At 47.3% G+C, this 109,629-nt stretch overlaps 2 protein-coding genes and 3 pseudogenes across 6 annotated transcripts; 1 reads left to right on the forward strand and 4 right to left on the reverse strand.

Annotated features, from left to right (window-relative positions):
• Positions 1-17,917: 17,917 nt before the first annotated feature.
• LOC106991972 (melanoma-associated antigen 10-like) lies at positions 17,918-20,955 on the reverse strand. 4 transcript variants are annotated; one of them, XM_042241861.2, is made up of 4 exons: positions 20,438-20,465; positions 19,571-19,663; positions 19,351-19,482; positions 17,918-19,218 (listed from the first exon to the last, which is right to left on the reverse strand). In XM_042241861.2, the coding sequence occupies exon 4, from the start codon at positions 19,196-19,198 to the stop codon at positions 18,404-18,406; it is 795 nt and encodes a 264-aa protein (XP_042097795.1). In that variant the 5' UTR covers positions 19,199-19,218; positions 19,351-19,482; positions 19,571-19,663; positions 20,438-20,465; the 3' UTR covers positions 17,918-18,403. The 4 variants fall into 4 exon arrangements, with proteins under 4 accessions (XP_042097795.1, XP_042097797.1, XP_042097794.1 ...); XM_042241863.2 differs by lacking the exons at positions 19,351-19,482; positions 20,438-20,465 and adding an exon at positions 20,833-20,955; XM_042241860.2 differs by lacking the exon at positions 19,351-19,482.
• A 1,033-nt stretch (positions 20,956-21,988) lies between these two features.
• On the reverse strand, positions 21,989-50,959 carry LOC114112640 (protein EOLA1-like; annotated as a pseudogene).
• Positions 50,960-60,449: 9,490 nt separating this feature from the next.
• LOC101110399 (heat shock transcription factor, X-linked member 3-like) lies at positions 60,450-64,516 on the reverse strand (annotated as a pseudogene).
• A 2,107-nt stretch (positions 64,517-66,623) lies between these two features.
• Positions 66,624-68,112, reverse strand: LOC114112638 (melanoma-associated antigen 8-like; annotated as a pseudogene).
• A 2,104-nt stretch (positions 68,113-70,216) lies between these two features.
• Positions 70,217-72,770, forward strand: LOC114111421 (melanoma-associated antigen 10-like). 2 transcript variants are annotated; one of them, XM_042241781.2, is made up of 3 exons: positions 70,217-70,244; positions 71,019-71,111; positions 71,464-72,770. In XM_042241781.2, exon 3 carries the CDS (start codon positions 71,484-71,486, stop codon positions 72,276-72,278), a length of 795 nt encoding a protein of 264 aa, XP_042097715.1. In that variant the 5' UTR covers positions 70,217-70,244; positions 71,019-71,111; positions 71,464-71,483; the 3' UTR covers positions 72,279-72,770. The 2 variants fall into 2 exon arrangements, with proteins under 2 accessions (XP_042097715.1, XP_027819010.2); XM_027963209.3 differs by lacking the exons at positions 70,217-70,244; positions 71,019-71,111 and adding an exon at positions 71,163-71,331.
• Positions 72,771-109,629: the final 36,859 nt, after the last annotated feature.

Here is a 109,629-nt window from a genome sequence, read left to right on the forward strand (position 1 = left end):
AGGTAGCTTGGGTGTTGACTACAGTTAAAGTTTGTATTGTTTAAAGTTTTCTATCACTTTATGGACTGATTTGGTCTTTTTTTAAAAAGGAATTGTCCATTTCACCCAGAATTTCAAGTTTATTGCATGATATTTATAATAAAACTTTATTATTATAACAGATGCTGTAAAACACATATAGCAGTAGAGAATGGTATAAGGGACCCAATATGCTTGGCAGCCAGCATCAATCATCTGCAGCACATGGCCGGTCTGGTTCCAATGTCCCCTAACCTTCCCCACATCTCTGCCAATGGACTAATGTGAAGGTAGTCCAGGACATCAGGATGTTTCATCTGTACGTATGTCAGTATGCATTTCTAAAAGACAAGGGATATTTTGTAAAATATAAACCCAAAACAATGATCATTCCTAAAAATTTAAATGTTTCAACAAGAGCAAATATCTAGTAATTTTTCACATTTACCTTATACAGTATTTTTTCTTCAGTTTGTTTGGATACAAATATGGTCTATATATTGTGATTTCTTTTATGTTCCTTAAGTCTTTTTTAATCAATAGGTTTCCCCTGCATCATCTTTTTTTTCTTTGTTTTGAAAAAAAAAAGAAAAGAAAAGTGTTTGTTGTGAAAAGAAAAAGCAAGTTTTGTATTTTTCAAGTTTTCCATAATATAGATTATGTTGAATTAAACAGTTTGATGTCATTTAACACGATGGGCCCTTCAACAGTTCTTTAAATTGCTAGTTACAGGTAGAAGCTTGATTAACTTGGTTATTTACAAGACTTCTACCTAGGTGACGCCATGTACTTCCATTAAGATCATAATGTTTTCTTTTCCTTTGTGCTGAGTTGGCAGTCATTGATGATCCTCACCTTCATTTACCCATTGAGGGTTGCAGAGGGGTAATTTTTCAAATTCTCTCATTCAGTTTCAGTTTATTACCTAAAGGACTTTCATATGGAGAAATGTTTCCTTGTCCAACATTTGCTTATCTTGAGGGAATCATATAACATATTTGCTGTGTCTTTACGTCATTTAAGTAGCTTTGGCATCTATAGTTTATACAGTTTTAATTTATATTGTTTATGTGTTAATTTTTTTCTTTAGTATCTGGTCATATTTTCGAAAAAAGCCTCTTTCATAAATGTTTTCAAGTAACTGGCATTTGTGTTTTGGCCTTACTCCTTTCCAGCTTTCCAACTCATTATTTCTACACTTATCTTCATTATTTCCTACCTTCTATTACCTAAGGTTTCCTATGATGTTCATTACCTAGCTTCTTGAATTTCTTGGGGGATTTAGATAGCTCTTGTTTTCTAACACATCTATTTCAGGATATATATTTCCCTTTGAGTACCATTTTGGCTCTTTTGCAGAAGCCATACTATCTAATTCTATGTATATTGCTTGAGAAATCTGTATGCGGGTCAGGAAGCAACAGTTAGAACTGGACATGGAACAACAGACTGGTTCCAAATGGGAAAAGGAGTACGTCAAGCCTGTATATTGTGACCCTGCTTATTTAACTTATATGCAGAGTACATCATGAAAAACGCTGGACTGGAAGAAACACAAGCTGGAATCAAGATTGCCAGGAGAAATATCAATAACCTCAGATATGCAGATGATACCACCATTATGGCAGAAAGTGAAGAGGAGCTAAAAAGCCTCCTGATGAAAGTGAAAGAGGAGAGTGAAAAAGTTGGCTTAAAGCTCATGATTCAGAAAACGATGATCATGGCATCCGGTCCCATCAATTCATGGGAAATAGATGGGGAAACAGAGGAAACAGTGTCAGACTTTATTTTGGGGGGCTCCCAAATCACTGCAGATGGTGATTGCAGCCATGAAATTAAAAGACGCTTACTCCTTGGAAGCAAAGTTATGACCAACCTAGATAGTATATTCAAAAGCAGAGACATTACTTTGCTAACTAAGGTCCATCTAGTCAAGGCTATGGTTTTTTCCTATGGTCATGTATGGATGTGAGAGTTGGACTGTGAAGAAGGCTGAGCGCTGAAGAATTGATGCTTTTGAACTGTGGTGTTGGAGAAGACTCTTGAGGGTCCCTTGGACTGCAAGGAGATCCAACCAGTCCATTCTGAAGGAGGTCAGCCCTTGGATTTCTTTGGAAGGAATGATACTAAAGCTGAAACTCCAGTACTTTGGCCACCTCATGCGAAGAGTTGACTCATTGGAAAAGACTCTGATGCTGGGAGGGATTGGGGGCAGGAGGAGAAGGGGATGACAGAGGATGAGATGGCTGGATGGCATCACTGACTCGATGGACCTGAGTCTGGGTGGACTCCGGGAGTTGGTGATGGACAGGGAGGCCTGGCGTGCTGCGATTCATGGGGTCGCAGAGAGTCGGACACGACTGAGCAACTCAACTGAACTGAACTGATATTGCTTGAATTATTTTTATAAGTTGACTAAATCACTCTGTTACTTATGCTATTAGAAATTTTCAATATATGCCCCCAAAAGAGCAAGTGTAAAATTTAGTTTTGAGAAGGATGTGAAGATGATGATGAAAGATGCATTATTTGTGGAAAGTTTCAGAGCCCAGGGGTATTTTGTTTTATTATTATTTTTATTAATTACAGAAGAGACAAACATATTTAACTGCTGGTGACAGAGCTGGGTTTATGCCAGGAATGCAAAGGAGTTTACTAGAAGATCAGTCACTATAATTGGCTGCATGTAACAGTCAAGGATTGTCCAGGAAAATAGAAAGAACTGTAAATACAACATGGAGAGAACGTAATGCAAGGGGTTGGTTACGAAAGTGGGAGGAAGCCAAGCAGGAAAGAATTGGGAAACCCAATTATTAGCAACACGAGGAAATCACTCACCTCTAGGATGGAAGGACAAAGAAAGGAGACAGTATTACTGGAACCTGGGTGTTGGATTCAACAGGATCCAGAGCCATGATGGGCCAAACTCATGGTTGAATGGCTGGAGCCATGAATATAGACCCACTGAAGGGCAAGAACCACCTGATGCAGAGGAAGGAGAAAAATCTTTGACTACTCTGTCATCCAGGATTCTAATTTCTTGCTGGTGTTTCTGGTGAGCTGAACCAAAATGGCAGCCAACTGTTGGCTAGTTTGTTTGCAGCCTGCCAGACTCGGCCCCTGTATAATCTAGAACAGAGCAAGGAAGAATCAGGGATGGATCTGGGAATGCATAAGCCCAGGATTGCCTCATTAAAATAACAGATTGAGTGAGAAAAATCAGACCTACATTGATGCAGGGAAGTATTAATAAAAATCAACATCCAGTCATCATCAAAAGAAGGGTTAGTCCAAAGTATTCAACTGAGGTAATGAGTTTTGGGGAGGAAGACCAGAGAGACAAAGTGCCATTCTTATCACATCATATCAAGGGTACATACTATCAACATGATTTATCACCATTGATATTTACCTCGATCACCTAGCTGAAGTAGTATTTGTCATGTTTTTTCCTCTCTTGAGCTCAGATGCAGAAATAAGGAAGAGAGGAAGACAGCACTTGGATCATGTCCTAGATAACCAGCCAGAAATCACTGCTAACTGTGGCTAACTTGTCACACAGATTCAGTTCAGTTCAGTCACTCAAGTCATGTCTGACTCTTTGCAACCCCATGAATTGCAGTGTGTCAGGTGTCCCTGTCCATCACCAGCTCCTGCAGTTCACCCAAACTCATGTGCATCGAGTCGGTGATGCCATCCAGCTATCTCATCCTCTGTCGTCCCCTTCTCCTCCTGCCCCCAATCCCTCCCAGCATCAGGGTCTTTTCCAATGAGTCAAGTCTTCGCATGAGGTGGCCAAAGTATTGGCGTTTCAGCCTCAGCATCAGTCCTTCCCATGAACACCCAGGACTGGTCTCCTTTAGCATGGACTGGTTGGATCTCCTTGCAGTTCAAAGGAATCACAAGAGTCTTCTACAGCACCACAGTTCAAAAGCATCAAATCTTTGGTGCTCAGCTTTCTTCACAGTCCAAATCTCACATCCATACATAACCACTGGAAAAACCATGGCCTAGACTAGAGGGACCTTTGTTGGCAAAGTAATATCTCTACTTTTTAATATGCTGTCTAGGTTCGTCATAACTTTCCTTCCAAGGAGTATGTGTCTTTTAATTTCATGGCTGCAGTCACCATCTGCAGTGATTTGGGAGCCCAAAAAGATAAAGTCTGACACTGTTGCCACTGTTTCCCCATCTATTTCCCATGGAGTGATGGGACCAGATGCCATGATCTTCATTTTCTGACTGTTGAGCTTTAAGCCAACTTTTTCTCTCTCCTCTTTCACTTTCATCAAGAGGCCTTTTAGGTCCTCTTCAGTTCAGTTCAGTTCAGTCGCTCAGTCGTGTCCGACTCTTTGCGACCCCATCAAGTGCCGCACATCAGGCCTCCCTGTCCATCACCAGCTCCCAGAGTTCACTCAAACTCATGTCTATCGAGTCGGTGATGCCATCCAGCCATCTCTTCCTCTGTCGTCCCCTTCTCCTCCTGCCCCCAATCCCTCCCAGCAACAGGGTCTTTTCCAATGAGTCAACTCTTCCCATGAGGTGGTGAGTCTTGGAGTTTCAACTTCAGCATCAGTCCTTCCAATGAACACCCAGGCCTGATCTCCTTTAAGATGGACTAGTTGGACCTCCTTGCAGTCCAAGGGACTCTCAAGCGTCTTCTCCAACACCACAGTTCAAAAGCATCAATTCTTCGGTGCTCAGCTTTCTTCACAGTGCAACACTCACATCCATACATGACCACTGGGAAAACCATAGCCTTAACTAGACGACCTTTGTTGACAAAGCAATGTCTCTGGTTTTGAATATGTTATCTAGGTTGGTCATAACTTTCCTTCCAAGGAGAAGCATCTTTTGATTTCATGGCTGCAATCTCCATCTGCAGAGATGTGGGGGCCTCCCAGAATAAAGTCTGACACTGTTTCCACTGTTTTCCCATCTATTTGCCATGAAGTGATGGACCAGATGCCATGATTTTAGTTTTCTGAATGTCGAGCTTTAAGCCAACTTTTTTCACTCTCCTCTTTCACTTTCATCAAGAGGCCTTTTAGTTCCTCTTCACTTACTGCCATAAGGGTGGTGTCACCTGCATATCTGAGGTTATTGATATTTCTCCCGTCAATCTTGATTCCAGCTTGTGCTTCTTCCAGGCCAGCGTTTCTCATGATGTACTCTGCATATAAGTTAAATAAGCAGGGTGACAATATGCAGCCTTGACGTACTCCTTTTCCTATTTGGAAACAGTCTGTTGTTCCATGTCCACTTCTAACTGTTGCTTCCTGACTTGCATATAGGTTTCTCAAGACAGGTGGTCTGGTATTCCCATCTCTTTAAGAATTTTCCACAGTTTATTGTGATCCACACAGGCAAAAGCTTTGGCATAGTCAATAAAGCAGCAACAGATGTTTCTCTGGAACTCTCTTGCTTTTTCCATGATCCAGCGGATGTTGGCAATTTCATCTCTGGTTCCTCTGCCTTTCCTAAAACCAGCTTGAACATCTGGAAGTTCACGGTTCACGTATTGCTGAAGCCTGGCTTGGAGAATTTTGAGCATTACTTTCCTAGCATGTGAGATGAGTGCAATTGTGCACATCTTTGGCATTGCCTTTCTTTCGGATTGGAATGAAACCTGACCTTTCCAGTCTTGTGGCCACTGCTGAGTTTTCCAAATTTGCTGGCATATTGAGTGCAGCACTTTCACAGCATCATCTTTCAGGATGTGAAGTAGCTCAACTGGAATTCTATCACCTCCTCTAGCTTTGTTCGTAGTGATGCTTTTTAAGGCCCACTTGAATTCACATTCCAGGATGTCTGGCTCTAGGTGAGTGATCACACCATCGTGATTATCTGGGTCATGAAGCTCTTTTTTGTACAGTTCTTCTGTGTATTCTTGCCACCTCTTCTTAATCTCTTCTGCTTCTGTTAGGTCCATACCATTTCTGTCCTTTATTGAGCAGATTACAACCAACAAAAAATATTCAGCCCTGTTTCCTGCAGTGGAACAGAAGTCTTCCAACATGGAAAACAATAAATGGGATCATGGTGTAAATAGAGAATCTATGGCAGTTTGTGTCCAACTTACGTGGACCCTGAATATCAGAGGAAGGGGTGTGAACTTTATGTTACACACTAAGTTGCTTCAGTCGTGTCAAGACTCTTTGTGACCCTATGGACTGTACTTTTCCAGGCTCCTCGTTCCATGGGATCCTCCAGGCAAGAATACTGGAGTGGGTTGCCATTTCCTTCTCCAGGAGATCTTCCCTACCCAGGGATCGAACCTGCATCTCTTATGTCTCCAGCATTGGCAGGCAGGTCCGTTTCCCCTGGTGCCACCTGGGAAGCTTTTCTTTTATGGGTGGTAGATAATTAAGCAGCAGAGTGACATGATCACACCTGGGCTCCTCTCATCCTCCCCAGTTCATTTTGGGAGTGGGATTTGGATCTGTTTTCTTATATACTATCCTCACCGTGTATGAGAAAGGCTTAGATGTTCTCACTTTGCGATGTACTTATGAATATCTCAAAAGAAGGGCCCATTTAAGCTCCCGTCTAAGAACAATCCTTTGCTCATTTTGAGATTAAGGTGTTTCAATAAGTCACACATTCAGTTCACCTGTGTTCTCTTTATTCTTTCAGGTCAAATTCCATCCAGTCACTGCTCAACATCATGGCCCAAAACCCTAGAAAGCATGAAGTCTTGATGAGGAGCTGAAAACACCAGTTGAGCATCTTCATTCTTCATTGTGTATTATGGACTCCCTAACCTATGGTCATGTGCACCATTGTATTTCCATCTGAATTCTGATTGTAGGCCTATTTTTGTGCCCAGGTATCTATCACCTCACTGTCTTGACCTCTCTGTTGCTAGAAGGGTGGATTTGCTAAACTAACACTGTCTCAGGTCCTTTTGACTTAAGCAAAAGTGAAACAGAAGTACTAAATACTTGTTTCACACACTCACTTTTCTGTAATAGTGACAGGAAGGCCAGGCCTGGAATTCAGACTGTGAGGGTACTTGTTTCTTGTGTACTGACATTTAACACATACACTATCATGGAAGGGCCAGAATGTTTATCTTAGAAGAGTCAAAGTTGTCTGTATCTTGGAGGTGCCAGAGGAAAGGCGCATCCATCCTTTCCTTTTAGGTAAGGACGGGGTTTTATACTTCTGGAAGTCATCAGAATATTGTACTCCTCCAAACCTAAATTGTCTTCCTATTGTGCCTAGTTGGTCCTTGCCTCCTAAATGCCACTTTGGTTATCCCAGAACGTGGAGGACACGGGCTCAGCTTGTCACTCTATGAGGAGCTCTTTCTTGCCATCATTTTGTTCTTTCATGGCAGTGATCAGATTTTGGGATTTTTTAAAGCTACCTATGGCCTAAAATGGTTCTGTCTCTGTTGGTGACGGAAGTGTCAGGCACCTCTCCTACAGCTGTTTGCAGAGGTGTGTTTGCGCCACTGCTCCTGTTTGTGTTTATGGTTGTGTTGACCTGTTGCATGTGCTACTGCCAAGTCACTTCAGTCGTGTTCAACTCTGTGCGACCCCATAGATGGCAGCCCACCAGGCTGCCCCGTCCCTGGGATTCTCCAGGCAAGAACACTGGAGTGGGTTGCCATTTCCTTCTCCAGTGCATGAAAGTGAAGAGTGAAAGTGAAGTCGCTCAGCCGTGTCCGATTCTTAGTGACCCCATGGACTGCAGCCTACCAGGCTCCTCCGGCCCTGGGATTTTCCAGGGAAGAGTACTGGAATGGGCTGTCATTGCCTTCTCCGGTTGCATGTATTGGGTGCCAAATAAAGTTGATCCAACCAGATTGCAGGAGCCATGAGTAAGACATTATCTAGCAAACACTTTCTGATCTCCCACGGAGTGCCAAGGACCATGGTGGACACCAAGACCACAGAGCATGACCAGTAACCCTTACCCAGAGGAGCTCACAACCTTGATAGCTTAGTTGCTCCAAAGTTTTGACTATTTTTCAGAGTTCTGATAAAGTTGGTTCTTACACTTTCTGCTTGAGTTTTTGAAGTTTCTGAGGTTCTACACATTTTCTTTTTAGAAAAATTGAAAATGTGATATCCATTCTCGAATAGTTGTAGTACACATCAGAGTGAGTTGGGTAGTTTCTGGATTTTGAGGAATTGTACGATTCCATTTAAGTTCTTGAATTTATCTACCATACATAGATTTGTTCTTAGAGTTTTCTTTTTATCTTTCCAACGTCTTCAGTGTAGGGCTTATAGAATTGTAGTTATAGTCAGTATTTCATTTCTGGTATTAGTCATTTGTCTTCTCTTTTTCGATTTTGTTTATCTGGCTAGAGTTTTATCAATTTTGTTGATCTTTCCAATGAACCAGTTTTTTTTCCCATGATTTTTTTTTTCCTCCTATGTTTCTAGTTTGTTTTCAGATTGCTTTGGGTAAAGTTTTCTCTTCTTTTTCTAAGTTAAGGTGGGAGCACAGATTACTGCTTGAGGTCCTTCTTCTTTCTTAACCTAAACATTAAATGCTATAATTTTCCCTCTTAACACTGATTTAGCTGCATGCCATGAATTGTAATACATTGCACTTTCCTTTTAATTCATTCTATTGCAGTTTCTGCTTCCTTGAGACTCTCTTTGACCTATGGATGGTTGTTTAATTTCCAAGTGTTTTGAGATTTTCTCCTCCTTCCATATTGCTTGATCTCTATTTTCATTCCTTTCTTGTCAGAGAACATACTCTGCATCATTTACATGTTTTCAATGTCTTTTGAGGAAATAGGATTCTATCTTGGTGGATGTTTCCCATGTACTCGAAATAAATGTGCATTTTGCTCTGGTTGATGCAGTGGTACTTAGATCCATAGTGTTTGTGAATCATGCAGGGCCCAGCCTGCCCCTTGGGCAATGGTTCAGTTCTCCATGCTTTTGGTGTTCTGCCTAGGGTGAAATTCCTACATGCACAGCTCAGGTCAAACTCAGGAGTTCCTACAACATGCTGGAATCCCTTGCTCATATTTGCTCTTCTCCACTCTCTGCCCTCACTCTTTGGCTACCAGGAGGCTCTCCTTCTGGTCCTCTCACTCTGAGTGGGGGTATTTAGTTTCCTCCCTCTGTCGTGTACTTCCCTTGAATGGATTCACCTAGATCATCAAGCTGTGAGGTAATACAAAAATAGCACAACAGTCACTTCTCACAAATTTTTTGTCTTTACAGAGAGAAAAAACGCCCTCCCTCAAAATTTTAGGTGTCTACCATGCTGTTATTGAGTCTTCCACCACAGGGTTACAAATCTAGACCTGGGGTTTTTGCTTCTATCCATGTTATAAATCCCTCAGATGTTCATGCTACTTTGCTTTACACCAGGGATCAGCAGATTTTCCCAGTAAATGGCTAAATTATAAATATTTTTGTCCTTGTAGGCCATACTTTCTCTGAGATAGATTTTAAATTTTATTTTTGTATTATATTCATAATAATGTCTTTAATGTATTCACATTTAATGTTTATGATTAATTTAGTTACTTAATTGATCAATTTACTTAATATTAAGGTTTAATTTATTTAATATCTGAGTGTTCATTGGAAGGACTGATATTGAAGCTGAAACTCCAATATTTTGGCCAGCTGACGTGAAGAGCTGACACATTTGAAAAGACCCTGATGTTGGGAAAGGCTGAGGCAAGAGGAGAAGGTGACGACAGAGGATGAGATGGTTAGATGTCATCACCGACTCAATGGAAATGAGTTTGGGTAAACTCCAGGAGTTGGTGATGGACACGGAGGCCTGGCGTACTGCAGTCCATGGGGTCGCAAAGAGTTGGACACGACTGAGCAAATGAATTGAACTGAATAGTATAACAGTAATTAGCTTATATTATATTTTTATAGTTAGTCTTTAACTCATGTTCTTTTTTCTTAGAGGGTCATTTTACATCCAGCATACCACAGTCTATGTAGCTGTCATATTTCCTTAAATTTCTCGTTGCAGGGACAGTTTCTCAGACTTTCCTCTTTTTTTGTTGTTTTTTTTCTCTCATGACATTGACAATTTTGAGGCATCCTGGTTAAGAATATTGTAGGGACTTCCCTCATGGTCCAGTGGTTAGGACGCTCTGCTTCCACTGCAGGGGGCGTGGGTTTGATCCCTGGTTGGGGAGCTAGGATCCTGCATGCTGAGTGGCCAACATAATTTAAAACATCAAACTAGGTTGTGGCAACCACGAGTCCCTCTTTATCCCTCTGGACTTTACTCTTGAGCTCCACACACTGCAGGACACTCTGGCTGTCCACTGAGTTAAGTTCACAGCTATTTGAATATCATGGTACTTTGCTCACCTTAAAGGACAATTTCATGGACTCCTACAAGAAAGCAGTGGAGTTCTAGGAAATAAATTACAGCCACTCTCAGTTCAGCACAGCTTCTGCAGACACTGGCGTTTACTCACCACAGGAGCAACTGCTAAAAGTCATTGTGAGACATGGAGTTACCACGCTAGAGATCATTTCTCCAGTTCCCAGAGGGGGAAAAGGGTGTCCTCAAGATCTTACCCTGGAGAGCCAGCTCTCCGTGCAGCCCCTCCGAGCTGGCAGGGGTTGGCAAAAAGGGTTTTGTGGAGGGAGACTGGGTAAGACCCAGATACAGATGGAGTAGGGGTAGAGTGGCCCTTGTCCTGAGCTCTGTAAACCTGGACTTTGGGTTCAACCCTAGAGCTGGCGAAATGGCCTGGGAAGCCCATGGTCAGAGCAAAGTGCCCTAGAATTGAGGATCCTCTACCTTAAGAATGAAGATCTCTGTTTATTATCTCTACAGATATTGCAATATATATGCTCATCTCTTTGGGAATGCTTCTGGCTCCTGACCCCTGGGCAGGGAGGCCTTGGCTCTAATCCAGGGCAGGTGGGTCTCTCTCTGAAGCTCTTCATTCAGATAACTGGAACCAAGAGTAATTTATCACTTTGTGAAGGATTAATCAAATGTGTTTCAAGTTCACTTCAAAGACAGTTCAAGTGATGAAAATATACAAGACACTTGAGGGCCATAGACCAGGTGCGAAATTCAGAATAGGACTTTAGGAGAGCAGAACACTTTGGAGATACTGTTAGACATTCTTAACCTATGTCTTCTGCTCTGTTACATATTCCTCTGTCATGTGGTGTTTACTACTCTTGACTGTGTGGCGGTAATTGTCAAAGCTGGGAAATGGACTCACATTGTTCTCTGTTTGCATGTGGGGAGAGAGGTGACACTTTCTGAGTAACAAATCTTTGAACCAGGAAAGCAACGCTTAACCTGCATGTGTCCTCCAGTCCCATCAGGTATTACTGATGTTCAGTCAGGGGAGGTAAGGGAATTTGAAATTTAAAAAGTCTGACAATGTACAGATGCCAACTTTAAAACACTGAAACAAGCAGAAACTGGGATGACCCAAGAGGGATGGTACGGGGAGGGAGGTGGGAGGGGCGTTCAGGATGGGGAACACGTGTATACCTGTGGCGGATTCATGTTGATGTATAGCAAAACCAATACAATATTGGAAAGAAATTCATCTCCAATTAAAATAAATAAATTTATATATTAAAAAAAAAAAAAAACAAGCAGAAAAGGATTCTGATCTGCAGACTGGTTTCCAGAGTGTTATATGGGATGCTGCACTGGAGCCAGAATTGACAGCATCTCCTAAGGGATGTTTCAAATTTTGCTCACACTGAGAACTGTTTCTAGCTCAAGTCTGGAAGCGTCACATGGGTGAATGACACCACCACTGCAGTTAGGTTTACTCCACTAGAAGAGAAGCCTCGCTAGCAAGGAGGGATGGAGTTCAAGCAAAAATCTTGACATGTTGATATGATACATTTATAAATGGTGAAATGATTACTGACATAGTATTAGTTACCACCTCCATCCTGTCACATTTCTTTCTTTCTTTTTTTTTTTTTTTGTGGCGAGAACATAGAAGTTCTACTCTCCTAGCAACAGTCAAGTATTTGATACAGAATTGTGAGCTATAAGCATCCTGCTGTACACTGGATTTCAAAACTTGTTAGTATTATAAGTGGGGGCTAGTACCCTGTGAACAATCTCTGCCTATTTCCCCATCCCCTAATTCTTGGTAAACACCACTCTTGTCTCCATTTCTCTGTTTGTCCTTTTTACTTCTTAAATTTATTTTTATTTATTTATTTTTTTAATGTTTGGCCTTGCTGCTCAGCATGTGGGATCATAGTTCTCCAACCAGGGATCAAATCCATGCTCCTTGCATTGGAAGCACAGAGTCTTAGCCACTGGACTGCCAGGGAAATCCTGGTTTGTCCTTTTAGGATTCCACATGTAAGTGACAACAACTGGTATTTATCTTTTTCTGTCTCACTTATTTTACTTAGCATAACACCCTCAAGCTCCTTCCAAGTTGTTGCAAACGGCATGATTTCCTTCTCTCACATGGCTGTGTATTGAATGTGTCACATCTTTATCCATTCATCCACTGACGGACACTTAGGTTGTATCCACATTTTGGATATTGTGAACAATGATGCAATAAATGTAGGACTGAAAATATCTTTCTGATATCCTATTTTCATTTTCTTTTGAAAATACACTCAGAAGTTGAGTCGCTGTATCATATGGTAGCTTCCTTGATTGTGTTCTTTGATGCAGAGACATTTTCTCTTTTTAATTTGATGAGGTCCAATTTATCTGTGTTTTCTTTTTTTTTCCTCTGCTTTTGGTATCATATCCATGAAATCATTACCATCTAAAATATTTCTAGATATATAAATAAACACAGATAGGAAGTACACATATAATTCTTTGCTCTGTCAAAAAAGAGGTCCCCAGAACCAATGACTCTTCAGTACCTATGAGCACAATTAGTGTACAGATCTAGATTTGTCAACACCATTTGATAATAAAAGGAATAAAGGCTCCATGGAAAAGTGGATGATTCTAGAATTGGGTTAGGAAATATGAAAAATGAGCCTGGAGCATCTTTGTAGGGTGTGGGAAAAAAAAAGTGCTCAAAAATGTTTAAAAAACGAAGCAACATTTCCAGGGGTATGACAAAGTTATTCACAAAGGGAACTGACAGGAAGAGCTCCCAATGGCCAATCTGAGAACAATTTGAAAATGAAAATATATAAATTTGTATTGGAGTTTAACCCAAAGTGTAATATAAATACCATGAGTCCATACTGGGAAAAATTAATGATTTCTTAATTACACAAACAAAGATAGGCAAATCTCCCACAGAGAAAAATTCCAGTTTATGCAGACACTCCCACTTCTAGAAAGTGGAGCATAACTCCCTACCCGTGAAGCATGGACCGTCCATCATCGCTTTCCTCCAAAGAGGACAGTATGGAAATGGGGCATAATACAATCACTTTATCGCACAGACACCTGACAAGCACTACCTCAGCCAGATGATCAATGAGAGCATCATCAGTGATCAATTGTGCTAATAGAATATACACTTGATATGATGTGATGAGAATGAGATTTTTATCAGTAATATTCCTCTGGCAAACTCGTAATCCAAGATGAGGCATGAGTACAATATCAGACAAATCCCAATCAAGGGACAGGGACATTGTACAAAACATCTACTGAGTACTCCTCAAAACTGTCAATATCATCCAAAACAAAGAAATGTTAAAGCGAAGGGGAACCCAAGGAGACATTACAACTAAATGTTAGGCTGGTTTCCTGGCCAAGATCCTGGAGTGGGTAAAACCTATAGAAATCTGAGTAAAGTATGGGCTTTAGTTGATAATAAATAATGCATCAATACTTCCTCATCAATACTTTCTCAATAATTCCTCAGTAATAAATGTATCATATTAATGTAAGATATTAGTAATAGGGGAAACTGGGTGAGGGTATATGAGAAGTCCACGATTTTCACAAATATTACTCAAATCTTAAAGGGTTACAACGGAAAAGCTCCAATTAAAGTCTATTGACAGTTTCAAAATAATTTTTTAAAAAAGACAAGGAATCTTTGGGGAAAAGATGCTGAGTATGTTTAAAAAGGGAATAGAAAGGAAACCAAATGCAAGCACACAGAACCTGTAAGTGTGAAACAACCCTTCCTAAATTATCTTCAGCTGTTCTTCTCCCTTAACCTCCAACCCCATATAATATACTAACTGGGCCTCTTCCACCACAGAAACATCTCTGGATCCACTTTTTTCTCAAGTCCCACAAACACTGCCCTGATCCAATCTCATAGATGCTTTGCCTGGATGTGGCAAGAGCCACCACCTGAGGCCAGGGGTAGACCTGGAACCCTGTATTGCCCCAAATCCACTTTAAGATGTCTGCCAGTGTTATTTGCCACAGAAGAAGTCTGGCAAGTTCCAGCAGGGGTCAGTGTCTTGCCAAAGATAAAAGAGTCCAGAGCAAACCTTCAGATGTGCATACATGTGAGCATGCTCAGTCGCTCCGTCATATCCGACTCTGCGACCCCATAGACTGTAGTCCCCCGGGCTCCTCTGTCCGTGGGATTTCCCAGGCAAGAATACTTGAGTGGACTGCCATTTCCTCCTCCAGAGTACCTTCCCACCCAGGGATCAAACTCGTGTCTCCCACATTGCAGGCGGATTCTTTAATACTGAGACTCCAGGGAAGCCATGAGGAAACACAGGGCCTTCTCAGAAGAGCAGAACATTCACTGAGACTCCTTAAGCCAGGGGAGGCGCCTGTCCAATCGCTGATGCCCTGGGCAAGATCAGCTTGGGAACAGGGTGGTGTGTTTCTGCACAGAGGCTACTGCAGAAGATGCTGGATCCTGGAAATGACCTCCAGATAAGTCAGTGGGGGCAGGGAGCAGTTTGGGCCTCCTAGCAGCCAAAGGCCTGAGGTTCTTATGTACCCAGAGCAAGAACCCAACCACACCTAACAGTCATATCCAATAAGGGGCATGAGGAGTACCTGTTATGAGAGCTGTCACGTATCCATCCTGGAGTGAAACCCAGGGCTGTGGTCCTGGCCTTGGCCCCAGAGCACGGATGTCCTCATGGAGGCCGGGGTGGCAGCTCACCTGCAGCAGCATCTGCTCCCCTCTCCCTCTCCTGGCCAGTCCCAGGAAAGTCAGATGGGATCTCCAGGGGCTTGCTGCTTCCACCTCTCTGCGGCAGCCGACCCTCTGTGCAGCCTGCACCCCTGGGATGCCAGATTCCTCTCCTCCCTGGTTCCTTTTCGAATCCCCACTGGAGTCTGTGGCCTCTGGCACCTAGGAGAGCGTCCTGGGTATGATCCCTGCCATCTGCTAGAGCCTGTCCTCTGCTCAAACAGCCCGACTGGCTCCTAGCTGGCTCTGCGGGTGGCTGACCAGACACCCCTCTGCCTCTCTTATTCAGGCTCAAAAGCCATGACCTAACAGTCACAGTCAAAAACCCTGCATTTACTCCAACACGTGGGATTCACAGGGAATGGTCTGATACACCTCAGGATTATACAGATGTGCCCCGCACATCCATGGCAATGATTACTACTGACCCACCATGAGGAGACTCGCCCAGGGGCTGCGTCAAGTCCTGCGGGCTCAAGCTGAAGCACCGTGGAAGGGGATGCTGCTCTGGGACTTCCAGATAAAGATACACACGTGAGGTCATCAGGACCAGGGCCTAAGCTGTTCTCAGTGGGGGGCCGGAGAGGGGGCCAGGCAGGACAAAACCCAAGGCTAGGTTCTGAGGGAGAGGGGGCACTGTGGGCAGCAGTGGTGGGAGGCCTCATGACTCTGGCCCATGAGGAGTATGCTCCCAACCCCAACAGGGACCTTTGGCAGCTGGCTTCTGTCCTCCCGATGGAGACTGAACAGAGCCCCGAAGGGGCTGACAGTGCCTCTCACCGGGGGTGGTGGCAGGCTGTGGGTGGGGGTGGGTGGAATTCCTGCAGCCAGCTCCCTGTGGGCCAGCCTCTCTCAAGGGTCAGAAGTGCAGGACTTTAGTCCCTAGGAGAGAAGCCTCACTCAGAGTTGTCTATGTCTGTGTGTTGTCCTCACTTGATGATTAACTCCCAGGCACCTGTGTCCCTTCAAAACAAATGGTCGTGACAAAAAATGCTTCTTTTCCAAATTCACTGGTCACGGGTCATCACATGACCCTTTCAAAGTGAAGAGGCCTGGCAGGGCTGTGTCCCCATGTGTGCAGGGAGAGAGGAAGACAAGAAGTAACTGAACACGTGCTGCTGCTAAGTCGCTTCAGTCCTGTCTGACTCTGTGCGACCCCATAGACAGCAGCCCACCAGGCTCCTCCATCCTTGGGATCCTCCAGGCAAGAACACTGGAGTGGGTTGCCATTTCCTTCTGCAATGCATGAAAGTGAAAAGTGAAAGTGAAGTTGCTCAGTCATGTCCGACTCCTAGAGACCCCACGGACTGCAGCCTACTAGGCTCCTCTGTCCATGGGATTTTCCAGGCAAGAGTACTGGAGTGGGGTGCCATTGCCTTCTCTGACTGAACACCTGACATCTCTCCAATCCCACACTGCCTACCAGATGCTCAACAAAGAGCAGCAGTTAGAACTTATAATGACAAAATCTCCTGTTTTGGGGAAGACAGTGTGAGCAGGTCACATGGGTCTTGAAATTCTCAACCATTTCCAAGTGTCCACTGACTATGTGGCAGGTGCCATGTATGTAGCCAGAATCACATCTTCTGTTCCTGTTGTTCTCTGGCACTCAGCAGGGAGAGCTGCCCCTTCAGCCCCCTGCACCCGCCTGCACACCGGACTGCAGTGACCTCACCACCTCCTGAGGCCGGAACTCGCTCCTGTCATTTGATGCCAGGCACAGCCTTAACCTGTTGAGTCTCTGCTGCCTCCACACTTCTGAACCCGCCTGAAGCCAGGGACGCTGGTGGATGTTGCATCTTTATTCTTTTTTTTTTTTTTAATATCACAGCAAAAGAGACACAGATGTATGGATGCTGCATCTTTTCTGGCTAGTACTTATTTCTTTTGTCATTTGGATCTCAGACTCTGATCTCAGATAAATTAGAAAAAGCAGTCAAAATCGCTGCTCTGTGCGTTTTCCTCTTAGAGGTTATGTTATTCAACCTGGGTGTATGTGTGTGTTTGAGGGGTGCGGAGCTGTGTCTTTCCCACCTGGGAATCAAAGTTCCCAGGATCCAGTCACCCAGCAGGATTTCTCCACTTAGCAGCTTCTCTTCACTCATTTCATCCCTCTGATATCTAGAGCATGGGCACAAGTGGCCAAAATAAAGTCCAGATGACCAAATAAATGGTCATTTCAATATACTTGGTAATCTGCTTTCCCAGGACAGAGAGTAGAGGGCCAGCCCAGGGAATACTGGGCCATACTTCAAAGCAACATTTGCTCTTTTCCAGGATTCTGAGCAGATGGTGGGGCAGTGGTAAAAAACACCTCCTTTGCCCCTGTGGTCGACAGCAGTGCAACAACAGTCAGGACCCCTTCCTTCCTGCCCGAGAAAGAGATCTCTCTCTGTTTTATCCAAGATGCAAAAGGATACCTCACAGCAATGATTTGTTTCAGACTTTCCCGTCACCCCGAAGACACACTGTCTGCAAGTCTGAAGGAGCCACCATGCAGCCTCATCACAATCACCTCCCACAGAAGGAACCCAGCTTCCCAAAGCCCCAGAACGCCCTGGCTCAGACATTGACATTGCAGCGTTCCTCTAGGAGCCCGAGAGCCTCGCCCTGTGTTGCCTGGTTTAGTGTGACTAGGGGACTTATCTCCACCTTCTTCGTGTTGCTACGGCTCCTAGATCATCGCTCAAGGTGTGGGGGGTGTCCGGCTTCTCCCAGTGTCCCCACTGCTAACCCAGCCTTTCATGGAGCAGTGGCTCCATAAAGGTCTTTGGAATACACGAGCCGGTGAGCAGGGGGCTCAATTCATTATCCGCTAATTCCTTAAATAACCCAGGCAAATCCAAATGAACAAGACATTATTTAGTTTTTGAAAATGACACACGAGAAGGACAGAACCATGAATTCACTACAATTACTTTTATCATCTCTTCCATCATCAGTATTACTGCCAAGTAAGCTCACTTTTCCAAAACAGTTCTAATTCCCATTCCATTGCATCCTGTTCAGGACCACAAAATACCATGGAAGAGTCTCCAATCTCTTTTACAAAACAGCAAAACTCTTGCTCACAATCTGGGTAAGCGCAAATGCACTGTGATCAGCATCATTCACGAAGCTGAGACACTGAAGTTTATTTAGCATTCTATGAAAACAATCAAAGTTTGAAAATTTTCTAAGGAGAACTGGGGAATCTCCATGTCATCATACAGAAAGCAAATGCAATGAAGCTATACACTGGTTCCCCAAACTGCCCCAGGCCCTCACTTCTGAGAAGGCTGACCGCTCCCTCTTCAATCTCAGAGCGAAGGGTCACCTGGATGCTGCTCTGGCTCAGTCCGCCTCATCGTCCTCCCTTGCAGCCTCTGCAGACTGCAGTGGGAAGGCCCTCAAAGCCCTTTGTTTGACCCTGAGCAGAAATGCCATGATTTCCCACTTGCTGGTCTCCGCATAAGCCCGGGGACCCCACAGGAACTCATAGCGAGCAGGGTGGCTGTAAGGCACCTGCCGGTACTCCAGGTACCCCTCCTGCACCCACACGTGGGTCAGAAGCGTCCTGGGCTCCCCAAAGATGCAGTGCACACTCCCAGCATACACACCCAATCTGCTGAGTGCTCCCCAGACCTTCTCCTCAGGGGCACGGTCTCCATTGCGCATGATCAGGTTGAGGACCAGCACCAGGAGGCCGGCCTTGGGGATGCTCTGCCCACTGCTCAGCATTGCGTTGCAGCTGAGGCCCAGGATGGAGACCATGATGTAGATGTGCTCCCTGGGGTCCACCTCCTTCACTTCCACGCCAAAGACCAGCTGCAGGCACTGCGAGGCTTGGCTGAAGACCACCGGGAAGTACTCCTGGTTATCCCTGAGGACCTTATTCAGCATTTCCGCCTGGGAGGTCGGCTCCTTGGCTCGATACTTGAGGAGCAGGAACTTCATTAGGCTAGCTATCATCTCATTCAGCGCTTCCTGGGGCAAGGACTCCCCAGTGCCTAAGGAGGACACTGTGGGGGAGGAGGCCGAGGCAGATGCAGCCACCCCTGCCTCAGCCCCCAAGAGCTGCGCATTCACCGGGCCCTGGGCCTCGCCAGGGTCCTGAAAATCTTCCTTGGGCTTGCTCAGCTCACTCATCTTGACCACGAGCGTGATGCCTGGGATCAAACCACAGACAGGAGTCAGCCAGGGTGACAGATGGGGACCACGGGCAAGGCTGGGGGAGAGAGGGGCTGTGAACAGCCTCAGCTGAGCACCACACCCTGGGCGGACTGACACAGGCAACTTACAGGTCTCCTCTTGAGGGGTGCTCTCACACCTCACAGGGGCAAGCCTCCGGGGCAGCCAGTCCCCTGGCTACCGGAAGGAGGAAGTGAGGTGGCTCCGCAGGGTACAGTCAGCACAGTCCAAGATTTCCGAGGCTGACAAGGTGAGGGATTAGGCCCTTGGGTGGTCCCTTCTGTTCTGGGGTGGGGAGCCCCCAGTGCACATTCAGGGTACCCTCCTTACCTTGACTCTGGGTACTGCCTGCACCTTCTCTGCCCTCTGACCTCAGGGCACGAGCCTCAGTCCTCTGCCTTCCCCTCCTGGTTCCTGCAGCTCCTGTGAGAAAAAGGGAGGGGGCAGCTCGGGGGTATCCTGTGGCACAGCCCTGAGCCTTCTGTGACAGTACGAGGGGTGGACTCTGTGAGGTCCCCCCCAGTTGTGTGGTGGGAGGTCCCCTCAGGGCTCCCTTGTAGTGCTCACCTTGCCCCTGGCACCACCTGTTCCCTCCCCTCTGGGGGCCTGCATGGAAATTCAGAACCAGATCCCAGCCTCAACAGAAAGCGCTGAGGGGCTCCACATGCTGCCGAAACTGCCCAGGGCTTCCTGTGGGTCCTAGGCTGGGGACATGCTCGGTCCTCAGCTCCTCCTCACGTCCTGCCTGGCCTCCCAGCACTGACCACAGGGGCGGGGGTCTGCTTAGTCCTCCCTCGGGTTTGGGGAGTTCAGCCTCTGCCGACCTGAAGCCTCTGCCCTCCGCCCAAATAAACCTCACCTCCCGGGGTCCCTAAGCCAGAAGTCAAGAAACTGCTCACCCCGCTCTAGGGCCTCCAAGAGTCCCCACAAGGGCTAGGATCCCTGCCTCCCTGTTGGGGTCTTTCCGCTTCAGTCCACCCTCGCATGCAGCCTGGCCCTCAGGCAGGACCGGCGATTGTCCCGTCCGCCATTTTGAGACCCTGCCACTTTCACAAGATCCCCAGTCTCTCTCAGACCAGCATGTAAGAAAGGCAGACAGACAGAATGTGCTCCCAGGGCCGACTACAGGGGCGGAGATCTGTGGGGATCCGTCGCTCCTCATGCAGGGTCCCCTCAGTCCTCCTTCAGGCACCTCACCTGCCTCCGGCCGGGACCTGGGATTCTCGCCTCGCCCCAGCTGAAGCCCCGCCCCTTATACCAGGGCCCCAGTCTCTCCAAGACCCGGATGTCAGGAAGTCAGACCATGCCTGCTGCGCTCATCCGACCCCACAGTTGCCCTGGACTGACAGCAGAGATGAGCCTCTCTGAGGTACCCTCTGATTGGGGTTCAGGGTCCTCTAGTTCCTCCTCAGGGTCCTCAACCTGACACCCCACCGGACCTGGGAATCGGACCACCTAAGGCCCCGCCCCAAATGCAAGGTCCCCAGTCTGAGATCCCGACTGACCGACTCAGGAAGTCAGCCCCCCTACCACGTCTCCAGTCTGAGATCGGATATGAGGAAGTGAAACCACGCACTGTGGGCTCATCCTACCCCAGGGCCGCCAAGGACCAACAGCAGCTACAGGCTTCTCTGAGGTCTCCTCTGATTGGGGTCCAGAGTCCGCTCAGTCCTCCCTCAGGGTCCTCAACTTGAAACTCTGGACGAGCTGGGCTTCTTCCCTCTGCTCACCCGAGGCCACGCCCCCTTTCCCAGGTCCCCAGTTTCTCTGAGACCTGGATGTCAGGAAATGCAGCATGTGCTCATCCACCCTCTGTGTTCCCTGAGCCTTGATGTGAGGGTCCCGCCTCGGGTCAACACTAGGGGCATCCCTGGACCTGCCAGGGCTCAAGATGAGGTCCCTGAGGGATGATAAAAGGTAACCCCACTGATCCCTGCCCCTGCTGTCAGCCCTGGGCCACCCTGGTGGTGGGATGAGCACTTGGCAGCCTGTTCTGACTTCCGCATCTGCATCTCAGAGACATTAGGCAACTGTTAGAAGGGGCAGGGCCTCAGATGGGAAGAGGGGAGATCTTAGTTCTTTTGAGGGTCAAGGTGAAGACACTAAGGGAAGACTGAGAGGACGCTGGACCCCAGAGCAGAGTGGGGTCTGGGAGGACCTAGGGCAGATGAACCATGGTGCATTTCCTGACATCCGGGTGTCAGAGAGACTGGGGACCTGACATAACGGATGGGGCACGAGTGGGGAGAGGAGAGAATCGAAAGCCCTTACACAGAGACAGGTTGAGGTCCCTGAGGGATGACTGAAGGGACCCCAAGTGAAGACTCTAGGGACCCCAAGGTAAGACTGATGGAACCCCACAGATCTCAGCCCCTGTTATCGGCCCTGGGAGCCCTTGGGGTGAGAAGAGCACACTAGGTCTGTCCTCTCTTCCTGAGTTCCGGGTCTGTGAGTGTGGGGACCAGGTGTGAGGAGCAGGGACCTCTTCCCACCTTTCCTAGTGGGGAGACGCCAGAGCCTAGGTCCTACCGGAAGTCAAGGTGAACACCCTGAGTGAGGACTGAGGGTAGTCAGATCTCAGACCAGAGGGAACCTTGGTAGTCCCCAGGCAGGACAACTTCATGCCGCATTGCCTGACATCCCTGTCAGAGAGACGGGTGAAAGCAGCAGAGCCTCCTGATTGCAGACAGCACACTTGCAGATCTTGCCTGGAGTACAGGCTCCATGTGAAGATGGACCGCGAGACAGTTAGACCCCAACAGGGAGGGACTTGGCCCTTGCAGGAGGGTCTTGGAGGGCCCAGAGCAGGGTGGTGAGCAGGGTGAGCAGCTTCTTGACATCTGGCCTAGGGACCTCATGAGGTGAGGTTTTTCGGGTGGAGTGCGGATGTCTTCAGGTTAGCAGAGGCTGGACACACCAATCCCGATGGAGGACTAAGCAGACCCCTGCCTCTGTGGTCAGTGCGGGAGGCCAGGCAGGACGTGAGGAGGAGTTGAGGACCGAGCATCTCCCCAGCCTAGGACCCGTGGGATTCCCTGGGCAGGTGTGGCCTCTTGTGGGGCCCCTCAGCACTTTTTGTTCAGGCTAGGGTCTTGTTCTGAGTTTCCTTGCAGGTCCCCAGAGGGTAGGGACCGGGTTGTACCAGGGGAAAGGTGAGCACTGCAAGAGAGCCCTGAGGGGACCTCCCGCCACACAAAACTGAGGGGACCTCACAGAGTCCACCCCTCGTACTGTCACAGAAGGCTGAGGGCTGTGCCACAGGATACCCCCGAGCTGCGTCCTCCCTTTCTCTCACAGGAGCTGCAGGAACCAGGAGGCGAAAGCAGAGGTCTGAGGCCCGTGTCCTGAGGTCAGAGAGCAGAGGTGGTCCAGGCAGTACCCGGAGTCAAGGTGAGGAGGGTGCCCTGAGTGTACACCAGGGGCTCCCTATCCCAGAACAGAGGGGACCCCACATGGGCCTAGGCCCACCACCTTGTCAGCCTTGGAAGTCTTGGACTGTGCTGACTGCACCCTGGGGAGACACCTCACTTCCTTCTTCAGGTAGCCAGGGGACTGGATGCCCCGGAGGCTTGCGCCTGTGAAGTCTGAGAACACCTTTCAAGAGGAGATGCATAAGTGGCCTGTGGCCGCCCAGGGTGTGGTTTTCAGCTGAGGCTGTTCACAGCCCCTCTCTCCACCATCCAGGCCTGTGGTCCCCATATGTCCCCATCTGCCCCCGCCCCCCTCCACGGCCTCCCTCCTGCCTCAGGCTGTGGTTTGATCCCAGGCATCGCGCTCATGGTCGACATGAGTGAGCTGAGCAAGCTGGAGGAAGAACTTAGGACCCAGGCCCAGGGCCCATTGGAGGCGCAGCTCTTGGAGCCTCAGGCAGGGCAGACTGCAATTGCCCAACCCCCTTAGTGTGTGTCCGTAATTCTCCCACTGTATCTGTGTCTCTCTCAGTGTGTGTGTCCCTCTTAGGTTGCATGTCTTTGTGTGTTTCTCTCAGTGTTTTTTGACTCTCTGAATCTGTGTGTCTGTCTCAGTGTGTTGTCTCTCTCAGTATGAGTGTGTCTGATTCTCAGTGTTTGTATTTGTTTTCTCTCAGGACTGTGTGTTTCTCCCACTGTATGTGTATGTCTCTGAGTGTGTGTGTCCCAGAGAGTTTGCCTCTCTGTGGGTCTCTGTGTGTGCCTGTCTGTATGTGTGTTTCTCTCAGTGTGTTTTGACTCTCTGTTTGTGTGTCGCTCTCAATAAGTGTGTCTCTCTCAGTGTGTGTGTCTCTCTCAGTGTGAGTGTGTCAGATTCTCAGTGTTTGTGTTTGTTTGCTCCAGGACTGTGTGTTTCTCCCACTGTACGTGTATGTCTCCCAGTGTGTGTGTCTGTCTCAGTTTACATGTTTCTGTGTGTCTCTGTGTGTGTCTCTCGGTGTGTTTTGAGTCTCGAATGGGTGTGTCTCTCTCAGTGAGAGTGTGTCTGATACTCAGTGTTTGTGATTGTTTGGTCTCAGGAATGTGTGTTTCTCCAGCTGTATGTGTATGTCTCTCAGTGTGTTTGTCCAAATGAGTTTGCCTGTCTCTGTGTCTGTGTGTTTCTCTCAGTGTGTTTTTAACACTCTCTCAGTGTGTGTCTCTCTCAGGATGTGTGTTTCTCAGTGTGTTTTTGTCTCTTTCAGTGTGTGTCTCTGTCAGTGTGTCTCTCTCATTGTGAGTGGGCCTGGTTCTTAGTGTGTGTCAGTATTTCTCCCACTGTATGTGTGTGTCTCTCAGTTTGCATGTCTCTGTGTGTCTCTGTGTGTGTCTCTCAGTTTGTTTTGACTCTCTAAATGTGTGTGTGTCCCTCTCAGTGTGATTGTGTCTGATTCTCAGTGTTTTGGGTGTCTTGCCCTCAGGAGTGTTTCTCTTCCTGGATGAGGGTGTCTCTCAGTGTGTATGTCCCTTTCAGTTTGCCTGTCTCTGTGTGTCTCTGTGTGTGTCTCTCAGTATGTGTGTCTCTCAGTGTGTTTTTCTGTCTCTCTCAGTGTGTGTCTTTCTCAGTGTGTCTCTATCATTGTGTTTTTGTAGCTCTCTCAGTGTGTGTCTCTGCCAGCATGTTTCTCTCATTTTGAGTGTGCCTGGTTCTTAGTGTGTGTGTGTGTTTTTCTCCTTCTGTATGTGTGTGTCTCTCAGTGTGTGTCTCTCTCAATTTGCATGTCTCTGCGTGTCTCTGCATGTGTCTCTAGGTGGGTTTTGAGTCTCTGAATGTGGGTGTCTGTCTCAGTGTATGTGTCTCTCTCAGTGTGAGTGTGTCTGATTCTCAGTGTTTGTGTTTGTTTGGTCCAAGAATGTGTGTTTCTCCCACTATATGTGCAGGTCCCTCAGTATGTGTGTCCCTGTGAGTTTGCCTGTCTATGTGTCTCTGTGTGTGTGTCTCAGTTTGTGTGCGTCTCTCAGTGTGTTTTTCACTGTCTCTCAGTGTGTGTCTCTCTCGGGGATTCTCTCTAATTGTGAGCATGCCGGTTGTTAGTGTGTGTGTGTGTGTGTGTTTCTCCCTCTGTACGTGTATGTCTCCCAGTGTGTGTGTCTGTCTCAGTTTTTATGTTTCTTTGTGTCTCTGTGTGTGTCTCTCAGTGCGTTTTGAGTCTCTGAATGTGTGTGTCTCTCACAGTGTGAGTGTGTCTGATACTCAGTGTTTGTGTTTGTTTTCTCTCAGGAATGTGTGTATCTCCAGCTGTATGTGTATGTCTCTCAGTGTGTGTGTCTGAAAGAGTTTGCCTGTGTGTCTATGTGTTTCTCTCAGTGTGTTTTTAACACTCTCTCAGTGTGTGTCTCTCTCAGGATGTGTGTTTCTCAGTGTGTTTTTGTCTCTTTCAGTGTGTGTCTCTGTCAGTCTGTCTCTCTCATTGTGAGTGGGCCTGGTTCTTAGTGTGTGTCAGTATTTCTCCCACTGTATGTGTGTGTCTCTCAGTGTGTGTGTCCCTCTCAGGTTGCATGTCTCTGTGTGTCTGTGTGTGTTTCTCTCAGTGTGTTTTGACTCTCTGAATGTGTGTGGCTGTCTCAGTGTGTTGTCTCTATCAGTTTGAGTGTGTCTGATTCTCAGCGTTTGTGTTTGTTTGCTCTCAGGAGTGTGTGTTTCTCCCACTGTATGTGACTATCTCTGAGTGTGTGTGTCCCAGTGAGTTTCCCTCTCTGTGTGTCTCTGTGGGTGTCTCTCTGTATGTGTGTGTCTCTCAGTGTGTTTTGAGTCTCTGTCTGTGTGTCTCTCTCAGTAAGTGTGTCTCTCTCAGTGTGTGTGTCTCTCTCAGTGTGTGTGTGCCTGATGTTCAGTGTTTGTGTTTGGTTGCTCTCAGCAGTGTGTTCCTCTGACTGTATGTGTATGTCTCTCAGTGTGTGTGTCCCTCTCTGTTTGCATGTCTCTGTGTGTCGTTGTGTGTGTCTCTCTGTGTGTTTTGATTCTCTCTCAGTGTGTGTGACCCTCTCACGTTGCATGTCTCTGTGTGTCTCTGTGTGTCTCTCTCAGTGTGTGTCTTTCTCAGTGTGTCTCTCATTATGTTTTTGTATCTCTCTCAGTGTGTGTCTCTATCAGTGTGTTTCTCTCATTGTGATGGTGCCTGGTTCTTAGTGTGTGTGTTTTGTGTCTCCCTCTGTATATGTATGTATCTCAGTGTGTGTCTGTCTCAGTTTGCATGTTTCTGCGTGTCTCTGCATGTGTCTCTAGGTGGGTTTTGAGTCTCTGAATGTGTGTGTCTGTTTCAGTGTGAGTGTGTCTGATTCTCAGTGTTTGTGATTGTTTGCTCTCAGGAATGTGTGTTTCTCCAGCTGTATGTGTATGTGTCTCAGTGTGTGTGTCCCAGTGAGTTTGCCTGTCGTGTGTCTCTGTGTATTTCTCTCAGTGTGTTTTTAACACTCTTTCAGTGTGTGTCTCTCTCAGGATGTGTGTCTCTCAGTGTGTTTTTGTCTCTTTCAGTGTGTGTCTCTGCCAGTGTGTCTCTCTCATTGTGAGTGGGCCTGGTTGTTAGTGTGTGTCAGTATTTCTCCCACTGTATGTGTGTATCTCTCAGTGTGTGTGTCCCTCTCAGATTGCATGGCTCTGTGTGTCTGTGTGTGTTTCTCTCAGTGTGTTTTGACTCTCTGAATGTGTGTATCTGCCTCAGTTTGTTGTCTCTCTCAGTGGGAGTATGTGTGATTCTCAGGGTTTTTGTGTCTCTTGTGCTCGGGAGTGTGTGACTCTTCCTGGATGAGGGTGTCTCTCAGTATGTGTCCTTGTCAGTTTGCTGTGTCTGTGTGTCTCTGGGCTTGTCTCTCTGTATGTGTGTCTCTGAGCATGTGTGTCTCTTAGTGAGTGTTTCTGTCTCTCTCAGTGTGTGTCTCTCTCAGTGAGTGTCTCTGTCAGTGTGTCTCTCTCATTTTGTTTTTCTCTGTCTCTCAGTGTATGTCTCTGTCAGTGTGTCTCTCTCATTGTGAGTGTGCTTGGTTCTTAGTGTGTGTGTGCTTCTCCCAATGTATATGTATGTCTCTCTGTGTGTATGTCTCTCTGAGTTGGCATGCGTCTGCTGTCTCTGTATGAGTCTCTCAGTGTGTTTTGAGTCTCTGAATGTGTGCGTCTGTGTGTGTGTTTCTCAGTGTGAGTGTGTCTGATACTCAGTGTTTGTATTTGTTTGCTCTCAGGACTGTGTGTTTCTCCCACTGTATGTGTATGTCTCTGAATGTGTGTGTCCCAGTGAGTTTGCCTCTCTGTGTGTCTCTGTGTGTGTCTGTCTGTATGTTTGTGTCTCTCAGTGTGTTTTGACTCTGTGTGTGTGTGTCCCTCTCAATAAGTGTGTCTCTCTCAGTGTGTGTCTCTGTCTCCGTGTGAGTTTGTCTGATTCTCAGTGTTAGTGTTTATTTGCTCACAGGAGTGTGTGTTTCTCCCACTGTATGTGTATGTCTCTCAGTGTGTATGTCCCTCTCAGTTTGCATGTCTCTGTGTGTCTCTGTGTGTGTCTCTCAGTTTGTTTTGACTCTCTAAATGTGTGTGTGACCCTCTCAGTGTGAGTGTGTCTGATTCTCAGTGTTTTGGGTGTCTTGCTCTCAGGAGTGTTTCTCTTCCTGGATGAGGGTGTCTCTCAGTGTGTATGTCCCTTTCAGTTTGCCTGTCTCTGTGTGTCTCTGTGTGTGTCTCTCAGTATGTGTGTCTCTCAGTGTCTTTTTCTGTCTCTCTCAGTGTGTGTCTTTCTCAGTGTCTCTATCATTGTGTTTTTGTATCTCTCTCAGTGTGTGTCTCTGCCAGCATGTTTCTCTCATTTTGAGTGTGCCTGGTTCTTAGTGTGTGTGTGTGTTTTTCTCCTTCTATATGTGTATGTCTCTCAGTGTGTCTCTCTCAATATGCATGTCTCTGCGTGTCTCTGCATGTGTCTCTAGGTGGGTTTTGAGTCTCTGAATGTGGGTGTCTGTCTCAGTGTATGTGTCTCTCTCAGTGTGAGTGTGTCTGATTCTCAGTGTTTGTGTTTGTTTGGTCCCAGGAATGTATGTTTCTCCCACTATATGTGTAGGTCCCTTAGTATGTGTCTCCTTGTGAGTTTGCCTGTCTGTGTGTCTCTGTGTGTGTCTCTCAGTTTGTGTGAGTCTCTCAGTGTGTTTTTCACTGTCTCTCAGTGTGTGTCTCTCTCAGGGATTCTCTCTAATTGTGAGCATGCCGATTGTTAGTCTGTGTGTGTGTGTTTCTACCTCTGTACGTGTATGTCTCCCCAGTGTGTGTGTCTGTCTCAGTTTTTATGTTTCTTTGTGTCTCTGTGTGTGTCTCTCGGTGTGTTTTGAGTCTCTGAATGTGTGTGTCTCTCACAGTGTGAGTGTGTCTGATACTCAGTGTTTGTGTTTGTTTGCTCTCAGGAATGTGTGTTTCTCCAGCTGTATGTGTATGTCTCTCAGTGTGTGTGTCTGAAAGAGTTTGCGTCTCTGTGTGTCTCTGTGTGTTTCTCTCAGTGTGTTTTTAACACTCTCTCAGTGTGTGTGTCTCTCAGGATGTGTGTTTCTCAGTGTGTTTTTGTCTCTTTCAGTGTGTGTCTCAGTCTGTCTCTCTCATTGTGAGTGGGCCTGGTTCTTAGTGTGTGTCAGTATTTCTTCCACTGTATGTGTGTGTCTCTCAGTGTGTGTCCCTCTCAGGTTGCATGTCTCTGTGTGTCTGTGTGTGTTTCTCTCAGTGTGTTTTGACTTTCTGAATGTGTGTGGCTGTCTCAGTGTGTTGTCTCTATCAGTGTGAATGTGTCTGATTCTCACTGTTTGTGTTTATTTGCTCTCAGGAGTGTGTGTTTCTCCCACTGTATGTGAATGTCTCTGAGTGTATGTGTCCCAGTGGGTTTCCCACTCTGTGTGTCTCTGTGGGTGTCTCTCTGTATGTGTGTGTCTCTCAGTGTGTTTTGACTCTCTGTCTGTGTGTCTCTCTCAATAAGTGAGTCTCTCTCAGTGTGTGTGTCTCTCTCAGTGTGAGTGTGCCTGATGCTCAGTGTTTGTGTTTGATTTCTCTCAGGAGTGTGTGTTTCTCTGACTGTATGTGTATGTCTCTCAGTGTGTGTGTCCCTCTCTGTTTGCATGTCTCTGTGTGTCGCTGTGTGTGTCTCTCTGTGTATTTTGGTTCTTTCTCAGTGTGTGTGACCCTCTCACGTTGCATGTCTCTGTGTGTCTCTGTGTGTCTCTCTCAGTGTGTGTCTTTCTCAGTGTCTCTCTCTCATTATGTTTTGTATCTCTCTCAGTGTGTGTCTCTATCAGTGTGTTTCTCTCATTGTGATGGTGCCTGGTTCTTAGTGTGTGTGTTTGTGTGTCTCCCTCTGTATATGTATGTATCTCAGGGTGTGTCTCTCTCAGTTTGCATCCCTCTGCGTGTCTCTGCATGTGTCTCTAGGTGGGTTTTGAGTCTCTGAATGTGGGTGTCTGTCTCAGTGTGTGTGTCTCTCTCAGTGTAAGTGTGTCTGATTCTCAGTGTTTTTGTTTGTTTGCTCCCAGGAATGTCTGTTTCTCCCACTATAAGTATAGGTCCCTCAGTATGTGTGTCCCTGTGAGTTTGCCTGTCTGTGTGTCTCTGTGTGTGTCTCTCAGTTTGTGTGCGTCTCTCAGTGTGTTTTTACTGTCTCTCATTGGGTGTCTCTCCCAGGGATTCTAATTGTGAGCATGCCGGTTGTTAGTGTGTGTGTGTGTTTCTCCCTCTGTACGTGTATGTCTCCCAGTGTGTGTGTCTGTCTCAGTTTTTATGTTTCTTTGTGTCTCTGTGTGTGTCTCTCAGTGCGTTTTGAGTCTCTGAATGTGTGTGTCTCTCACAGTGTGAGTGTGTCTGATACTCAGTGTTTGTGTTTGTTTGCTCTCAGGAATGTGTGTTTCTCCAGCTGTATGTGTAGGTCTCTCAGTGTGTGTGTCCAAATGAGTTTGCCTGTCTGTGTGTCTCTGTGTGTTTCTCTCAGTGAGTTTTTAACACTCTCTCAGTGTGTGTCTCTCTCAGGATGTGTGTTTCTCAGTGTGTTTTTGTCTCTTTCAGTGTGTGTCTCTGTCAGTGTGTCTCTCTCATTGTGAGTGGGCCTGGTTCTTAGTGTGTGTCAGTACTTCTCCCACTGTACGTGTGTATCTCTCAGTGTGTGTGTCCCTCTCAGTTTGCATGTCTCTGTGTGTCTCTGTGTGTATCTCTCAGTGTGTTTTCACTCTCTCTCAGTGTGTGTCCCTCTCAGTTTGAGTGTGTCTGATTCTCAGTGTTTGTGTTTGTTTGCTCTCAGGAGTGTGTGTTTCTCCCTCTGTATGTCTATGTCTCTCAGTGAGTGTCTATTTCAGTTTGCATGTCTCTGCGTGTCTCTGCATTTGTCTCTCAGTGGGTTTTGTGTCTCTGAATATGTGTGTCTGTCTGAGTGTGTGTCTCTCTCTCAGTGTGTGTTTGATTCTCAGTGTTTGTGTTTGTTTGCTCCCAGGAATGTGTGTTTCTCCCACTGTCTGTGTATGTCTCTGAGTGTGTGTGTCCCCGTGAGTTTGCCTCTCTGTGTGTCTGTGTGTGTGTCTCTCTGCATGTGTGTTTCTCTCAGTGTATGTTTCCCTCACAGTTCACGTGTCTCTGTGTGTGTCTCTCAGTGTATATTTCCCTCAGTTTACGTGTCTCTGTGTGTTTCTCTCAGTGTGTTTTGACTCTCGGAATGTGTGTGTCTGTCTCAGTGTGTTGTCTCTCTCAGTGTGAGTGTGTCTGATTCTCAGGGTTTGTGGATGTCTTGCTCTCAGGAGTGTTTCTCTTCCTGGATGAGGGTGTCTCTGAGTGTGTGTATCCCTGTCAGTTTGCCTGTCTCTGTGTCTCTGTGTGTGTCTCTCAGTATGTGTGTCTCTCAGTGTGTTTTTCTGTCTCTCTCAGTGTGTGTCTTTCTCAGTGTGTCTCTCTCATTATGTTTTTGTACCTCGCTCAGTGTGTGTCTCTGCCAGTGTGTTTCTCTCATTGTGAGTGTGCCTGATTCTCAAGGTTTGTGTGTGTGTTTCTGCCTCTGTATGTGTATGTCTCTCAGTGTGTGTCTCTCTTAGTTTTCCTGTCTCTTCGTGTCTCTGCATGTGTCTTTCTGTGGGTTTTCTGTCTCTGAATATGTGTGTCTCTCTCAGTGTGAGTGTGTCTGATTCTCAGTGTTTGTGTTTGTTTGCTCCCAGGAATGTGTGTTTCTCCCATTGTATGTGTATGTCTCTGAGAGTGTTTGTCCCAGTGAGTTTGCCTGTCTGTGTGTCTCTGTGTGTGTCTCTCAGTTTGTGTGCGTCACTCAGTGTGTTTTTCACTGTCTCTCAGTGTGTATCTCTCTCAGGGATTCTTTCTAATTGTGAGCATGCCGGTTGTTAGTGTGTGTGTGCATTTCTCCCTGTGTACGTGTATGTCTCCTAGTGTGTGTGTATGTCTCACTTTACACATTACTTTGTGTCTCTGTATGAGGCTCTCAGTGTGTTTTGAGTCTCTGAACGTGTGTGTCTCTGTGTGTGTGTGTGTCTCGCTCAGTGTGAGTGTGTCTGATTCTCAGTGTTTGTGTTTGTTTGCTCCCAGGAGTGTGTTTCTCCCTCTGTATGTGTATGTCTCTGAGTGTGTGTGTATGTCTCTGAGTGTGTGTGCATGTCTCTGAGTGTGTGTGTCCCAGTCAGTTTGCCTCTCTGTGTGTCTCTGTGTATGTCTCTCTGTATGTGTGTGTCTCTCAGTGTGTTTTGACTCTCTGTCTGTGTGTCTCTCTCAATAAGTATGTCTCTCTCAGTGTGTGTGTCTCTCTCAGTGTGAGTGTGTCTGATTCTCAGTGTTTGTGTTTGTTTGCTCCCAGGAGTGTGTGTTTCTCCCACTGTATGTATATGTCTCTCAGTGTGTGTGTCCCTCTCAGTTTGCATGTCGCTGTGTGTCTCTGTGTGTGTCTCTCAGTGTGTTTTGACTCTCTCTCAGTGCTTGTGACCCTCTCAGTGTGAGTGTGTCTGATTCTCAGTGTTTGCGGGTCTTGCTCTCAGGAGTGTTTCTCTTCCTGGATGAGGGTGTCTCTCAGTGTGTGTGTCCCTGTCAGTTTGCATGTCTCTGTGTGTCTCTGTGTGTGTCTCTCGCTATGTGTGTCTCTCACTGGGTTTTCTGTCTCTCTCAGTGTGTGTCTTTCTCAGTGTGTCTCTCAAGGTGTTTTTGTATCTCTCTCAGTGGGTGTCTCTTTCAGTGTGTTTCTCTCATTGTGAGTGTGCCTGGTTCTCAGTGTACGTGTGTGTGTTTCTCCCTCTGTATGTGTATGTCTCTCAGTGTGTGTCCGTCTGGTTTTGCATGTCTCTGTGTGTCTCTGCATGAGTCTCTCAGTGGGATTTGAGTCTCTGAATGTGTGTGTCTGTCTCAGTGTGAGTTTGTCTGATTGTCAGTGTTTGGTGTCTTTTTTTTTAATTTTGCTCTCAGGAGTATATGTTTCTCCCACTGTATGCGTATATCTCTTAGTATGTGTGTCTCTGTGAGTTTGCCTGTCTGTGTGTCTCTGTGTGTGTCTCTCAGTTTGTGTGCGCCAGTCAGAGTGTTTTTCACTGTCTCTCAGTGTGTATCTCTCTCAGGGATTCTCTCTAATTGTGACTGTGCTGGTTGTTAGTGTGTGTGTGTTTTTCTCCCTGTGTACTTGTATGTCTCCCAGTGTGTGTGTACCTCTGAGGTTGCATGTTTCTTTGTGTCTCTGTGTGTTTCTCTCAGTGTGTTTGAGTCTCTGAATGTGTGTGTCTATCTCAGTGTGTTGTCTCTCTCAGTGTGAGTGTGTCTGATTCTCAGGAGTTGTGTTTGTCTTGCACTCAGGAGTGTGTGACTTTTCCTGGATGAGGGTGTCTCTCAGTGTGTGTGTCCTTGTCAGTTTTCTCCGTCTGTGTGTCTCTGGCCTTGTCTCTCTGTATGTGTGTCTCTCAGCATGTGTGTCTCTCACTGTGTTTTTCTCTCTCTCTCAGTGTGTCTCTCTCTCAGTGAGTGTCTCTGTCAGTGTGTCTCTCTCTTTTGTTTTTCTCTGTCTCTCAGTGTGTGACTCTGTCAGTGTGTCTCTCTCATTGTGAGTGTGCCTGATTCTTAGTGTGTGTGTGTTTCTTCCAGTGTATGTGTATGTCTCTCTGTGTGTATGTCTCTCTGATTTTGCGTGTGTCTGTCTGTCTCTGTATGAGTCTCTCAGTGTGTTTTGAGTCTCTGAATGTGTATGTCTCTGTGTGCGTGTGTCTGTTCAGTGTGAGTGTGTCTGATTCTCAGTGTTTGTGTTTGTTTGCTGTCAGGAGTGTGTGTTTCTCCCACTGTATGTGTATGTCTCTGAATGTGTGTGTCCCAGGAGTTTGCCCCTCTGTGTGTCTCTGTGTGTGTCTCTCTGTATGTGTGTGTCTCTCAGTGTGTTTTGACACACTCTGTGTTTGTCTCTCTCAAGAAGTGTGTCTCTCTCAGTGTGTGTTTCTCTCAGTGTGAGTGTGTCTGATTCTCAGTGTTTGTGTTTGTTTGCTCTCATGAGTGTGTGTTTCTCCCACTGTATGTGTATGTCTCTCAGTGTGTGTGTGTCTCTCAGATTGTGTGTCTCTCTGTGTGTCTCTCAGTGTGTTTTGACTCTCTCTCATTGCTTGTGTCTCTCTCAGTGTGAGTGTGTCTGATTCTCAGGGTTTGCTGGTGTCTTGCTCTGAGGAGTGTTTCTCTCCTGGATGAGGACGTCTCTCAGTGTGTGTGTCCCAGTCAGTTTTCCTGTCTCTGTGTGTGTCTCTCAGTATGTGTGTCTCTCAGTGTGTTTTTCTGACTCTCTCAGTGTGTGTCTTTCTTATTGTGTCTCTCATTGTGTATTTGTATCTCTCTCAGTGTTTTTCTCTGTCAGTGTGTTTCTCTCATTGTGAATGTGCCTGGTTCTCAGTATGTGTGTGTGTTTCTCCTTCTGTATGTGTATGTTTCTCAATATGTGTCTGTCTGGGTTTGCATATCGTTGCGTGTCTCTGCATGTGTCTCTCAGTGGGTTTTGAGTCTCTGAATGTGTGTGTCTGTCTCAGTGTGTGTGTCTGTCTCAGTGTCATTGTGTCTGATTCTCAGTGTTTGTGTTTTTTTGCTCTCAGGGGTGTGTGTTTCTCCCACTGTATACGTATATCTCTTAGTGTGTGTGTCCCTGTGAGTTTGCATGTCTCTGTGTGTCTCTGTGTGTGTCTCTCAGTTTGTGTGCGTCACTCAGTGTGTTTTTCACTGTCTCTCAGTGTGTATCTCTCTCAGGGATTCTCTAATTGTGAGTGTGCCGGTTGTTAGTGTGTGTGTGTTTCTCCCTGTGTATGTGTAAGTCTCCCAGTGTGTGTGTATGTCTCAGTTTCCGTGTTTCTTGTGTCTCTCTGTATGTCTCTCATTGTGTTTTGAGTCTCTGAATGTGTGTGTCTCTCTCAGTGTGTGTCTCTCTCAATGTGAGTGTGTCTGATTCTCAGTGTTTTTTGTTTGTTTGCTCTCAGGAATGTGTGTTTCTCCAGCTGTATGTGTATGTCTCTCAGTGTGTGTGTCCCAGTGAGTTTGCCTGTCTGTGTGTCTCTGTGTGATTCTCTCAGTGTGTTTTTAACACTCTCTCAGTGTGTATCTCTCTCAGGATGTTTGTCTCTCAGTGTGTTATTGTCCCTTTTAGTGTGTGTCTCTGTCAGTGTGTCTCTCTCATTGTGAGTGTGCCTGGTTCTTAGTGTGTGTCTGTATTTCTCCCACGGTATGTGTGTGTCTCTCAGTGTGTGTGTCCCTCTCAAGTTGCATGTCTCTGTGTGTCTCTGTGTGTTTCTCTCAGTGTATTATGACTCTCTGAATGTGTGTCTGTCTCAGTGTGTTGTCTCTCTCGTGTGAGTGTGTCTGATTCTCAGGGTTTTTGTGTGTCTTGCGCTCAGGAGTGTGTGACTCTTCCTGGATGACGGTGTCTCTCAGTATGTGTGTCCTTGTCTGTTTGCTGTGTCTTTTGTGTCTCGGGGCTTGTCTCTCTGTATGTGTGTCTCTCAGCAAGTGTGTCTCTCAGTGTGTTTTTCTATTTCAGTGTGCCTTTCTCTGAGTGTGTCGTTCTAATTGTGGCTCTCTCTTCCTCTCTCTCTGTGTCTCTGTCAGTGTATTTCTCTCATTGTGAGTGGTACTGGTTCTTTGTGTGTGTGTTTCTCCCACTTTATGTGCATGTGTCTCAGTGTGTGTCTACCTGTCAGTTTGCATGTCTCTGTGTCTCCTTTTGTTTCTCTCAGTGTGTTTTAACACTCTCTCACTGTGTGTCTCTCTCAGGATGTGTGTCTCCCAGTGTGTTTTTCTCTCTCTCAGTGTGTGTCTCTGCCAGTGTATCTCTCTCTTTGTGAGTAAGCCTGGTTCTTGGTGTGTGTCTGTATTTCTCCCACTATATGTGTGTGCCTCTCAGTGTGAGTCCCTCTAAGTTTGCTGTCTCTGTGTGTTTCTCTCAGTGTGTTTTAACTCTCTGAATGTGTGTGTCTGTCTCTGTGTGTTGTCTCTCTCAGTGTGAGTGTGTCTGATTCTCAGTGTTTGTGGGTGTCTTGCTCTCAGGAGTGTTTCTCTTCCTGGATGAGGGTGTCTCTCAGTGTGTGTGTCCCTGTCAATTTGCCTGTCTCTGTGTGTCTCTGTGTGTGTCTCTCAGTATGTGTGTCTCTCAGTGTGTTTTTCTGTCTCTCTCACTGTCTGTCTTTCTCAGTGTGTCTCTCTCATTGTGTTTTTGTACCTCTCTCAGTGGGTGTCTCTGCCAGTGTTTTTCTCTCATTGTGAGTGTGCCCGGTTCTTAGTGTGTGTGTGTTTCTCCTCTGTATATTTATGGCTCTCAGTATGTGTCTCTCTCAGTTTGCCTGTCACTGCATGTCTCTTCATGTGTCTCTCAGGGGTTTTGGGTCTCTGAATATTTGTGTCTCTCTCAGTGTGTGTGTCTCTCTCAGTGTGAGTGTGTCTGATTCTCAGTGTTTTTGTTTGTTTGCTCCCAGGAATGCGTGTTTCTCCCACTGTATGTGTAAGTCCCTCAGTATATGTGTCCCTGTGTGTTTGCCTGTCTGTGTGTCTCTGTGTGTGTCTCTCAGTTTGTGTGCGTCTCTCAGTGTGTTTTTCCACTGTCTCTCAGTGTGTTTCTCTCTCTGGTATTCTCTCTAACTGTGAGCGTGCCGGTTGTTAGTGTGTGAGTGTCTCTCCCTGTGTACGTGTATGTCTCCCAGTGTGTGTGTTTGTCTCAGTTTACCTGTTTCTTTGTGTCTCTGTGTGTGTCTCTGAGTGTGTTTTGAGTCTGAATGTGTTTGTCTCTCTCAGTGTGTGTGTCTCTCTCATTGTGAGTGTGTCTGATTCTTAGTGTTTGTGTTTGTTTCCTCTCAGGAATGTGTGTTTCTCCAGCTATATGTGTATGTCTCTCAGTGTGTGTGTCCCAGTATGTTTGCCTGTCTGTGTCTCTCTGTGTGTTTCTCTCAATGTGTTTTTAACACTCTCTCAGTGTGTGTCTCTCTCAGGATGTGTGTCTCTCAGTGTGTTTTTGTGTCTTTCAGTGTGTGTCTCTGTCAGTGTGTCTCTCTCATTGTGAGTGTGCCTGGTTCTTAGTGTGGGTCAGTATTTCTCCCACTGTATGTGTGTGTCTCTCAGTGTGTTTTGACTCTCAGTGCTTGTGACCCTCTCAGTGTGAGTGTGTCTGATTCTCAGTGTTTGCGGGTCTTGCTCTCAGGAGTGTTTCTCTTCCTGGATGAGGGTGTCTCTCAGTGTGTGTGTCCTGTCAGTTTGCCTGTCTCTGTGTGTCTCTGTGTGTTTCTCTCAGTGTGTTTTGACTTACTGAATGTGTGTGTCTGTCTCAGTGTGTTGTCTCTCTCAGTGTGAGTGTGTCTGATTCTCAGGTCTTTTTGTGTGTCTTGCGCTCAGGAGTGTGTGACTCTTCCTGCATGATTGTGTTTCTCAGTGTGTGTGTCCCAGTCATTTTGCCTGTCTCTGTGTGTATCTCTCTGTATGTTTGTCTCTCAGTGTGTTTTTCTGTCTCTCTCAGTGTGTGTCTTTCTCAGTGTGTCTCTCTCATTGTGTTTTTGTATCTCTCTCAGTGTTTCTCTGTCAGTGTGTTTCTCTCATTATTAGTGTGCCTGGTTCTCATGGTGTGTGTGTGTGTTTCTCCCTCCTTATGTGTATGTCTCTCAGTGTGTGTCTCTCTCAGTTTGCCTTTCCGCGTGTCTCTGCATGTGTGTCTCAGTGGGTTTTGAGTCTCTGAATGTGTGTGTCTGTCTCAGTGTGTGTGTATCTCTCAGTGTGAGTGTGTCTGAGTCTCTGTGTTTGTTTGCTCCCAGGAATGCGTGTTTCTCCCACTGTATGTGTAAGTCCCTCAGTATGTGTGTCCCTGTGAGTTTGCCTTTCTGTGTGTCTCTGTGTGTGTCTCTCAATGTGTGTGTCTCTATGTCTCTCTGTGTGTGTCTCTCAAGGGGTGTGACTCTGAGTGTATGTCTCTCTCTGTGTCTGTGTGTGTCCCTCACTGTGTGTTTCTCTCTCTGTTTTTGGATGTCTCTCTTTCACATTGTGTGTGTCTTTCTCAATGAGGGTGTGTTTCTCTATGTTTTGTGTTCAATCATGCACAATGTGTGTGTTTACTCTCAGATAGTGTGTGTCTCTCTCAGTGTGAGTCTGTCTTTTTCTCAGGGTGTGTGTGCCCGTATTAGTTTTTCTCTCTCTGTAAGGGTATGTTTCTCAGTGTGTGTATCTGTCAATTGTGTGTCTGTATGCGTCTCTGTGTGTGTTTGTCAGGGTTTGTGACACTCTCTCAGTGTGTATATCTCTCTCAGTGCATTTGTCTGTCTCTCAGTGTGTGTGCCTCTCTCTTGGTGTGTATGTGTCTTTGTGTGTCTCTCAGTGTTAATATGTCTGGTTCTCAGTGTGTGTTTGTGTGTCAGTGTGCGTGAGTCTCTCTCTCTGTATGTATATGACTAACAGTGTGTGTGTTGTGTCTGTTCATTGTGTGTCTCTATGGGTCTCTGTGTGTCTCTCAGTGTTTGTGACTCTCTTGAAGTGTTTAAGTCTGTCAGTGTGTGTGTCTCTCTCTCAGTGTGTGTCTGTTTCTCTCTCTCAGTGTGTGTCTGTTTCTCTATCTGTATTTGCATGTTCTAAGTGTGTGTGTGTCTGTGTGTGTGTCTCTATGTGTCACTGAGTGTGGCTCACAGTGTATGTTTCTCTCAGTTTCTGTGTCTCTCACAGTGTGTTTCTCCTTCTCAGTGTGGATGTCTCTCTCTCTTAGTGTGTGTGTCTCTGTATGTTGTGTGTTCATTATTTCACAGTTGGTGTCTCTCTCTTGTATGTCTTTCCCAGTGTGTGTGTGTGTGTGTGTGTGTGTGTGTGTGTGTGTCTCACAGTGTGCCTGGATAAATCTCAGGGTGTGTGTTTCCCTTTCAGTGTGTGTGTCTCTGTGTGTGTCTCTGGGACTCTCACAATGTCTCTGTTTGTGTGTCTCCCAGTGTATCTCTTTCCATGTGTGTGTTTCTGTCTCATTTTGTGTCTGCCTCAGTGTTGTGCATCTCTTTTGTAGTGTCTGTGTGTTGCTCAATGTGTGTGTCTCCCCCTCGAAGTTGTGCATGTCTCTCAGTGTGTGTGTATCTCTCTCAATGTGTGAATGTGTGTCTCGCTCTCTGTCTTTAAGTTTCTCTCCCTCAGTGTGTTTATTTGTGTGTCTTGTGCTCAGGAGTGTTTGTCTCTTCCTGGATGCGGGTGTCTCTCAATGTGTGTGTCCCTGTTAGTTTGCATGTCTCTGTGTGTTTCTGTGTGTGTCTCTCAGTATGTGTGGCTCTCAGTCTGTTTTTCTCTCTCTCTCTCAGTGTGTGTCTCTCTCTCTCTCAGTGTGTGTGCCTCTTTCTCTGAGTGCGTATCTCTGTGTGTGTCTCTCAGTGTGTTTTTGTCTCTCTCTCTCTCAGAATGTGTGTCTCTCTGTGTGAGTTTCTCTGGTTCTAAGTGTGTGTGTGTGTCCATGTTTTTGTTTTCCTCTCTCTGTAAGGGTATTTCTCTTAGTGTGTGTATCTCTCAGTTGTGTGTCTGTATGTGTCTCTGTGTGTGTTTCTCAGTGTTTGTGACTCTCAGTGTGTATGTCTCTTTCAGTGTGTGTGTGTGTGTCTCAGTGTTTGTGTGTCTCTCTCTGTATGTGTATGTCTCTCAGTGTGTGCCTCTCAATGTGTGTCTCTCAATGTGTGTGTCTCTATGTCTCTCTGTGTGGGTCTCATGGTATGTGACTGAGTGTGTATGTCTCTCTCAGTGTCTGTGTGTGTCTCTCACTATGTGTTTCTCTCATTGTGGATGTCTCTCTTTTGCAGTGTGTGTGTGTGTTTCTCAATTCGTGTGTGTTTTTGTATGTTTTGTGTTCAATCTCCCACAGTATGTGTGTCTACTCTCATATAGTGTTGTGTGTCACTCTTAGTTTGAGTGTGCCTCTCAGTGTGTTTCTCTCTGTGTTTGTGCTTCTCTCTCTGAGAGTGTGTGTCTCTGTGTTTCTCTGTGTGTGTCTCTCTCAGTGTGAATGTGTCTGATTCTAAGTGTGTGTTTGTGTTTCAGTGTGTGTGTGCCTCTCTCTGTATGCGTATGACTCTCACTGTGTGTCTGTCTGCTGTGTCTCTCTATGTGTCTCTCTGTTTGTCTCTCAGAGTTTGTGACTCTCTCGAATTATTTAAGTCTCTCAGTGTGTGTTTCGCTCTCTCAGTGTGGATGTCTCTCTCTCCTAGTGTGTGTGTGTATGTGTCACTCTCTGTATGTGTCTGTCTCTAAGTGTGTGTGTGTGTGTGTGTATCTGTGTGTGTGTCTCTATGTGTCACTATGTGTGGCTCATGATGTTTGTGTCTCTATCTCAGTGTGTATGTTTCTCTCAGTGTGTATGTCTCTCACAGTGTGTTTCTCCTTCTCTCTCTGTAAGGGTATGTCTCTTAGTGTGTGTCGCTCAGTTTTGTATCTGTATGTGTGTGTGTGTGTTTTCAGTGTTCATGACTCTCTCTCAGTGTGTATGTTTCTTTCAGTGTGTGTATGTCTCTCCCTGTATGTGTATGTCACTCAGTGTGTGTGTCTCTCAATGTGTGTATCTCTATATCTCTCTGTGTGGGTCTCTCATGGTTTGTGACTCTGAGTGTTTGTCTCTCTCAGTGTCTGTGTGTGTCTCTCACTGTGTGTTTCTCCTTCTCAGTGTGGTTGTCTCTCTCTCTCAGTGTATGTGTCTCTCAGTGTGCGTGTCTCTGTAAGTTGTGTGTTCACACTTTCACAGTGAGTATCTGTCTCTTGTGTGTGTCTTTTTCAGTGTATGTGTTTGTGTGTCTGTCTCTCTCAGTGTGCATGGCCAACTCTCAGCATGTGTGTCCCTTTCATTGTGTGTCTCTCAGTGTGTGTCTCTCACAATGTCTCTCAGTGTGTGTCTCTGTGTGACTCTCACAATGTCTCTGTTTGTGTGTCTCACAGTGTGTCTCCCTCTCCATGTGTGTTTCTGTCTCATTGTGTGTCTGCCTCAGTGTTGTGAGTCTCTTTGTTAGTGTCTGTGTGTGTTTCTCAATATGTGTCTTTCCCACTAAGTTGTGTATGTCTCTCTCTCAGTGTGTGAATGTGCATCTCGCTCTCTGTGGTTCAGTTTCTCTCCCTAAGTGTGTGTGTGTGAGACTTGCTCTCCGGAGTGTGTGTCTCTTCCTGGATCAGGGTATCTCTCAGTGTGTGTGTCTCTCTCTCAGTGTGTGTGCCTCTCTCTCTGAGTATGTGTCTCTGTGTCTGTGTGTGTCTCTCTCAGTGTGAGTGTGTCTGGTTCTCAGTGTGTGTGTGTGTCCGTGTGTGTGTGTATCTCTGTATGTGTATGACTCTCAGCATGTGTGTCTGTTCGTCGTCTGTCTCTATGGGTCTCTGAGTTTCTCAGTGTTTGTGACTCTCTCGAATTATTTAAGTCTCTCTCAGTGTGTGTGTCTCTCCCTGTATGTGTATGTCTCTAAGTGTGTGTGTTTGTGTGTGTGTTTTTGTGTTTGTGTCTCTATGTGTCACTATGTGTGGCTCACAAAGTTTGTGTGTCTCTCTCAGTGTGTAAGTTCCTCTCAGTGTGTGTGTTTCTCACAGTGTGTTTCTACTTCTCAGTGTGGATATCTCTCTGTCTCTCAGTGTGTGCGTCTCTCAGTATGTGTGTGTGTCTGTATGTTGTGTGTTCACACTTTCAAAGTGAGTGTCTCTCTCTTGTGTGTGTCTTTCCCAGTGTGTGTGTGTGTGTGCTTATCTGTCTCTCTCAGTGTGCATGTCTAACTCTCTGTGTATGCCCCTTTCAGTGTGTGTGTCTTTGTGTGTGTGTCTCCAAGTGTGTCTCTCTCTCTCCATGTGGGTGTTTCTGTCTCATTGTGTATCTGCCTCAGTGTTGTGGGTCACTTTGGTGCTGTCTCTGTGTGTTTCTCTCCCTCAAAGTTGTTCATGTCTCTCTCTAAGTGTGTGTGTCTCTCTCAGAGTGTGAATGTGTGTCTCGCTCTCTGTGTTTACATTTCTCTCCCTCAGTGTGTGTGTGTGTGTGTGTGTGTGTCTTACTCTCAGGAGTGTGTGTCTCTTCCTAGAAGAGGGTGTCTCTCAGTGTGTGTGTCGCTTTCAGTTTGCCTTTCTCTGTGTGTCTCTGTGTGTGTCTCAGTATGTGTGTCTCTCAGTATGTGGGTCTCTCAGTGTGCTTTTCTCTCTCTCTCAGTGTGTCTCTCTCTCATTGTGAGTGTGTCTGGTTCTTAGCATGTTTGTGGATGTCTCTCAGTGTGTGTGTCTCTGTCAGTATTTGTGTGTCTTTCAGTATGAGTCTGTCTTGTTCTCCGTGTGTGTATGTTTCTGTGTTTTTGTTTTTCTCTCTCTCTAAGGGTATATCTCACAGTGTGTGTATCTCTCAATTGTGTCTGTATGTGTCTCTGTGTGTATTTCTCAGTGTTTGTGACTGTCTCTCAGTGTGTATGTCTCTCTCCATGTGTGTATCTCTCTCAGTGTGTGAATCTCTCTCAGTGTGAGTCTGTCATGTTCTCAGAGTGTGTGTGTGTCCTCTTTTTTGTTTTTCTCTCTCTGTAAGGGTATGTCTCTCAGTGTGTGTATCTCTCAATTGTGTGTCTGTGTGTGTGTTTCTCAGTGTTTGTGACTCTCAGTATGTATGTCTCTCTCCATGTGTGTGTCTCTCTCAGTATGTGTGTCACTCTCAATGTGACTCTGTCTTGTTCTAAGGGTATGTGTGTGTCCATGTTTTTGTTTTTCTCTCTCTCTAAGGGTATGTCTGTCAGTGTGTGCAACTCTCAATTGTGTGTCTATATGTGTCTGTGTGTGTGTTTCTCAGTGTTTGTGACTTTCTCTCAGTGTGTATGTCTTTCTCCCTGTGTGTGTCTCTCTCAGCGTGTGTGTCTCTCTCAGTGTGAGTCTGTGTTGTTCTCAGTGTGTATGTGTCTGTGTTTTTGTGTTTCTCTATATATGAGGGTATATCTCGCAGTATGTGTATCTCTCAGTTGTGTGTCTGCATGTGTCTCTGTGTGTGTTTCTCAGTGTTTGTGATGCTCTCTCACTGTGTATGTATCTTTCAGTGTGGTGTGTCTCTCAGTGTGTGTGTGTCTCCCTGTATGTGTATGTCTCTCAGTGTGTGTGTCTCTGTGTCTCTCTCTGTGGGTCTCTCATGATTTGTGACTCTGAGTGTGTATGGCTCCCTCAGTGTCTGTCTGTGTCTCTCACTGTGTGTTTCTCCTTCTCAGTGTGGTTGTCTCTCTCTCTCTCAGTGTGTGTGTCTCTGTATGTTTTGTGTTCACACTTTCACAGTGAGTGTCTGTCTCCTGTGTGTGTCTTTTTCAGTGTGTGTGTTTGTGTATCTGTCTCTCTCAGTGTGCCTGGCTAACTCTCAGTGTGTGTGTGTCCCTTTCAGTGTGTGTGTCTCTCTGTGTGAGTCTCTGTGTGACTCTCACAATGTCTCTATTTGTGTGTCTCCCACTGTCTCTCTCTCTCCATGTGTGTTTCTGTCTCCTTGTGTGTCTGCCTCAGTGTTGTGGGTCTCTTTCATAGTGTCTGTGTGTGTTTATCAATGTGTGTATCTCCCCCTGTAAGTTGTGTGTGTCTCTTTCTCTCAAGGTGTGAATTTGTGTCTCACTCTCTGTGTTTAAGTTTCTCTCCCTCAGTGTGTGTGTGTGTGTGTGTGTGTGTCTTTCTCTCAGGAGTGTGTGTCTCTTCCTGGATGAGGGTGTCTCTCAGTGTGTGTGTCCCTGTTAGTTTGCCTGTCTCTGTGTGTTTCTGTGTGTTTCTCTCAGTATGTGTGTCTCTCAGTGTGTTTTTCTCTCTCCCACAGTGTGTGTCTCTCTCAGTGTGTCTCTCTCATTGTGAGTGTGTCTGGTTCTTAGCATGTGTGTGTCTGCCTCTTTCTGTATGTGTATGTCTCTCAATGTGTGTGTCCCTCTCAGTTTGCATGTCTCTGTGTGTCTCTGTGTGTGTCTCTCAGTATGCGTGTCTCTCTCAGTGTGAGTGTGTCTGGTTCTCAGTGTGTGTGTGTGTCTGTGTTTTTGTTTTTCTTTCTCTGTAAGGGAATGTCTCTCAGTGTGTGTATCTCTCAGTTGTGTGTCTGTATGTGTCTGTGTGTGTTTCTCAGTTTTTGTGACTCTCTCTCAGTGTGTATGTCTCTTTCAGTGTGTGTGTGTGTGTCTCAGTGTGTGTGTGTCTCTCTATGTATGTGTATGTCTCTCAGTGTGTGTGTCTCTCAATGTGGGTGTCTCTCTCATTGTGGATGTCTCTCTGTTGCACTGTGTGTCTTTCTCAATGAGTGTGTGTTTCTGCATGTTTTGTGTTCAGTCTTGCACAATGTGTGTGTCTAGTCTCATCTAGTGTGTGTGTCTCTCTCAGTGTGAATGTGTCTGATTCTCAGTGTGTGTCTGTGTGTCAGTGTGCGTGTGTCTCTCTCTGTATGTGTATGACTCTCAGTGTGTGTGTCTGTCCGTTGTCTGTCTCTATGTCACTCTGTGTGTGTCTCTCAGTGTTTGTGACTCTCTCGAATTATTTAAGTCTCTCTCAATGTGTGTGTCTCTCAGTGTTTGTTTCTCTCTCTCAGTGTGGATGTCTCTGTGTGTGTGTGTGTGTGTCTCTCTGTATTTGTTTGTCTCAATGTGTGTGTGTGTGTCTCAGTGTGTGTGCCTCTATGTGTTACTGAGTCTGTCTCAGAGTGCGTGTCTCTCTCAGTGTGTATGTTTCTCTCAGTGTGTTTGTCTCTCACAATGTGTTTCTTCTCAGTGTGTTTGTCTCTCAGTGTGTGTGTTTCTCTGTATGTTGTGTGTTCACACTTTCAAAGTGAGTGTCTCTCTCTTGTGTGTGGTTTTTTCAGTGTGTGTGTGTTTTCTGTGTCTCTCATTGTGCATGTCTAACTCTCAGTGTGTGTGTCTCTTTCAGTGTGTGTGTCTCTGTGAGTGTGTCTCTGTGTGATTCTCCCAATGTCTCTGTGTGTCTCCCAGTGTGTGTCTCTCTCTATGTGTGTGTTTCTGTCTCATTGTGTGTCTGCCTCAGTGTTGTGGGTCTCCTTGGTAGTGTCTTTGTGTGTCTCTCAATGTGTGTGTCTCTTCCTCTAAGTTGTGTATGTCTCTCTCTCAGTGCGTGAATGTGTGTCTCACTCTCTGTGTTTAAGTTTCTCTCCGTGTGTGTTGTGTCTTGTGCTCATGAGTGTGTGTCTCTTCCTGGATGAGGGTGTTTCTCAGTGTGTGTGTCCCTGTTAGTTTGCCTGTCTCTGTGTGTCTCTCTCAGTATGTGTGTCTCTCAGTGTGTTTTTCTCTCTCTCAGTGTGTGTCTCTCTCAGTGTGTCTCTCTCATTGTGAGTGTGTCAGGTTGTTAGCGTGTGTGTGTATGCCTCTCTGTATGTGTATGTCTCTCAGTGTGTGTGTGTCCCTCTAAGATTGCGTGTCTCTTTGTGTCTCTGTGTGTGTGTCTCAGTGTGTTTTTGTCTCTCTCTCAGTGTGTGTGTTTCTCAGTGTGTGTGTGTGTGTCCGTGTTTTTGTTTTCTCTCTCTAAGGGTATGTCTCTCAGTTTGTGTATCTCTCAGTGTGTGTCTCTATGTGTCTCTGGGTGTGTCTCAGTGTATGTTACTCTCTCTCACTGTGTATGTCTCTTTCACTGTGTGTGTGTGTGTCTCTCTGTATGGGTATGACTCTCAGTGTGTGTGTCTCTATGTCTCTCTGTGTGGGTCTCTCATGGAGTGTGACTGAGTTTGTATGTCTCTCTCAGTGTCTGTGTGTGTCTCTCACTGTGTGTTTCTCTCTTTCATTGTGGATGTCTGTCTGTCATGGTGTGTGTGTGTGTCTTTCTCAATGAATGTGTGTTTCTGTATATTTTGTGTTCAATCTTACACAGTGTGTGTGTCTACTCTCATATAGTGTCTGTGTCTCTCTCAGTGTTTGTACATCTCTCTCTTTGGGTGTGTGTGTCTCTGTGTGTGTCTCTCTCAGTGTGAGTGTGTCTGATTCTCAGTGTGTGTGTGTCAGTGTGCCTATGTCTCTCTCTGTATCTCTTTGACTCTCAGTGTGTTTGTCTGTCTATTTTCTGTCTCTATGTGTCTCTGTGTGTGTCTCTCAGTGTTTGTGACTCTAATTATTTAGGTCTGTGTGTGTGTGTGTCTCTCAGTATGTGCATCTCTCAGTGTGTGTTTCTCTTTCTCATTGTGGATGTCTCTCTCTCACTGTGTATGTGTGTCTTTCTCTGTATGTGTATGTCTCTAAGTGTGTGTGTGTGTATGTGTGTGTCTCTCTGTGTGTGTTACTCTATGTCACTATGTGTGGCTCACAATGTTTGTGTCTCTGTCTCAGTGTGTGTGTTTCTCACAGTGTGTTTCTCCTTCTCAGTGTGGATGTCTCTCTCTCTCAGTGTGTGTGTCTCTGTATGTTGTGTGTTCACACTTTCAAAGTGAGTGTCTCTCCCTTGTGTGTGTCTTTTTCAGTGTGTGTTTGTGTGTTTGTCTTTCTCTCAGTGTGCATGGCTAACTCTCAGTGTGTGTGTGTCCCTTTCAGTGTGTGTGTCTCTGTGTGTGTGTCTCTGTGTGACTCTCACAATGTCTCTGTTTGTGTGTCTCCCAATGTGTCTCTCTCTCCATGTGTGTGTTTCTGTCTCATTGTGTGTCTGCCTCAGTGCTGTGGGTCTCTTTGGTGGTGTCTGTATGTGTTTCTCAATGTGTGTGTCTCTCCCTGTAAGTTGTGTGTGTCTCCCTCTCAGTGTGTGTGTGTATCTCTCTCAGTGTGTGAATGTGTGTCTCACTCTCTGTGGTTAAGTTTCTCTCCCTCAGTGTGTGTGTGTGTGTGTGTGTGTGTGTCTTGCTCTCAGGAGTGTGTGTCTCTTCCTGGATGAGGGTGTCTCTCAGTGTGTGTGCCCCTGTCATTTTGCTTGTCTCTGAATATCTGTGTGTGTCTCTCTCAGTATGTGTGTCTCTCAGTGTGTTTTTCTCTCTTTCTCAGTATGTGTCTCTCTCAGTGTGTCTCTCGAATTGTGAGTGTGTCTGGTTCTTAGCATGCGTGTGTGTGTCTCTCTCTGTATGTGTATTTCTCTCAGTGTGTGTGTCTCTCAGTGTGTTTGTCCCTCTCAGTTTGCATGTCCCTGTGTGTCTCTCTGTGTGTTTCTCAGTGTTTGTGACTCTCTCAGTGTGTATGTCTCTCTCAGTGTTTGTGTCATTCTCTCAGTGTGTGTTTGCTTGTTTCTCTGAGTGTGTGTGTCTCTGTGTCTCTTTGTGTGTGCCTCTCAGTGTGAGAGTATCTGGTTCTCAGTTTGTGTGTGTCAGTGTGCATGTGTGTCTCTCTCTGTATGTGTATGACTGTCTGTGTGTGTCTCTGCATTATGTGTCTCTATGTGTCTCTGTTTGTGTCTCTCAATGTTTGTGACTCTCTCAAAGTGTTTAAGACTCTCTCAGCATGTGTGTCTCTCAGTGTGTATTTCTCCATCTCACTGTGGATGTCTCTCTCTCTCTCAGTGTGTGTGTTTCTCAGTGTGTTTGTGTCTCTGTATGTTGTGTGTTGACTCTTTCACAGTGTGTCTCTCTTTCATGTGTGTGTCTTTCTCAGTATGTTTGTGTGTGTGTGTTGGTCTGTCTCTCTCAGTTTGCATGGCTAACTCTCAGTGTGTGTGTGTCCCTTTCACTGTGTGTCTCTGTGTGTGTGTGTCCCTGTGTGACTCTCACAGTGTCTCTTTTTGTGTGTCTCCCATTATTTCTCTCTCTCAATGTGTCCGACTGTTTGCAATCCCATGCACTATAAACATTCCATGGAACTCTGCAGGCCAGAATATTGGAGTCAGTAGTCGTTCCCTGCTCCAGGGCATCTTCTCATCTCAGGCAAGATCCCAGATCTCCCTCATTGCAGATGGATCCTTTACTGACTGAGCAACCAGGGATATCTCAGCTTATTCCACTTTTGGCTATTGGATGTGCTGCATGAACATGTGTGTGTTAAGTCGCTTCACTCGTGTCCCACTCTTTGTCACTCCATAGACGGTAACCCGCCAGGCTCCTTTGTCCATGGGACGCTCCAGGCAAGAGTACTGGAGTGGGTTGCCATACTCTCCTCCAGGAAATCTTCTCGACCCCGGGACCAAACCCATGTCTCTTACACCTCCTGTATTGGCAGGTGGGCTCTTTCCACTTGCACAACCTGGGAACATGCATGTACATATATTTGTTTGGGTACCAGTTTAAGCTGGATTCAAGATTGCCGGGAGAAATATCAATACCTCAGATATGTAGATGACACCACCCTAATAGTAGAAAGCAAAGAGGAATAAAAGAGCTTCTTGATGAAGGTGAAAGATGGGAGTGAAAAAGCTGGCTTAAAACACAACATTCAAAAAAATGATGATTATGGCATCCAGTCCCATTCAGTTCAGTTCAGTTCAGTTCAGTTGCTCAGTCGTGTCCGACTCTTTGCGACCCCATGAATTGCAGCACATCAGGCCTCCCTGTCCATCACCAGCTCCCAGAGTTCAGTCAAACTCATGTCCATCGAGTCGGTGATGCCATCCAGCCATCTCATCCTCTGTCGTCCCCTTCTCCTCCTGCCCCCAATCCCTCCCAGCATCAGGGTCTTTTCCAATGAGTCAACTCTTCGCATGAGGTGGCCAAAGTATTGGAGTTTCAGCCTCAGCATCAGTCCTTCCAATGAACACCCAGGACTGATCTCCTTTAGGACGCACTGGTTGGATCTCCTTGCAGTCCAAGGGACTCTCAAGAGTCTTCTCCAACGCCACACTTCAAAAGCATCAATTCTTTGGTGCTCAGCTTTCTTCCCAGTCCAACTCTCACATGCATACATGACCACTGGAAAAACCATAGCCTTGACTAGACGGACCTTTGTTGACAAAGTAATGTCTCTGCTTTTTAACATGCTATCTAGGTTGGTCATAACATTCCTTCAAAGGAGTAAGCATCTTTTAATTTCAAGGCTGCAGTCACCATCTGCAGTGATTTTGGAGCCCTAAAGAATAAAGTCTGACACTGTTTCCACTATTTCCCATCTATTTCCCATGAAGTGATGAGACAGATGCCATGATCTTCATTTTCTGAATGTTGAACTTTAAGCCAACTTTTTCACTCTCCTCTTTCACTTTCATCAAGAGGCTTTTTAGTTCCTCTTCACTTTCTGCCATAAGGGTGGTGTCATTGCTCAAGCACAAACAAAATCCCTGAGCTGGCAGATCCCTAGGGGCACTCAAAAGCCCTCTCTTGTAATCAAAAGTCGATTTCTGGTCTGATGAAGTAAAGCAGAACTCCACAGGAGTAAAGAATCAAATGAGAACTGCGAGTCTGTGTTCTTTCTATCTGTCCGTGCTATTCACATGGCACAGGGTGAGCCCAATGAGGCTGGAAGCCCATGCAGCAGACAGTCTTCGGTCTGGACCCCATGGTTCCTTTTTTCTGAAGCAGCAACATTTCACACACTCGGCCAAGAGTGTGGTTGCTGATTTGAATGACGAGGCAAGCACAGGATGGACTGGTTCTTGGGCCTTGGCTCCTGTCCATGGGGGTGTCACCTTCCATGAGTTATGCACCCTGAAGCAGAAGGTGCTCCTCAAGGATCCCCCAAGGATACCACAAGTTTCTGATCAGGAGCTGAGCACCTGCAACTACCGATCCATGGGCCTCCCCAAGATGCTCAGCAGAAAGTGGGGTCACTCACCCCACCCGCCAAGAGCCTTGCAAACACATGACCCCAAACCCAAAGACAAGTACAGGTTCCCACAAGGTGAACAGCAGCCCTTTTTGCTCTGCCCTCACAGCTGTATTGACGAGCCTGTGTTTGGACATGATGCGGACAGGCAGTGTGTCCAACATGCAGGCCTTGTGAGCAAAGCAACAGTTTACAGCAGGACAAGGGTCACCTGCAAGGACACACCAAGGCCTGTTTCTGGGCCTGGGGGACTCTCTACCAGCTGGAGGCCTCACTGGATGCTTACGCTCAGCCCTGCCCCCAGCCTTCTCTCATCACCCCGTGGACACTGTTCCAACATCAGGGAGTTTGGACCAGAACAAAGAGGAGAAAACACTAACAGGTTTCCTAACAACACATTTTTCCCAAGCACCCAGACACAGCAGAGCCAATGCGAGTGGCAACACCATCATTTTGTAAAGGTCAAAGTCGTGGAGACCCTTGCTGAGTCCAGAACAGCACCTTATGAGGGGAGTCCCTGCACCCGGCCCTGCACCAAGTAGGCACCGCAGGGTGGGGCAGATTCAGACAGAATCGCATGTCCAGGGCATGGTGTCACCATGTGCTGATCTCTCAGTCACCTTCCTTTTGAGAGCCCAGTCTGGACAGGCCTCCTGCCCAAAGGGGATCAGATGCTCGGGGATGTCCACCTGGAAGATGTCCTTCCCACCCCTTGCTGGGAAGGGCTGCAACAGCCAGCTAGGGTTGACGAGCACTGTCAGGTACTTCTATTGCAGGTCGGGTAGAAGGGCTTGAATCTCCAGCTCCTCCACCTCATCGGGACCTAGGTTTTCTGGGTGCAAGAAAGTGTCCCCGCTGTCCGCAAGACCTGAGTGCAAAGACAGGACACAGAAAGCGAACAAGGTGATTCAAAGTCGCACCTCCTAGAGATGAAGACTGTATCATGAAGGGGATGTGAGGTGAATTGGGTCCTCTGGCTGAGCAATTCAGGATGGCTCACCTTTAGTTCAGTTCAGTTCAGTTCAGTTCAGTTCAGTTGCTCAGTCGTGTCCGACTCTGTGACCCCATGAATCGCAGCACGCCAGGCCTCCCTGTCCATCACCATCTCCCGGAGTTCACTCAGACTCGCGTCCATCGAGTCAGTGATGCCATCCAGCCATCTCATCCTCTGTCGTCCCTTCTCCTCCTGCCACCAGTCCCTCCCAGCATTAGAGTCTTTTCCAATGAGTCAACTCTTCGCATGAGGTGGCCAAAGTACTGGAGTTTCAGCTTTAGCATCATTCCTTCCAAGGAAATCCCAGGGCTGATCTTCAGAATGGACTGGTTGGATCTCCTTGCAGTCCAAGGGACTCTCAAGAGTCTTAAGGGAATTCAGGGCAAGGCCAAGTGAGGGAGGGAGCAAAATGAAAGGGAGAGGCCTGGTGCTCCAGGAATGCACCAGGCCACAGGCAGGTCTCAGTCTGCCCACTGCAGGCCACAGGGGCAGAGCAGAAGGGCCCAAGCAGGGAGCCTGTGGACATCAAGTTCCCAAACATTTTGCCAGAAGACAGGTGTTGCTGTGGGGCCTACCCCTGGGGAGTCAGGGGACTTGCTCAAGCCCAGTTGCAGGCAGTGGGGGTGTGGAACCCTGGCTGGGTGCTTTCCTGCCTCTCATGGTCTCTGCCAGGCACACACACACACACACACACACACACACACACACACACACACACGTGTGGACACACACACACAGAGACAAGTGCCATGTGCAGACCTGGATGCACCTCTGCCTCAGAGCACAAATGGGGACTGAGGCACAGAGTGGTGGTCAGGCGCCTTGGCCACCATCTCCCAGCCCAGGGACCCTTGCTGTCCCTCTGAAGAACCCTCATCCCCCCACCCCCCACCAACCAGTTCAACAGAAAACAAACGAGCACAACCCAGCTGAGATCCAAGGCAGCACCCAGGGCTGTGTAGGCAGCGCAGGGCAGGGTGACACTTGCCTGCAATCACTCTGCAGCTGAACTTGTCCCCATCACACAGCAGGCCTGGATCTAGGTGGGGCCCATCCTTAGCCTCTGCTCTAGCAGCTCCTGCCAGGCCACGTCCTCCCAGTCCCAGTGTGCCATGTGGATGGCCAGGGTACAGTGCCGGGTCCACATAGCATGGGCCACCACCACATCTTCAGGGTCTTGACACTCTTTAAGATGAAACCTGAAAAAGGCTGTTGGAAGGACAGACAGTTAAACTTCATCTCACAGGGCTCCCCGGGCCTCCTGTGGCTGTGGAAACACAGAATCACAAAGGTCAGGAGCCTGACACAGCAGCCTCCAAGCTCACAGCCCTGGGCTGGACCTCAGCACTGGGCCGGACCTCAGCCCCACATGCCTGAGCATCTTTCAAGCCTGCTGACACAGAATGGGGGCAGGTGCTGTCAGAGAGGTCTGACTCCTTCCATCCATCTCCACATGGTCTGCTGACAGGTGGACGGCAATCTAGAGGACACATTCATCACATGGATGCTGTGGGGAGGTCAGGAAGGAGGGCAGGACAGTGGGAGAGAGTCACGTGGTGACTTCCAAGACAGAGGGCCCAGAAACATGGGGAGCACTGAGGAGGGAGGGCAAGCCCCTGGCTTCACAGCCCAGAGGCTAGGCTCTGGTCCTCTCCCAGCAGAGACAGGCACTGTCTTGGGCTTGGCTTCCCCCACCCCAGGCCACCACCCTACCCCTCAGCTCCCAACCCCACCCCTGCCAATGCTCTACAGATCCCCCATCTCAGCCCAGGGCTGCTGAGGGCAGTTCCGTGCTAACCAATCTGGCCTTGGCCCTGGGGCTGCCCTGAAGCTCAGACGGCCCTGCCAGGTGTCTTCTGCATGCCTTTGGGAGCCACCTCCCTCCCAGCCCTTCCCACACCCCAGACGCCACTGTCAGCTGATACCCTGGCCCTTGCCCAGAGCCTTGAGAAAGAACAAAGGAGAGCAGGAACTACTGCAATGGATGCACTCCATGTCATCATCAGGGCCTGGGACGGCACCACACAGGGGTCACAGAACTCAAACCTCAAATAATCCACTAGGTTACTGTCACCTCATTCCATGACTGAGGAGATGCTGGGAGATAGAGAGATAGCCCATGACTTCAGGGGACCTGACCACACACACCTCCAATCTCATTTCTTTTCTTTTACCTGGAGGCGGGGGGGTCCCTGTTTACTGGAGGGAATTGGAGGCCGAGGAGCAGAGCCTCAGGCCTGAACCTCAGCAGGGTCTCAGCACCTCCAAGGGAGCCTCTGTTTCCACATGGCTGTGAGGACGGGGACAAGGTCCCAGAGGAACCCATCCCAGGGCCGTCCAGGCCTTCCCTTCCCTGAGAACAGCAGAGCCACAGTTACCACAGGCCCGTGAGGCCCCATGAGATCTGGCTCCTACCCTGGTGGCCTGCTCTCCTCCCCTCTAGATTCACCCCTGGTAGCCATGAAGATCATCCTTCCATACTTGGAACATTCCAGTGTCTTCCTACCTCAGGGCCTTTGTAGGGTGTGAGGAGACACATCATGCCCCTCAGAGTCAGGTGCTAGAGTCTGAGTCCCAAGTACCTTGGCGTGACATTAAAGACAAAGAAAAGGTCTTCACAGAGCTGACAGAGGTCAAGTGAGCTCATTAGGATGGACCCTCCTCTAACAGGACCGCAGGCTCCATATGAAGGACACATTTAGAGACAGAAAGGCACACAGGAGAACTCTGGGTGAAGAAGAAGGTGGAGCTCTCCAAGCCCAGACACACCCACCATGGTCAGCAATGCCCTGGAAGTGAGGGGGCAGAGATGGGACAGACTCTTCCCACAGCCCACATGATAGCCAACATCAGCGGACACCTCAACCTCGGCTCCTGGTCTACTGAGCCAACACGGATCACACTTTGAGCTGCCCAGCCTGTGTGACCCTTACACAAAAGCCATACTCCAAAGAAGACCCTTTCTCCAAAGATGACACAGATGGCTAACAGGCACTTGAAAAGATGCTCAACATTCTTAATTATTAGACAAATTCAAACCAAAACTCCAGTGAACTATCACCTTACACTGGTCAGAAAGGCCATCATCAATAAAACCTACGAAGAATAAATGCTGGAGAGTGTGCAGAGAAAAAGGAACCCTTGTACACTATTGGTGGAAACATAAACTGAAACAGTCAATATGAAGAACAGTGTGGAAGGTCCTTTAACAACAACAAATGGAACTACCATATGATCCAGCAATCCCACTCCTGAATATATGCTTGGAAAAGACAAAAACTCTAATATGAAAAGATACATACACCCCAATGTTCATTGCAACACTATCTACAACAGACAAGATATGGAAGCACCCTAAATATCCATCAACAGATGAGTGGATAAAGAAGATGTGGTGCACACACGCACCCACACCCACCCCCCAACACACACAGGAATACTACTCAGTCATGAAAAATAATGAAGTAATACCATCTGTTTGAGCATTCTTTGGCATTGTCTTTCTTTGGGATTGGAATGAAAACTGACCTTTTCCACTCCTGTGGCCACTGCTGAGTTTTCCAAATTTGCTGACATATTGAGTGCAGCTCTTTCACAGCATTGTGTTTCAGGATTCGAAAAGCTCAACTTGAATTCCATCACCTCCACTAGCTTTGTTCGTACTGATGCTTCCTAAAGCCCACTTGACTTCACATTCAAAGATGTCTGGCTCTAGGTGAGTGATCACACCATTGTGATTATCTGGGCCGTGAGGATCTTTTTTGTACGGTTCTTTTGTGTATTCCTGCTACCTCTTCTTAATATCTTCTGCTTCTGTTAGGTCCCTACCGTTTCTGTCCTTTATCGAGCCCATCTTTGCATGAAATGTTCCCTTGGTATCTCTAATTTTCTTGAAGAGATCTCTAGTCTTTCCCATTCTATTGTTTTCCTCTATTTCTTTACATTGATCACTGAGGAAGGCTTTCTTATCTCTCCTTGCTATTCTTTGGAACTCTGCATTCAAATGGATACCTCTTTCCTTTTCTCCTTGGCTTTTCACTTCCCTTCTTTTCATAGCTATTTGTAAGGTCTCCTCAGACAGCCATTTTGCTTTTTTGCATTTCTTTTTCTTGGGGATGGTCTTGATTTCTGTTTCCTGTACAGTGTCATGAACCTCCAACCATAGTTTATCAGGCATTCTGTCTATCAGATTTAGTCCCTTAAATCTATTTCTCACTACCACTGTATAAGAGATTTGATTTAGGTCATACCTGAATGGTCTAGTGGTTTTCTCCACTTTCTTCAGTATCAGTCTGAATTTGGCAATAAAGAGTTCATGATCTGAGCCACAGTCAGCTCCCAGTCTTGTTTTTGCTGACTGTATAGAGCTTATCCATCTTTGGCTGCGAAGAATGTAATCAATCTGATTTTGGTGTTGACCATCTGGTGGTGTCCATGTGTAGAGTCTTCTCCTGTGTTGTTGGAAAAAGGTGTTTGCTATGACCAGTGTGTTCTCTTGGCAGAACTCTATTAGTCTTCGCCCTGCTTCATTCTGCAATCCAAGGCCAAATTTGCCTGTTACTCCAGGTATTTCTTGACTTCCTACTTTTGCATTCCAGTCCCCTGTAATGAAAGGGACATCTTTTGGGGGTGTTAGTTCTAGAAGGTCTTATAGGTCTTCATAGAACTGTTCATCTTCAGCTTCTTCAGCGTTACTGGTTGGGGCATAGACTTGGATGACCATGATATTGAATGGTTTGCCTTGGAAACAAACAGAGATCATTCTGTTATCTTTGAGATTGCATCCAAGTACTGCGTTTCAAACTTTTTTTGACTATGACAGCTACTCCATTTCTTCTAAGGGATTCCTGCCCACAGTAGTAGAGATAATGGTCATCTGAATTAAATTCACCCATTCCAGTCCATTTTAGTTCACTGATTCCTAGAATGTCGATGTTCACTCTTGTCATCTCCTGTTTGACCACTTCCAATTTGCCTTGATTCATGGACCTCTTGAAAGTTCCTTGGACAGCAAGGAGACCAAGCCTGTCGATCCTAAACGAAATCGACTCTGAATATCCATTGGAAGGACTAATGCTAAAATTGAAGCTCCAATACTTTGGTCAGCTGATGGGAAGAGCTGACTCCCCTGGCCCCTGTCCTCTCCCCACCTGAGTCCTTGCTCCTCACACCAGGTCCCCAGTCTCCCACAGGCCCAGATGTCAGGAAGTCAGAACAGACCTAGTGTGCTCTTCTCATCCCAGGGGCTCCCACGACTGATGACAGTGGTAAGGATCTGTGGCGTTCCATCAGTCCTCCTCAGGGACCTCAACTTGTCTCTGGGTAGGACTTTCAGATTGTCTCCTGTCCCCTACTAAGGCCCCAACACTTACACCAAGACACCAGTCTCTCAGAGACCAGGAAGTCTGCTCCGTATACCAGGACCCCAATCAGAAGCCCGGATGTCAGGAAGTCAGGCGCCTGTTTCAGATCCTCAGTCTGAGACCTGGATGTCAGGAAGTCTGCTCCCTATACTAGGACCCCAGTCTGAAGCCCGAATGTTAGGAAGTCAGGCGCCTGTTTCAGGTCCCCAGTCTGAGACAGAGTCGGACACGACTGAAGCGACTTAGCAGCAGCAGCAGCAGCAGCAGGGCTCAGAGAGACTGGGGACCTGGTATAGGGGGCTGACTTCCTGACATCCAGTCTCAAACTGGGGACCTGATATAGGCGTCTGACTTCCTAACATACAGGGTTCAGACTGGGGTCCTGGTATAGGGAGCAGACTTCCTGACATCTGGGTCTCAGAGAGATTAGAGTCCTGGTATAAGGGCTGGGGGCTTAGTAAGGGAGGAGAGAGAATCAGAACTTCTACCCAGACACAAAGTGAGGTCCCTGAGGAGGACTCAAGGGACCCCAGGTTCCCGGCCCTGTCATTGGCCCTGGGAGCCCCTGGGGTGAGAAGAGCACACTAGGCCTGTCCTGACTTCCTGACATCCTGGTATCTGAGAGACCGAGGACCTGGTGTGAGGAGAAGAGACTCAGGTACGGAGAGGACAGAGCCCAGGTGAGTCAGCTCTTCCCATCAGCTTTAGCATCAATCCTTCCAATGCATATTCAGAGTTGATTTCCTTTAGGATGGACTGGCTTGATCTCCTTGCTGTCCAAGGGACTCTCAAGAGTCTTCCCCAGCACCACAGTAGTCCTATTTTATACATAGTCATGTGTATCTGTTAATCTCAAACTCCTTATTTATCTCTTCCCCTGCTTTTCCTCTTTGGGAACCATAAATTTGTTCTCTGAGTCTGTTTCTGCTTTGTAAATAATTTCATTTGTATCGTCTTTTAGATTCCACATATAAGTGATACCATAGAATATTTATCTTTCTCTTTCTGACTTCCTTCTCTTAATACGATACTCTAGGACCATCTGTGTTGCCACAGATGGTATTACTTCATTATTTTTCATGGCTGAGCAGTATTCCTGTGTGTGTGTGTGTGTGTGTGTGTGTGTGTGTGTGCATGCATGTGCACGCGCAAACCACATCTTCTTTATCCAATCATCCGTTGATGGACATTTGGCTTTCTTCCATATCTTGTCTGCTGTAAATAGTGCTGTAATGAACATTGGGGTCCGAGGATCTTTTCATATTAGAGTTTCTGTCTTTTCCAGGTATATATTTAGGAGTGGGATTGCTGGATCATCTGGTAGTTCTGTTTCTAGTTGTTTAAGGATCCTCCATACTGTTCTCCCTATTGACTGTACCCATTTACATTTCACCAACAATGTACAAGGGTTCCCTTTTCTCTGCACCCTCTCCAGCATTTATTCTTCACAGGTTTTATTGATGATGGCCATTCTGACCAGTGTAAGGCGATACTTCATTGGAGTGTTGATTTGTATTAGTCTAATAAGTAGGACCATATGTTGAGCTTCTTTTCATGTGCCTGTTGGACATCTGTGTCATCTTTGAAGAAAGAGTCTTCTTTGGAGAAGGGGTTTTGTGTCAGGGTCACACAGGCTGGGTGGCTCAAACTACAAACCACATTGGTGCAGGAGGCCAGCAACTGAGGTCAAGGTGTCGACTGATGTTGGTTCTCATGACGGATGTGGAGAGTCTGTCCCATATCTCCCCCCTCACTTCTGGGGCTTTGCTGGCCATGGTGGGCGTGTCTGGGTTTGGAGAGCTCCACCTTCCTCTTCACCCGGAGTTCCCCTCTGTGTTTATCTGTCTCTAAATGTGTCCTTTGTATGGAGACAGCCATCCTGTTAGAGGAGGTTCCATCCTAATGAGCTCACTTGGCCACCGTCAGCTCTGAGAAGACCTTTCCTTTGTCTGTAAGGTCCGGAGAGGTACAGGGGATTGAGACTCCAGCACCTGACTCTGAAGGGACGTGATGTGACTCCTCACACCTTACAAAGGCTCTGAGGTAGGAACACACTGGAATGCTCTAAGGATGGAAGGATGGCCTTCTTAGCTACCGGGGGTGAATCCAGCACTGAAGAGAGCAGGCCACTAGGGTAGGAGCCAGATCAGGTGGGGCCTTGTGGGCCTGTGAGAACTGTGGCTTTGCTGTGTTTGGGGAAGGAAAGGCCCGGAAGGCCCTGAGCTGGGTGCCTCTGGGACTTTGTCCCCATCCTCACAGACACATGGAAACGGAGGCTCCCTGCAAGGTGCTGAGATGCTGCTGAGGTTCAGGACCGCAGCTCTGCTCCTCTGCCTCCACCCTCTTCCAGTAAACAAGGAACCCCAACCAGGTACAAGGAAAGAAGTGAGAATGGAGGTGCATGTGGTCATGTCCCCTACAGTCATGGGCTATCTCTCTATCCCCCGGCTCCTCCTCAGCAGTTGAATGAGGTGACAGTAACCTAGCGGGTTTTTTGAGGTTTGAATTCTGTGATCCTTGCATGGTGCCATCCCAGGCCTAGCAAGGACATGTCCGTCCCAGTTGTTTCTGCTCTCTGTCCTTCCTCTAGGCTCTGGGCAGGGGCTGGTGCATCTGCTGACAGTGGAGGGCATGGTGTGGGAAGGGCTGGGAGGAAGGTGACTCCCAAAGGTGAAGACACCTGGGGAAGACACCTGGCAGGGTGTCTGAGGTCCAGGGCAGCCCCAGGGTCAAGGCCAGATTGGTTAGCACAGATGTGTGCTCAGCATCCCTGGGCTAAGATGGAGCATCTGAAGAGCATGGGCAGTGATGGGGCCAGGGAGCTGAGGGTTGTGGTGGGGCCCAGGGCTGGGGGAAACCAAGCCCAGGACTGTGCCTGTCTGTGCTGGGAGAGGACCAGAGCCCAGCCCCTGGGCTGTGAAGCCAGAGGAGCTGCCCTCCCTCCTGACTGCTCCCAGGGTTTTGACTCCCTCTGTCTTCAGACTCACCTCATGCCTCTCTCCTGCTGTCCCACCTTCCTTCCTGACCTCCCCACAGACTACATGTGATGGGCGGGTCCTCTGGCTCGCCAACCCCTGTCTACAGACAGTGTGGAGATGGATGGAAGGAGCCAGCCCTCTGCGACCCTCCCCTCTGTGTCAGGAGGCTTGGAGGATGCTCAGACACATGGGGTGATGTCCGGCCCAGGGCTGTGAGCTTGGAGGCCACTGTGTCAGGCTCCTGGCCTTTGTGGATCTGTGTTTCCACAGCCACATGAGACCCTGGGAGCCCTTGGAGATGAAGTTCGGCTGTCTGTCCTTCTGAAAGCCTTATCCAAGTTTCTTCTTAAATGACGTCAAGAACCTGGAAACGCGGTGGCAGCCCATGCTATGCGGACCTGGCACTGTACCCTGGCCATCCACATCGGGCACCGGACTGGGAGGATGTGGCCTGATGGGAGGTGCCGGAGCAGAGAGCTCCAGTGGATGAGCCCCACCCAGATCCAGGTCTGCATGTGGCACTTGTCTCTGTGCATGTTCCTACGTGCATGTGTGTGCCCGGCAGAGAACATGAGAGGCACCACAGCACCCAGCCTGGGTTCCCCATCCCCACTGCCTGCAGCAGAGCCAGAGCAAATCCCCTGACTCCCCACGGGTGAGGCCCCACAGCAACACCTGTCTGCTGGTGAATCACTTGGGGACCTGATGTCTGCAGGCTCCCCACCAGGGCCCTCCTGCTCTGACCCTGTGGCCTGCAGTGGTCAGACTGAGAGCTGCTCCTGTCCTGGTGAGTTCCTGGAGCACCAGGCCTCTCCCTTTCACTTTGCTCCCTCCCTCACTTGGCCTCGCCCTGAATTACCTTTGCCAAGGTGAGCATGCTGAAATGCTCAGAGGATCCAGTTCACCCAGGTTCCCTTCCGTAATGCGGTCTTAGTCTCTAGCAGGTGTGACTTTGAATCACCTTGTTCTCCTTCTGTGTCCTGTCTTTGCACGCAGGTCTCGTGGACATTGGGGTCACTCTGCTGTGCCCAGAAAACCTAGGTCCAGACGAGGTGGAGGAGCTGGAGAATCAAGCCCTGCTGCCTGACCTGCAACAGATGTACTGGCTGCACTCGCCAACCCCCACTGGCTGCTGCAGCCTGCCCCGGGGAGGGCCAGGAAGGCCATCTTCCAGGTGGACATCTTCAAGCACCTGATCCCCTTTGGGCAGAAGGCCTGTCCAGACTAGGCTCTCAAGTGGAAGGTGACTGAGAGACCAGTCTCTCATGGTGACACTGTTCTGTCGCCGCCGTGCCCTGGACATGCTCTCCTAGTTCAGTCTGAATTGGCCCCGCCCAGCGGTGGGCTGCCCACTTGGTGCAGGGCCGGGCCTAAGACTCCCACTGTGTGTTGCTGCTCTGGACTCAGTGAGAGTCTCTGGGACTTTGACCTTTATGAAAAAGTGGCATCTCCACTCATTTCGGCCCTGCTCGGTCTAGGTGGTTGTGAATGTGTTGTTAAGAAACCGGTTAGTGCTTTTCCCTCTATGTTCTGGTCCAAACTCCCCAATGTTGGAACAGTGTCCAGAGGGTGATGGGGGAGGGCCAGGGGCTGGGCTGAGCATCAGTAGCCAGCAAGGCCTCCAGCACCTGGACAGGCCTGCAGGCCCAGAAACAGGCCGTGGTTTGTCCTTGCAGGTGACCCTTGCCCTGCTGGAAAGTGTCCCTTGGCTCACAAAGTATGTGTGTTGGACGCAGTGCCTGGCTATTCCACGTCCAAAGACAGGCTCTTAAATACAGCTGTGAGCTCAGAACAACAAGGGCTAGTGTTCACCTTGTGGAAACCTCGTACTTGTCTTTGGGTTTGGGGTCATGTGTTTGCAAGGCCTTTAGCCGGTGGGGTCACTCCCACCTCTTGAGGAGGCCCCTGGATTGGGAGCTGGAGACTCTCAGCTACTGATCAGAAACCTATGGCATCATCGGGGGACCCAGGAGCAGCCCCTTCTGCTTCAGGGTGCGTGACTCATGGAAGGTGACACCCCCAAGGTCAGGAGCCTGGCTGGGCTGTCTGCTGAGTGGCAGGCAAGGCACAGGGACCAGTCCGTCCTGGGTTCGCCTCAGCGCTCAGCTTGTGGGTCAGACCCTTGGCCGAGCGTGTGAAATGCTGCTGCTTCAGATGAAAATGGACCATGAGGACTGGAATGAAGCTTTCCTGGGGTGTGGGCTTCCAGCCTCATGTGGCCCCTCCAGTGCCATGTCTGAATAGCATGGACAGATAAAGAACACAGACTCAAAGTTCTTGTTCAATTCTTTATTTACTCCAGTGAAGTTTTGCTTTACTTTATTAGAGCCAGAATTAGATTTTTGATTACAAGAGAGTGCTTTTGAGTGTCCCTGGGGACCTGGCAGCTCAGGGACTGGGGTTGTTCTAGAACTGCTCACAGAGGGCACACTTGTAATCTGAGGACTCCTGCTCCTCTTCCACCTCAGGGGCCTCGTTTGGGGCCACAACTGAAATGGCCGCCTTCACGATGGAATAATAGATGCTGTACATAATCATCACTGAAGCATAACCTGGGTACTCTGGGAGGCTCTCGGACAGTTCCCCTGTGGTGTCCCTTCCAGCAGTAGCCAGAGGTACAGACGTGGCATTGCTGGACGTACCCTCTCCACTGGGGCTGCCCTGTTCTCTGGGAAGATGGTTTGCCCCGGCCTGCACGGCTACACTGCCCGTAAACCAGAGGCCACAGAACACAAAAGAGTGCCGGCCGTGGGTTCCGTGAGCAGTTGGGGCTCCCTTCTGGGCCTTCTTGTCAGCCTCTTGGGTGGACTCGTTGTGATGGAATCAAGGAGAGTGTCTGGTCGTCAACGCTCACTTCTTTCTCTTTGGAGTCGTTGTTGTGCCAGTGGCGGGCTGAGCAGTTGTTATGGGGTTGCCTTTTGTCTGGATGTTCTGCAGGAAGAGAGGCTTGTCTCTCTGAAAGTTGGAGCTGTGATAGATCTGAAAGGACATGGATTACTTTAGCCATTGTGGAGGAGAATAGCCATTCCTCGCTGCCCCCATCCCCACCACAGTCCTGGCCTTCCCTAAGGAGGGAGACAAGGTCTTTTCATTCCTGGCAGGTTATGAGGCCCTAGCGAGTGTGCTCCCTAGAGCTCCCCTGGGGTTGGCCTCGCTTGAGGTGTTGCTGGCGGTCCCTGACATCAAGTGGCCTCTCAGGATCTGGAGTCACCCATGTGGATCCTGTCTAAGGGGATTTGTGGAACACGAAAGGCCCTGCTTTCTTCTCTTTCCTTAACCACCCTCTCATGAGAAAACAGTTCTCCTGGGAAATGAAAGCCGTCCCGCACTCGGGTCATCTAGTCTAGTCTCCCTGGAAGGGCTTTCTTCTTTACCATCATCCTCTATTTCCCCACAGAGCTACCTGAAGGATGGATTTTACTGAACTCATACAGGTTCAGTTCACAGATAAAACCCTGGATGCTGTCTGTCTCAAAGATCCTGTCCACACCTCTGCCCTGGAGGACCTCTGTCTGGAAGAGATCTGCCTTGATGACCACTGTGTCTCCCTTGTTTTTCCAGTGCACAGAGGTGAAGGCCACATCCTCCACGATCATCCAGAGCTTCCTGGGGAAGGACAGCCTGAGGACGGTGTTGTTCTCTTCCTTGTTGGCTGTTTCTGGGTTTGGGCCCTGTGGGGGGGCGGGTTGTCTTGGGAGCCCAGATCTAGGCTCTCGGGTTGGTCACCCTGCTTTGCCAAAACCTCCCCTGAATACACATTTGCATCGGGAAAGAATGGGGGTGTTGTCTCCTGCTGTGGGCTCTCCATCAGTTGATGGGGCCAGAGGGGCTGTGTGCCTCGTTGGAACTCCGACTAGCCATGGAGCCACTCTAGCTCAGGAGCATTCTCTATCCAAGCAGTGAACGCTCAGGGCAGGAGGGCCTCAGGCCAGGGTTGGGGGGATGGTGGCAAAAATACTCTCTAGAGGTTCTAGAATCTGGCAGCCAATTAAGTGGTCAGCTCCCTTAATTGTTTCATGATGTCACAGAGCTAATGTGGTGAGGCAGCCCTGCACCCAGTGTGGGGGAGGGGAGATGTAGACAGGGATGGGATCCCAGCTTGTTTCTTGTCTGAAAGTACAGAAAAACATGTTTCAGGTTGCCTGCAAAAGCTCTCATCTGCTGCCAGGCACCTTGTTTCAGGGGGCCAGGCCCTGGATGGGTTGACAAACGTGCCCTTGGCTCCACCTCCCTCCTTAGCAATGGGCAGGCCTGTGGCTGGCTTCTGCTAAAGGGCCAGGCCCTGGTGAGTCCTGGCTCAGCTTCCACCGAGAGAGACCCCAGGGGTCAGATGGGCTCCTGGCAACTGTCCCTCCCAGAAGACTGGGCCCGTAGTGGGCTGGATGGCCTAGCTGAGTTGTTGGTCCCACCCCCCCCAACCCCCATCCCGGTCTCCTTGCCCCTCTTCTGGCTTTGGTCTCTTCCAGCTGGTGCTGCCGGTAGGTAGGTCCCGCTCAGATGGCCCCAAAGTCAGAGTCCTGTTGTCCTGTCCCCAGCACCCCCCAGGTCAAGCCCTCCCCAGAATAGGGCTGTGCTTGAGCACAGTGGGAGCGACCTCACGTTCCACTTGACTGTGGAGAATAAGGAGACATGGACACAGACTCCACACGATGCCGTGTAAGAGGGCACAGCCAGGTGCTCTGCTGAACTCGCAGCCTCCTGAGTTCTGCCCACCCCCAGACGTCATCCCACTGAACATTACAGGTTGTTGCCTTCAGTTTCCATTTCTTCCTATAAAGACTGCTCTCATGGCTCACCTTGGGAACACCTGGGTGTGTGCTTTCCCTGCCCCCTTCCCAGAGTCTCAGACTTGGATTTAGACTCCCTGGAGGCTGACTCGAAATCCTGTTTCCTTTCGAGACTGGGGTGGTTTGACTTCTGCTATCCCTAGTCCTGGCCTCCCATGTCCAACTTTCATGTCCCATGGGTACTTGCCCTTTGAAGGACTTGACTAGGGGCTCAAGGTACAGATTGTTCTGTTGAAAACAAGCATTTCAGTGGTCCTCTCCGAGGCCAGCTCTGATCTTCTCCACCCCTGCCCCTGCCCCTGCCCCCACCACCACTGTGGACCTGTTCTCCCTTACCCAGATGGCTGGTACATTGAATGATTTTGTTGGCTCACAGGTTAGGTACTTTTCAAGGAGACTCCTTTATACACACTCACCCCCAGGGAGAGTTCTCAGTTGTTGAGCTAGATGTGACCAAAGGATGCCCCCGCCTACCTGTATTTGAAAATGGATGAGAGTCTGGGTGTGGGACTGGATGAAACCCAAGTGAGAGTCACCTGTCTTCACAGCACATGGACGATAGGGCAGTGGGTTTGGAGATGTGTGTTCTCTGACCTTTGAGGGCCACTGTTCTTCAAAATCCCATGTAGGGGACAGACCAGCACCTTGGAAAGGCCCACGTGTGAGGACCCTAGGGCACTGTCCCCTTAGGGATGGTGTCCCCCTAGTTCTGCCACTCAGCAGGGTCATTTGCCCTGTGTGAGGGGCACAGCCTGGTGTGTGAAAGGGGAGAGTTAAGAGGCTGTGGAAGAGGCTCTCCCAGGGAATTTTGGCCTGAGGACTGGTGGCCAGAATGGAGCTTGCAGGCCTCGACTTCGGCTTGCTCCCTTGCCTTTGCACTCCTAAACAGGCTGACAAGGCATTCCTTCAGGTCGGTTCATCTGACTGGAACATGACCCTGGAGGCTGTGATTGTTGGAGACCGCTGGTGGCTCCTCTGAAGGGGGCGGGAGACTGGTATCTGTGGGCAGCTTGGCTGGGTGGCCTTTCCTGCCTCCACCCAACCCCACTCGGGGCCCCGCCTCACCCCCTGGATCCTGAGGGAGCTGCGTTTTCTGGTCCCCATCCTCCAGGCACCACCTGGGGCCTGGCAGTGGGTTCACGTGGCACTGAGGAGTCTTCGTCAGCTGGTGCTCGGGACACATGTATTGTGCACACACCAAGCTCTCATGATGCCAAAGGCCTGCCCTTCTCAGCCTAGCTCTCCTGCCCCTGCGCTTGGCATCCCCACCCTGGTGTCCCCAGAGCAGAGGCCCTGCAGCTGCTCCCCTCCCTCACTGCAGCTGGAGAGACCTGGAGCCTCGGGGGTCTGCCTGTGTTACCTTCCCTCCCATATCGGAGGAGGCTCCTATAGGAGCCTTATCCCAGTTGGACTGGGACCATACAGTCAGGCCCTCCTCCCTCCTGCTCAGTGAGAAGCTGGTCAGCCTGGCACATTCACTTGGGCAGGAGGCCCCATGGCAGCACCAAGGACAGGGCGCTGCCCTCACTCGGGAGGTGCTGGGACTGCACAGAGACACCGGCCCCAGACAGAGTCAGTTCTCAGCAAAGCACAGAGCAGCCCACAGTGCTTCTGATTCGCCTTGTCCCCTTCCTTCTGCCAGCCTGCTTTTTGTCGCCTCAGAGACATCGTGTAGCACTAAGAGGAAGGCGTGAGGTGTCAGAAGGATGGGGCACAGCCTGGGCTGGGCGGGAAGGGCAGGGGCTCCAGAGGAATTGAGACCAGGGCTCTAAGCCCACGCTGGCCCTCACTAGCAGGTGGTCTTGGGAAGATGCCCAAGCCCCATGGCCTGAGTTCTTCATCTGGGAGGTGAGCAGGTGTGAGGAGCCCTGTATGCTGGGTTGCAGGATGGGCCTGAGGGACAGTACAGAGCTCGCAGGGCCTGGCGGCCGTTGGCACTGTGATGACACGACAGGAATCTCACACATCGCTGCCCCCAGACACTCCTCCACTCTCCACTGTGGGATGGGGTTGGCTGCTTTGTGGTCCAGGCATGTCAGAGAATATGACCCTCAATAGGATGTGGAATAGCTAATCAGCCAAACTGGACGTTTCATAAATAAAACTAAGAAACTTTTCTACTTAGACCATAGTGGACTATAGTGTTTGTCACTCAGTCATGTCTGACTCTTTGCAATTCCGTGGACTGTAGCCTGCCAGTCTCCTCTGTCCATGGAATTCTCCAGGCAGGAATACTGGAGTGGGTTGCCATGCCCTTCTCTAGGCAATCTTCCTGACCCAGCAATCGAACCAAGGTCTCCCACAGTGCAAGCAGATTCTTCATCATTTTAGCTACCTGTTAAGCCCTATTTCCAGTTAGAGGACCTGTTAAACTTGGGTGTGAAGGAGTGTTCCAGCAGGACCCAAGCTGCTATAGGAAATAGAAACAAGAACCAGTCTTTGCCTCTGCCTCAGCCGGTCTTCCATCCAAACCGTTATTTTCCTTCATTGCAGCCCCAACAGAGGTCAATTCATTGATTATGATGGCCAAATACAATCAAGATAATTCAAAGCTAATTAACACTTTATGATCCGGATCCCCTGGTCCAGGAAAAAGAGAGTAGTTTCATGGATTTCTTGGGCACCACTTCAAGGGAGTGTGACCAAGTTCTGCAGAATTCCTAGCAGATATGGGGTATGATGGAGAAGGCAATGGCACCCCACTCCAGTACTCTTGCCTGGAAAATCCCATGGATGGAGGAGCCTGGCAGGCTGCAGTCCATGGGGTCACTAAGAGTCGGATACGACTGAGCAACCTCCTTTCACTTTTCACTTTCACCCACTGCAGAAGGAAATGGCAACCCACTCCAGTGTTCTTGCCTGGAGAATCCCAGGGACAGGGGAGCCTGGTGGGCTGCTGTCTATGGGGTCGCACAGAGTCACACACGACTGAAGCGACTTAGCAGCAGTAGCAGCAGCATGGGGTGTGAAAACACCTCATTTGCCCCTGTGATCAAGAGCAATGTGATGAGAGCCAGGGCCCCTTCCTTCCTGCCCAAGAAAGAGATCTCTCTGGGCTTTATCCAAGATGCAAAAGGACACCTCACAGCAAAGATCCACTTCAGAATTTCCCGTCACCCTCAAGACACACTGTCTGCAAGTCTGAGGGCTGCCACCACCCAGCCTCAACACAGTCACCTCCCAGAGAAAGAACCCAGCTTTCCCAAGCCCCAAACCACCCTGGCTCAGGCACTGACACTCCAACACTCCTCCCGTAACCCCATCACCCCGCCCTGTGTTGCACTGTTCATTGCGACTATGGGATGTCTTTCCACCTTCCTCATGTGACTGCAGCTCCTAGACCGTCGCTCTAGGTGTGGAGGTGTCCTGCTTCTCCTAGTGTCCCCACTGCTAACACAGCATTTCGCAGAGCAGAGGCTCCAAAAAGGTCTTTGGAATAGACGAGCCAGTGAGCAGGGGGCTCAATTCATTATCTGCTACTTCCTAAAGTGACCCAGGCAAATCCAAATAAACAGAGATAATTTAGTTTTTGAAAATGACACAAAAGGACAGAACCATGAATTCACTACAATTACTTTTATCATCTAATTCTTCCCCCATCTATATTACTGCTAAGTAAACTCACTTTTCCAAAACAGTTCTAATTCCAATTCCATTGCATCCTGTTCGGGACCACAAAATACAATGGAAGAGTCTCCAATCTCTTTTACAAAACAGCGAAGTTCTTGTTCTTGACCTGGGTAAGTTCAAACACACTGTGATCAACATCATTCACTAAGTTAAGACACTGAAGTTTATTTAGGCTTCTATGAAAACAATCATGGAAAAAAAAAAGAAAACAATCAAAGTTTGAAAGTTCTCTAAGGAAAACAGATGAATCTCCATGTCATCATAGAGAACAGGGACCCAAAGATGCTATACACCAGTTTTCCCAACTGGCCTGGGCCAGCACGTCTGAGAAGGCTGACCTCTCCCTCTTCAATCACAGAGGGAAGGATCACCTGGATGCTGCTCTGGCTCAGCCCGCCTCATCCTCCTCCCTTGCAGGCTACGTAGACAGGGGTGGGAAGGCCCTCAAAGCCCTTTGTTTGACCCTGAGCAGAAATGCCGTGACGTCCCACTTGCTGGTCTCCGCATAGGCCTGGGGACCCCACAGGAACTCAGAGCGGGCAGGGTGGCTTTCAGGCACTTGCCGGTATGCCAGGCACCCCTCCTGCACCCACATGTGGGTAAGCAGCTCCCTGGGCTCCCAAAAGTTGCAGTGCTCACTCTCAACACCGCCCCCCCATCCTGCTGAGTGCTCCCCTGACCTTCTCCTCAGGGGCACGGTCTCCATTCCACGTGATTAGGCTGAGGACCAGTACTGGGAGGCCGGCCTTGGGCAGGCCCTGCCCACTGTTCAGCATCGTATCATAGGTGAGGCCCACGGTGGGGACCATGATGTAGATGTGCTCCCTGGCTTCCACCTCCTTCACCTCCACACCACAGACAAGCTGCAGGCACCGAGAGGCTTGGCTGAAGACCACCAGAAAGTGCTCCTGGTTATGCCTGAGGACCTTCTTTAGCATTTCCACCTGGGAGGTCAGCTCCTTGGCCGGATGCATGAGCAGCAGGAACTTAATCAGGTTAGCCAGCATCTCATTCAGAGCTACTGGGGGCAAGGCCAGAGACCGTTGGGGGGGGGGGCAATTGCAGTCTCCCCTGCCTCAGGCCCAAGAACTGCGCCTCCAATGGTCCCTGGGCCTGGGTCCTAAGTTCTTCCTCCAGCTTGCTCAGCTCACTCATGTCGACCATGAGCGCGATGCCTGGGATCAAACCACAGCCTGAGGCAGGAGGGAGGAGGCGGAGGTGGGCGGGGGGCAGATGGGGACATATGGGGACCACAGGCCTGGATGGTGGAGAGAGGGGCTGTGAACAGCCTCAGCTGAAAACCACACCCTGGGCGGCCACAGGCCACTTATGCATCTCCTCTTGAAAGGTGTTCTCAGACTTCACAGGCGCAAGCCTCCGGGGCATCCAGTCCCCTGGCTACCTGAAGAAGGAAGTGAGGTGTCTCCCCAGGGTGCAGTCAGCACAGTCCAAGACTTCCCAGGCTGACAATGTGGTGGGACTAGGCCCATGTGGGGTCCCCTCTGTTCTGGGATGGGGAGCCCCTGGTGTACACTCAGGGCACCCTCCTCACCTTGACTCCGGGTACTGCCTGGACCACCTCTGCTCTCTGACCTCAGGACACGGGCCTCAGACCTCTGCTTTCGCATCCTGGTTCCTGCAGCTCCTGTGAGAGAAAGGGAGGACGCAGCTCGGGGGTATCCTGTGGCACAGCCCTCAGCCTTCTGTGACAGTACGAGGGGTGGACTCTGTGAGGTCCCCTCAGTTTTGTGTGGCGGGAGGTCCCCTCAGGGCTCCCTTGCAGTGCTCACCTTTCCCCTGGTACAACCTGGTCCCTACCCTCTGGGGACCTGCAAGGAAACTCAGAACAAGACCCTAGCCTGAACAAAAAGTGCTGAGGGGCCCCACAAGAGGCCACACCTGCCCAGGGAATCCCACGGGCCCTAGGCTGGGGAGATGCTCGGTCCTCAACTCCTCCTCATGTCCTGCCTGGCCTCCCGCACTGACCACAGAGGCAGGGGTCTGCTTAGTCCTCCATCGGGATTGGTGTGTCCAGCCTCTGCTAACCTGAAGACATCCGCACTCCACCCGAAAAACCTCACCTCATGAGGTCCCTAGGCCAGATGTCAAGAAGCTGCTCACCCTGCTCACCACCCTGCTCTGGGCCCTCCAAGACCCTCCTGCAATGGCCAAGTCCCTCCCTGTTGGGGTCTAACTGTCTCGCGGTCCCTCTTCACATGGAGCCTGTACTCCAGGCAAGATCTGCAAGTGTGCTGTCTGCAATCAGGAGGCTCTGCTGCTTTCACCCGTCTCTCTGACAGGGATGTCAGGCAATGCGGCATGAAGTTGTCCTGCCTGGGGACCACCAAGTTTCCCTCTGGTCTGAGATCTGACTACCCTCAGTCCTCACTCAGGGTGTTCACCTTGACTTCCGGTAGGACCTAGGCTCTGGCGTCTCCCCACTAGGAAAGGTGGGAAGAGGTCCCTGCTCCTCACACCTGGTCCCCACACTCACAGACCCGGAACTCAGGAAGAGAGGACAGACCTAGTGTGCTCTTCTCACCCCAAGGGCTCCCAGGGCCGATAACAGGGGCTGAGATCTGTGGGGTTCCATCAGTCTTACCTTGGGGTCCCTAGAGTCTTCACTTGGGGTCCCTTCAGTCATCCCTCAAGGACCTCAACCTGTCTCTGTGTAAGGACTTTCGATTCTCTCCTCTCCCCACTAGTGCCCCATCCGTTATGTCAGGTCCCCAGTCTCTCTGACAGCTGGATGTCAGGAAATGCACCATGGTTCATCTGCCCTAGGTCCTCTCAGACCCCACTCTGCTCTGGGGTCCAGCGTCCTCTCAGTCTTCCCTTAGTGTCTTCACCTTGACCCTCAAAAGAACTAAGATCTCCCCCTCTTCCCATCTGAGGCCCTGCCCCTTCTAACAGTTGCCTAATGTCTCTGAGATGCAGATGCGGAAGTCAGAACAGGCTGCCAAGTGCTCATCCCACCACCAGGGTGGCCCAGGGCTGACAGCAGGGGCAGGGATCAGTGGGGTTACCTTTTATCATCCCTCAGGGACCTCATCTTGAGCCCTGGCAGGTCCAGGGATGCCCCTAGTGTTGACCCGAGGTGGGACCCTCACATCAAGGCTCAGGGAACACAGAGGGTGGATGAGCACATGCTGCATTTCCTGACATCCAGGTCTCAGAGAAACTGGAGACCTGGGAAAGGGGGCATGGCCTCGGGTGAGCAGAGGGAAGAAGCCCAGCTCGTCCAGAGTTTCAAGTTGAGGACCCTGAGGGAGGACTGAGCGGACACTGGACCCCAATCAGAGGAGACCTCAGAGAAGCCTGTAGCTGCTGTTGGTCCTTGGCGGCCCTGGGGTAGGATGAGCCCAATGTGGGTGGTTTCACTTCCTCATATCCGGATCTCAGACTGGAGACCTGGTAGGGTGTCTGACTTCCTGACTTCAGTCGGTCCCGATCTCAGACTGGGGACCTTGCATCTGGGGCGGGGCCTTAGGTGGTCCGATTCCCAGGTCCGGTGGGGTGTCAGGTTGAGGACCCTGAGGAGGAACTAGAGGACCCTGAACCCCAATCAGAGGGTACCTCAGAGAGGCTCATCTCTGCCGTCAGTCCAGGGCAACTGTGGGGGTCGGATGAGCGCAGCAGGCATGGTCTGACTTCCTGACATCCGGGTCTTGGAGAGACTGGGGCCCTGGTATAAGGGGCGGGGCTTCAGCGGGAAGCAAGAATTCTCGCCTGGGAGGCGAGAATCCCAGGTCCCGGCCGGAGGCAGGTGAGGTGCCTGAAGGAGGACTGAGGGGACCCTGCATGAGGAGCGACGGATCCCCACAGATCCCCGCCCCTGTAGTCGGCCCTGGGAGCACATTCTGTCTGTCTGCCTTTCTTACATGCTGGTCTGAGAGAGACTGGGGATCTTGTGAAAGCGGCGGGGCCTCAAAATGGCGGACGGGACAATCTCTGGTCCTGCCTGAGGGCCAGGCTGCATGCGAGGGTGGACTGAAGCGGAAAGACCCCAACAGGGAGGCAGGGATCCTAGCCCTTGTGGGGACTCTTGGAGGCCCTAGAGTGGGGTGAGCAGTTTCTTGACTTCTGGCTTAGGGACCCCGGGAGGTGAGGTTTATTTGGGCGGGAGGGCAGAGGCTTCAGGTCAGCAGAGGCTGAACTCCCCAAACCCGAGGGAGGACTAAGCAGACCCCCGCCCCTGTGGTCAGTGCTGGGAGGCCAGGCAGGACGTGAGGAGGAGCTGAGGACCGAGCATGTCCCCAGCCTAGGACCCACAGGAAGCCCTGGGCAGGTTCGGCAGCATGTGGAGCCCCTCAGCGCTTTCTGTTGAGGCTGGGATCTGGTTCTGAATTTCCATGCAGGCCCCCAGAGGGGAGGGAACAGGTGATGCAAGGGGCAAGGTGAGCACTACAAGGGAGCCCTGAGGGGACCTCCCACCACACAACTGCGGGGACCTCACAGAGTCCTCCCCTTGTACTGTCACAGAAGGCTCAGGGCTGTGCCACAGGATACCCCTGAGCTGCCCCCTCCCTTTTTCTCACAGGAGCTGCAGGAACCAGGAGGGGAAGGCAGAGGACTGAGGCTCGTGCCCTGAGGTCAGAGTGCAGAGAAGGTGCAGGCAGTACCAGGAGTCAAGGTGAGGAGGGTACCCTGAGTGTGCACCGGGGGCTCCCCACCCCAGAACAGAAGGGACCACCCAAGGGCCTAATCCCCCACCTTGTCAGCCTCGGAAATCTTGGACTGTGCTGACTGTACCCTGCGGAGCCACCTCACTTCCTCCTTCCGGTAGCCAGGGGACTGGCTGCCCCGGAGGCTTGCCCCTGTGAGGTGTGAGAGCACCCCTCAAGAGGAGACCTGTAAGTTGCCTGTGTCAGTCCGCCCAGGGTGTGGTGCTCAGCTGAGGCCATTCACAGCCCCTCTCTCCCCCAGCCTGGCCCGTGGTCCCCATCTGTCACCCTGGCTGACTCCTGTCTGTGGTTTGATCCCAGGCATCACGCTCGTGGTCGAGATGAGTGAGCTGAGCAAGCCCGAGGAAGATTTTCAGGACCCTGGCGAGGCCCAGGGCCTGGTGACTGCGCAGCTCTTGGGGGCTGAGGCAGGGGTGGCTGCATCTGCCTCGGCCTCCTCCCCCACAGTGTCCTCCTTAGGCACTGGGGAGTCCTTGCCCCATGAAGCACTGAATGAGATGATAGCTAGCCTAATGAAGTTCCTGCTCCTCAAGTATCGAGCCAAGGAGCCGACCTCCCAGGCGGAAATGCTGAATAAGGTCCTCAGGGATAACCAGGAGTACTTCCCGGTGGTCTTCAGCCAAGCCTCGCAGTGCCTGCAGCTGGTCTTTGGCGTGGAAGTGAAGGAGGTGGACCCCAGGGAGCACATCTACATCATGGTCTCCATCCTGGGCCTCAGCTGCAACGCAATGCTGAGCAGTGGGCAGAGCATCCCCAAGGCCGGCCTCCTGGTGCTGGTCCTCAACCTGATCATGCGCAATGGAGACCGTGCCCCTGAGGAGAAGGTCTGGGGAGCACTCAGCAGATTGGGTGTGTATGCTGGGAGTGTGCACTGCATCTTTGGGGAGCCCAGGACGCTTCTGACCCACGTGTGGGTGCAGGAGGGGTACCTGGAGTACCGGCAGGTGCCTTACAGCCACCCTGCTCGCTATGAGTTCCTGTGGGGTCCCCGGGCTTATGCGGAGACCAGCAAGTGGGAAATCATGGCATTGCTGCTCAGGGTCAAACAAAGGGCTTTGAGGGCCTTCCCACTGCAGTCTGCAGAGGCTGCAAGGGAGGACGATGAGGCGGACTGAGCCAGAGCAGCATCCAGGTGACCCTTCGCTCTGAGATTGAAGAGGGAGCGGTCAGCCTTCTCAGAAGTGAGGGCCTGGGGCAGTTTGGGGAACCAGTGTATAGCTTCATTGCATTTGCTTTCTGTATGATGACATGGAGATTCACCAGTTCTCCTTAGAAAATTTTCAAACTTTGATTGTTTTCATAGAATGCTAAATAAACTTCAGTGTCTCAGCTTTGTGAATGATGCTGATCACAGTGCATTTGCACTTACCCAGATTGTGAGCAAGAGTTTTGCTGTTTTGTAAAAGAGATTGGAGACTCTTCCATGGTGTTTTGTGGTCCTGAACAGGATGCAATGGAATGGGAATTAGAACTGTTTTGGAAAAGTGAGCTTACTTGGCAGTAATACTGATGATGGAAGAGATGATAAAAGTAATTGTAGTGAATTCATGGTTCTGTCCTTCTCGTGTGTCATTTTCAAAAACTAAATAATGTCTTGTTCATTTGGATTTACCTGGGTTATTTAAGGAATTAGCGGATAATGAATTGAGCCCCCTGTTCACCGGCTCGTGTATTCCAAAGACCTTTATGGAGCCACTGCTCCATGAAAGGCTGGGTTAGCAGTGGGGACACTGGGAGAAGCCGGACACCCCCCACACCTTGAGCGATGATCTAGGAGCCGTAGCAACACGAAGAAGGTGGAGATAAGTCCCCTAGTCACACTAAACCAGGCAACACAGGGCGAGGCTCTCGGGATCCTAGAGGAACGCTGCAATGTCAATGTCTGAGCCAGGGCGTTCTGGGGCTTTGGGAAGCTGGGTTCCTTCTGTGGGAGGTGATTTTGATGAGGCTGCATGGTGGCATCCTTCAGACTTGCAGAGAGTGTGTCTTGGGGGTGATGGGAAAGTCTGAAACAGATCATTGCTGTGAGGTATCCTTTTGCATCTTGGATAAAACAGAGAGAGATCTCTTTCTCGGGCAGGAAGGAAGGGGTCCTGACTGTTGTTGCATTGCTGTCGACCACAGGGGCAAAGGAGGTGTTTTCTACCACTGCCCCACCATCTGCTCAGAATCCTGGAGAAGAGCAAATGTTGCTTTGAAGTATGGCCCAGTATTCCCTGGGCTGGCCCTCTACTCTCTGTCCTGGGAAAGCAGATTACCAAGTATATTGAAATGACCATTTATTTGGTCATCTGGACTTAATTTTGGTCACTTGTGCCCATGCTCTGGCTATCAGAGGGATGAAATGAGTGAAGAGAAGCTGCTAAGTGGAGAAATCCTGCTGGGTGACTGGATCCTGGGAACTTTGATTCCCAGGTGGGAAAGACACAGCTCCGCACCCCTCAAACACACACATACACCCAGGTTGAATAACATAACCTCTAAGAGGAAAACGCACAGAGCAGCGATTTTGACTGCTTTTTTAATTTATCTGAGACTCAGAGTCTGAGATCCAAATGACAAAAGAAATAAGTACTAGCCAGAAAAGATGCAGCATCCATACATCTGTGTCTCTTTTGCTGTGATATTAAAAAAAAAAAATGATGCAACATCCACCAGCGTCCCTGGCTTCAGGCGGGTTCAGAAGTGTGGAGGCAGCAGAGACTCAACTGGTTAAGGCTGTGCCTGGCATCAAATGACAGGAGCGAGTTCCGGCCTCAGGAGGTGGTGAGGTCACTGCAGTCTGGTGTGCGGGCGGGTGCAGGGGGCTGAAGGGGCAGCTCTCCCTGCTGAGTGCCAGAGAACAACAGGAACAGAAGATGTGATTCTGGCTACATACATGGCACCTGCCACATAGTCAGTGGACACTTGGAAATGGTTGAGAATTTCCAGACCCATGTGACCTGCTCAGATTCTCTTCCCCAAAACAGAGGAGATTTTGTCATTATAAGTTCTAACTGCTGCTGTTTGTTGAGCATCTGGTAGGCAGTGTGGAATTGGAGAGATGTCAGGTGTTCAGTCAGAGAAGGCAATGGCACCCCACTCCAGTACTCTTGCCTGGAAAATCCCATGGACGGAGGAGCCTGGTAGGCTGCAGTCCGTGGGGTCTCTAGGAGCCGGACATGACTGAGCGACTTCACTTTCACTTTTCACTTTCATGCATTGGAGAAGGAAATGGCAACCCACTCCAGTGTTCTTGCCTGGAGGATCCCAAGGATGGAGGAGCCTGGTGGGCTGCCGTCTATGGGGTCGCACAGAGTCAGACAGGACTGAAGCGACTTAGCAGCAGCAGCAGCAACAGCAGGTGTTCAGTTGCTTCTTGTCTTCCTCTCTCCCTGCACACATGGGGACACAGCCCTGCCAGGCCTCTTCACTTTGGAAGGGTCATGTGATGACCCGTGACCAGTGAATTTGGAAAAGAAGCATTTTTTGTCACGACCATTTGTTTTGAAGGGACACAGGTGCCTCGGAGTTAATCATCAAGTCAGGACAACACACAGACATAGACAACTCTGAGTGAGGCTTCTCTCCTAGGGACTAAAGTCCTGCACTTCTGACCCTTGAGAGAGGCTGGCCCACAGGGAGCTGGCTGCAGGAATTCCACCCACCCCCACCCACAGCCTGCCACCACCCCCGGTGAGAGGCACTGTCAGCCCCTTCAGGGCTCTGCTCAGTCTCCATCAGGAGGACAGGAGCCAGCTGCCAAAATTCCCTGTTGGGGTTGGGAGCATACTCCTCATGGGCCCCAGTCATGAGGCCTCCCACCCCTGCTGCCCACAGTGCCCCCTCTCCCTCAGAACCTGGCCTTGGGTTTTGTCCTGCCTGGCCCCCTCTCCGGATCCCCACTGAGAACAGCTTAGGCCCTGGTCCTGATGACCTCACGTGTGTATCTTTATCTGGAAGTCCCAGAGCAGCATCCCCTTCCATGGTGCTTGAGCTCGAGCCCGCAGGACTTGACACAGCCCCTGGGCGAGTCTCCTCATGGTGGGTCAGTAGTAATGATTGCCATGGATGTGCGGGGCACATCTATATAATCCTGAGGTGTATCAGACCATTCCCTGTGAATCCCACGTGTTGGAGTAAACGCAGGGTCTTTGACTGTGACTGTTAGGTCATGGCTTTTGAGCCTGAATAAGAGAGGCAGAGGGGTGTCTGGTCAGCCACCCGCAGAGCCAGCTAGGAGCCAGTTGGGCTGTTTGAGCAGAGGACAGGCTCTAGCAGATGGCAGGGATCATACCCAGGACGCTCTCCTAGGTGCCAGAGGCCACAGACTCCAGTGGGGATTCGGAAAGGAACCAGGGAGGAGAGGAATCTGGTGTCCCAGGGGTGCAGGGTGCACAGAGGGTTGGCTGCCCCAGAGAGGTGGAAGCAGCAAGCCCCTGGAGATCCCATCTGACTTTCCCGGGACTGGCCAGGAGAGGGAGAGGGGAGCAGATGCTGCTGCAGGTGAGTTGCCACCCCGGCCTCCATGAGGACATCTGTGCTCTGGGGCCAAGGTCAGGACCACAGCCCTGGGTTTCACTCCAGGATGGATACATGACAGCTCTCATAACAGGTACTCCTCATGCCCCTTATTGGATATGACTGTTAGGTGTGGTTGGGTTCTTGCTCTGGGTACATAAGAACCTCAGGCCTTTGGCTGCTAGGAGGCCCAAACTGCCCCCTGCCCCCACCGACTTATCTGGAGGTCATTTCCAGGATCCAGCATCTTCTGCAGTAGCCTCTGTGCGGAAACACACCACCCTGTTCCCAAGCTGATCTTGCCCAGGGCATCAGCGATTGGACAGGCGCCTCCCCTGGCTTAAGGAGTCTCAGTGAATGTTCTGCTCTTCTGAGAAGGCCCTGTGTTTCCTCATGGCTTCCCTGGAGGCTCAGTGTTAAAGAATCCGCCTGCAATGTGGGAGACACGAGTTTGATCGCTGGGTGGGAAGGTACTCTGGAGGAGGAAATGGCAGTCCACTCAAGTATTCTTGCCTGGGAAATCCCACGGACAGAGGAGCCCGGGGGACTACAGTCTATGGGGTCGCAGAGTCGGATATGACGGAGCGACTGAGCATGCTCACATGTATGCACATCTGAAGGTTTGCTCTGGACTCTTTTATCTTTGGCAAGACACTGACCCCTGCTGGAACTTGCCAGACTTCTTCTGTGGCAAATAACACTGGCAGACATCTTAAAGTGGATTTGGGGCAATACAGGGTTCCAGGTCTACCCCTGGCCTCAGGTGGTGGCTCTTGCCACATCCAGGCAAAGCATCTATGAGATTGGATCAGGGCAGTGTTTGTGGGACTTGAGAAAAAAGTGGATCCAGAGATGTTTCTGTGGTGGAAGAGGCCCAGTTAGTATATTATATGGGGTTGGAGGTTAAGGGAGAAGAACAGCTGAAGATAATTTAGGAAGGGTTGTTTCACACTTATAGGTTCTGTGTGCTTGCGTTTGGTTTCCTTTCTATTCCCTTTTTAAACATACTCAGCATCTTTTCCCCAAAGATTCCTTGTCTTTTTTAAAAAATTATTTTGAAACTGTCAATAGACTTTAATTGGAGCTTTTCCGTTGTAACCCTTTAAGATTTGAGTAATATTTGTGAAAATCGTGGACTTCTCATATGCCCTCACCCAGTTTCCCCTATTACTAATATCTTACATTAATATGATACATTTATTACTGAGGAATTATTGAGGAAGTATTGATGCATTATTTATTATCAACTAAAGCCCATACTTTACTCAGATTTCTATAGGTTTTACCCACTCCAGGATCTTGGCCAGGAAACCAGCCTAACATTTAGTTGTAATGTCTCCTTGGGTTCCCCTTCGCTTTAACATTTCTTTGTTTTGGATGATATTGACAGTTTTGAGGAGTACTCAGTAGATGTTTTGTACAATGTCCCTGTCCCTTGATTAGGATTTGTCTGATTTTGTACTCATACCTCGTCTTGGATTACAAGTTTGCCGGAGGAATATTACTGATAAAAATCCCATTCTCATCACATCATATCAAGTGTATATTCTATTAGCACAGTTGATCACTGAAGATGCTCTCATTGATCATCTGGCTGAGGTAGTGCTTGTCAAGTGTCTGTGCGATAAAGTGATTGTTTTATGCCCCATTTCCATCCTGTCCTCTTTGGAGGAAAGTCACGATGGATGGTCCATGCTTCAGGGGTAGGGAGTTATGCTCCACTTTCTAGAAGTGGGAGTGTCTGCATAAACTGGAATTTTTCTCTGTGGGAGATTTGCCTATCTTTGTTTGTGTAATTAAGAAATCATTAATTTTTTTCTCAGTATGGACTCATGGTATTTATATTACACTTTGGGTTGAACTCCAATACAAATTTATATATTTTCATTTTCAAATTGTTCTCAGATTGGCCATTGGGAGCTCTTCCTGTCAGTTCCCTTTGTGAATAACTTTGTCATACCCCTGGAAATGTTGCTTCGTTTTTTAAACATTTTTTGAGCACTTTTTTTTTTCCACACCCTACAAAGATGCTCCAGGCTCATTTTTCATATTTCCTAACCCAATTCTAGAATCATCCATTTTTCCATGGAGCCTTTATTCCTTTTATTATCGAATGGTGTTGACAAACCTAGATCTGTATGCTAATTGTGCTTATTGGTACTGAAGAGTCATTGGTTCTGGGGACCTCTTTCTTGACAGAGCAAAGAATTATATGTGTACTTCCTATCCTGTGTTTATGTATATATCTAGAAATATTTTAGATGGTAATGATTTCATGGATATGATACCAAAAACAGAGGCAAAAAAAAAAACAGATAAATTGGACCTCATCAAATTAAAAAGAGAAAATGTCTGTGCGTCAAAGAACACAATCAAGGAAGCTACCATATGATATAGCAACTCCACTTCTGAGTGTATTTTCAAAAGAAAATGAAAATAGGATATCAGAAAGATATTTCACTCCTACATTTATTGCATCATTGTTCACAATATCCAAAATGTGGATACAACCTAAGTGTCCGTCAGTGGATGAATGGATAAAGATGTGACACATTCAATACACAGCCATGTGAGAGAAGGAAATCATGCCGTTTGCAACAACTTGGAAGGAGCTTGAGGGCGTTATGCTAAGTAAAATAAGTGAGACAGAAAAAGATAAATACCGGTTGTTGTCACTTACATGTGGAATCCTAAAAGGACAAACCAGGATTTCCCTGGCAGTCCAGTGGCTAAGACTCTGTGCTTCCAATGCAAGGAGCATGGATTTGATCCCTGATTGGAGAACTAAGATCCCACATGCTGAGCAGCAAGGCCAAACATTAAAAAAATAAATAAATAAAAATAAAATTAAGAAGTAAAAAGGACAAACAGAGAAATGGAGACAAGAATGGTGTTTATCAAGAATTAGGGGATGGGGAAATAGGCAGAGATTGTTCACAGGGTACTAGCCCCCACTTATAATACTAACAAGTTTTGAAATCCAGTGTACAGCAGGATGCTTATAGCTCACAATTCTGTATCAAATACTTGACTGTTGCTAGGAGAGTAGAACTTCTACGTTCTCACCACACACACACACAAAAAAAGAAATGTGACAGGATGGAGGTGGTAACTAATACTATGTGAGTAATCATTTCACCATTTATAAATGTATCATATCAACATGTCAAGATTTTTGTTTGAACTCCATCCCTCCTTGCAATCGAGGCTTCTCTTCTAGTGGAGTAAACCTAACTGCAGTGGTGGTGTCATTCACCCATGTGACGCTTCCAGACTTGAGCAAGAAACAGTTCTCAGTGTGAGCAAAATTTGAAACATCCTTAAGGAGGTGCTGTCAATTCTGGGTCCAGTGCAGCATCCCATATAACACTCTGGAAACCAGTCTGCAGATCAGAATCCTTTTCTGCTTGTTTTTTTTAAATATATAAATTTATTTATTTTAATTGGAGATGAATTACTTTACAATATTGTATTGGTTTTGCTATACATCAACATGAATCCGCCACAGGTATACACGTGTTCCCCATCCTGAACACCCCTCCCACTTCCCTCCCCATACCATCCCTCTTGGGTCATCCCAGTTTCTGCTTGTTTTAGTGTTTTAAAGTTGGTATCTGTACATTGTCAGACTTTTTAAATTTCAAATTCCCTTACCTCCCCTGACTGAACATCAGTAATACCTGATGGGACTGGAGGATACATGCAGGTTAAGAGTTGCTTTCCTGGTTCAAAGATTTGTTACTCAGAAAGTGTCACCTCTCTCCCCACATGCAAACAGAGAACAATGTGAGTCCATTTCCCAGCTTTGACAATTACCGCCACACAGTCAAGAGTAGTAAACACCACATGACAGAGGAATATGTAACAGAGCAGAAGACATAGGTTAAGACTGTCTAACAGTATCTCCATAGTGTTCTGCTCTCCTAAAGTCCTATTCTGAATTTCGCACCTGGTCTATGGCCCTCAAGTGTCTTGTATATTTTCATCACTTGAACTGTCTTTGAAGTGAACTTGAAACACATTTGATTAATCCTTCACAAAGTGATAAATTACTCTTGGTTCCAGTTATCTGAATGAAGAGCTTCAGAGAGAGACCCACCTGCCCTGGATTAGAGCCAAAGCCTCCCTGCCCAGGGGTCAGGAGCCAGAAGCATTCCCAAAGAGATGAGCATATATGTTGCAATATCTATAGAGATAATAAACAGAGATCTTCATTCTTAAGGTAGAGGATCCTCAATTCTAGGGCACTTTGCTCTGACCATGGGCTTCCCAGGCCATTTCGCCAGCTCTAGGGTTGAACCCAAAGTCCAGGTTTACAGAGGTCAGGACAAGGGCCACCCTACCCCTACTCCATCTGTATCTGGGTCTTACCCAGTCTCCCTCCACAAAACCCTTTTTGCCAACCCCTGCCAGCTCGGAGGGGCTGCACGGAGAGCTGGCTCTCCAGGGTAAGATCTTGAGGACACCCTTTTCCCCCTCTGGGAACTGGAGAAATGATCTCTAACGTGGTAACTCCATGTCTCCCAATGACTTTTAGCAGTTGCTCCTGTGGTGAGTAAACGCCAGTGTCTGCAGAAGCTGTGCTGAACTGAGAGTGGCTGTAATTTATTTCCTAGAACTCCACTGCTTTCTTGTAGGAGTCCATGAAATTGTCCTTTAAGGTGAGCAAAGTACCATGATATTCAAATAGCTGTGAACTTAATTCAGTGGACAGCCAGTGTCCTGCAGTGTGTGGAGCTCAAGAGTAAAGTCCAGAGGGATAAAGAGGGACTCGTGGTTGCCACAACATAGTTTGATGTTTTAAATTATGTTGGCCACGCAGCATGCAGGATCCTAGCTCCCCAACCAGGGATCAAACCCACGCCCCCTGCAGTGGAAGCAGAGCGTCCTAACCACTGGACCATGAGGGAAGTCCCTACAATATTCTTAACCAGGATGCCTCAAAATTGTCAATGTCATGAGAGAAAAAAAACAACAAAAAAAGAGGAAAGTCTGAGAAACTTTCCCTGCAATGAGAAATTTAAGGAAATATGACAGCTACATAGACTGTGGTATGCTGGATGTAAAATGACCCTCTAAGAAAACAGAACATGAGTTAAAGACTAACTATAAAAATATAATATAAGCTAATTACTGTTATACTATTCAGTTCAGTTCATTTGCTCAGTCGTGTCCAACTCTTTGCGACCCCATGGACTGCAGTACGCCAGGCCTCCGTGTCCATCACCAACTCCTGGAGTTTACCCAAACTCATTTCCATTGAGTTGGTGATGACATCTAACCATCTCATCCTCTGTCGTCACCTTCTCCTCTTGCCTCAACCTTTCCCAACATCAGGGTCTTTTCAAATGTGTCAGCTCTTCACGTCAGCTGGCCAAAATATTGGAGTTTCAGCTTCAATATCAGTCCTTCCAATGAACACTCAGATATTAAATAAATTAAACCTTAATATTAAGTAAATTGATCAATTAAGTAACTAAATTAATCATAAACATTAAATATGAATACATTAAGGACAAAATTATTATGAATATAATACAAAAATAAAATTTAAAATCTGTCTATCTCAGAGAAAGTATGGCCTACAAGGACAAAAATATTTACAATTTAGCCATTTACCGGGAAAATCTGCTGATCCCTGGTGTAAAGCAAAGTAGCATGAACATCTGAGGGATTTATAACATGGATAGAAGCAAAAACCCCAGGTCTAGAGTTGTAACCCTGTGGTGGAAGACTCAATAACAGCATGGTAGACACCTAAAATTTTGAGGGAGGGCGTTTTTTCTCTCTGTAAAGACAAAAAATTTGTGAGAAGTGACGGTTGTGCTATTTTTGTATTACCTCACTGCTTGGTGATCTAGGTGAATCCATTCAAGGGAAGTACACGACAGAGGGAGGAAACTAAATACCCCCACTCAGAGTGAGAGGACCAGAAGGAGAGCCTCCTGGTAGCCAAAGAGTGAGGGCAGAGAGTGGAGAAGAGCAAATATGAGCAAGGGATTCCAGCATGTTGTAGGAACTCCTGAGTTTGACCTGAGCTGTGCATGTAGGAATTTCACCCTAGGCAGAATACCAAAAGCATGGAGAAATGAACCATTGCCCAAGGGGCAGGCTGGGCCCTGCGTGATTCACAAACACTATGGATCTAAGCATCACTGCATCAACCACAGCAAAATGCACATTTATTTCGAGTACATGGGAAACATCCACCAAGATAGAATCCTATATCCTCAAAAGACATTGAAAACATGTAAATGATGCAGAGTATGTTCTCTGACAAGAAAAGAATGAAAATAGAGATCAAGCAATATGGAAGGAGAAGAAAATCTCAAAACACTTGGAAATTAAACAACCATCCATAGGTCAAAGAGAGTCTCAAGGAAGCAGAAACTGCAATAGAATGAATTAAAAGGAAAGTGCAATGTATTACAATTCATGGCATGCAGCTAAATCAGTGTTAAGAGGGAAAATTATAGCATTTAATGTTTAGGTTAAGAAAGAAGAAGGACCTCAAGCAATAATCTGTGCTCCCACCTTAACTTAGAAAAAGAAGAGAAAACTTACCCAAAGCAATCTGAAAACAAACTAGAAACATAGGAGGAAAAAAAAATCATGGGAAAAAAAACTGGTTCATTGGAAAGATCAACAAAATTGATAAAACTCTAGCCAGATAAACAAAATCGAAAAAGAGAAGACAAATGACTAATACCAGAAATGAAATACTGACTATAACTACAGTTCTACAAGCCCTACACTGAAGACGTTGGAAAGATAAAAAGAAAACACTAAGAACAAATCTATGTATGGTAGATAAATTCAAGAACTTAAATGGAATCGTACAATTCCTCAAAATCCAGAAACTACCCCACTCACTCCTGATGTGTACTACAACTATTCGAGAATGGATATCACATTTTAAATTTTTCTAAAAAGAAAATGTGTAGAACCTCAGAAACTTCAAAAACTCAAGCAGAAATTGTAACAACCAACTTTATCAGAACTCTGAAGAATAGTCAAAACTTTGGAGCAACTTAGCTATCAAGATTGTGAGCTCCTCTGGGTAAGGGTTACTGGTCATGCTCTGTGGTCTTGGTGTCCACCATGGTCCTTGGCACTCCGTGGGAGATCAGAAAGTGTTTGCTAGATAATGTCTTACTCATGGGTCCTGCAATCTGGTTGGATCAACTTTATTTGGCCCCCAATACATGCAACCAGAGAAGGCAATGACAGCCCACTCCAGTACTCTTCCCTGGAAAATCCCAGGGGTGGAGGAGCCTGGTAGGCTGCAGTCCATGGGGTTGCTAAGAAACGGACACGGCTGAGCGACTTCACTTTCACTTTTCACTTTCATGCACTGGAGAAGGAAATGGCAACCCACTCCAGTGTTCTTCCCTGGATGATCCCATGGACAGAGGAGCCTGGAAAAGTACAGTCCATAGGGTCACAAAGAGTCTTGACATGACTGAAGCAACTTAGTGTGTAACATAAGGTCCACACCCCTTCCTCTGATATTCAGGGTCCCCGTAAGTTGGACACAAACTGCCATATATTCTCTATTTACACCATGATCCCATTTATTGTTTTCCATGTTGGAAGACTTCTGTTTCACTGCAGGAAACAGGGCTGAATATTTCTTGTTGGGTTGTAATCTGCTCAATACAGGACAGAAATGGTATGGACCTAACAGAAGCAGAAGAGCTTAAGAAGAGGTGGCAAGAATACACAGAAGAACTGTACAAAAAAGAGCTTCATGACCCAGATAATCACGGTGGTGTGATCACTCACCTAGAGCCAGACATCGTGGAATGTGATGTTAAGTGGGCCTTAGAAAGCATCACTACGAACAAAGCTAGTAAAGGTGATGGAATTCCAGTTGAGCTACTTCACATCCTGAAAGACGATGCTGTGAAAGTGCTGCACTCAATATGCCATCAAATTTGGAAAACTCAGCAGTGGCCACAGGACTGGAAAAGGTCAGGTTTCATTCCAATCCCAAAGAAAGGCAATGCCAAAGATGTGCACAATTGCACTCATCTCACACGCTAGGAAAGTAATGCTCAAATTTCTCCAAGCCAGGCTTCAGCAATACGTGAACCATGAACTTCCAGATGTTCAAGCTGGTTTTAGGAAAGGCAGAGGAACCAGAGATGAAATTGCCAACATCCGCTGGATCATGGAAAAAGCAAGAGAGTTCCAGAAAACCATCTGTTGCTGCTTTATTGACTATGCCAAAGCTTTAGACTGTGTGGATGACAATAAACTGTGGAAAATTCTTAAAGAGATGGGAATACCAGACCACCTGACTGGCGTCTTGAGAAACCTATATGCAAGTCAGGAAGCAACAGTTAGAACTGGACATGGAACAACAGACTGGTTCCAAATAGGAAAAGGAGTACGTCAAGGCTGCATATTGCCACCCTGCTTATTTAACTTATATGCAGAGTACATCATGAGAAACGCTGGCCTGGATGAAGCACAAGCTGGCATCAAGATTGGCGGGAGAAATATCAATAACCTCAGATATGCAAGTGACACCACCCTTATGGCAGTAAGTGAAGAGGAACTAAAAGGCTTCTTGATGAAAGTGAAAGAGGAGAGTGAGAAAAGTTGACTTAAAGCTCGACATTCAGAAAAGTAAAATCATGGCATCTGGTCCCATCACTTCATGGCAAATAAATGGGGAAACAGTGGCAACAGTATCAGACTTTATTTTGGGGGACCCCCACATCTGCAGATGGAGACTGTAGCCATGAAATCAAAAAATGCTTCTCCTTGGAAGGAAAGTTATGAACAACCTAGATAACATATTCAAAACCAGAGACATTACTTTGTCAACAAAGGTCCGTCTAGTCTAGGCCATGGTTTTCCCAGTGGTCATGTATGGATGTGAGTGTTGGACTGTGAAGAAAGCTGAGCACCGAAAAATTGATGCTTTTGAACTGTGGTGTTGGAGAACACGCTTGAGAGTCTCTTGGACTGCAAGGAGATCCAACCAGTCCATGCTAAAGGAGACCAGTCCTGGGTGTTCATGGGAAGGACTGATGCTGAGGCTGAAACTCCAATACTTTGGCCACCTCATGCGAAGACTTGACTCATTGGAAAAGACCCTGATGCTGGGAGGGATTGGGGGCAAGAGGAGAAGGGGACGACAGAGGATGAGATACCTGGATGGCATCACCGACTCGATGCACATGAGTTTGGGTGAACTCCGGGAGCTGGTGATGGACAGGGAGGCCTGACGCACTGCAATTCATGGGGTTGCAAAGAGTCAGACATGACTTGAGCGACTGAACTGAACTGAATCTGTGTGACAAGTTAGCCACAGTTAGCAGTGATTTCTGGCTGGTTATTTAGGGCATGATCCAAGTGCTGTCTTCCTCTCTTCCTTATTTCTGCATCTGAGCTCAAGAGAGGAGAAAACATGACAAATACTACTTCAGCTAGGTGATCGAGGTAAATATCAATGGTGATAAATCATGTTGATAGTATGTACCCTTGGTATGATGTGATAAGAATGGCACTTTGTCTCTCTGGTCTTCCTCCCCAAAACTCATTACCTCAGTTGAATACTTTGGACTAACCCTTCTTTGGATGATGACTGGATGTTGATTTTTATTAATACTTCCCTGCATCAATGTAGGTCTGATTTTTCTCTCAGTCTGTTATTTTAATGAGGCAATCCTGGGTTATGCATTCCCAGATCCATCCCTGATTCTTCCTTGCTCTGTTCTAGATTACACAGGGGCCGAGTCTGGCAGGCTGCAAACAAACTAGCCAACAGTTGGCTGCCATTTTGGTTCAGCTCACCAGAAACACCAGCAAGAAATTAGAATCCTGGGAGACAGAGCAGTCAAAGATGTTTCTCCTTCCTCTGCATCAGGTGGTTCTTGTCCTTCAGTGGTTCTATAGTCATGGCTCCAGCCATTCAGCCATGAGATTGGCCCATCATGGCTCTGGATCCTGTTGAATCCAACACCCAGGTTCCAGTAACACTGTCTCCTTTCTTTGTCCTTCCATCCTAGAGGTGAGTGATTTCCTCCTGTTGCTAAAAATTGGGTTTCCCAATTCTTTCCTGCTTGGCTTCCTACCGCTTTTGTAACTAACCCCTTGCATTACGTTCTCTCCATGTTAAGTATTTACAGTTCTTTCTATTTTCCTGGACAATCCTTGACTGTTACATGCAGCCAATTATAGTGACTGATCTTCTAGTAAACTCCTTTGCATTCCTGGCATAAACCCAGCTCTGTCACCAGCAGTTACATATGTTTGTCTCTTCTGTAATTAATAAAAATAATAATAAAACAAAATACCCCTGGGCTCTGAAACATTCCACAAATAATGCATCTTTCATCGTCATCTTCACAGCCTTCTCAAAACTAAATTTTACACTTGCTGTGTTGGGGGCATATATTGAAAATTTCTAATAGCATAAGTAACAGAGTGATTTAGTCAACTTATAAAAATAATTCCAGCAATATCAGTTCAGTTCAGTTCAGTCGCTCAGTCATGTCCGACTCTCTGCGACCCCATGAATCGCAGCACGCCAGGCCTCCCTGTCCATCACCAACTCCCGGAGTCCACCCAGACTCACGTCCATCGAGTCAGTGATGCCATCCAGCCATCTCATCCTCTGTCCTCCCCTTCTCTTCTGCCCCCAATCCCTCCCAGCATCAGAGTCTTTTCCAGTGAGTCAACTCTTCGCATGAGGTGGCCAAAGTACTGGAGTTTCAGCTTTAGCATCATTCCTTCCAAAGAAATCCCAGGGCTGATCGCCTTTAGAATGGACTGGTTGGATCTCCTTGCAGTCCAAGGGACCCTCAAGAGTCTTCTCCAACACCACATTTCAAAAGCATCAATTCGTCAGCGCTCAGCCTTCTTCACAGTCCAACTCTCACATCCATACATGACCACTGGAAAAAAACCATAGCCTTGACTAGATGGACCTTAGTCAGCAAAGTAATGTCTCTGCTTTTGAATATACTATCTAGGTTGGTCATAACTTTTCTTCCAAGGAGTAAGCGTCTTTTAATTTCATGGCTGCAATCACCATCTGCAGTGATTTGGGAGCCCCCCAAAAATAAAGTCTGACACTGTTTCCTCTGTTTCCCATCTATTTCCCATGAATTGATGGGACCGGATGCCATGATCATCGTTTTCTGAATGTTGAGCTTTAAGCCAACTTTTTTTCACTCTCCTCTTTCACTTTCATCAGGAGGCTTTTTAGCTCCTCTTCACTTTCTGCCATATGGGTGGTATCATCTGCATATCTGAGTTTATTGATATTTCTCCCGGCAATCTTGATTCCAGCTTGTATTTCTTCCAGTCCAGCGTTTTTCATGATGTACTCTGCATATAAGTTAAATAAGCAGGGTCACAATATACAGGCTTGACGTACTCCTTTTCCCATTTGGAACCAGTCTGTTCTTCCATGTCCAGTTGTAACTGTTGCTTCCTGACCCGCATACAGATTTCTCAAGCAATAAAGATAGAATTAGAAAGCATGGCTTCTGCAAAAGAGCCAAAATGGTACTCAAAGGGAAATATATATCCTGAAATAGATGTGTTAGAAAACAAGAGCTATCTAAATCCCCCAAGAAATTCAAGAAGCTAGGTAATGAACATCATAGGAAACCTTAGGTAATAGAAGGTAGGAAATAACGAAGATAAGTGTAGAAATAATGAGTTGGAAAGCTGGAAAGGAGTAAGGCCAAACACAAATGCCAGTTACTGGAAAACATTTATGAAAGAGGCTTTTTTCGAAAATATGACCAGATACTAAAGAAAAAAATTAACACATGAACAATATAAATTAAAACTGTATAAACTATAGATGCCAAACCTACTTAAATGACGTAAAGACATAGCAAATATGATATATGATTCCCTCAAGATAAGCAAATGGTGGACAAGGAAACGTTTCTCCATATGAAAGTCCTTTAGGTAATAAACTAAAACTGAATGAGAGAATTTGAAAATTTACCCCTCTGCAACCCTCAATGGGTAAATGAAGGTGAGGATCATCAATGACTGCCAACTCAGCACAAAGGAAAAGAAAACATTGTGATCTTAATGGAAGTACATGGTGTCACCTACGTAGCAGTCTTGTTGATAAACAAGTTAATCAAGCTTCTACCTGTAACTAGCAATTTAAAGAAATGTTGAAGAGCCAGTCGTGTTAAATGACATCAAACTGTTTCATTCAACATAATGTATATTATGGAAAACTTGAAAAATACAAAACTTGCTTTTTCTTTTCACAACAAACAGTTTTCTTTTCTTTTTTTTCAAAACAAAGAAAAAAGATGATGCAGGGGAAATCTATTGATTAAAAAAAACTTAAGGAACATAAAAGAAATCACAATATATAGACCATATTTGTATCCAAACAAACTAAAAAAAATTACTGTATAAGGTAAATGTGAAAAATTACTAGATATTTGCTCTTGTTGAAACATTTAAATTTTTAGGAATGATCATTGTTTTGGGTTTATGTTTACAAAATATCCCTTGTCCTTTAGAAATGCATACTGACATACTTAGAGATGAAACATCCTGATGTCCTGGATTACCTTCACATTAGTCCATTGGCAGAGATGTGGGGAAGGTTAGGGGACATTGGAACCAGACCGGCCATGTGCTACAGATGATTGATGCTGGCTTCCAAGCATATTGGGTCCCTTATACCATTCTCTACTGCTATATGTGTTTTACAGCATCTGTTATAATAATAAAGTTTTATTATAAATATCATGCAATAAACTTGAAATTCTGGGTGAAATGGACAATTGCTTTTATAAAAAAAGACCAAATCAGTCCATAAAGTGATAGAAAACTTTAAACAATACAAACTTTAACTGTAGTCAACACCCAAGCTACCTTCAAATGTTCCAAAACAGGGATTTTCGGTGGTCAGTTCTACCAATGGTCAGGTAGAACTAATCTCCATCTTATGTAAACTTTTCTAAAGCACACACACACAAAACGGGGAAATTGTTTAACTTATTTTCCGACTAGCTCTCCTTGACTATAAAACCAGATGAGTACCCCCACTCCCACCATGAAAAGAACACTTGAGCAAAGTTCAGCCACACAGTAGCAAATATGCTAAGCAAACTAATAGCATATTCAATGTAGCAGTGAATTACATGAACAGACAGGTTATGGCTAAAGAATGAAAATATGATTCAAACTAGAAAATAGCTCAATTATAATTATCCACAGTAACAAATTAGGGAAAATCATTGGAGCATGTCAGTGGATGTGGAAAAAGCCTCTGAAACCAAGTCAACATGAATATGACTTTTAACTAATTGAGATTAGAAAGGATCTTCCATCTCCTAATATCTACAGCAAGCATACTTCAATGGGAAATGTTCGATGCATTCCCATTAAAGACAGGAACGTGTCAAAGATGCATGCTCTCCCTTATACGATGCAAAAATTCACTGGAACACAGAGTTAGAACTGTGCATATCAAAGGAACTAAGAAGTATGACTACTGAAAAAGATAATATTTTATGACATTATGGTCATCTACATAGGGAATTCAAAGAAATCAATACATGGAATACTCGAATTAATAAGAGACCAAAAAAAACTTTGCATGGAAGATTACTACAGCAAAACCAAGAGCCTTCCCACACACACAAAGCACTATTTAGAAGATGTAATTTAAAAATGCCCCATTCACAACACAACCCCCAAAATTACCTAAGAAGCCTAATGAAATATGTAAAATCTTAATAGAGGCTACAACACAAATTTGTAGATAGATATGGGTTAAAACTGTTTATAATAGCCAGGACATGGAAACAACCTAGATGTCCATCAGCAGATGAATGGATAAGAAAGCTGTGGTACATATACACAATGGAGTATTACTCAGCAGTTAAAAAGAATTCATTTGAATCAGTTCTGATGAGATGGATGAAACTGGAGCCGATTATACAGAGTGAAGTAAGCCAGAAAGAAAAACACCAATACAGTATACTAACACATATATATGGAATTTAGGAAGATGGCAATGACGACCCTGTATGCAAGACAGGAAAAGAGACACAGATGTGTATAACGGACTTTTGGACTCAGAGGGAGAGGGAGAGGGTGGGATGATTTGGGAGAATGACATTCTAACATGTATACTATCAAGTGAATTGAATCGCCAGTCTATGTCTGACGCAGGATGCAGCATGCTTGGGGCTGGTGCATGGGGATGACCCAGAAAGATGTTATGGGGAGGGAGGTGGGAGGGGGGTTCATGTTTGGGAATGCATGTAAGAATTAAAGATTTTAAAATTTAAAAAATAAAAAACTAAAATTAAAAAAAAAAGAAAACAAATCTGAGTGAAAGAAAACATCCTACAAAAAAAAAAAATCTCAAACAGTCTCAAACAAAAAGTCTCTAGCAGTATACCATATTCATTTATGGGGGAAAAGTGTTATAAAGATGTCAAGTCTGCTTAGATTATTTATAGATTTAGTGCTTTACCTGTAGTTCTCAAGATGGTGGTGAAGTGTAGGCTGCTGTCTTCTGTTCCCAAAATCTACCCTGACAAACTCAAGAAGAGAAAATGAAGCAAATGAAAAGAGCAATATCGACCACAAAAGCTAAACAACAGAACATGGGAAGCCTCTGTAAGGGTCTGAATTCTGTGTTGAACAGGATCATAAAATAAAGTGCAGGAGGAGAGAGTGGGGGAGTTTCTGGTGGCAACAGTGGGAGAGATTCCTGCCCCATCTTCACAGGGCCAACAGCCGCCAGGCCCTGCGAGCTCTATACTGTCCCTCAGGCCCATCCTGCAGCCCAACACACAGGGCTCCTCACACCAGTTTGCCTCCCAGATGAATAACTGAGGCTGCGGGACTTGGGTGTTTTCGCAGGATCACGTGCTAGTGAGGGCTGGAGTGGGCTCAGAGCCCTGGTCTCAATTCCTCCGGAGCCCCTGCCCTTCCGACCAAGCCCAGGCCGTGGCCCATCCTTCCGACTTCTCACGCCTTCCTCTTCTCAGTATTACACAATGCCTCTGAGGTGACAGAGAGCCGTCCCATGGAAGGAAGGGGACAAGGAGAATCAGAGGCACTGTGGGGCTTCTCTGTGCTTTGCTGAGAACTGACTCTGCTGGGGGCCAGCATCTCTGTCCCATGCCAGTGCCTCCAGCCTGAGAGTGGTGCCCTGTCCCTGCTGCTGCCATGGGGCCTCTTGCCCAATGGAACCTGCCAGGCTGACCAGTTCCTCACTGCTGCCCCTTCTGAAGGCTGCACAGGAGGATCTCCTGAGCTTCCCTACACAGAGCATTACTACCCCCTGCAGAAGTCCTCTGGCTGTCCCAGCCCCCACTCCAGAAGCCCTCTGACACCTACATTCCCTTGGCTTTGGATAGTAACCTTTAGGCACCTGTTAATCCTTCTGGGCAACTTCAACACATTCTCCAAATGTTTTCCTGTTGAGTGTGTGAGTACTCTGATGTGCCACATAATCAGCAGGTTCTTTGGATATAAACCTGAAGTTAGAGAGATTTTTATACCTCCCTGACATTTGCAGCCGGATTTTAAAGGGGTGTCTTTGAAACTGACCAATGAACTCATGCCCAGATGAATGAGCTTACTAGGTGGTCAAAACCCAAAGCCTCCATCCTACATGGTAGATGAGGAAGGAACACAGAAGTGGAGCCAAGGTTTTCAAGGCTGAACTCTTGAAAAATGTGGGATCTTCGTCTGAGGTGAAAAAACAGTTCCTTGGTAGCTCAGATTTTAAAAGAAAAACTAATCAGCCAGCCTTCCTTGACCTCTTGTCCATTACCTGACCCACAGGAAGGTCATGGTTGTCATTGTGCCTAATGGTACCTGGGCAGGTGCTCAGGTAAGTCCAGTTGTGTAGAGGCAGCCAAGATTCCCAGGAGAAGATAGCCTTGCATCAAAGGAAAGAGACTATTCTCAGTCGACTGACGTTACAGTCAGTGTCAGCGATATAGTCACGATCGTAAAGGGAAGTATAGAAAGGTGCTATATGGTAACGTGCAAATTCACCTGAATGCACTTTACATGCTCCTCTTAAGATTAATGTGACATTGTGTTTGAAAACATCTGCCACATAGGAGGCACTGAAATATCTGGAGTATATCAAGGCAAATCAGGCCTTCTCAGAAACTCTTCCAAGAAATGAAGAAACTAGTCATAACAAATGATAATGGCCACACTTAATTGAGCGCCTACTATGGATTACTGTATGAGAGACTACAAGCACTTGTCCATATCTTATCTTCCTTTCCTCCATCCCAGACACAGGGGATGCTACATTGCCTGTACACTGGTAGTTAGGAAGGGTCATGAGACTAGCCATTGCTATCAAGATACAAGCAGGGGCATTGTTGGTCACGTCTGGAGCCAGTATGCCATTTCTGTGCTTTCTCTTTCATTCAGCAGCAAATACGGCAATCCAGTGGTAGAACTCCAGAATGGAAACAGCATGCAAACTGGGGCCCCTGAGCTCAGAGTTAGTGTTAGTCACTCAGTCGTGTCCGACCATTTGCAGCCGCATGGACTGAAGTTTGCCAGGCTTCTCTGGGATTCTCCAGGCAAGAATACTGGAGGGGGTTGCCATTCTCTTCTCCAGGGGATCTTCCTGAAGTAGGGATAGAACCTGCATCTCCTGTCTCCTGCGTTGCAGGCAGTTTCTTTACCATCTGAGCCACCAGGGAAGCCCAAGTTGAGCCATTCAAATTTCAGGTTTTGCCTGTTGTGTCAACTGGCAGTTACTTTAGCTGACATACAGCTACTATTTTGGCTTCCCTGATGGCTCAGTTGGTAAAGAAACCACCTGCAGTGCAGGAGACCCGGGTTCAATCCCTGGGTCAGAAATATCCCTTGGAGAAGAGCATGGCAACCCACTCCAGTATTCTTGCTTAGAGAATCCCATGGACAGAGGAGCCTGGTGGGCTATACCTAATGGGGTCTCAAGGAGCTGGACATGACTGAGTGCTTAATACTAACCAACGAATATGTTGTTAGAGTTAGTTATGTATTGTAATTGAAATGATAATAGTGCATGCACTCTTCTTGAAAAAACTTTTAAAACTTCAGACAAATCATATTTTTCCCTCTACAAAGTTTCTTCAAAATCCAGCCCCGTCTTCAGAAATAACCATGCCTAACGGTCTGGTGTAAGTAATTTTAAAGCTGATTTTAGACTCTCACACATAATTGTGAGTCTGAATTGTGGGGACTGATTATGACCACTATATGGCAGTGGCATGTGACAAGCTTCATATGGGCAATATTTTGACAGGATGGCATGTGAAGGGAAGTCCCTCACAGCAAGAGATCTTGCAGAGGTGATGGGAAAAGCTCAAAACCCAGAAGGACAAGACACAAGGGAAGTCCCAGACGAAAGGGAATCGGAGAGTGATGTAACCTTCCAGCACAGTGAGGAATCTTTGTCAGAGAGCTCCAAAAGGCAGTAGTGGCTTGAAGTCTTATGGTTCCAGGTTAAAGTTATCTCATCTATGCCCAGTTACTGTTATCTATGCCCAGCAGGTTTGGGGTACAGTTTTTCAGGGTATGCCAAGAAAGCAGGTTCTAAATGGTGAAAATCAGTTTATTTGGACTACATTTAAAGTAATTAGATGCTCAAAAATTTGAGCTTGTTGAGGAATGTTTTAGTGAAGGGCTCCATCTCATACTTCTATAACCATTCTGTAGCACACTCCACTCCCAGCCCCAACCTTAACTTGCCTTCATATTGTGTCTGATGAGTCATTTTCTCTTAAATGCCACCACAGTTCCCCCAGGACTTGAGGGACACTGGCTAAGCTTGTCATTCTATGAGGAGCTCTCTCTGGCCACCATCTTGTTCTTTCACAGCTGCTGCTGCTAAGTCACTTCAGTCGTGTCTGACTCTGTGCAACCCCATAGACGGCAGCCCACCAGGCTGCCCCATCCCCGGGATTCTCCAGGCAAGAACAGTGGGGTGGGTTGCCATTTCCTTCTCCAATGCATGAAAGTGAAAAGTGAAAGTGAGGTCGCTCAGTCGTGTCCGACTCCTAGCGACCCCACGGACTGCGGCCTTCCAGGCTCCTCTGTCCGTGGGATTTTCCAGGCAAGAGTACTGGAGTGGGGTGCCATTGCCTTCTCCATCGTTCACAGCATTGATCTGATTTTCCTGGAAAATGGGACTTTTTACAGTTACCCATGGGATAAAATGGTGTGTTTTTGTTGGCTGTGTAAGTATCAGGCACCTCTGCTACAGATGTTTGCAGAAATATATTTGTGTCATTGCTCCTGTTTGTGTTTATGGCCATGTTGACATGTATTGGGGGTCAACTAAAGTTGATCCAACCAGATCATATGATCTATAAGTCATTTTCTGACCTTCAACTGAGTGCCATGGCCCATGGTGGCCACCAGGACCACAGAGTATGATGTGTGAACTCTGACTTGAGCAACTCATGATCTAATAGGCAGTCTGGTCACATACACTTTTTCACGGGGTTCTTGAGGCAAGAATACTGGTGTGGATTGCCATTTCCTCCTTCAGTGGACCACCTTTTGTCAGAACTCTTCACTGTGACCCGTCCATCCTGGGTGGCACTGCATGGCATGGCTCATAGCTTCATTGAGTTATGCAAGCCTCTTTGCCTTGACGAGGCTGTCCTCCGCGAAGTGTACCATGATGCTGGGAAAGGTTGAAGACAAAAGGAGAAGGAGGCTGCAGAGGATGAGATGGTTAGATTGCATCACTGAACCAATGGGCATGAATTTGACCAAACTCTGTGAGATAGTGGAGGACAGAGTAGCCTGGCGTGCTGCAATCCATGGGGTTGCAAAGAGTTGGACACAACTTAGCAACTGAATAACAATAAATGGCCACATAACAAAGTTCCTCCTTTATGCTCTAGAAGCGCCAAGGCATATAGACAACAACAATGGATAATTACAAATATGTTTGTTTTTGAGTGAGAATATTTAGACTTAGGTTTAAAGGAGATGGCAAAGGGCGTGGATATGAACAGGGGCTCTGAATCCAGCCAGCCTGGATTTCAATCCTGACTCTGCCACTTGCTGGCTGTGTGATCTTGTGTACGCTTTCAACCTCTCTGTGCCTCAGGTTCCTTATCTGTAATCCATGGATAGCAATAGAACCTAACTCATGGGGCAGTTATGAGAACAAAACCAGGTAGTATCTGTAAAGCACATTCAACTGCACCGGCACATAGTAAATGTCAAGTTAATGTTTATTAAACCAGCAGAATCACAGACACTGCTGTGTAGCCTCAGGATTCTGTCATTCAGCTTGATAAACAGAACTTGGAGAGTCTGTAAGACAGGGCTAAAACTTGTGCTCCACTGAGCTGTGGTGAACTTGAAACACTTAGCCCCCTGCAAAGCATACTGTATGGTTATCCTTATCCCTGATGGAGGCCTGGAAGCCCTCGGATCCTCCCATGCTCCAGAGTGTGCTATTGCACCTCTCGACTGTTCTTACTGTTTCTGCAACCACCCAGTGGTCAATTCTGGTGAAGTCCCTTAACTTCCTGAATGTAGTCCATGACTATACCAGCTTACTGTGGGATGCATAAATACACCATAATAACAATGGTAACTGCTTGCCAGTATACTGCAAGTTATACAGTAGATCACAGAGATGATCTCATTTGCTAAAACAAGCAACAGGGCACAATAGGCTTGAGTTTCTGGCTTTTAATTGAGCCTGAGCCAAATAAATGCTTTGGGAGCTCTATTCCTGGAGCTTCTGACAGAAAACATGGATGCCCTCCCTTCCCATGTCTTAAGCCTCCAATAACTAAACTTCAGGGTATAACTTGCATTTCACTCTCCCAGTCACCTCTGCTGCCATTTCAAATCACAGAGGTCACAGTAAAGATTTGAAACCAGATGACTGGTACTCCTTATCCTCTTTTCATTTAGATAAAGAAGTATGACTAGATCAACATCTGGACATGTGCTGCTCATCCCCAAACACTCATTTATGCCTTTTCCACCACCCTCTCATGGGCATGTGCTTTTGGTGACCATCAAACACATCCTGCTGCTATAACAGAGGTAACTGGGAGCCTTGGCCCAAGTGGAAAATTCCCATCAAGAGGAATACTCATTATTTGCAATAACTTCTAATTAATTCCATCATTTATGTGCTCTTCGGAGCCCAGCTCTGGGTTTTCCAATATGTCTGCTTCCCTGGTACATGAAGATGCATGTTGCTTTCCAGCACTGGTGGTCAGTAGCCCAAGGTAGACAAAATAACCCAGTGCCTGCAAAGACAGTTCCCTATAGGGAAGGAGTGCCAGCAAGAAGAGCCAGACAGGCAGCTTCCTGCGATGCTGTCAGGAAAACAGCCATTGTAGGGGCCGCTTCTGTTATAGGGACCCCAAACAAGTTGCTTTATAATTAATTGTGAATACATTAAAACTACCATTACTTAAAATTGCCTAGCACCTCAAGAAACTTTGTAGGCCTCACCTTGGGACTTAATTCCTGAATCATGTCAAGAGCTGCTACACTTCCAGGCACGTTGGAGGTAGCCAATCAACTGTGACCCAATTTCCTGAGAAATGTCAGGCTGGTGGAGGAGCTGAAGGAATCAAGGGCATGGTAGTGGGTTTGTCCACACATGTTTTTTCGCTTATATAACATAATGGGAACTGCTTCTTCCATCTTCCCTGCCACCTTTCCCTTTAGATGTATGTGATGTTGAACCTGAAAAGGCCCTGAGTGGTTGTATCAGGCAGGAAAGGCTAGGTTATTCTGGTGCTCCATGATTGACTCTCTATGACATTTCTGATATAAACTTCAGATAGTCTTCTGCTCACTCCTGATGTATGTATATCAATACCAATGTACCAGTGTATAACAATATATTGGTATATAGCAGTGTACCAAGTTATACTGATATAAACCCAAATGTACAATAATTGATGAATAGATAATATATGCATCTATGCAGGGCTTCCCTGATAGCTCACTTGCTCAATGACATATTATTCAAACATTAAAAAAGACTGAACTAAAAACCTAAGGGGAAAAAAGAAGGAAGTACTTATACTTGTTCCAACCTGAACCAAACTATTTGAATGGGGATAGGTTCCAGAGAATGGCTTTCTTTCTAGAGATTAATGTGATGGGTAATTTCTAGCTAGTGATTTTCTAGACGTGGATTGAGATGTTGGGTATGGCTTGGGAGTAGATGTACATATACACTCACACACACGTGAAAGGTTCTCTCTGGTTGAACTTACTGATACATAACCTAGAGGAGGGATAAAACATTTTAAAAGGACAACTTTTGGAAGGATATGGAGAAAGTGCAACAAATTGCTTTAGTTGTTTGCTTGTCTCTGATAATAGCTGCAACTCAGCTACAGCCTCCAATTCATGACAGGGCAGCAGAATTCCCAGCAATCTTGCTGTTCAGGCTGAAGGGACATAGCCAAAGGGCAGGTATTCCAAAGACCCATGCGAGCCATCTGCTGATTGGTTGTCAGCTTCAGTGCCAAGTGTAACATCCACACCCCAAATGTGTGGGTCTCTGGCACCCAACAATTTTGTTCACTTCCCTGAACAAGCACCAGCAGACAGTAGGGGATATCAGCCTTGGATCAACACTCTTAGATGATAACACCTGTGTGGGGTCTGGTGGCGGGTTGGGGCGGGGGTTAGTTGAAGTTCTAAGCTCACTGACCTGCTTCGGGAATTCAAACCCCCTGTTCAGTGCTGCAAGACACAAGTTCATTCTCGAGGAGGAATTGGAAGAAAGGAAAACACCATAATCCATGTCAAACCCCAAGGTTTGAACACGTGGTTGTAATTGGTTCGGAGGCTGTTCTTTAAGCTGAGTTAGGAGTGTGGGAGGCTCCTGTTTGCACAGTCAGGCAGGGACCTGTTTTGTGTACGAGCTGACTTTCACACATATTCTGGTCAATATGCCATGGACTTAGCATAGACCCCATCTATGGGCACAAATCACTTCACTAAGATAACAAAGCCAGTGGCCTCTGCAGAAACCAAAGCTACAAGTGAAGCCTCAAGAGGTATAACTAGGCTACTGTTCTCTGAGCTCTTCCTCTGAGCCAGGCCCTTGGTTAGGCACATTGGGCAGTAGGATGAGAGGATGGAAAATCAAGGCAGCAATGTTATCAGGAGCCAGGAACAGAGGCCTAGGGAACCTCCATTCCCAGAGCCTCTGACATGTTAATGATGTCACTGGTTAATGACATCTACCCAGCTAGAATTGGATCGGGTTTGTGTCTCCTCTCCTTTTCCCACCCACACCAGTACCTGAGCTTCCACACTCATCCAGCCACCAAGGTCCACCGGTTCTAAGCCAGAGATGTCTCGACCCCACTTTCTCCCATGGCCATCGTCTGAATTCAGGCCTTCATTCATTCTGGTCTTCTAACTGCTCTCTACTCCCAGGACCTCAAATCTGTCCTCCACACTGCTAATGAGGAACTATCTAGAAGCACTGACAGGACCACCGAGATAGGCTCCGGGCTTTCTGTAGGTAAAGGGAGAAAGTCTCCAGTTCAAAAGCAGCCCACATCAGCAGCTTTGGAGAATGACTCTAGGGATCCACAGCACAGCCTAAGGGGCAGAACAACAGGCATGGAGCTGGCTGCCACTCCCGGCAGAAGTGGGCAGTCAAGAAGTGGGCCACCCAGAAATGTGAACCTTACACCTCCTCTGCCCTCTATGAAAATGCCCTGTGCTTCCTGCCTCACTCTTTAAAATAGTCTTTGCACTTCATGTAGCACCTGTCATCAGAGAATTTCACAAAGAAGCTCAAAGCAATCCGCTCACAGACCTGGTTCGCAGGCATCCCTTCTTTCGCAGTGTCTTGAGGACAGGAGGAGAAGACAGGGAGGCAGGGCCCTGGCACTTCACTGGAAGACTTTCTTTGGCTTGGGAATTCCTTCCTGGACCTCTGAAATCTAAAGTAGAATCCCATTTAGTATGAAGAATATAAACAAATACCATTGTGTGTTTGAGCATGAGACAGTGAAGGAGGGGAGCAAAGAAAGGTAGGAAACAGAAGGACTGAATGGTTAACAGTGTTATCTCCTCTGGGGAGGAGGAAGGGGGCGGGCTGTGTGGAATCATTGCTCCTTTCACTTCTGGGCTGTATGACTTTTTTTTTTTTTTTTGGAAGAAAGTACATTTATTGCTGGGGAAATATATTAAAAAATCTATCTGTATTGTATCACGAATATTGCTGAAAAAGGTAATGAAGCATTTTGGTAGGGCAGTGATCCAGTACCATGCAAAGGTTGAACCACTAAAATATTAAATAAGTAATGAGCATTTATATTGAATATAAATATACATGAATATTACCCTTGCTTCTTCAAAACAAGGTTTAGATGCTGTTTTTCTAGGACTTAAAGACATGAACAGGTAAATATTTTTAGTATTAGGTTATCAATAGAAGATATTCATATCTTGCTTGTAGTGGTAGATACACAGCTTAATGTTTTTGTCAAAACTTGGCAGTGTACACTGAAAAATAGTGAATTTTACTCCATGTAACTTATGCCCCCCCTAAATAAGTAAAACAGTAAGTTATCATTAGAGGATGGTTGGCAGTCCACAGGTAACTACCCCAGCTAGTTGCAGATTTTCTACATGAAAGGCTGTTTATCAGCTTAAATACAGTATTTCATGTAATCCCATCAACGAGCCTGACACCACCATTAATTTATTTACAGATGAAATAATAGATGCTCTGAGATGTAATGTGTGTAATGGCATAGCTGGTAAGCAGCTGGTCTGGAACGGGAATCCAGCTCTCACACCATACACCTGCATTGCTCTACACATAACAGTCCAGAGGGTCCTTTGGAGACGCCTTACTCCTTCCCGATGGATACTCTTGTCCTCTCCAGGGAGAATCCGGGCTGAACTCACTTCAGGTCTCTGTTCAACCATGGTTTTGGGTCTGCCTTCATGTCTGAGTGATGCCAAGGCCACCAAAGGCATCAGGCTCACACTCCCTGCCCACGTTCCCACCTACTTCTCCCAGAGCAGCTTCAGTGGATGATGCCCCAGTGTCCACCTGGTCAAGTTCTGAATAACCATTTGCCCACAGATGGACCCACTCCATCAGAAGAGCAAAACTAGAAGCAGTTGATCTAACTAGCACAGTCCAGCCTGTATTACCCCATTTCCACCAAAGAATTCATCCCTGGTGCACCCTTTAATCTCCAGGGTCAAGCTCAGCCCCAGTGCCAGGAACCTCTTTGTGGGAATGAACCTCATTTGAGGCAACTCAGGACACAGGAGTGACACGTCCAATCATGATTTGCTTGCTGGTGTACAGGCTCAAGCAACTCCGGAGTTCAACTTGTGGAAGGCGGAAAGCACATCCATGCCAGGAACAAGCAAGAGCAGTGTGGAAAGCCTATGGAGTTGGTGGGGGGGTGAGGACAGGAGGCCCCTGGCCACCAGAAGTCCCTCCCCCGGCTTTTAGTCACCTGATGCTCAGACACAAAACCCAACAGCAGATTGGGAGGGGGCAGTGAAGTGAGCCTGCACACATGCCAGGAGCTAGAAAGGGAAGCAGGTACTGGAGGTGGGGACAGGGGTTGGTGGGGGCAGAATCTGGAGAAGGGCGAAGGACCCCGGGAAGGGCACAAACTTGGGAGACGGCCCAGGCCTCCTGGGAAGGGCATGAGAGAGAGGGGGCTCTCAGCCTAGGGAGGGACGAGGAGCTCTGGCCAGTGGGCTATGGGTTTCTGAAGAAAGACACTGGGTTTCGCCAGTGTCTGGAGAAAGCTGCAGAGTGTGGGGTCGGAAGAGGATGCAGGGCTGTGATGAGGAGTAGGGGCAATAAGCAGATTTCACAGATGGAGAGAGGGCCTTGGGGCTTGGGGGAGAGGATAGTGCTCCAAGGAAGAGAGGGGAGTCCGGGGAGAGGGCTCAGGATCAGAGGATCAGGATGGAGCCACAGAATCATGGGAAGATCACGGAGTCCTGGGATTTCCAAGAGGACTCCGGGGGTCCAGGGAGGTCAACAGGGTCCAGAGAAGGGATGCTGAGCTAAAGAGAGAGTGCTACGGTCCTGGGAAGGGGCGCAGAGTCTGGGGGAGGAGCATGTGAGGTAAGAGTTGGGACTTGGGATTGGGTTGCAGGCAAGGAATCTGGGGAAGGGCGCCAGGTCCAGGTAAGGAATTCAGAAACAAAGGAAGGGTAGGTGGTCTCTGAAGAAGCCTGGGATTGGAAATGAGAGCACCCAGAGTACAGGGAGTGGTGCAGGACTGGGAGAGGGCTTGGGGTCCCAGGGAGCAACACAGAATCCATAGGAAGAGTGCAGGGTCCTGGGAAGAGAAGTGGATTCTGGGGATGAACGTGGGGTCATGGGGCTGAGGCAGCACTTTACCTGCTTCAGAAAGGGTCATTGTTCAGGTCCTGGCAAATGTACCACAGGATCACATAGAAGATGAACAGGATAGCGAAGAGGAACAGAGCCATGAAGATGCCCTTGGTCCCCGGGGAGACCAAGCTTGCATGGTCCCCCCGAGGAGGCGCCACGGGGTCCTAAAGAAGGGACAGTGACGAGAGCAACTTGGGCTGCCACCTGCACCCATAGAGAGATGCTCTGACAGGGAAGAAACTTCTGCAGTCCAGCATCCCTGGGGCAACTGCATGCCTGGGGCCAAGGGCTTGCCCAGTCTGGCAGAGACACTGGGTCCCCTGGACCTCAGCCCGTGACTCCTTCTGTGTGGTGCAGCTGGGAGGCTCTGCCCTTGGCTGGTGGGAGTCAAAGAAGCTTAAGGCTGAGGGAGAACTATCAACCACTGCAGGGCACCTCCAAGAGTGAACCCAGGGTCTCCTTGAGGAGAGAGACTGGGGACATGTGTGGAGGTCTCCCCATGTTCCCCAGTGCATCCCTGAAAGACGATCCCACTCATCTCTCTGGCACTGGGGGAAAGGACAGATTGGGGAGGTCATACGCTAGTCCCAGCCCATCCCAGCCCGTGTCCAACATTACACACTGACATTTTCCTGCACACAGTAACTGGTTCCAGCGCTGTCACCATCCTTTGCTGGATCTTTAAGGAAAAGTGAAAGTCGCTCAATTGTGTCCAACTCTCTGCCAGTCTCCTCTGTCCATGGAAATCTTGAGGCACTACTGGAATGGGTTGCCATTCCCTTCTCCAGGGTATTTTCCTGATCCAGGAATCAAACCCGGGTCTCCTGCACTGCAGCCAGGTGCTTTATCATGATCCTGAGACACCAGTGAATCTCTAATCTCTAAGAAGTGAGGAGCCAAAAGGGGCTCTAGCCACGAGGGCGAGAGCTGCTTAAACAAATCCCAAGCCTTCTCAAGGACCACCAGGGTGCATCCACCTGTGCCTGGGGTGAGCCAAGGCCCACTCTGGCTACTTTGTCTCCATTGCAGCCCACCCTCCCTGCACCCACCCCAACTCCTTCCCTCCTCTGCAGCCCCTGGTTCTGGACCAGCAGCACCCCATCACCTGAGTGCAGAGAAGAGAGGTGAGATCTCAGCCTCCACCCAGCTATACAGAGATCCCCATATTAACCAGATCCCCAGAAGGGGGAAGGGCTTCCCTGGTGGCTCAGATGGTAAAAAAAATCTGCCTGCAATGGGAGAGACCCAAGTTAGATCCCTGAGTCGGGAAGATCCCCTAGAGACGGGAATGGCAACCCTAGAATTTCACGGACAGCAGAGACTGGTGGCTTCCATGGGGTCACAAAGAGTCAGACACGACTGAGAGACTGACACGTTCACTTTCAGGAGGGGGATGGAGCAAGTCACCACGTGTTCACTGTCCCTTGTGCTGTGGTCCACTGCCTTGTAGAGTCTGTGAATGCAGGGCCATTGTGTCTTCCATAGTCAGGAATGGCTTCCCCAGTGGCTCCTGCTTGCCGGCTGAGTTGCTTCAGTAGTGTCCTGTGTTGGCAAGTGGGTTCTTTATCCACTACCGCCACCTAGTGGTAATAATTTGCCTACAGTGCAGGAGCTGCAAGACATGTGGGTTGGATCCTTGGGTAGGGAACATTCCTTGCGGGAGGAAATGGCAACCCACTCCAGCAGTCCTGCTTGGGAAATTCCATGGACAGAGGAGCCTAGTGGGCTACAGTCCATGAACGACTTAGCATGTGCACATAGTCAGAAGTAATCGAGCCTGATTTCTTCAGTGGAGACTGTCTAGAAACTCCAGTTAGTTACTCACCTAGCAAGAGTTGTTTTCAGTTCCTTAGGAGCGTGATTTTATTCTTCCTTGAGAAGAAATTTTTCATGACTGAAGAGCAAGGACCACGGAGAAAAAATTGATCTTAATGGTTTAAAGGAAAACAGAAGTTAGGACTTCTCTTCCCAGCCCCCACCCACCTCCAAACCTCTGTTCTTGGCTTTCCCCTACTCTCCAGGTGGTTTCTCAGGTGGAGACAGGCAATAAATAGCGATTTCTGTGCTCTGCCCGTCAACCCTGCAGTCTAGCCTGTTCTAGTGGGAGGGAGAAGTAGCACTTTGCCGATGGGGTTGTCAGAAAATGTGATTGTCAGATTTGCAAGCACTGGCTGCACAGGCCAGATCACCTTTCACTGCCTCAGCTGCCAACATGCCATTTACCAGCCACCATCAGGAGAGCATTGCTGTTGGAAGGAATGAGGCCACTTGCAGTTTGAGTGAGACCCTTCATGCTCAGTCACTCAGTTGTGACTGACTCTGCGAACCCATGGACTGCAGCCCACCAGGCTCTTCTGTCCATGGGATTTCCCATGCAGGAATACTAGAGTGGCTTGTCATTTCCTCCTGCAGAGGCTCTTCCCAACCTAGGGATCAAACCTTCATCTCCTGTATTGCAGGCAGATTCTTTTCCGCTGAGCCACATTGTGAAATATCTCTGAACAGGCTTAGCTCAGTTCAAGCAAGGAGTGTTTCCCCATGGTCTTTGCTGCTAAATTCCCTCACTTGTCACTGCTCTGAGTTAGTGTACCATGATTTTCTGTGCTGAATCTTTTCCTATGGTGATAGCAACTTTACTTCCTCAGCATCAGGCCAGGCCAGCAGGACCACCCAATCTGTAAAATATTAGGCACCTACGGTCTACAGGGTATATAGAGGGTGCAGCAGTCAAGCTGGCAATCAGTAAGACAGAAAGGATGAGAGTCTAGTGGAGGCCCTAGAACTGCATGCAAATACCTAGGGCAGAGGCAGGTGTGGGGTTTGCTTACTCAGACCTGAGCAATGTTCAGAAGAGAGACTGAAGAGTGAGGTCAGATATGAATGGCAGAATGGGAGGAGGCTTTGTGGAAGAGCTAACAATAGAAGAGAGAGGGGAAGGTCACTGCGTGTACCGCTAACCCAGAAGTGTGAAGTGCAGTCCTATGTGAGAAGCCCCAATAGGGTCATTCTGTGGCCAGAGCAGAAGGTTGTGGTGCAGGGCAAGACAAAAGGAACACGCAAATGCAGATTCTGGTGGGGGCTCGGTGGCTGATATAAATGAATGAAGCTGCCCAGCTGCAGGAAAAACACCAGCCTGGCACAGAGGCCAAGTGTTGTCAGTGCTTTCCCTCTTTTTTAAATTGAGCTGTAAATCCAGATTTTGATGTGGTCTCTCAAAATTTTAAATTGTTGGAAACCATTGTGGAAATGCTAAAAGCATCTTTCTTTCATACTGATATGTCTCCCAGCCCTGTTCTCTTACAGAGGCATCTCATGTTCTGTTGTTTAGCTTTTGTGGTCGATATTGCTCTTTTCATTTGCTTCATTTTCTCTTCTTGAGTTTGTCAGGGTAGATTTTGGGAACAGAAGACAGCAGCCTACACTTCACCACCATCTTGAGAACTACAGGTAAAGCACTAAATCTATAAATAATTTAAGCAGACTTGACATCTTTATAACAGTTTTCCCCCATAAATGAATATGGTACACTGCTAGAGACTTTTTGTTTGAGACTGTTTGCGATTTTTTTTTTTTACCCATATCTATCTACAAATTTGTGTTGTAGCCTCTATTAAGATTTTACATATTTCATTAGGCTTCTTAGGTAATTTGGGGGGTTGTGTTGTGAATGGGGCATTTTAAAATTACATCTTCTAAATAGTGCTTTGTGTGTGTGGGAAGGCTCTTCATTTTGCTGTAGTAATCTTCCATGCAAAGTTTTTTTTGGTCTCTTATTAATTTGAGTATTCCATGTATTGATTTCTTTGAATTCCCTATGTAGATGACCATAATGTCACAAAATATTATCTTTTTCAATAGTCATACTTCTTAGTTCCTTTGATATGCACAGTTCCAACTCTGTGTTCCAGTGAATTTTTGCATCGTATAAGGGAGAGCATGCATCTTTGACACGTTCCTGTCTTTAATGGGAATGCATCGAACATTTCACATTGAAGTATGCTTGCTGTAGATATTAGGAGATGGAAGATCCTTTCTAATCTCAATTAGTTAAAAGTCATATTCATGTTGAATTGGTTTCAGAGGCTTTTTCCACATCCATTGACATGCTCCAATGATTTTCCCTAATTTGTTACTGTGGATAATTATAATTGAGCTATTTTCTAGTTTGAATCATATTTTCATTCTTTAGCCATAACCTGTCTGTTCATGTAATTCACTGCTATATTGAATATGCTATTAGTTTGCTTAGCATATTTGCTACTGTGTGGCTGAACTTTGCTCAAGTGTTCTTTTCATGGTGGGAGTAGGGGTACTCATCTGGTTTTATAGTCAAGGAGAGCTAGTCAGAAAATAAGTTTAATAATTTCCCCGTTTTGTGTGTGTGTGCTTTAGAAAAGTTTACATAAGATGGAGATTAGTTCTCCCTGACCATTGGTAGAAATGACCACCGGAAATGCCTGTTTTGGAACATTTGAAGGTAGCCTGGGTGTTGACTACAGTTAAAGTTTGTATTGTTTAAAGTTTTCTATCACTTTATGGACTGATTTGGTCTTTTTTTAAAAGTAATTGTCCATTTCACCCAGAATTTCAAGTTTATTGCATGATATTACTAATACAACTTTATTATTATAACAGATGCTGTAAAACACATATAGCAGTAGAGAATGGTATAAGGGACCCAATATGCTTGGCAGCCAGCATCAATCATCTGTAGCACTGGCCGGTCTGGTTCCAATGTCCCCTAACCTTCCCCACATCTCTGCCAGTTGACTAATGTGAAGGTAGTCCAAGACATCAGGATGTTTCATCTCTAAATATGTCAGTATGCATTTCTAAAAGACAAGGGATATTGTGTAAAACATAAACCCAAAACAATGATCATTCCTAAAAATTTAAATGTTTCAACAAGAGCAAATATCTAGTAATTTTTCACATTTACCTTATACAGTAATGTTTTTTTAGTTTGTTTGGATAGAAATATGGTCTATATATTGTGATTTTTTTTATGTTCCTTAAGTCTTTTTTAATCAATATGTTTCCCCTGCATCTTTTTTTCTTTGTTTTGAAAAAAAAAAAAAGAAAAGTGTTTGTTGTGAAAAGAAAAAGCAAGTTTTGTATTTTTCAAGTTTTCCATAATATACATTATGTTGAATGAAACAGTTTGATGTCATTTAACACGACTGGCCCTTAAACAGTTCTTTAAATTGCTAGTTACAGGTAGAAGCTTGATTAACTTGTTTATCTACAAGACTGCTACCTAGGTGACGCCATGTACTTCCATTAAGAACATAATGTTTTCTTTTCCTTGTGCTGAGTTGGCAGTCATTGATGATCCTCACCTTCATTTACCCATTGAGGGTTGCAGAGGGGTAAATTTTCAAATTCTCTCATTCAGTTTTAGTTTATTACCTGAAGTACTTTCATATGGAGAAACGTTTCCTTGTCCACCATTTGCTTATCTTGAGGGAATCATATAACATATTTGCTGTGTCTTTACGTCATTTAAGTAGGTTTGGCATCTATAGTTTATACAGTTTTAATTTATATTGTTTATGTGTTATATTTTTTCTTTAGTATCTGGTCATATTTTCAAAAAAAGCCTCTTTCATAAATATCTTCAAGTAAGTGGCATTTGTGTTTTGGCCTTACTGCTTTCCAACTCATTATTTCTACACTTATCTTCATTATTTCCTACCTTCTATTACCTAAGGTTTCCTATGATGTTCATTACCTAGCTTCTTGAATTTCTTGGGGGATTTAGATAGCTCTTGTTTTCTAACACATCTATTTCAGGATATATATTTCCCTTTGAGTACCATTTTGGCTCTTTTGCAGAAGCCATGCTATCTAATTCTATGTATACTGCTTGAGAAATCTGTATGCGGGTCAGGAAGCAACAGTTAGAACTGGACATGGAACAACAGACTGGTTCCAAATGGGAAAAGGAGTAAGTCAAGGCTGTATATTGTCACCCTGCTTATTTAACTTATATGCAGAGTACATCATGAGAAACGCTGGACTGGAAGAAACACAAGCTGGAATCAAGATTGCCGGGAGAAATATCAATAACCTCAGATATGCAGATGATACCACCCTTATGGCAGAAAGTGAAGAGGAGCTAAAAGCCTCCTGATGAAAGTGAAAGAGGAGAGTGAAAAGTTGGCTTAAAGCTCAACATTCGGAAAACGAAGATCATGGCAACCGGTCCCATCAATTCATGGGAAATAGATGGGGAAACAGTGGAAACAGTGTCAGACTTTATTTTGGGGGCTCCAAAATCACTGCAGATGGTGATTGCAGCCATGAAATTTAAAGACGCTTACTCTTTGGAAGAAAAGTTATGACCAACCTAGATAGTATATTCAAAAGCAGAGACATTACTTTGCCGACTAAGGTCCATCTAGTCAAGGCTATGGTTTTTCCTGTGGTCATGTATGGATGTGAGTGTTGGACTGTGAAGAAGGCTGAGCGCTGAAGAACTGATGCTTTTGAAATGTGGTGTTGGAGAAGACTCTTGAGTCACTTGGACTGCAAGGAGATCCAACCAGTCCATTCTGAAGGAGATCAGCCCTGGGATTTCTTTGGAAGGAATGATGCTAAAGCTGAAACTCCAGTACTTTGCCACCTCATGCGAAGAGTTGACTCATTAGAGAAGACTCTGATGCTGGGAGGGATTGGGGGCAGGAGGAGAAGGGGACGACAGAGGATGAGATGGCTGGATGGCATCACTGACTCGATGGACGTGAGTCTGGGTGGACTCCGGGAGTTGGTGATGGACAGGGAGGCCTGGCATGCTGCGATTCATGGGGTCGCAGAGATTCGGACACGACTGAGCGACTGAACTAAACTGAACTGGTATTGCTTGAATTATTTTTATAAGTTGACTAAATCACTGTGTTACTTATGCTATTAGAAATTTTCAATATATGCCCCCAAAAGAGCAAGTGTAAAATTTAGTTTTGAGAAGGCTGTGAAGATGACGATGAAAGATGCATTATTTGTGGAAAGTTTCAGAGCCCAGGGGTATTTTGTTTTATTATTATTTTTATTAATTACAGAAGAGACAAACATATGTAACTGCTGGTGACAGAGCTGGGTTTATGCCAGGAATGCAAAGGACTTTACTAGCAGATCAGTCACTATAATTGGCTGCATGTAACAGTCAAGGTTTGTCCAGGAAAATAGAAAGAACTGTAAATACTTAACATGGAGAGAACGTAATGCCAGGGGTTGGTTACAAAAGTGGTAGGAAGCCAAGTGGGAAAGAATTGGGAAACCCAATTATTAGCAACACGAAGAAATCAATCACCTCTAGGATGGAAGGGCAAAGAAAGGAGACAGTATTACTGGAACCTGGGTGTTGGATTCAACAGGATCCAGAGCCATGATGGGCCAATCTCATGGCTGAATGGCTGGAGCCATGACTATAGAACCACTGAAGGGCAAGAACCACCTGACGCAGAGGAAGGAGAAAAATCTTTGACTGCTCTGTCTTCCAGGATTCTAAATTCTTGCTGGTGTTTCTGGTGAGCTGAACCAAAATGGCAGCCAACTGTTGGCTAGTTTGTTTGCAGCCTGCCAGACTCGGCCCCTGTGTAATCTAGAACAGAGCAAGGAAGAATGAGGGATGGATCTGGGAATGCATAAGCCTCATTAAAATAACAGATTGAGTGAGAAAAATCAGACCTACACTGATGCAGGAAAGTATTAATAAAAATCAACATCCAGTCATCATAAAAAGAAGGGTTAGTCCAAAGTATTCAACTGAGGTAATGAGTTTTGGGGAGGAAGACCAGAGAGACAAAGTGCCATTCTTATCACATCATATCAAGGGTACATACTATCAACATGATTTATCACCATTGATATTTACCTCGATCACCTAGCTGAAGTAGTATTTGTCATGTTTTCTCCTCTCTTGAGCTCAGATGCAGAAATAAGGAATAGAGGAAGACAGCACTTGCATCATGTCCTAAATAACCAGCCAGAAATCACTGCTAACTGTGGCTAACTTGTCACACAGATTCAGTTCAGTTCAGTCGCTCAAGTCATGTCCAACTCTTTGCGACCCCATGAATTGCAGTGCGTCAGGCCTCCCTGTCCATCACCAGCTCCCGGAGTTCACCTAAACTCATGTGCATCGAGTCGGTGATGCCATCCAGCTATCTCATCCTCTGTCGTCCCCTTCTCCTCCTGCCCCCAATCCCTCCCAGCATCAGGGTCTTTTCCAATGAGTCAAGTCTTCGCATGAGATGGCCAAAGTATTGGCGTTTCAGCCTCAGCATCAGTCCTTCCCATGAACACTCAGGACTGGTCTCCTTTAGCATGGACTGGTTGGATCTCCTTGCAGTAAAAAGGAATCACAAGAGTCTTCTCCAGCACCACAGTTCAAAAGCATCAAATCTTTGGTGCTCAGCTTTCTTCACAGTCCAAATCTCACATCCATACATAACCACTGGAAAAACCATGGCCTAGACTAGACGGACCTTTGCTGGCAAAGTAATATCTCTACTTTTTAATATGCTGTCTAGGTTGGTCATAACTTTCCTTCCAAGGAGTAAGTGTCTTTTAATTTCAAGGCTGCA

The sequence above is a fragment of the Ovis aries genome, chromosome X (genome assembly GCF_016772045.2).
Source record: "Ovis aries strain OAR_USU_Benz2616 breed Rambouillet chromosome X, ARS-UI_Ramb_v3.0, whole genome shotgun sequence".
In the NCBI taxonomy this organism is placed as follows: domain Eukaryota; kingdom Metazoa; phylum Chordata; class Mammalia; order Artiodactyla; family Bovidae; genus Ovis; species Ovis aries.

Coding starts and splice junctions, on each gene's coding strand:
- LOC114111421 (XM_042241781.2), top strand. CDS start 71,484: ATGAGTGAGCTGAGCAAGCCCGAGGAAGATTTTCAGGACCCTGGCGAG.
- LOC106991972 (XM_042241863.2), bottom strand. CDS start 19,198: ATGAGTGAGCTGAGCAAGCCCAAGGAAGATTTTCAGGACCCTGGCGAG.